At 31.9% G+C, this 122,297-nt stretch overlaps 13 protein-coding genes, 1 long non-coding RNA gene and 1 other non-coding gene across 30 annotated transcripts; 7 read left to right on the top strand and 8 right to left on the bottom strand.

Annotated features, from left to right (window-relative positions):
- Positions 1 to 2,222: 2,222 nt before the first annotated feature.
- LOC114412846 (rho GDP-dissociation inhibitor 1-like) lies at positions 2,223 to 4,293 on the bottom strand. The gene is made up of 5 exons (XM_028376930.1): positions 3,789 to 4,293; positions 3,595 to 3,661; positions 2,989 to 3,207; positions 2,764 to 2,888; positions 2,223 to 2,453 (listed from the first exon to the last, which is right to left on the bottom strand). Exons 1-5 carry the CDS (start codon positions 4,005 to 4,007, stop codon positions 2,373 to 2,375), a joined length of 711 nt encoding a protein of 236 aa, XP_028232731.1. The 5' UTR covers positions 4,008 to 4,293; the 3' UTR covers positions 2,223 to 2,372.
- Positions 4,294 to 5,519: 1,226 nt separating this feature from the next.
- Positions 5,520 to 8,082, bottom strand: LOC114411356 (amino acid transporter AVT1H-like). Its single transcript, XM_028375062.1, has 3 exons — positions 7,816 to 8,082; positions 6,530 to 7,138; positions 5,520 to 6,059 (listed from the first exon to the last, which is right to left on the bottom strand). The coding sequence occupies exons 1-3, from the start codon at positions 8,080 to 8,082 to the stop codon at positions 5,520 to 5,522; spliced, it is 1,416 nt and encodes a 471-aa protein (XP_028230863.1).
- A 5,116-nt stretch (positions 8,083 to 13,198) lies between these two features.
- LOC114412845 (probable DNA primase large subunit) lies at positions 13,199 to 21,327 on the top strand. The gene is made up of 20 exons (XM_028376929.1): positions 13,199 to 13,470; positions 13,818 to 13,879; positions 13,991 to 14,094; positions 14,450 to 14,531; positions 14,613 to 14,672; positions 14,817 to 14,874; positions 15,290 to 15,309; positions 15,757 to 15,840; positions 15,940 to 16,004; positions 16,117 to 16,165; positions 16,241 to 16,288; positions 16,381 to 16,470; positions 16,629 to 16,688; positions 17,250 to 17,309; positions 17,628 to 17,702; positions 17,859 to 17,944; positions 19,470 to 19,563; positions 19,652 to 19,759; positions 20,605 to 20,666; positions 20,863 to 21,327. Exons 1-19 carry the CDS (start codon positions 13,320 to 13,322, stop codon positions 20,620 to 20,622), a joined length of 1,374 nt encoding a protein of 457 aa, XP_028232730.1. The 5' UTR covers positions 13,199 to 13,319; the 3' UTR covers positions 20,623 to 20,666; positions 20,863 to 21,327.
- Positions 21,328 to 42,144: 20,817 nt separating this feature from the next.
- On the top strand, positions 42,145 to 50,671 carry LOC114412843 (MADS-box transcription factor 1). 5 transcript variants are annotated; one of them, XM_028376924.1, is made up of 9 exons: positions 42,145 to 42,273; positions 42,547 to 42,758; positions 45,117 to 45,201; positions 48,850 to 48,917; positions 49,023 to 49,122; positions 49,498 to 49,539; positions 49,636 to 49,677; positions 49,869 to 50,005; positions 50,325 to 50,671. In XM_028376924.1, exons 2-9 carry the CDS (start codon positions 42,574 to 42,576, stop codon positions 50,398 to 50,400), a joined length of 735 nt encoding a protein of 244 aa, XP_028232725.1. In that variant the 5' UTR covers positions 42,145 to 42,273; positions 42,547 to 42,573; the 3' UTR covers positions 50,401 to 50,671. The 5 variants fall into 5 exon arrangements, with proteins under 5 accessions (XP_028232725.1, XP_028232726.1, XP_028232724.1 ...); XM_028376925.1 differs by lacking the exon at positions 42,145 to 42,273 and having other exon boundaries at positions 42,298 to 42,758; positions 49,872 to 50,005; XM_028376923.1 differs by lacking the exon at positions 42,145 to 42,273 and having other exon boundaries at positions 42,298 to 42,758.
- Positions 50,672 to 52,151: 1,480 nt separating this feature from the next.
- Positions 52,152 to 69,518, top strand: LOC114412841 (MADS-box protein FLOWERING LOCUS C-like). 8 transcript variants are annotated; one of them, XR_003666833.1, is made up of 9 exons: positions 52,152 to 52,420; positions 59,454 to 59,514; positions 60,104 to 60,165; positions 60,240 to 60,339; positions 62,660 to 62,742; positions 66,501 to 66,977; positions 67,785 to 67,826; positions 68,507 to 68,548; positions 69,166 to 69,182. XR_003666833.1 is itself a non-coding variant. In XM_028376917.1 (7 exons), exons 1-7 carry the CDS (start codon positions 52,236 to 52,238, stop codon positions 69,268 to 69,270), a joined length of 600 nt encoding a protein of 199 aa, XP_028232718.1. In that variant the 5' UTR covers positions 52,152 to 52,235; the 3' UTR covers positions 69,271 to 69,518. The 8 variants fall into 8 exon arrangements, 6 of the variants coding, with proteins under 6 accessions (XP_028232718.1, XP_028232721.1, XP_028232722.1 ...); XR_003666834.1 differs by lacking the exon at positions 66,501 to 66,977 and having other exon boundaries at positions 69,166 to 69,205; XM_028376917.1 differs by lacking the exons at positions 62,660 to 62,742; positions 66,501 to 66,977 and having other exon boundaries at positions 68,504 to 68,548; positions 69,166 to 69,518.
- LOC114412842 lies at positions 59,683 to 69,262 on the bottom strand. The gene is made up of 2 exons (XR_003666835.1): positions 69,157 to 69,262; positions 59,683 to 60,349 (listed from the first exon to the last, which is right to left on the bottom strand). It is a non-coding gene; the product is annotated as an uncharacterized LOC114412842 (long non-coding RNA).
- A 3,945-nt stretch (positions 69,519 to 73,463) lies between the features above and the next one.
- On the top strand, positions 73,464 to 74,521 carry LOC114411355 (protein MAIN-LIKE 1-like). Its single transcript, XM_028375061.1, has 2 exons — positions 73,464 to 73,856; positions 73,964 to 74,521. Exons 1-2 carry the CDS (start codon positions 73,464 to 73,466, stop codon positions 74,519 to 74,521), a joined length of 951 nt encoding a protein of 316 aa, XP_028230862.1.
- A 7-nt stretch (positions 74,522 to 74,528) lies between these two features.
- LOC114411354 lies at positions 74,529 to 75,527 on the top strand. Its single transcript, XM_028375059.1, has 4 exons — positions 74,529 to 74,561; positions 74,674 to 74,787; positions 74,911 to 75,270; positions 75,360 to 75,527. Exons 1-4 carry the CDS (start codon positions 74,529 to 74,531, stop codon positions 75,525 to 75,527), a joined length of 675 nt encoding a protein of 224 aa, XP_028230860.1.
- A 1,121-nt stretch (positions 75,528 to 76,648) lies between these two features.
- On the top strand, positions 76,649 to 79,432 carry LOC114412840. Of its 2 annotated transcripts, XM_028376915.1 has the most exons (3): positions 76,649 to 77,321; positions 78,704 to 78,762; positions 78,994 to 79,432. In XM_028376915.1, the coding sequence occupies exons 1-2, from the start codon at positions 76,988 to 76,990 to the stop codon at positions 78,706 to 78,708; spliced, it is 339 nt and encodes a 112-aa protein (XP_028232716.1). In that variant the 5' UTR covers positions 76,649 to 76,987; the 3' UTR covers positions 78,709 to 78,762; positions 78,994 to 79,432. The 2 variants fall into 2 exon arrangements, with proteins under 2 accessions (XP_028232716.1, XP_028232715.1); XM_028376914.1 differs by lacking the exon at positions 78,704 to 78,762 and having other exon boundaries at positions 76,653 to 77,321.
- A 1,242-nt stretch (positions 79,433 to 80,674) lies between these two features.
- Positions 80,675 to 81,350, bottom strand: LOC114412838. The gene has a single exon (XM_028376912.1). The coding sequence runs from the start codon at positions 81,048 to 81,050 to the stop codon at positions 80,838 to 80,840; it is 213 nt and encodes a 70-aa protein (XP_028232713.1). The 5' UTR covers positions 81,051 to 81,350; the 3' UTR covers positions 80,675 to 80,837.
- A 2,446-nt stretch (positions 81,351 to 83,796) lies between these two features.
- On the bottom strand, positions 83,797 to 84,403 carry LOC114412839. Its single transcript, XM_028376913.1, has one exon. It carries the CDS (start codon positions 84,088 to 84,090, stop codon positions 83,881 to 83,883), a length of 210 nt encoding a protein of 69 aa, XP_028232714.1. The 5' UTR covers positions 84,091 to 84,403; the 3' UTR covers positions 83,797 to 83,880.
- A 3,636-nt stretch (positions 84,404 to 88,039) lies between these two features.
- Positions 88,040 to 98,379, top strand: LOC114412836 (calmodulin-binding transcription activator 4-like). 4 transcript variants are annotated; one of them, XM_028376910.1, is made up of 13 exons: positions 88,040 to 88,270; positions 88,856 to 88,987; positions 89,116 to 89,231; positions 89,719 to 89,807; positions 90,077 to 90,122; positions 91,209 to 91,668; positions 94,197 to 94,345; positions 94,468 to 94,543; positions 94,642 to 94,865; positions 95,291 to 95,967; positions 96,691 to 97,261; positions 97,492 to 97,785; positions 98,046 to 98,379. In XM_028376910.1, exons 1-13 carry the CDS (start codon positions 88,261 to 88,263, stop codon positions 98,133 to 98,135), a joined length of 2,934 nt encoding a protein of 977 aa, XP_028232711.1. In that variant the 5' UTR covers positions 88,040 to 88,260; the 3' UTR covers positions 98,136 to 98,379. The 4 variants fall into 4 exon arrangements, with proteins under 4 accessions (XP_028232711.1, XP_028232710.1, XP_028232709.1 ...); XM_028376909.1 differs by having other exon boundaries at positions 94,639 to 94,865; XM_028376908.1 differs by having other exon boundaries at positions 94,468 to 94,561.
- A 753-nt stretch (positions 98,380 to 99,132) lies between these two features.
- On the bottom strand, positions 99,133 to 101,775 carry LOC114412837 (nuclear transport factor 2B). Its single transcript, XM_028376911.1, has 2 exons — positions 101,398 to 101,775; positions 99,133 to 99,475 (listed from the first exon to the last, which is right to left on the bottom strand). The coding sequence occupies exons 1-2, from the start codon at positions 101,692 to 101,694 to the stop codon at positions 99,401 to 99,403; spliced, it is 372 nt and encodes a 123-aa protein (XP_028232712.1). The 5' UTR covers positions 101,695 to 101,775; the 3' UTR covers positions 99,133 to 99,400.
- Positions 101,776 to 102,815: 1,040 nt separating this feature from the next.
- Positions 102,816 to 102,897, bottom strand: TRNAS-UGA. The gene has a single exon. It is a non-coding gene; the product is annotated as a tRNA-Ser (tRNA).
- Positions 102,898 to 105,724: 2,827 nt separating this feature from the next.
- LOC114412835 (histidine kinase 3-like) lies at positions 105,725 to 113,634 on the bottom strand. The gene is made up of 10 exons (XM_028376905.1): positions 112,226 to 113,634; positions 111,597 to 111,878; positions 110,995 to 111,164; positions 110,462 to 110,674; positions 109,951 to 110,137; positions 109,810 to 109,861; positions 109,461 to 109,690; positions 109,252 to 109,350; positions 107,872 to 109,001; positions 105,725 to 106,823 (listed from the first exon to the last, which is right to left on the bottom strand). Exons 1-10 carry the CDS (start codon positions 112,718 to 112,720, stop codon positions 106,589 to 106,591), a joined length of 3,093 nt encoding a protein of 1,030 aa, XP_028232706.1. The 5' UTR covers positions 112,721 to 113,634; the 3' UTR covers positions 105,725 to 106,588.
- Between the last annotated feature and the right edge of the window lie 8,663 nt (positions 113,635 to 122,297).

Genomic DNA, 122,297 nt, shown 5'->3' with positions numbered 1-122,297 from the left:
GATTGTTTTTCTCGGTGATGGAGAAAAGAAGAAAGATAGGTTTTGAAAGATTTATTCGAATTTGGGATATAGTATTTTTTTGGGGGGTTTTATCCAATACAATATGTTTAGGATGTTTCAAACAAGTTTTTTTAGCTGACACTTTTTAACAGTTAGTAATATAATAATTAAAATATCTCCACATCATCACCGAATAGTCAGAAATAGACGAAAAGAATAAAATATTAAATGGAATAAAAATTTGAAGATTTTGACTAATAATAAAAAAATTTAAGGATCAAAATTATAAACATCAAAATTTTTTGAAACTAAAAATATAATTATGTTAAATTATAATTCAAGAATTTTAGACAAATGTGCTAAGAGTGCAAATCTTGGTGCCGGCAAAACTGAAATAAATTGACTTTCGATGATCCTTTCAGAATAACCTTCTGCAAGTTTGTTTCATAGAAAGAAAATGAAAACGGAGAGAAAAATTCAATTGAAAGATAAATGAAAGGATATATTTTTTAAAAATATTTTTTCTTTTCTTTTCAATTAATAAAAGAAAATAAATTATTACTATATATTTTCTCTGATTTTTTCTTCTCATCTAAATTTATCGTTCTTCGCACCTCACGTATAACTCAAAATTGAGATATTATTTTATTTGGATGAAAGAAAATAATACTACAAGAAAAAAGAATATGAATTGAAAATTGAAAAAGTTTTCGAGTTTCAAAATTTTTCTCTCCTTTATATTATCAATCAAACTCTTAAGAGGCTTAGCTTAGTTAGCTAAATAATATAAATAGGGGGAGTTGTTGTAAATATCATCATATTTAAGTTTAATTTTTTTCTGTAAATAAATAAATAAACAAAAAAGACTCTTAACTCCCATCAGGCTGAGAATTGATATGATATAAATTGTACACAACAAAAGTGAAAAGTGAAAACTAACATCAAGTACCAAGAATAGAGAATGAAAAGTTGATTGTTGAATCCTCGATCTTGGGTTCAGTACTTTTTTTATAGTTGAAGTCATAATATGCAGAAACTTTAACAATACGTTTGATTCCAAAGAAGGAAAAAGAGGGGGGATTTTAATAAAGATAAGGAAACTGTTTTGTTTGGTTTGATTCAAGAGAAGATGATAGAAGAGCAAAGCATACTTTTGCTTGATTCATAACGAGAGACGAAAGGAAAAATACGAATAATATATTGCTTTAGCTTTATCATTAAAAAAATGATATCAGAGATAAAATAATATCACAGGACAATTTAATATGTACTGTTCAAAAATTATAAATTACTTTTCTTCTCCTTTAAATCTCTAATGTAATAGAGGGACAAAATAAGGGACGCTTTAGTCTCTTCATTTCTTCTTTCTTTCTCTACAATGTTTTTTAACCAAATACAATAAAATTAAAAAAAAAAATCTCATCTCCTTGATTTCCTAACTACCAAACACAATGTAAACAATGCTAACAAAATGCGTGGAATATTTGATTTCAGAATATAGAGGTCAATATTTTTTTTTTGAGTTAGAAATAACTTACGGGTTTACTTCTAGAATTAGAGTTGGTGGAAAATAAAATGCTGTTAAAACTATTACTTGACACCAAAACAACTCAAGTAACAGATACACGAGAGTCGACGGAGTAGACAAATTTTTTGGGTTTACTTTAAATTTTAAAATAAATGTTTTAAACAAGAGTTATATTGAAATCACACATAATTTGGACAAATCCAAGATTAAAAAATTACTGAAGAACTAAGAATATCAAACTTAAGCCCAAAGGCAGCTTCAAAAGGTTTATAAATGATACTTTTTACAGTATATTAAAATTTTGGTTCATGGCCTCAATCTTCTTGATAAATTATTTTAATGGAAATTTTACTATTCCCTTCTTTTATATTTTTCTGATTTCAAGTTTTCAACCGTTAGCAAACAGCATGTGGTCCTCATATGACAAAAGCTTCTGGACCATCAAAGAATTGACGGACCTTTTGGCTATTTGCTTGATAAAGCACAAGCAGTAGTTGAGGATATTTGTTGATTTCTGTTCCTTTATCCACATGGGGTCCATTTCCACCCCCATCCCTTCACACCTCACACTCTTAACAGATAATAACAATTAACTATTCGAAGCATCTTAGGTGGAATGAGTGAGATTTTCACGAGCTAGCGTTTCCTTTTATGTGAATTCTAGTTATTAGATTGGAGAAAAGGAACCATAGAATAGAAGGAGAGGATTAGCACCATCATGTAGCATGCATGTGCACAATTGACTATCTATATTAATAAACAAAAAGTTGGATTGCAATCTGCCCAGAAAGATACAACATGACAAAGGAAGAAAATCCGCCAATAAATTACTTAAGATTGAATCTTAGATGGGTGTAGACCAATTCTTCTGAATTTCAAAGTGGTAACTAGTATCCAAGTAGCATTTGTGATCATCATCTACAAACTGAAACAAAAAAAAATAGTTAGTTCTTCCTACTAAAAAATGCAACAATACTAATATTTCATCCGTCCCATAAAAGTATCGCATCTAAGAAAAAAATTATTTTAAAATAAGTATCATGTTTGATTTTTTAATATAATATTAATTATTTTTCTACTAATACTCCTAATAAGTGTCATATTAATTTTTCAATGTAATATTATATTAAGGTAAGTTTTCTAAAATCATTATTCTCTTTTATTTATTGATTGATTTTGAAAGATCTGTGTAAAATATTGAATAAATATTGTATGATGTAAATTAATTTTCTTACCTTGGTTCTTGCTGAATAGGTTCCCCTAGCAAACAACCCCGAAGGGGTAGTTTCTTCTTCCAATTCATATGTATATGGTTCCTGGCTTGGGCTATAAGTTCCCAACATCTTTTTTGTGTTGTCCACTATTTCAATAAATTCATGAAAGCCACATGTAACTAAGACAATTCAAGATATGGATGTTTAACTAATCTAACTAGTCATAAAAGGGGTTTTATGTCTCACCTCTAAGCCCAGTTTTCCAAACAACATTGGTGTATTTGAGGCCAGAAACAATGTTGTTGGAGACAGTGAAGGAGAATTTCAAGCGATATTGACTTCCTTCCTTAAGGGTGAAGATACTATTCTTAGATTCAGAAGTAAATGGAATTGGCAGAATGAGGTCAGGCCTCCCTGGACATATTATGGTGAGGCTCACTATCTTCACTTCTGGCTCTTTGTTTTCTGACGTACAATACAAGGGCTTTTGCCTTCAGGTTTTTCAGGACTCAAAAATAATAAGGAGCTGAAATCGAACTTAATGATTCAAATATGCTTAAAACGAGAGTTAAGATTAAAATCATCCTAGACCAACATTTTTCATCAAAATTTGTCATCTCCAAAAAAAGGTGATTCAAGTGAGTGAAAAAAGGGATATCTTGAAAATGAAAAACAGGAGAATGCTGTTTTATATGAACAAAGAAATTAAATTGGATGAAGAGGACAATCTTCAAGAAGAGTTTTCAATACTGATGCACTATTTATGTCACGTCATCTCCACTTAATTAATAATCATTGATAATTTGATAGAGTTGTTCCAGAAGAAAAACAAAATGGAAGGAAAGCAAGTACCTCCAACAGCAGACACATCAATACCTCCCAGAAGTTGCTCCTTCCATTTTCTCAAACTCTCATCATCCTTTGAAAAACAAAAGAAAAAATGTCAAACTGTTGAATCCCTTTCATCATAGAACAGTTGGAAACATAACAAACAAATACAAAGCATGGCAGGGCAGTGAAGAAACATTTGAAAAAAAGAATGTTACTTTATCTTTCTCAAGCTGTTCCCTGAGGGAAAACTGAGGACCAAGATCCAATTCCAACTTGGGGTCTTCCTCTGTCTCTGAATCAGTTCCTTCGGCATCATCATTGTAAGGAAGCCGGTCTGCTTCCCCAACAACCTTGTTGCTTCCTTTGTTTTTGATATCTTCCTCCAGATGAGCATTGAAGGGAACATCCTTGGTTGCAGACACAGCAGCAGACATTCTAAACCTCAAAATCACAGACACAGTGGTGTCTCAAACTCAATTGGTAGCACTTCCAAGTTGTGCCAAATTAAGACCCCTCTTGGCTATTCTTTGAGGATAATTCTATATGCCTCTTGCCAATGAAATTGAGCCTACAGGTTACAATTCAGAGGTTTATTATGTGTAAGCAATTACTAGTAGTTGAATTTGAGATAAGGGAACAGTGTGACACGGTGAATGTGGGCCTGAAAATGAAGGTAACGAAAAACGGTTGGAATAAAGTTGGTACGGAACCACTACTAATGGTGGAGAAGGTCAATACAACAAATAAACTCAGATCTCCATTATTTTTATACATCACCTGCTCTGTTTAGTATGACAGTTTTAACTTTCAAATGTTACAAGTCTTTAACCAGAAAAAGAATGTTAATCAAAATTACTAATTAATAATTAGTGTCCACAATAAGTTCACTCAGTTGATTTAAATTCACTTGCACGTAGACAAAAATAAAAAATAAAATTTACTACCATTAATGCCTCTTTTAACTTGTTAAGAAAGTTGATTAGTTTAGTTAATAATACTAAATTTATAAATAATTAGTATTATTTTTCAAAATTACTCATATAATTATTTAAGACTCATCATTTCATTTTTTCTATCTAATTAATTTTTACTTAATTAATTAATATGAGTTAATTTTTTTCCAAATTACTCTTATAGCATTTATTGTTTATTAACTACAGAAATTATAAAGTAATTAAGAATATTTTTGTCAAAAAATAGTTAATGTAGGAAATAATTTAAAAGGAGTCTTATAAAAAAATAAACAATATAAGAACAACAATGGTATATGAAACTAAAAAGGATTTTATATTATCATACGATTATAAATTAACATATTATATCAGTATTGATTTTTAGAATGTTATCATAAAAATCAGTAAATCATAATTTTTTTATTGATTAGTACAAAAAAATTTACAATAAAAATACACAGAAATTAAATTCACCTATCTATCTATATTTTATAAAAAATCTTTTATGGTAATTCACGTGACACTTATTTAAAATTTTAAATTTTTAAATCCTTCTAATTTAACATTTCATTTTTTATTAATATTCTGATTTTGCAATTATGCCTTTGTTGACTTATAATATTTTCAACCTTTTAGTTTTTTAATCTTTTATAATTAACTTTTTACTTAAATATGATTTAAATTCATGATAAATTAGTAAATTTTGTTTGAATCCTCTAGTATATTTTTTTTGACAATTTTTTAATAAAACAATAATTTTATTTTAACCCTTCTAATATATCTATTTATAATTGAATTTTATTGACGATATCAAAGAAATTATACAATGATAAAAAACCAACGGCTACATATTACCTGTCTAAAGGTACAAAGTAGGTAATACTACTCAGTACCCACCAAACAAGTATAGTGATTTCCCCTTTTTTATGACAATTTCTCATACAGCCTCATCCTAGTATACTAGTATACATGTGCTGAATCATTCCAATTGCCTCAAGCAGATTGAGCTTGTAGAAAATGTTTCACTAGCAATTTTGAGGAGGAAATGGTGCCCATGACCCCAAGAAGAAACCCACATGTGATGATAGAGAGGTTTAGGACAAAGAGAGGCTTTGATATTTGACCCCAACAAATTTTTATGTAGAAAGCACATGGGAAAATCAAACAAATTGCAACACTAACTAGAGAACCAGTGAGGCAGAGTACATGTTCAAAATATGGCACTGAAAGAGCATGGGCTAGTATAACCAAAAGCAAAAATGAACCCACACTACCCCTAATTATCATTTTTGTCCTGCCACTGTTAAACTTGGGAAGCCTTTTCTCTAACTGAATAGCGAAAGGTGCAAATTCAAGGGCATATTTGGTCATAGGCGTCACCACGGTTGCCCACAGAGCAATCTTTGTTACAAAAAGCTTTGGTGGCATGCTGAGGGTTACCTGAGAATTGACATCCGGCCCAAACATTTTGCCACCCATGAAACCCAAGGTCGTGTAAAGTAATGTAACTAATGTGAAGCTCACTATAGATACCTGAAATTCCCAAACCGAAAAATTAGAAAAATAAATAATTAATAAAAACATCTCATTAATCTTTTCATTTTTTAAGCATAATCTCACCCGTTGATTTTTTTTTCTCATCCTATTCTTCAGCAATTGATGAACAACTATACTGTCTATGCATACATCATATGAATTTAATTTTGTTATTCAATCATAGTAGGTAATATAATTGATTTTTTTTTTACTTTTGTACTAATTACTTTAAAGGGTTAACAAAAAAAATACTTCAAAGAATATAATTTTCTTGCAATAAGAAATTATTATTGAGATGGTTTTTAAGGTAATTATTATAAATGTTAAAAAATTTATCATATATTTAAAAAATCAATGAATTTTAATAATTTTTTACTTTAAAAGTCATATAAAAAAGTGTTTTTTAAATTAGTTAATAATGTAAAAATATTCATCAACATTAAACTCATATAATGTATATTATTTACCTTGGTAAACTTTGAGGGGTCTTTCATGGCTTTATACAAATTAGGGAAAACAATGTGTCCTCCATAGCTGAAGATGTAAAGGCCAGAAATTGAAGGAATGTTGTGGAGGTGGAGGAGGGGTATCTTATGATTAATTTGAACACCTCCAAAAATTGGAGTGGATGCTATTGACACAAAAATGACAAGGAACATGAGAATGCCACCAGTTAAAAGGAAAGATCTGGAAGAGAGATCTCTGAGCCACAAACTAGGCAGAGCAATCAACACTGCACCAATGGTCAGGAGCTGTAATGTAGATAGTTTTGCCAATTGGAGCTTCAGATGCATCCCTGAGAAGATTGAATTCAAGTTGTCATGCAATGAGATGGTGTAGGAAACAAGGGCCATGAAGATCTCCATGTAGATGAAAGTTGTAGCCATGATTCTTCCTTTTGCACCAAATGCATGACTCCCAATGTCCACGTAACTTCTTAACTTGGTGTTCTTTTCTAGGCATTTCCCAAGTAAATGAGAACTATATGCACATATCACACCGAGTCCTATAAGCAAAAATGCAGATGCCCACCCTCCTTGCTCTAGAGCATATGGAGTTGATAATTGCCCCAGACCCGCAAGATATTATACCATATGTTAAATAAATAAATGTGTGTGTACGAATGCATGTGTGTATATATAGGGAACGAATAGTATATTGGAGTAAACATACAAAACTTCCGACTAATTATTTACAGTCAGATTATATGTGCTAAAGTATACTTATGGTGTTTTTCCTATTTATGCTGCGATTCGGTTTTCACTTTTCAATACTGAGCGATTACAATTAATTTTGTTGTCACTAGATCCTTTGTTATTCTTAATTTTCAATTAGTGGGGGTGATTATAGAAGTTTCTGTTAGATTAAAGAAAAAAAATGATAATCTTGCCATGAGCATCATTGAAAGAGTTCTCTCGTGTATATAAGTAGACTGTAGGGGAATCTCATGTTACTTATCTTCACCTTGTGGTTATATTTGAAATTTGAAATAAGACTTATATTATATGATGCTCAAAGGTTGACTGAAATAAATGTAGGTTTTATTTGTGACTCTAAAAATATAATATGATTTCAGTTTCATACCTCCATGCAATTTTTCAATCCTTAGCTAATGTCATGGCCACATGGAGATTGAGCATGCTAATTTATTCAATAATATGATATAATTGAACATAACTAGCTAAAAAGACTAAAAGGACACATTCATATATGTTCATTCAAATGGTACGTAAACAATAGTGCAAACTTTACCTATGAGCATCCCGACCATATTGATGACAGCATAAGTGAAAGAACAATTGGCTTCGGAGTCATGCTCTGCATCTAAATTGGTGCCCCCTTCTGCACTCTTTGTATCCTCAATGTTGTTGTGGTCACACTTGCATTGTTTAGTTTCCTCCACGCAAAAAATGCAATTTGCCAGGTTTGCACCATGCACTGACTCAGCGTTATCAACTTGGTTCTTGTGCTGGAGACACTTCTGTTGAAGGCTTAGGCTTTTCCGCAAAGATTTCAACATGTTGGCCAACATATATACTGATATCAAGTTCCAATAGTTTAGGAGCAACTCAAGCAAGGTTCACTAAGATGCTTGCTGAGACTTGCTAACCAAATGGCATGAAAGGTGTGTATTTATAGTTGAATAAGTATTCTGACAGGGTCAGCGAGAAGGCTGCAGGTATTGGAGAGAATCTTATATTCTTTCACCTTTTTAATTTTTGCAATGTAAGATTTTTTTTATATCAAAAAATATTAATTGTTAGAATTTTCATTTAGCTACAAGACGAGATCAAATTCATAACCTTTCTTTTCTAACCATCTAATCCATTTTATATGATTCTGAATTGAATTATCAAATTGCTAGATGCAAAGGTAATTACATTAGTTAAATGTAACCAAAAAGAGTTGCATTCGTTACAGGAAAAATATGATGGCCACTGTGAGAGATTCAAATCAGTAATAGCGGTGATATTCGATTCTAAAATTTCAACGTAAAACACTATCAAAGTATTTGGCCCGAAGCAACGGTCTGACATTAAAGTGCAATATATATGAATGATGTTTAATGTTATAACATTTTGCCTATTATTAGGTGTTCCACTTGCAATATGTGACGTCTTACCATTTTGTGGAGTTATTTATTATACCTAAGTAAGCACGATACGATTTGAATATCAGGTTTCACTCGGAATATATATGGCGTCGTCACTGTGGCTGTGGAATGCTTGGCGTGCACAAATTTTACTCACTTTATTGGCAATGTCGTATGTTGTTTTTTGTTCTATATTTTTGTGGGGGGAGTCCCTGGAGAAGAAACTTAATTTATCAATGGGAGATGCACCGCACAGCCGGCGCCTAACTGATCTTAATTATACCATTCCAAGATTGATATGAGCGAGAGGTAAGAGAAGGATATCTACGCTAAACTATTACTGGAAAATGGTTTTCTCTGCTTTATTCATGAATATGATCTCCTTTTATACAATGGTATTGCACCATTATGGCCTGTAATTAACTGGAATAACAGAATAATGGTCCTAAGCCGTTGTAACTAACTGGTGACCCTGCATGCATTACGTTGCATGATACAAGCTTATACGTAATCCTCAAGGTGTTTAGGGCGCGAGACTTGTCTTCGTGGACGTTTCTCGTGATTCAGCGTTGCCGCACTTGTGATGCTATCAAAGATACTTAATTGTGTGTTTCTTGCTTTGTTGACCCAACTAATTACACTAAAAAAAAGACGACTGATTGATATAGCTAAAATTTAAGTAGGCGATAGTATGATGTTATTTCTGCTCTTGCAATTAGGGATGGCATCGGAATTGGCTGTCTCGTTACGCGCACGGTGTTCGTTAAACGGCTATGTGAATTTTTTCAGCACTATTCAAGAATGTTTTAAAAAAAGTTTAAATATGTTTTTATCTAATAAATATATAATTTCTGTATTTATTTTTAATATTTTTTATTTTATGTTGAGTCTCTAATAAAATAATATTTTTATTTTTGGTTTTTGATATTTTATTTTAATCTTTGATAAATTAATAAATTTTATATTTATTTCCTAATAAAATAAAAAATTTTATTTTAGTCATGTCTAATGATTCACGTCATTTATAGATTTTTTAGTGTCCGCCTTACCACTTTATGACACACTATGATCCACTTCATTTGAACATTTTTCATCGTCCACCTCCTCACATCATGGCACACTAATATCAACATCCTTTGTATATTTTTCAAAAACCTCCTCCTCCCCTACTTGCCCTTTGTATTCAACACCTACATCATCCTCCATCACCATCGCAGTCTCCGGTGTGTCGCCAACCACAACCACATGATCAAAATATATGTGATCATCCTTTTTTGGATCAAGAGAAGTCGTGTTACGCATACCCAACACTTATACATCAGTCTCCGATGGAAGTAACCCTTCTTCATGTACCAAATAGAAAACTTTTCAAAATCGAGTATATCCATCGCATTCCTTACAAAGATCCTGAATTACCCAAATGTTCATCAAATTAAGTCTTTATTGACTCCCAATAACATTCTTTCCCATTAAATACTCTAACACCTCTTCATCATTACAACCAAAATGACCCTCGTGGTACAACACAAGGTTAATTTCAGGCAATCTGAAAAAATAAAACAAGTGCAAATTTAGTGTTTCTTTTTAACGCAACGGGGCATCAAAGCAATAAGGCACATAAGCAATCATCATGAAACCATAAACCTACCTCTTTCAACAACTTAAAAATTTTAAAAGTACAAACATAATCAAAAAAGACAATGCATTTACAAAAAAGGATGTACTTACCTTATTGATAACTCGAAATATAAACTAATTTGATAATCAATTTGGATTAACAAGTGGGTATAATTTCTTTATTTTATTATTTTTTTTTATAAAATAATAAAGAAATTAACATCTTTGCTATTTTTTATTAGCAAAATTCAAAAGAAAAAGATTTCAAGTGCTTTAGAGGAAAAATTGATACAAAAAATAGAAGAAAAAACCTTGAAAAAAAATTGGAAGAATTGAAAAGCCTGCTTGGCGCGCAAGATAGGCCCAGTGCGCACTCTCGCTCAGCGTGCAACACATGCTTAGTGCGAAAAAGACCCATGAAAATGTCCAAAGGCGCGCTTAGCGCGAAAGCCCGAAGCCAGCGTGAAAATTAAGCTACCTAGTGCCTATATAAGGAGGAGGAAGAAATAAAAAACACATAGTCTCACAACTCACACACAAGGTCTATCTCTTAGGAGAAACCCTCTCTCTCTAGCCATTTTCCTTTTTCTTATTATTAGTCATCCATCACCTTCTTCCATTAACTCCCTGGCGTGTAAAGCCTTTCATGGCTATGAGAGGCTAGACTCCTTTTGTTAGGAGCCTAGAGACCAAACTATTGTAATGTAATTCTTTCATATTATCTATTTAATGCAATCGTGTTTCTATTATTCTTCTCTGTGTTTTCCTGCTATTATGGTCTGATCACCCATATAATGTTTAGAGGGTAATGCATTGAAAAATGATTATTTTCTAAAGAATTGGGGAAGGGTATCTTAATAAATTCATTGCTAGAAATAGATTGACATTTATTTTGCCCACGAATTTTTGCATCTCTTATCTTAATGTGGTTTGTTATTTTATCTCTGTAAAGAAATTTGGGGAAAAAGAATAAATAAACTAGGTCCTTCATGCGGGAAACCAAAAATAGGGTAATTCAGTAGATGCAGATAGAAACAAAAATTTCATAAAATAGAGAAAATCAATCGCATTATATTATAAGTAGTTTTGCCATATTAGGCCCCAACATTGTTGCATTCTGATTCTATCTTTTCACATTTAAACTGTTGTTTACTTTTCTTGTTTATTTATGCTTTGCCTTATTCTAAATTTCACATTTACAATCCATTGTCTCTGTCTTCTTCTCTTTTCTTTCTTCCATTGCTTACAAATTAGGAATTTATCAACACAAGTACAAACAAAGTCCTTGTAGATTCGACACTTAGACTTCCAAGTACTTTACTACTTGTCACAAAATTGATACACTTGTCAATCGATTAACACTTACGAAGCATAATGTCGTTCTTCACATAACAAAATCGTTACTACCGACAGACACCAAAAGTGCAATTGATTGTGTCGCATTCTCATTGTGCACTGCGTTCTTACCACGCTCCCGACACATCGCTTTGGTTGCGTCACTTTTGGCCACGTTCTCACAAGCGGCCACCAGACAAAAGTTCACACAACACTGAGAAGGATGTGCGTTGCGTTCGCGTTCTGGGTCTTGGGAGTTGGGGATGGCATCATGTTCTGGTCACATGACAAACCTCTGCATTCTCGCAAATGGCCACCAGAGGAAGCACAGCCGACGCTTGGAATGGTGTGCGTCGCAACAACAAGGAGAGAGGAATAAGGTATGGTTTAGTGGGTAGGGTTGACTTTCACAAAAAGGAAACATCCAAGAAAAGACTTTTTGTGGTGTTTTACACTTTTTAATTTTAATGACAATTTAGTCCTGCGTGTTATACACTTGCTTTGTCACGTAGACCAGTTTGAGCCACGTAAGCTATGATTGTTAACAGAGACAGAAGGATTTTAACAGTTAGACCAAATTGTCGTGACATTTGACATTTGTGGAGGGAATATGTAATTTTCATAGTACAAGAATGAATCTGTCAGCGAATGTAAATTACATGAACTAAATTGCATTTACCCACATAAAAAAGGATCAATAGCCATTTTTGTTCATGAATGTGTAAAGTGTCAATAAATTCATTCTTGAAAGATGAAAATTCAAATTTTAGTCCCTGAAAGTGAAAAAAGTGAGACAAATTCATCCATCCGTTACCGTTAATGAAAGAGTCTACATGACACGTTCAGGGACAAATTTGTCAACGCTGTACACATTTAGGGACGAAAATGACTATTTACCCAAAATATAATTTAATATTTATCTTTTTCCTTTTTTTAATTGTTACAAGCATAACATTACAATAAATACTTAAAAAAAGGAAAACAAACATAAGTTAGAATAAACATAATAATAAACATAATATTGATTAATAAACATAATTTATCTGTTGCATTAAATTTTTTATTGTGACAACATTAAATAATGACAAAATCAAGTTAGATATAATTTTTTTTGTTATGATTAACTTAATGATTGTGCATTTTTGTTTGAGTCTCATATTTTGAATAAAACTGTCACATTAGAAATCTTAGAACAATAGACAAATTATGTTTATTAATTAATATTATGCTTATTATTATATTTGTTTTAACTTATGCTTACTTTCCAATTTTTTAAATTCGTATTGTAATATTATGTTTACAACGATTAAAAAAGAGAAAGATGAAAATTAAATTATATTTTAGATAAATAATTAATTTTGTCCATGGATAAGCACCGACAAATTCGTCCTTAAATGTGTCACGCAAACTCTTTTATTAATAATGATGAATGAAAGTGAATAAATAAATAAATTTATCATACTATTTTCACTTCCAAAAAATAAAATTTAAATTTTTATATTTCAAGAACCAATCAACTACCACTCTAGCATTAGAAACAAAAATAAATATTTATACTAAAAATAAAATAGTATTCCCGCCATTTTGTGCCCCAAGCCAAATAATTTGGCGCGGATTCAGAAGCTGGGAGGGAAGCAACTCGCACGCTCACTCTCTAGTCTACACTCTCGCCGTCGCTGATTGGGACTGTTGCAGAGAGAAGATAGAAAGCGATGGAGATCGTTCGTCCTCAGAATCGCAGAAACTTGTTGTCCTCCTCCAACGAAGCCGTTTCTGCTCCCACCATTCCCCTCTATCGCTCTGCTCCCCCACTTGAAGTCAGGCTCGAGGATTTCGAGTCCTTCGCCATCGATCGCCTCCGAGGTCTGTTTTCTTCATCTCTCTACTTTTACTGTTTTCCGCTTCTTCCAATTCTAGAGATCTGTTTCAAATTTTCTCTCTGTTCGTGCCTAGGGTTTCGATAATCTGCTCTGCTTTTAACTGTGTCCGCTGCTCCAAACATATATCCTAGATTTAAGAAATTAGTGTTATGTTGAAGTGAAAGCCTGAAATCTGCAAGCGATTTGTTTTTTTTTTTTTTAAATATATTAAATTAGTATGAAATCGTGTGTGTTTGCATGTGTTTTTTTTAATTTCAGTTGACATCGGACATTTTTCAAGTTTTGTGGTTTGTTTTTAATTTCAAGTTTTTTAATTGTTGCTTGTTGCAGTTCTCAAGGGGATTTCTGATGGTATGTCACGGGGGAAAAAAGCGGAAGAAATGGAGAATTTGGTAAAAAGCTCGATTTGACAATATTGATTTATTAGTTCATGTCTTGTGATTGACAGAAAAAAAATAATGCTGTGTGGTGGACTATTTCCATGTGAATCACCCCTTGTACAGGTAAAGGACCTGTGGAAAGTGAATATGAGACATCAAGAGGCAACTCAGGTTCTGAACAAGGATATTATATCTCATTTTGTTCTACGTCTGGTGTATTGCAGAACGTAAGAGCTCTTATCTTCTCTCTCTTTTGTGCATTCTTTTTTTACTGTTGTTCCATGCCATTGAAAAGAATCCTCGGTTGTTTGACTAATAATGCCTGATCAAAATAAATGGAAGATTACTACAAATTGAATAAATTGGTAATGATGAGAGTTTAAGACCATTGGCACCAATTACCTATATTGATCATATTTTATGCTTGTGTAAGTGTATTAATCCTGAATGATGCTTTACCCAGATCAAAGAAAGGAACAAAGACAAATTATTAAGAAAAACTGTTGTAAGAAATCCTAATTATATTTCTAAATTATTCCATATATACTAAAATTACATAATTATATATGCCTGTATTCCCAGGGAGGACTTGAGGAAATGGTTTCTTTCCATGGAATCTGCACTCTTTCGCTACCGTTTTCGTCTTCTGAATGCTGAAGCTCAGGTAAAATCTGCTTACTCTATATTGTTTTTGCATTTCAAGTTAAGTACTTATTCATCTTATACTTTGTTTATGAGTGCACAGAGGACAGTCATGGAAGAATTTGACCTTCCTTACAGGGCCGTTAGCAATGTGGAATTTGAGGTAGTCACATGCCATTTGTTTTATTGGTTTGCTCTGGACTCTTGAGTCTGAATTTTACCATGAAGTTGATTTGTGCAAAACTAATTTTGTTCTGAGGTACAAATACCTCTTAGTACCTAAAGAAATGATGTTTTGGATTTTCAGAGCATAAAAGAGAAATTGGGACAAGTTGCACGTTCTATGGGTCAGCCTTCACCTACTGGTAGGAGCACATTGCTTTTTCTTTTTGCAATGATTATTTAGCATATTGGTATGGATCAGCAGAAATGATTTGCATGCACCATGCTGGAGGTTGTTGAATGAATAGGAATATAACTAGCTGTTGCTACCTAAGAGCTAAGGCACATCTTTCCTTCTGCTTTTTTTAGAATCTGTTTAGTATGTAATTGTTAATCCACTAGTGAGCTAGCAGTTGCATTGGTTAATTTCTGAAGAAAGATATCTAGGGAAGTTTTTCAAGTGATATATTTGCACTACTATTCTACAAGAAAAAAATCTACAGTTTTTGAAATTTATGCCTCATTGTTCTTCTTAAAGTTTTATTTCCTGGTTTTTATTACTTTTTCAAATCTAATGTGCCTATGTTTTGCTTGACTTCATTTACTTTTTTTTTGCAGCTGATGCTATCTTCTACAAGGTATGTGTTCAATCTTTTTTTCCTACTTATTTCTTGTCTTGCAAATAAAGAGATCCATGCACAGGGTGACATGCAGTTCTACTTTAAATATTAACTCAGTGACTGTTTTAAATATTTCTTATCCTTCTGTGTAGAAAATAGGTTCTCTTATTGAATAAAAAATATTGAATACTAAAGATTCTTCCTTGTTCACAAAAAAAGAAAAGAAAGCAGTTAACTAGTTAAAAATATTTGAATCTATAAAAAAAAAACTGTTAGGAAATAGTAATTAATTATCCTTGGTCTTTTTGTGATTTCAAAAGCTTGTTTTTGTGTGTGAGAGAGGGAGTGATAAACATAGAGATGTCTTCTCTCACCACTTCTAGTTGTGAGAGAAGACATCTTTAACATTCTCCCTCAGTTTTTGGGTTACAACATTTGTATATCTTTTCTTTTATTCCCATATAGGTACCGTTTGAAGAAGTTCCAGAGCTTGTTGCTGGACGGAGAGTGTTTATAAATCAAGGATATGCATATGTTGCAATGAATCAGGTTGACTAGTGTAATTACTTACTATTTATTCTTGCAATGAATCGCAGAGTATTGGTTATAGTAAATCTTGTTTGTGTTTCAACTTTGCCACCTTCCTAGATTGTTTCACTTGTAGCCACACAATTCCGCAGTCAGCTGTCAAAGGCACTTATCCTTACAAACAGGTTTTATTGGTCATTTGGATCTCAATAAATTTTCTCACATGCATTCTTGATTTTCTTTCTTTAAATGCAATTTGGGATTTAAGATTCTTAGAGTTTCATCTAATTGTTGCAGAAAATGGACATCTTCAATTAGAGAGCAAGAGAAACATAGGTTGACTCCTGTAAGTGTGGGTTTTCCTCTTTGTATATCAATAGATCCTTTCTTTGTTATAAAAGTTGACTAGCTTTCTATGTAGATTGTGGAAGCCCTGTCCTCAAGTTATCTGGGTCCTGATTATTCTCAGGTTATTCAAGCAGTATATTCTTTCATTTATTTCTGTTATTAGGTATTTATTTGAGGATTGACAATGTTCACTTTGATTGAAAACCTCTGCAGTCAAGAGAATATGCTGATATATCATTAAAGGACATAGATCAAGTTGCCAAGAGCTCATTTCCTTTGTGCATGCGTCACCTATTTGATAAGGTTAGAGATTGGCATAAATTATGCTCATGTGTTTCTTCCTGCTTGATTCATCTGTAATTTCTTTCTTCTTACTTATCTTTTATCATTTTCATGTTGAGTCCTTATATTGTTTTTCAGTTTTGTCTGACATGTTTTGATTTATACCAATATTTATGCAGCTGAAAGAGGATCATCATTTAAAGCATGGAGGGAGGATGCAACTAGGCCTCTTTCTGAAGGTTACTTTTGGCTTCCATCTGGGCATGATAAATATACTCTGTAGAGTCTAGATGCTTATAAGTTTGAGGTGTTAAATGAGGCTTGCACTTCACATGTTGTTTATTTACACATGGTTTGGAGAAAGGAAAATGATTGTCTGGAATTATCTTGACATTGAAGTTACTTTCTTTAGTTTCAAGTAATTAACAAGATATAAGTGGAACAAAGTCCAGCACCTTGTGTTGAAAATTGAAATTTGTGTTTTTTATACCCATAAATTTATGATACCCTGAGTCTGAAATCTATGTCAGTCTTCAACACTTTGACTCATTTCGTATGGGTAAAATGGCACGATTAAAGAACACGGGTTTATGGTTCTATGATTATGCTGGGTTAGAAATATTATTGTCAAAGCAATACATTTTGGTTCACTTTCATTCTGTTTATTTATGTGTGATTGATGAGGAAATCAATGAGATGTCTTCTTCATCCATTTACTTCTCGATTAGTGTTTATCTATTTTCCTCCTTTTGTCTTCTTTGTTCTCTTATCTTTTGTTCTTTTCTCGATAATATAAATAGGGTGTTGGCTTAAATCTGGATGATGCACTTGCATTTTGGAGGTCAGAGTTCTCTAAAAAGGTAAGTACACTTCTTGCACATGATCTACGATGGCAACGAAAATCTGACAATTCCTTCAGATTTTGAAGTTAAATATTCGAAATTATATACTTTCAGTTACATGAATGGTGAATTAGAATTACAACAGTTTTAGACTCTGATAATTTTTTCACATTATTTCATAATACTTTTAAATCACTCTGAATATGTATACCTGGTCTAGACAATGTATTCCATATCTCTCTAGACATCTTTATATGGTCTTTGAATAGATTTTTCATAGGCTGCTTTCTTTTTATCAAATTACATTAATTAATTAAATGTGAGATCTCATTGTAGGTTGGTTTGGAGAAGTTTGAGAAACAATATGCATACAACATACGCCATAATTATGGAAAGGAAGGGAAGAGAACTGTAAGTTCTGAATTTCCCCACTGATTTATGGGATGTTTCAAATATATTTCTGTTGCTGATTTCCATTTTGAAACACAAAATTTCAATGTTTTTGTATGCATAATGCATGTATATGATGATGAGTTTCAACAAGTAATATTTTGATGGATGTTACAGGATTATACTCCCTATTCTTGTCAAAAGATTATTTCATCAACTCCTGGAGCTGGGGATCATCATGGTTGCCCCTATCGACATTTCAGGTCACTCTTGATACTTGTGCTATCAAATGGATAGTTTTACTTTCTTTATTGGAGATGTGAAATAGATAAGTTATTGTCCAGTAAATTTTACTTTATAAATGCTTTAATAAAATTATAACTCTGCCTTTTGGTGTCACAAGTCTTGCTTTGTGAAGACTATGATTTGTAATGAAATTGTGCTGGGAACCAGGCAAATCCTGGGTTCGCAAACCAGGCAAGCCACCCATTTGGAAGATGTACACTAGCAGACAGCAATAGGAAACGGCAGGAGTAACTGCTGGGTGAGAGTTGTAAATAGAAAATAATTAGTAACAATTCTTTATTAGGAGCATAGTGGTACTAGGAAACTGCCTAATAGAAGTTATTCATAGAAAATAACTAGCATTAGGAGTATAACTGATATTAAGTTAGGCAAGTGTGTTATTAAGGCCTATAACTGATATTAAGGCCTGTAATTAGGCAAGTGTGTTACTAATTGCAGTTTGCGGACAGAGTATTCTATAGGAGACTTTTGTCTATGGGGTTGCCAGTGCAACTATAGTATTATATTTTATTAATCTATATTTGATGTTCTATCAGATTATTCGGTTCTCTTGACTGTACTACAATATTTATTTATCTCTTTTTGCTGATGAGTAAGTTATGGTTTTACTATAAACTATAGCACGTAAGCATGCTACACCTTATTTGATTCTGTTTCTGCTAAATACATTTTCAGGATTATTATTATTAATAACAAAATCACTGTAATAACAAATTTTTGTCATTGACAAACCTAATAATGGAATGATTCAAGAGCAATTTAAACTCCTCTTATGCTTACAAATTTTTACTTCGTAGTTTGTAGGCAGCAAACGAGTGCTTGAATGATATATATAGTAATTTTATGTTGAAAATGATAATGCACTTAAGAAATAGTATTTTCATGTAGTATCTTGTATCTCATGTTAAAATGCTAATTGTTTATGGGTATTAGTGTCTAGGAAGTTGCACTAAATCAATATCAGCTTAGTAATAATCCCCACTGCATCTATTAGGAATCTCCCTCTGTCTCTGTCTCTGTGTGTGTCTGTGTGGATCACTTGCATAACCTATGTACTACAGCTCTCTTAAATAAGAAAGCATTCATATTCTGTATTCTCGCCAAAACTCTATTCTTTCTTCATCCTTCTCCCCCTCTCTAAATTCAACGTACTACACTGTTTTAGAAATAATGACTTTCAAAGGTCTGTACTCTGTTAATGTAATGAATATTTTAGATGTAATTTGGGCATAGCATAAAGCTTGGCTCTATTCTTGGTCATGTTCTTTGATCTTGATATGCATGCATAGTTGTGAGGGGTAGATCGAACCACAGGGAGTAAGCCGCACATCTAACAAAGTTGAAGGGGGTTATAATTTACTAATTTTAATTATTGTTGGAAATGCTTATTCTGTTGTTCAGATTCCTTACTTGACAGTATTTTATTTATTTTGTACGGACATCGGGATATGACATTTAATTGATGCCATTTGAATTTAATAGTGAAGAGAACCTAAGAGCTGCTCTTAGCGGAATGGGGGTAAACAGTCAAGCAATGGAAGATGTGATGGACAAAGTGAGAAATAGACATTATCAGGTAGGTCTTAGCACTACCCGCTGAACTTCAATTATCAATTTTCAACCTTTGGATTTGATATCTGATTATATGGATAACGTTTGTGCAGTTGGCTTGCACCTTGACATTTGAAGCTCTTCATGGCATGCCGTGTGATGCAGGGATTAACCATCCAAATCAATACTTCAGTGACAGTCAAAAGATATTAAAGCCAAAGGTAGCCTACAGTTTACAACTTGTGATTCAAACCAATACTTGTTAATTACAGCTGATATGATGCAATGTCTTTGTTGAATACATCTTTTTTCTTATTTTTTTTTCATAATACAGGCCACAAGTGTAATCTGATATAATCCTACTACTTGTGGCTTGTATTGTGATTATACATTTCTTATTAGTATGAATGTGAAAACTGAAAACAATACATCAAGTCATAAATTAATCATGACGACAGTGAAAGGAGTCTTGCATTAAACTATAATACAAGCATCATAATAAGTGACTAGTTTTGCGGGGCATATCCTGGATAGATCATAAAATGCAAACTGCAAAGTCTCACCTAATCTCTTCTGATGTTTAATGAAGAATGGCAAGATTATATACACAGAAGTAGATGTAGCAATGCATATAGCAATCCAGATAGACACGTGTTCTGGTTGGTAGACAACTTTTCTCTTTTATTCTTGCCTTTCAACTCACTAAACCTGAACTGAAGGATGTTTAATATCAAATTATAACAATTTCCACACTGTTAAAAGAGGGAGATAGTCAATATCGGTGGATAAATGCAATTGTTATTATCCCCAAGAATTCTGCAATACCCCTTGGTTAGTCAAAGTTTCTAACGGTTTTGGAGTATGTATATAATTCCAACATACCACAGTACATGCAACATATAGGTGGACCCTTATAATACAGTAAATAGTAGTATCACTAACGTGATATTTATTCTTTGCTAATGCTGACTTTGCTGACTTGAATACCTTGTAATCTGCTATCTGCTTACTCACCTAACGTGATATTTAATATTTATTCTTCATCATTATTATTTTCTTAATGCAGAAGGATTCTTCAGCCTAAGTATTTTAGTTATTGCAGAAGACTGGTGCCGGGGCCTTTCTCAGGTTGACTTTTGAGCCTTCTGTCTTCTTTTTTCCACATTGTTTTCTGTACCTTTCTTGTTCTGTTTCCTTCTGGTTGTGTTCGGAGCTGAAAAAATAAGCTAATTATTTTTGTAAACTGAAATAATATATGTTTGCATTCATTAAAATATATGTTGATAAACTAACGAACATTGTGCACATTTTAAATTTCATGTAGTTGTGTCACACGTTGGTGCCTCTAGCCATGGATTTGCAAAGAGACAATGTGGTAAAATCTTAAATGTAGCTTCTAAAGCAGTTTGGAGGCAGGAGTTGGAATCCGAGTCATGTATTATCCTGAAAGTCTGTTTGAAAATACAGCACAATTAGATATTCTTTGTAGTCTTTGTAGCCAAACACTTGCATGTAACCCTGTTAATTCAGGTAGGCGTGAAATGGGAAGTATTGTAGCATAATTATGCGATGAAACTGTACAGTATAAAAATGACACTCATGAATCATGGAGTATCGGATCCTGAGGCAATCATTTAAGCCTTCCCAACTCAAATTTGGTAGGGGAACCTTTCAAGATAGGTGCAATTAACTTTTGATATGGGTTATATGATGCCACAAATATTCCAACTTCCGGATGTTAGGTACTTATAATACGCAGTAGATTTAATCATTTAATTTTTTTAGCCCAGATGCTGGCCGTAAAATGTTCATTCTTTAATCTTTTTCCGTAAAATGGTTATGATTTGTAAATGGTTCATTCTTTTTCCGAGATTCATTTGCCTAATACATCTGTTATATTACTAAGAATAATGAGTTTAATGGTTATATATTGATAGGGTAAAATAATTTTATATTGATATTTAATTATAATTCATCGATTATATGACTTTTAATATATTTATTGTAAAAATAAATAAATTTATAATATATGATAATTTGGTATTAGATGATCATGAATTGTTTTACACTATCAGAATGTCAATACATAGTTTTTTTAAAACAATTATTGTAAAAATTAATCAACTTATCATATGACTAATTTTGTCAATGTATTTTTCAATGAGTCTTTTTAGTTCAGTAAATCAATCCGGGTCCCCCCTTTATTGGGCCCAACCCATAACTTTTCAAATCTAACTTGAAGTCATTATAGGTTCAGATAAAAAAGTTTAATAGTATATATATATATATATATAGTAAATCAACCCATGTGTGATGTGTGGTGACGAGTTAAGTGACTTTAACAACTCTAATTATGTACAGCAGGATTTTTTTTGTGTACTTGTGAAAATTTTTGTGGATTGCAACAAGGATTGACAGGTTTCACATGCATTTGATAAGTCATACAACCATGTAACACATGTGATTCAATGTGGTGAATCGAGGATATAGAGGGAAGTCATGTCTACTATTTTCGTGGTTGGCAATCAAACTATCCTCCTTAAGCCATGCATAAATTGCCGGTAAAATTTATCATAATTAAAATTTTTTGGCAACACGCTCTAACTTTGCAATTTATCTCCATCCATTGGTCTGGCGCAGATGCTGTCTTTGTCAAGTACCTCACCACCTCATAAATGGATGGAGAAAACTGCAACCGTAGAATATTCATGAAAATTCCATGTGCATGGAGCACCCATTAACAACGCCATCATCAAAAGCATATGAAACCTTTATTATTATTATTATTATTATTATTAGTTGAAAAACAAGTACTTCGTACCTTAATTGTCTCTTTTTTTAGTTAGATATAATTGTAATAACTGTTGTGTTGAAAAACTAGTTATTTGTGATTGTGAATAATTTTTAAAAGTAGTTAAGGAATAAATTAAGAATAACAAATATGTACAAGAAATGAGATAATTATATTTATTAATAGTTATAAATTATTATTACCAGTTAAAAAACAGACACTCCATGTCTTAACTATCTTATCTTTTTTTAGTGTCGTGTTGAAAAATTATTAAACACTAACTACTTGTAATTATGGATAGTTTTAAAAAATAGTTAAAGGATAAATTAAAAATAACAAATGTGTATACAAAATGAGATAATTGTCTTTATTAATAGTTATATATTATTATTATTAATTCTTTTTAGGCATAAATCACTAAAATAAATTTGATCTTTTTCAACAAAATATTTTCCATTCACATAATTAAAAATCAAAATCCTAATAATATACTTAAAAAAATTCATCTGCCAACTTGTCAGTAAGATGGCTGTTTATAGGGACCGTGATAAATCTCAAGAGAAATTCTTGAGTGGGTATAAACTCAACTCCTCATTCTTACACATAATCAATAAAAAATTATAACTGAAAAATAAAAACAAAAATAATTAATCCAACCGTCCATCAGGATCAATTACAAAAGTAACAAGTAATGATGAGATTATTTTAATTATTACTTTATTTAATTACAGAATGCCAATTTAATTTTATGTACTCATAAAATCATAAAAAGTCACCTAAGACGTTTAAAGTGGCTTTTGTTTAACTCAATAATGGAATGTTTCGATATATGAACTCTTTGGTTCAAATTTCAATAGTTTTATTGATTTTTATAATATTTATTATAAAGTCATATCAATAATTATTTCTAATTAATTCACAATAAATTTTTTTACAATGACATGTCTATACAACTAATACAAGTTTAAATTGTGTATGTAAATTTTGTAAATTAAAAACCATTTAAATGTCTACATGAAAAATTAAAATAAGACAAGCCGTACTGTCAATTTTAGAGTCTAAATTAAATGACGATTATTTAAATTAGTGACTATTTTTTTTCGTTAAAAAATATCATGATTCAAAACGACTAATAATAATATTTACTAAAGAAAAAAACTAAATCGATATTTTATTCAATTAAACTCAATAACTATTTTATAAAATCATGAAATAAAGCTGATGTAACAGTAGTTTTAATGTTTATGATATTAATAACCATCCCTAATTATTTTTTTTCCCGCATGAGTATTCTTTAGGAATAAACATCGTACTTACGACAGTGAGTGAGAGAGAGAGAGGGTTACAAAAGCTTGTATTTTCCAATCTATAGTCTGGAGTTAAATAGGTTCCTTGTTGTATTCGAAGATCCATTGTAATGTTGGTGGTAGTGGTAGAGTGAGGACCATATATAATGGAGTTTTGGATTTGCACAACATTATTGTGGCACTTTTCTCCGTTGCACGCCAATTTCTTTATGTGTCGGGGTTTGAACCCTTTGTTTTCTCTTGGTTACAGGCAAGTTGAGAGTGACTTTCATATAATGCATATGACATACACATATGGCTTGCATGTGTTATGTAATAAACCTCCATACATAAATAAATGTTGTCACCTGACATATATCATCACCTCGCTTTCCATCCCAATTAAATCACCTTCTTGTCTTTGTGTATTAAATATTAATTCTAAATAAAATTATAAGATTGATTTGATGATTAAAAAATTAAAAAAAATAAAGAAAAGGTCACGTGAATTTGAATGTCTTATATTAATAAAAATTAACATATTAATAATTAACATTCATCTTTAAAAAAATGAAAAATCAACACCAACTTACATGATTTATGAAATGATTTTTATGTGAGGAGAGACACTTGTTATTGATAAAACTTGCAATTATCAATAAGAATTTTCTTTATTAAGTTAAGTTTCAAAACATATTTTTCAATTTAAAGACATTAGTTGCCAAAAATAAAGAATAATTTTACGAATTTAATGGTCATATACACTATTAACAACGTAAAATATTTTTACATTATCATTTAATTATAATTCATCGTTAATATGACTTATAAAATAATTATTATATTATAAAAGCTAATAAATATGATGAATTGTGATTGAATGAGTGTATAATTCTTTTTCTCGATTTTATTTATTCACATTAGAAATTTAAAAAAGATTTTATTAGTCAATTGATAAATTAACACTGATAAATTTCTGCTGCTCTTTCAATATATTTTTGGAAGTAGCCATTAAGAAATGTGGTAATAGAAGCGCATTTATTATAGTCATCACTTTCCAACCAGCTTAGTGAAAATTGGAATCACTTGACTGTTATGGCTGCAGTAGTAAGTAGACAAATTGAAATCGTATCTGACGTAACATGTGATAGGCTAACAAAAACTGTAATTCTTTCAAACCAGCTCACTGATATATGTTAATTTGTCACATTGCTGATACAGATGGGTCAATGACATTCCTTGCTTTTCAATAATCTTTTTTATGGTGTTAATAATTTCATCCCTGAGATTGAACAAATTTGTTTAACGCTTTAACCTCAATGAACACCTAAAAATGATCATTGGCCCAGTATATTTATATTCTCCAACTAAGGTAGTCTCAAGTTTAATTAAAGTCTCATCTCTCTACCAAGTGTACTTGAAATTAATCTGCTCTAGAGCCTCACCTACTTTTATGGCATGCCAACAACAGAGTAATTAATTTGCAAGAATTAAAGGATTAGAATCCATATCCAAGTTTGATAATTGAAGCACTTGGATGTGTACCTCTCTCATCAGTATCATGCACTATGAAGCATGATGTACAAGATATTTTGCATTGGGCAGACTTTGGTGCAGGATTTATGTACAAATCAGAGCTTCTAACTATGAAAGACCTCAAGACAAAATTGGTAAAATTTAATCTTTTATATATGTCGGGGTCCGCTGTTATCAACATAATAATGGAGCTCATCGAGTGGGGCTATATGCCGTCGCTTTTCAAACTCTGCTTTTCTCATGTGTGGTGGTTGGAACTTTTAAGTACCCATAACTTTGTTTTTCCATCGTGAACTGCTAGTACAACATCAGTCGTGTTCCTCCTTTCACAAAGTCCTTTTTATTAGTTTGAATAACAATGAGGTACAATGATCATGACCCAACAAGAATCACAGATGAGGTATTCATATTAAAAATTTCAAGTTATAATAACTTTTATATATATCCCATTTGTTTTTATACACACGGACGTGTTTTTTGTTTAAGTAGCTTGTACAGTTGTACTTGTATAAAGCTTATTTTGAGACTACTACTAGTATATCTTTAAAATATTTAATGAAAAACTTGTAAATTATTTAGGCTAAAATTATCATCTTTTTTTCCCCTAACGTACATATAAGAGATAATGTGAGTTGCAATCCTCTTAGATAATTTACAGTAAATTTAACTTGGACAATTATTTAAAGAATTAACAATAAAATCTGGCTATACATGTTTTTCGATCTTTAATTTTTTTTTATAGATGTGTTTTGTGATAACTCAGTAGGAAGTTCATTCAAAATGATTTGGATTTAATATAGATCATGCATGGATGGTTAATTAGACTGAAAGTTATTATATAAAAGATCATGACATGACCATTTAAAATAGTAATCACATGACTAAGTGATTTAATCTCAACTCGTTATGATTTTATCACTTGGATAAGATTTACTTATTTCATTCTCTCATAATGAAAGTTTTATTGTCATTTGATATGTGGCCTCTCGTTATTGTGATGGTTGGGTTTGTGATGAGATGAGAAACCAAAAAATATCTTTTTTTAAGTTAAGAAACATGTAGTAGCCACCATATGGGTTTATTTTATATATGAAAATCTTGGAAAAACCTTTTAAAAGGAAATCTCTAAAACTACCATGTTGTTGGAACACAAGGAATATTTATTAGTCAAAACAAATTTTATTACTTTTAAAACAAGAGAAAAATTAAGAAAATAATTATTTTTTTTATTTTTAACAAAGATGGTCCACTTCCTCCTATCGATCTATACCCGAGTTTAACAAATTGTATTCATGTTTTTTGTTTGCAAAAAAAAAAAAAAGTCTTTCGCGATAATCAAACAAGAAATGTATCTAATGACTATCATTAAATCTTTATTTTTAATAGACAAGTGTTGCTTGTCTGATGTGCGTATAAAAGTTATGAAATATAGACTCACTTCAAGGGCTACAAACAGGGAATGACCAGAAATTACCATATGCTTCAAAACCTATTCAAATTTGGATGACTTAGATGATGATGCATGAGGCTTGGAGATTTTACAGCTAGACAATGAAGTTTGAAAATATATAGTAGAGCCCATTTGATTCATATCCTGGACAAATTGTTTATCTGATAGCCTGAACCAATATAAAAAAAGACTTATCAGTAAAAATTAAGGTTTAATTACATTTTTCATACTTATAATATAAGTTGTTTTCAGATTATTATCTAATATTTATTTTTTTCAATTAAGGAAATTTTTTTTAGTTTCATTTTACTAACTACTATTAATCGCCTTTCGATAAGTGATGACATTACAGATGGAGTGTCACATCTTGTTATGGACATCTCATTGTCACGTCATCACCTTCAATGACATGATATTAACGTGTCATTGATTGACTCTGATGACGTGAGTGTTCATATGTCACGTGATCACTTAACGGAAGATGATTAATGACAGTTAGTAAAATAAAATTAAAAAAAAATTAGGTAAGTATTTGACAAAAAATGAATTTTTAAGTAATAATCTGAAAACGATCTATTTTTCAGATATTGAAAACTTATTTAATATATAACATGAAAAACTTATTTAAACCATATATAATTGGTGTTTTACGGTCTATGATCAATGTACACATCTAATATGTTATGCTTTTTCTCACTCTTCCTTCACTATTCTCTACATCCAAAATATATATTTCACCATTTGATCTTGTTGTGTTCTCTTTTAGCTTTGTCAAAATATTAAATGTATACATCTTAACTCTTTAATTTCACCTTTAATACTATCTTATTAATCTAATTTAGATAATTAAACATGATAAATTGATAGATGAGTTATTGTAAATTTTAAATAGTATTTTTTTTATTCGTACCAATAAAAAATATCTTATTAATTTAATGTATTTCTTATTTTAAATAAGGAATTATCTTAACAAATAAATTGGATAAAGTTTCTTTAGCTCTATATAAAAAGTAAATTACATATATGTTTATCAAGTTATTTTAATTAATTTTTAATTTTTTTTACAAGTTTACAAATAAAAGTGTTTAAGAAATGATTTTTTCTTATTGACTTATAAGATTTGCTTTTAAACATAACTTAAATTTATGATTATCATTTTTTTTATTTTTAATAAAATAATAAAATTGATCATTTATCATTTTATCTCAAATTAAATTATTTATTTTCATAAAACTCATCCTTATCATTTGTTAACTAAAAAATTATTTTTCATATTGACTTAAATAAGGTTTTCATGTCTGGAAAAATAGATCGTTTTCAGATTATTACTTAAAAATTTATTTTTTGTCAAATACCTACTTAATTTTTTTTAGTTTCATTTTATTACTTATCGTTAGTCGTCTTCCGTTAAATGATAACATGACAGACTGTCACATCATCACGTTCAATCAACCACGCCATTGAAGGTGATGACGTGACTATCACATCATCACTTAATGAAAGATCATTTAATGGAAGATGATTAACCACACATAATAAAATGAAATTAATTTTTTTTTCCAGATACTAAACTGAAAAAAAAATATTAAGTAATAATCTAAAAACTAATTATATATAAAAAACTTAATTAAGTCAAAAGTTAAAAATAATCAGCAATGAGAATGAGTTGATTGATTGAGAGTAAAATGAAACGAGGATTGGGCACTATGAGAACAAAATGTAAATATATTACAGGAAGATTTTATAGCTTGACCCGTGCTTGTGACCTTAGCTATATGATGAGAAATTTTGGGTTGTAATAATTTAGAGAGAAAAAAAATGAGAGATTGCTATTCCATCAATATGATTAGAAGCAACAGAATCCAATATTTAGGAGATGACATATGATAAGTAAGAGAGACAAATCATAGAATTACCAGTTTATGCAAAGATTAATATAATTTACTTGGTTGCTTGAATTAGTCGAGATACTCATACTCAACATATAATAAGATGTTCATCAGACTCAGTGGATGTGAACTTAGACACCAATATGAACGAAATAAATAATTTTAACTAATATTCGCATGTCCATCAGTCCATGTACATCGGTACATCATTGGTAGACATTAGACAAGGAATACTTAGGTTAAAAAAGAACCATATATAAATCATAATTGATCCTATAATTGAGTTAATGAGAAAAACCTAAATCACCGTCTTAATTACGATAAATAGAAATCTAATATTAATGAATGTAAATAAATAAGAAAAAAAGAAAACATTTAGGACTAATAATAATTATAATAAAAAACTTTTAACTAGAATCAATAATTTTACAAAATTAAGTGTGTGTTTGTCCACATGTTAATTAACACATGTAAAACCAAAAGAGTGATAGATATGGTCGATGTAAAAAGATTTTTTTTTATATTAATTATAACCGATTTAAAAAATAAAATCACTCATATAGATTATTTTTAGACTACACCTTTTACGTAAATAGTTTTTTTTCTTATTTTTGTGAAAAAGTCCCTTTTGATTCATACACTGTCATCTTGCGTAGCACAAGCGTGTACTCAGGAATGCCATCGAGCTAATCTTAACTTTTTTTTTTCTTTTTTCCTTTTAAACAAATCATTTTAAAGTTAAAACTGAAAATAATAATTTCAATCGCAAAGGAAAAAGAAGCGGAACGAAAGTTTGTTCGATTTAGTTTTAGTCCAAATTTTCCTGGTCCTCCTCCTTTATGAATACGTACCAATCCATTGTAAAACAACTTATATATTTACTCTTACAATTTTTATTATATTTAAAACGAAAGAGACGGGGTTTCGTATAGAAAAACAGCACAAGTTATACTGTGAGCCCACTTGCTAATTACGACGTGACTTGTTTAAAGGGAAGTGCCAAATTTGGAATAAGGTCCACGTGCTATTATGTTGATGCAGATGTTGTTCTCCTTAAAATGGTAGAGTTTCTGACACCCCCTATGTGCTATTTTGCAATGGACCCACGCATTCAACTCTATTTACTCATCTACGTCTTTTTCCCTTACCCATCCAAGCATGGTCCCCACCACATACTACAAAGTTCTACCTCCATTTCATTTGTTCAACTTTCTTTGTCTTTCATTCATGATCATTTCCTATTTCTCTCTTCTTTTTTAACCACTGGATTATGGGATTTTTTATTTTACATTTGACTATTTTCCTTTCATTTGATTGATTGATTTCGAAGTAAAATAATACCTTTAGTTATAACTTTATACTTACGATAGGAATTAAATCCTAAATTTTAATTGAAAAAAATTGAAGTATCAAATGTTTCTGTCAACAACTTTTGTTTCCTCTCTTCTTATCATTAATTTTACTCCTATCACTTATTTTGAAACTTGAACAAACAAACTTTAACTTGCATGTAATTCCCTTAATTATTTGTCTGATATTTAATTATTCATCTTTCTTAAAAATATGATATGCATGGTAATTTATTTTTATAAAACACATGCACATCATAAGTGTATTTTCTCATTTAATTAAGGGATTCAAAATAGTTTAGATCGTGGACGAGTCTAGTGTGGCATGACCTAAATTAGGCTAAAATGCGTGCTAGTTTCGAAGAACAAAGACGTACGTAGTTGTCTTCCCTTTAATATTGTTTCTAATTCTATGCATGTGGTAGTTGCATGGTAATTGCTAATATATGTATTCCAGATGTGAGGATTTGATGGTCTGATTCAACATAAGGACTTATTGTGGCCCAACACAAAAACAAAAGCTCTTCCACTTCTAGCGTGCTTCCCTAGTTTCGACTTGCGATCCAGAGAAAAAATTTCAAAACTAAAAAGAAGCTATAGAGGTAATGGCGGTTGAAAGATAAATGTAAAAATTAGAATATGCCATATATTGACTTTCTCACATTCCTTGTTTGCACCAAAGACGCAAAGTTGTACAAGCTCCATGCAGAGTTTGTTCATGTCCGTGTGTGGTGATTTTTCCCACTATATATACACAGATAAACTACGTATATAACTATATATATGTATATTCATTTCACATTATATATTTTCAATATGTTAAGGAGGTAACTTTCGCAAAGGAAAATATAATGTCTTCGATAAATAATACATAAAACATAGTACGTAAAGTATGATTATACATACGTAAATTTGAAGTATAAAAATGGCTTTATTTTCATGACTCTTGTAATGACGTTACTCTAGCCTAAAAGATTGTAAAAGCATTGGATATGATTTGACATTGACCATCACAGTTCCTTCTCTTACACGGGTGGAGGACAGAGTGTTAATAAATATATTAAGATTGGGTAGATTGGCAAATTAAAGGCACACCACGTGCCCCACTATGACTATTGACAAAGTGTTGAATTGACAAGAAAAGTTGTATTTACATTAATTTTAACGCATAAAAATATGCACAGTAAAAAAATATATTAAGATAAAAGTCATAAAGCCATTGATGTGGTTGAAAAAAACAACAACATAAAATTATAGTATCAGTGGTATAAATTAATTGAAAATAAAGGCACATATAAAATTGAGGGTTGATTTCGCTTTATTTGAAGTTAGGATTAAAACAAATCAAATTAATCAAACTAACCGAGTTAAATTGGTTCACACATTAGATAATTAATTTTTGAATTTTACGGACGGCTTAGTTGTTAATAATTATTGATGATTATTTTTAAATAATTTTTAATTTAATTTTCATTATATTATGCTACAATAAATTAAGAAGTCACGTAAATTACATTTAATTTAAACAAAAAACATATATAAATAAAAATAAGAAATCATAACATATGTAAAAAAAAATCATTATTACAACAACCAAAAGTATGATAAAAAAAAAAAATTAAAGACCTAGGTATTTATCATAATTTTCATCAAAACAGTCATAGTTGTAATGGTGATGACAGGTGGTGCCATTGACTATAGTATGGCCCACGAGTTGTTCCCTGCTCCATGGACTCTATCACGCCCTAAGTTCAACGATTTTTGAAGATTGATTTGATCGAACCTTGGAGTTGGAAGAAGTGTGAGACTCTAGTTGGGTGGTAACTGGCACTTAGGTTACTAGTGTCATAGATAGACCTCTTCGTCTTCCCACCACTCCGTTTTATCCACATCTTCAAGCACACTCACTCTAATGTTAGGGATTTAAGGGAGTCTCAGTTCTATTTAAGATAGAGCAACTTTTTCCTTTTATATACTATAGTAGTGTAATAAAATTAAATTCTTATTGTAAAGAATAAATATATAATTGAATATATGGCGGTTTAAAAACTTTTATACTTTAAGAATATTTTAATTAAATTCTATTAATTATTGTTCATATTATATCTTTTACAATTTCATTATAGTTTAATTCAAACAAATGTTAACCAAGTAATCTAAAAATATTGGTTAAAAGACTTAAAATAGGTAAGTTTTTATTAAAAAGTAAAAAATTATGTTGTTCATAATCTTTATTTATTATTTTATGATTTCTTAACTAATATATTAATAACAGTAGTTAAGTAGACTCTTTAATTTAATGGTAAAATACACGCAAAGAATCTATAGTACCAAAGACAGTTTCTCACTCGTTACAGAAAATCTTTCGCTCTCACTTTCAAGAAAGAAGGAGAGGAAAGAGAAAAAACGTGGGAGTCTCAATCATCAAAGCAGAGCCAGAACCATATTTGTATGAGGCTAATATCCAGTTGATTGGTCAATTCCATGGTCCACCAGCCAGTAGTTCCTGTTACGTTGGACCACACCACAGTTTTCCCCGAACGAACGAGCCCAAGTAGTAGTCTTGACATATATCTTTGCTCCATGAACATAATAAAATCATAGTTAATTAGTGTTGGTGCACCAGTGTGTTGGGTCCCATGATGTTTCCATCTTGGATTCGATGCCCCAATTCAGATTGTTCATGGTTCACTTCACTTCCTCTGTTCCTCCCCTCCTCAACATGTACACACAACAACATTGGTAAGTGGCTCATCAGTATATATATATGCATGTCCATATATGTATACCACATGGGACCTTGTTCAGTGTTCCAGCTAATTCTTAACCTTATCGTTTTTTAAAAAAATTCTCTCTCTCTCTGGGATGTACGATCAAGTGCATGATGAAATGCAAGAATGGCCCAACCCACGTTCTACTTTTCTTGGGTGGTAAAATTCAAAGAAATGTGGAGTGTTGGTCGTTGGACATATGCTTTTATTTGGGGGATGAAGTTGAATTAAGACATAGCACTCCAATACCCATATACATGTGGTACTATTGGAGATACGTTAATGGATACTTTTAGAACACAGAAGAGGACTGGATTGGAATCAAATAATTATTATGGATGGAGATGGTGTGTATATTTAACACATTTCATTATTTTACTTTGAATCCAATGAAAGTTAACATTAAGCATCCATAATCAACTCGTCAGATTTGGCGTCCAAGGTAGACTTAAATACACATACGAAACTTCCCTACCACTATCACATACTTAGGAGTTAGGAGATCTGTAAAATTGAATCTTACCCGTGTGCTGCAAAGGAGAGTGATAAGGTTTTGAAAATCTATGCAATTATTGTAAAATATTTGTGTAATATTAATCATGCCAATATCACATACACAAATTGTATGTTGTATTATTGAATAATTTTATCTCAAAATCTACTATCAATTGAATTTTCTTATTATATTTATAAATTTTATTTTAATTCAAAATTGTTTAATATTCTATTAATATACATAAAAAATTATGTAATATTTACTTTTAGAATATATATAAAAATAAAAAAAAATGTAGTTACATATTTATAGTTGTTTAAATTTGATAAAATTTAATAGAAATATTTTAAGTAATATATAATTAAAATTCAATGATTAAATTGATTTATAAAAATAACATCATTGTATATAAAATTGTCGATGGTGCAATTAATATAGCAAATGTGATTTTATGTCTTATTAAAATATATGTTTAAAGTTGTTATCATTAATTTTATTTTATAATTAAACCAATGTTTTGGTATATATAAAAAAAGTTTTACATTGTTTAGGAGTTAAAACTAGTGATAGTTTATAGATACACTTATCCTTAAATTCATTGAAATGTGGATAATAACTTAAATATGGTGAGCAAATGATCATGCAAATGCAAAGGTTGAAACTATTTCAATGTATATAAAGAGTCTCATATTGATTAGGACTCAAGGTCTTAGTTTATAAACCTTTTCCTTTGATCTATTGAGATGTATTCTAAGGATTAAATTGTAAGAACCATGTGAGATAAAATAGACAATACCTTAAATGTGATAAGTCTAACGATGTAATTGATTTCAAGTTAAAACCTTCACATTAGAAAGAGAGTTTAGACCACACACATAAATTATAATCACACATTCCCTTTAGCCCGAATTGGAGGATTATCATTCCACTATATATATTGTCCCTTAATCTATTATGCATTTTAAGAACAAAATTATGAGAATTATGTCAGACAATTAAAATGAATAATGTATACCTCTAATACAATGAATTTAATGATTTGACAAATTAGAAGTCAAGAATAAGTGGTCACATATAACGTAATCATATTATGCTACTCGCTAGTAATATCACTACTTATAAAAAAATAAAATGGAAAAATTAAAAACATGCATTTTAATAAATAAAAATAAAAATAATGAACATATAAATAAAAAATAACGATTATTTTAGACAAAAATAGTTTTTAAATCTATGAGATTGAACAATATTTATTTCTTGGCACATTCTTCCACTTATAAATAAGGCATAATTTATGATATCTACACACACAAAAAATTCATTTATTAATAAATAAATAAATAATTATCAAGCATTAGAACTACTTTTATTAGTATAACATCATCTAATGGAATGAGATTTGTTGTTGTATAACCTTTTGTCTATTGAAAAATTAAACAATTTGTAATTGAAGCCCTATAATATAATTTATCATACTAGCATTTGGTGTATTGATAGTATATAATGTTTTATACCAATGAAATTATTTGATAGTATTAATACAAACTAGAAATATCTCCAATTTAAGTTTTGTTAAAAATAAATTATACTAAAGAAAATAATCACAACACTTAACATTTTATTTGTTAATAAATGCTCTAGTTGCTAAAATATATTTCTTTTCAATTAACTTATTCATTGAAGCAAGGTTAGAATCTTTGTTGAGAGAGAATATCCACATCTAGTGTATCAGATAGTTTCGAATAAAATTGTCGGAAAAAAAATACACGTGGAACCAAAAATAAAACTTATCAAATGAGCAATATGAATATCCTGTTAATTGAACTAAATCATGAATAAGAATAGAGTCAAATATGAGGACTGAAGTTAGGTTATATACTTAAATATAAAATGATTCTATATTGGTTTTCCGTTAGATATTAACCCGTTATAACATGTTTAACTACTACTAGTGCCAAAAAACATATTTGGCTAAAGTTAATTATTTCTTACTTCAAGCTAAAATAGTTCTTATTTTAATTGCTTTGGTTACACAAAGACCACACATATATTTTCATTGTAAGCTTCTGACAAAGCACCGATTTGGCATATCATGAATTGCAGCCATCATGTTGGTTTCCAAAATTTTCCATAAAATAAGGTATCAAGAACTGCAATCCAAGAAGCGCATGATTTGGCAGGAAAGGTAATAACATGTCTAGTTGATAGGGGTACGTTTTTCCCTCCTCATATGAAACAGAACATGATCTCCAACCCTTTTCAGAACTCTTCTAAATTAGTTCCATGAGCTAGGTCGGTATTCGGCAAATGTCCCTTCACAGGAATATATGGTGGAATTAATTTAAATGCTTTTAATTGTTAGTATCGTAAAATAAAATTTAATATGGCTACGGATACCAGGCATTTATTTCAAAATTCAGAAATTGAAGTTAATCATAATGAATTTTTTAGATAAACCATTATAAACTACAATGGAAGAATATGTAAACTACTAAACTTTTGTGTCATCTTTATCCCGTACTAGTTTCTCTACAGCACACATCAACGGAAGCCAGCATATATAAACACGCAACACAACACTGGATAAGATAAATTATAAATGCATCGCAGAGGAAGGGAAATCAGAGTTTAGTATATATAGATTCACTTAAAGAGGAGGTGTATCTTTAAGTGCATGATAATTAAGTACGAAAACAAAAATAGAATTTTGCAGTCGTGTTGAAATTAAATTTGCTTGTTAAGTTCTAATAGGTCCCGCAAACTAAGTATTATCTAGCAGAGATTTTCTATTTTATTTCTTAAAACTGTGATAATTAATTACTCATATTTAAATATTTAATGGTAAATATGAAAAGAATAAAATTGTACATATATTTTACTGCTCATTTAAAATTTAAAAATAATAAAAGTCATAAAAACATTTCTTTTACTTACGATTTTCTAAATGTTTATCTACTTTTTGTTAAATAATCATAATTTACTTTATATATTATTATGTTTTTGTAATATATTTATAATATTATATATTAAATTTTCCCTTTAAAAAAATTAAATATATTATTATATTTTTATCCTAAAACAGTACGGATGGAAATCAAGTGATCCCTTGTTAATGGGTTAGAAGTAAATAAAAAAGATTCGTGAATTTAAAGTATCAATTTTTTTTTTGGAGGGATATCTTAAACTAAAAAAAATATTCACTCTTTCTTATTTTAAAAAATGACCCTACACAATTTTAAAATGACCCAATAAAAAAAGTATAATGCCAATCACTACATGACAGACGTGTCAGACTTGTATTTCGATCTCCATTCAAACTTAATTAGAAAGAAACAATGGCAAAGAACCCGGAAACTTGTATGAAAAGGTTGACAAATGACAATAAGCTTGCATAATGAACAAGGTTCGACTTCTTGAGACGTTATTTGTGAAAAGAATCTAAATATGTTGTTTCATGTTTAAGAAAGTTAATCTTATAACGTGAGTATAACTTGAAAAAGAAAATTCATAGTTTAAGCATAGTTGGTTTTAATGAATAATTTATAATATGTCATTTCCTAAACCATTTTATCTTCTCTTTAATTTTATGTGTTTTTTTTCCAAAAACATTATGCTACCACATTTTATTATAGAAAAGAGAAAAAAAAAAAGGTATGCTGTAAATTTATCTGTGCTTTGTAATTATTTATCTTTGACATGATCAAAAAATTATAAATTTGAGTACCTCACCTATACTCTATTTCGCCTCAACATTAATTAAAAAAAAATCAGTTTAACATATTCGAGATTTTATTTTTGGACAATTTTTCCTCACACCTCTTGAAGTTTTATTTATTTATTTATGTATTTATACCAGCCAACAAAGACAAATAATATATCAACTGGTACCAGAAGTACCAACAACTACCATGTAAAGAACATGCATGACAGCAGAGTCATAGTTACACACTAAGAAAGGAGCTTATAAACCTCCTATCTTAATTATAACTATACTCTGAAACCAAAAATAGAAGAATATAAAACATATAACTACTGTCTCCCTCCAAAAAAAAAACATGATGTATTCTTTCCCTCCCACCAAGACTCTACTATATATGTAAACTTATAAAAAATCAGCAGAGTATTTCCACACCACCAAATCAGATAATAACCAGACCCTGCAAACAGAAATTCCAATGATCCACATACATCAGAAATGAAGCATTTTGCAAGTGCTTAGTTCGTCCCTTGTAGACATGCGCTAGGATGTATTTTTATTACTATTAATTTGAAGTAGTTAATGGTGAGATTACTATTACCTTTTTGTGATAATGAATGTGTTTAAAAAAAAAAACAATTTGTCCATTTTTTGGGGTCATGGTAGGTTCATCCAAGCACACCTCTTGAAGTTTAAAATTTCACTCGGTATATCCTTTTGTTTTTTACCCCACACACACAAACTTTCCTCAATTTACATAATAACATAACAACATATGTATACCCTTCCCATTAACACAAACACCCCTTAATATTTTAAGCAGTTATATAGATAAAGAAAACTCAAAGTAATGTGAAAAAGAAAATAATACTAAGTGTATTTTATTGAATTTTAGAGGGCATGTATAATTTATCAGATTTTTTGCTTCCGAAATTTAAATGGAGGTACAAAAGTAAATCTGAGTACAGATAATTTTCAATTAATTCCTGACTCTAAACTCAAACTTGACCTGATAACACTAACTCGTAATAATATTTGAATAACACCTTACAAATTTAAATTAGTAGTATATATGATTTGATTCTTTTAAACCTACCTTTTAATTTCTAGAACAAAATATTATATAATTTGAATTAAAATATGTTTATTATAATATTTATTTGAAAAAAAGTGGACTAGGGGCAAGTTTCTTTACCCACGAATAATTTTGCAAGAAAAGAGAGCGGGGACGTGTTTCTCTTATCTTTCCTGGGACGAAAATATATATCCATTCTCCAATCTAACGAAAATGAGAACAAGTTTAGAATTGAATATTGATCTTGAATAGATAAAATGAACGGCAGAAAAGCAAAGTGCACTAGCGACTTCTAGGCAAATTAAAAAACGCAAAAAAAATAAATTGAAATGCATGAATAAAAAAAGTTTAATAGAGATGTATTATCGTAAAAAGTTTCTTTACATTTTAATATTAACATTAAAAATTATCATTAGTATAATTTTTAAAGTGATTATTATTATAAATGTTGGTAAAATAATTATGTGATATTTATGATTAAATGATAATGTAAAAAATTAAGACATGTATAATTTATTTATAAAAAATCATAAAAATATTTTTTTTTAGAGGAGTTGCATTACTCAACAATAAAGGATCTACGATTGAAGGGGTATGTAAATGAAAAGTTATAGATGGACACCATGTATGTAATGAACACTTAGCGAGAAAAACAATCAGTAAAAAAGTATAGATTTTATAAGTAATATGATTTAACATAAAGAGAGATAGAAAAAAAAAAAAAGAATTTGATAGGAGTTGAACTTATAGCTTGTGTCCCTTCTGATAATAGAGTTGACATAAATAGTAACGGCTTATATATTTTAAATAAGTTGTTTAGAGTTCAAATTTTAATTGATTTTTAAATATAAAATAAATTATGTTGAAAGAAAAATATTTATTTTATAGTTTTTTATTGTTAATTTCTTGTTAACTAATTTAATCAAATAGTAATTTAAAATGGTAAGATCAAGTATTGTTTTCACATAAATTTTGTTTGTATTTAAGATTATGTATATCCAATTTTTGTACAATTAATGAATAGATTTACTACGTGTAATTTGTAGCATGTTTGTAAATTGAAAACTATACTAATCTAAGCTATGATTGAGTAATAAAAACAAACACTGAGAGTGACGAAGGATCGTGAATGTAGTATTTGAATATGTTAGAGGTTTTCCCATCGAAACTACTCTTGATGTAATATAATTAATTTTTCTTTATTTAATATTATTTTAGTTCTCACCTACATCTATTAATGTATTCTAACCGAAATTCCTCACATGAGAGAGCTTAATCTCCCTAATTTCTTTCTTAATCCCTCAAGAACTAAAGTAGTTGTACCGCACAACTAATGGAGATGCATAAACAGGCTAAACAACCTCACACTATCCCTAGCAATGAAGCATTCAGGTGTTACTTCCAGTCTTAAGGATTAAAAATATTTTCCAATGCCTAACTTCTAAACATAGCATATATAAGGGTGATCAAACCAAATACATGTGAATAAGCACAAAAAGATACAACAAAAATTAGTAATGAAAGTCATTACATCAAAAGAGTTTGGTGAAAAGCTCCCTAACAATGAGTGATTTAACCTCTCATTATCATGAGAGACTTAACTATACAAAAGGGATGAAAATATGTGGAGGAATGGAAGGAAGATGAGTGGGGAGGTATTCAGTGGCTCTCAATGGTTGTCTTCTTCTTCGAGCTTTAGGTTTTTTGTTCTGCTCCCAATCAGAAGTCCCCTATTTCCTCCTATTCTTTCACTTGAAAAACCATTATGATATGAGATTTTCACGATTTCTGCATTAATCACGGCCGCGTGCTAAGCGTGAGTAAGTAGTTGGGCGCTAAGCGTGCAACACGCGCTAAGTGCATTTTCGGGTGACTTCAACTTCTCCAAGCAGCTTTTTCACGCTAAGCAGCTTTAGCGTGCTAGCTAAGCAAGCTGGTGCACTAAGCTAAATTCATCAGACTTCAACTTTTCTTCTAATCCCTCAATCCTACGAAACAACAAAAATCACCAAAACAATATAAGTCTAACAGTTTAGACATTTACTACATAAAAACTTAAAGGATTCTAAAATTTTAATGATTCACACAAAAAGAAGTAATAAAAGAGAAGAAAATTGATAATTCTTATATGTCTTAATTACAAAATATGCTTATGGACATCAATTATCACCTACGAAAATTAATTATCATTTTTAATAAAAATTATTTCGTATCAATGGTGAGAAAAAAAAAATTCGTTAGGTATATAAAAAATATGAATATTCATATATATATATATATATATATATATATATATATATATCATAGTGTTCGTAAATCTATTGGGGAAAAGAACATACGAACTACGAGTACGAGATGTCCAGATACACTTCTTAAGTAGTATGGTATGGTCACATGATTGTACGAAGTTACGGACCCGAGATTGTTCAAGTGTAGATCAGATTGTCTTCATCTTTTTCTTTTGACACGTAGAACTAGCTATGATTCGCTCTCCATCTTCATTATTGGACTCACCTCTTCTCTTTGAGGTTTCGCGAAGATATCTAACTATCAATAGGGCGGAGAAAAATAATACATAACAGAGTAAAATAAATTAAATAAAACAATACTTTTATAGCTAGCTATTTTATAATATAATGAAATATTTTTTTCATTCTATTGTTTGGCAAGTTAATGAGGTATAATTAGTTACCATGTAATATCTTCAACGCGGATACTTTCAATCCATTTAAGCAATCATGTTCCGTTGATACTCTTATAAGTTAAAAGTAACAAGCTAGCTGCAAGAGTAATTAAGTAGGTAGACGTGTTTGTAAAAAATGCAACGTAGAAATGATAATTATGTCTGAGTTTTTAATTTAAAAAGAATAGAATTGCGATTGAATACAAGTAAAAAGTAATATATACTATAATTTTATGAGTAGGGTTGGATGAAATGAGATGAAATTCATTTCATTATTTATCATTCTATTGCATTTTAAAAAAATCCAAATGATGATTAACTTGAAATTTTATTTCGCTTCGTTCTAATCAATCATAACATAATTTATGATTTCTCCCATTATTCTTTAAACTTTCTATGACGTAATTTTGAACTATTACGGTCTTGTTAAGTAGTGTCCTGCTAATTAAGGATAGTAGTTAATAAATATTAAATACGCCATATTAAAGATTTTAAATCACTTAACAAATTATGCATTAATTAGACGAGTTTCATTAATTTTTGACATAATAAATGCTATCTTTTACCAGAAAAACTTTGTACTTTTATTTCCTTAAATGATATATTTAGACTCTCCTTGATAGCAATCCTAACACTATTAGTACATAATTAATATTAAACTAGAGACGTAAAATTTATTCATTAAAAATTAATGTATGTATTATTAGTGCTTTATGACATAAAACGGAGTCACTTAATTCAACAATTTTCTTAATTTAATACCCTGAAATTATATTTAATAATAATACTTCCATTTCACCAGTAAAATACAATTTTGTTAATCATTGAGTGTTATTTTTAGAGGCCATATGTACAGACTCAATATCACTTGCATAAAAAAAAAACTCAATATCACTATCTAAACTAAAACCATCTAATGCCAATTGATATGCACATTTGACAGTATTATTGAGATTGATCAATTGTTAAGAAATTAGTATATATATATATATTGACATTTAATTAATGTTTCTACTGCATCTTACCTAATTTTTTATTTATCGATTTCTTAATCATTGTTCTCAAGGTAATTATTTGTAAAATCATTTTCTTATAATTATATGTAATTCAATTACTATTCATCTCCTAAAAATAGTTATTTAACAGATTTTTTTTTTTAAAAAAAAAGAACAGAGTTTAAGAAGATAATAAAGGAAATTGTTTTATGATACGAAGAATGTCTCCCACGAAAAGTACGAAAACATCAACTAACGGTTGATCCATGATTGAATCCACAATGAAAATATGTTTAGAGAATATATGAAAATCTGGTACTAGGACTGAAGGTAATGACATGATACTATGGGCATAAGTTGTGGCACCCCTTTACCCAAGTTTAATAAAATTTATTTTGCTGATAAAAATAATTTTAATTTACTTTTAAAATTTAATATACAATGTTACTCATACATTAAATTTTACATTTTAATTACGAGAAAGATTAGAATAAAAAGAAAAAAAATAGATATAAGTAGTGATGTGATGGAAAAAAATATAAATTATAAAAATTTATTATAAGTATATCCTTAGGTCCACTTTACGTGTAGCTAGGTCGCAGAAAATGCCTTCCCCACTTACAAAACGAAACTTTTGATTTCCTTAGGCGCGTCATTGTCATGGAGTTAGCAGTGTGTTAAACACACCAGAGGGTGATAGCAGGGAGAAAAAGACAGGTACAAGGGTTTTGATTTTGGAGTTTGCATTAGGGCTTTGATAAAGATGGTTTTGCTCTCACATTCATACAAATAATAATTTAACAAATCATAATATATAATATTCCCCTTTTATTATTATTATTGTAAGGTCTTGACACCATCTCTCGTGGCTATATAAATATATATGCGTGTACAAGACATACACGCAGCGAGCGAGCCACGAAAATATTCATCACACAGGGTTTTGGTTTATTATTCCAATTTTTGGTTTTCCCTTTTGTTGGATATTAGAGTGTGTAAGAAAGAGAAGAGAGAGAAATGGGAAGGGGAAGAGTGGAGTTGAAGAGAATTGAGAACAAGATCAACAGGCAAGTGACCTTTGCAAAACGAAGGAACGGGCTTTTGAAGAAAGCTTACGAGCTTTCCGTTCTTTGTGATGCCGAGGTTGCTCTCATCATCTTCTCCAATAGAGGAAAACTGTACGAGTTCTGCAGCAGTTCAAGGTATATATATATAGATATATATTCACCAAAATGTAAACAAATTACACACAAAAAAATAAAAATAAAACCCTCTTTCTTGTTATTTTTTCTTGCTTTTAAAGATCTTCAAATCTCTCTCTCCGTTTGATTTTTTATTTGCTGTTTGTTTTCAGACAGCTGGCGTTTCCCCCCCGCTTATCTTAGTTTTGTTTGAGAAAACACAAGAAAGAAAGAAAAGTGGGGTGTTTTTTTTTTCATTTTCCACTGTTGAGGTTTTTCCGTTTCCGTGAAATGTCTCGGCGTTTTTAGCAGGTTTGAGGGTTTCTGCAAACGCGTTGCTGTTAGATCTGCAACTGGAAACGCGTTAAACCCGAACAGACATACATAAAATAAATTAAGCAAGAGAGGATCACTGTTTTATTGTATCCACTCTATTTTTGTTCTTTTTTTCTCTGCCCTTGTTTCTCTTGTTTTTTTTGGATGAGTCTTGAGCTTTCTCTTTCTTTCCCATTTTTGGTGCTAAACCCAGCATTTGAGATTGCCGTTTTTCTGCTCCGTCAAACAGATCAGGTTCAAAAGCGTTTCCCAAAAGTAATTTTGGAGTCTCGGGTCAGGCCTCTTTTCGGTGTAATTAGGTGTTGTGTAAAAGAAGCATATAAATCAATTATTTTGTTCCATTTGGAGTTTTAGCACCTAGCCTGCTTTCGGTTTCAGTCTTCAAAAATCGCTCCAACAACGCCCCGTTTTTAAAGAAAATATTTTATTCATGTCTCATCCACATCTCTGGGGGCCTAGGGTTTTTTATTTTATTTTTTATTTTTAGATAGTTTTTTTCCCCCTCTTGCACCTCTCACCATCTATCGATCTCTGCAGTGTTCTATTTTTCTCCCATTTAAAATTTATTTTATGTTTTTGCCTTAGCTTGCGTGCTTTTCTATTTTGGTCAAGCCCTTCAATTACTTGCAGACACTTTGGGGTTTGTTTGTTTTCGATCCATAATCATGACCAAAGGTTTTCACTTGGAGTCAATCTTTTGCTTAATTAATTTCTCCATGTTACTACTGACAGAAGATTTTTTTTTTTCATTTTAACGTTTTTCATGATAGAGACATTTTGTTAAATCAGAGTGGACATTTTGTTAAATCAGCATCAAATTCATGTTTTTCAATCACCTCATTATTCCTATCTTGATACACAGCCAATTTCTTTTAATTGGTTTGGCATTTCAAATAATTAATTAGTTTGCTTCTTCCGAAGGTTCAATTCGTATATTTTCTTTGTGGAAGCAACACTCGGGTCCTTTCTGATCTGATTATTGTACCGAAAATTCTGTTAGTAACTTCGCATGTTCCGTCGTTTTTCTTCTGGGTCTATAAGGTGGCACTCCATGCAAATGATCTTACCTCACCTGCATTCAATAGGACACCAGTTTTCTTTTCTATAACTGATAATTGATTTGTAGTTGGCTCCTTTTGATGGTCTAATGTGATCACGTTTATCAACGAAACCAGTCTCATGTCTCGTTGTCAAATCCAATACTACCCATTTTGTACAATATTAACATTAGTAATAGGGAAATTGTATATATATAATTAGTTTATACAATTTCTTCTATAATACAGACTAAATAGAGATATAAGAAGAGAAGATAAGGAAAATTTTGAGATAAAATAATTGATTTACTAGAGAAAAAATATAGTATTATTATAAAAAAAATGTTGTGTAAACAATTTTATGTTTGAATGGAGAGAAAAAAAGAAGAAGAAAATAGAATTTAAAAATTTTTTTTTTTTTTCTTTTTGATTCAAAAATAAAAGCTTTAGAAAAAAAAACTTCAAAATTTTCTTATAATTTTTTTTTCTTCAGTTTTATTTTTTTTCCTCACATCTTGTTTTCTTTCTTCTCATCTAAATAGAGGATTGGTCCCTTAAATTCTGTCATCGGTGACCTTCTCTGGCCCTGGTCAAGAAATTCAGAGGTTGATGTCATATGATGTTTTTCGATAGTAGCCCTAAAACTAAAACATTACTTACTTGTCATAAGATCTTCCAATCCAGCTCGTTTACCAATTTTCTGCAACTCTTTGTTTTTCCTATATTTATGGAGCATTCCCATCCTCCAAATGGGGGTTTCTTCGTTTCTAACTTAAGTTGTTCCTGTTCTTTGCTTGGAAAAAATGTGTGCCCTTTTTCTTGTTGATGTTGGACTTAAAGCAAAATTGAAGTAAAAAGATATTTTAATAAATGGGATAATTTGTCCTTGAGCAATAATTTATTTTTGTAGAATGTACTTTTACTCAATTTATCTTGAATCATTTTGTAAGTACTAACCTGACATCTAACTTACAAAAATATTTTTTTTCTTTCTCAAAACGTGCAGCATGCTCAAAACGCTAGAGAGGTACCAGAAATGTAACTATGGTGCGCCTGAGGCTAATGTGTCTACACGGGAAGCCTTGGTAATGGTGAATAGTCCCATCTATCGTATTTAAATGCATTTTTTGCCCATTTAATTAATTTGCCTAATTTGATGGCTGATTTTTTTACCTCATCCATTTCTGTTTTTGCTTTACTTACAAGGGGATTGGGGTTCCTGGGCTGCTACTTTTACTATAATTATTCTTAAAGTGGGCTATAGCTGTTTTACGTTACGTTTAGCATTGTCAATATATGCTGTGTGTCGTGGTTGATCAGAGGTTTACATTGTTGATTACATAAACAACTGGCAAGTGCAGTAAAATCACACAGCTTGAAAAAAAATTTCATGGAGATAAAAAAAAATACTGAAATCGTAACGTTTTTTTTTTCTTTAGCAAACAAAAGTTATGCTGATTTTTGTTCATTGACTGATATAATTGAATTTGTTGTGCTGTTAAACGTTTAACTAATAACCTTGCGCAGCTACAAATTCTGAATCCAGGGATTTGAAAAAAAAGTATTTTTTTTAAATAAAGCTTAATATTGTTCATGCAAAGCTACTATCATAATATACAGTATATTCAATTTAGCTCATTGTACTATTTTTGAAAAAAAAAAAAGGTTCAAAATACAATGTGTTTGCTTTGACTTCTATTCTTATTTTCAGTTAATACACTCTTAATAATTATAAAAATATTAACTTGCTTATATAATCTTGTTTGATATTAGAGGTTTTGTCAAAACAACAAAAGTCAAGTGTTTCGTTTGACTTAATTCAAGTGTGCATTAATTAGTATGCGTTACTTTTGTAATTGTGGACAAAAGTATCTTAGAGAAACAGCACATATTGGTTTAATTTTGAAGTCCCTTTAGTCTTTTGTATCATGGAATTCATTTTTTAGGCACCCTAAACTTTGTTGTAGCTAGCTGTATCTGCATCTAAGACTTCATGCTCATATATAATTGATCCTACAGTGGACCATAGTTTTGGTAATGTTGTTACAAAGATACATGAACTTTAAGGACACCTTCATCCAAAATAAAATTAAGTCATTTGCCTTCAACTTGTTTTCTTTGTTAGGCTGTTTCAAATAAGTTTAAGATATTCATGATCAGTATAACTGCTCCAAATAGTTTCCCACACACAAGAACTTTTGACTGTATGTCATCTAGGCCCGTTTAGTACAATGGCTAGAAAGTATCCAGTGATTGAGGTGGGTATAGCGAACACAGAAATTGGAAGGATTTTCGGATCATCAAATTGGCAATGGAGCACCATACACTTACCTGGTTTTATACAGGAAATCAGGTTTCATAACGTACACGAAAGACTTAAGTTTTAATTTGATTACATAAATTTGATCTAGTTCCTAAATTTATGCAAAAGATGCCCATAAGGACTTTGTAGCAGACCCTTTATTATTATTTGAATTTTTTTTAAGTATTATTTGAAATCATTTTAGATTGTTGTCTGTACGTTTAGTGTTCAATATACTTTAGTGTGTTATTCTCAAATATAAAAATTGGATTCTCACCTTTAATAACATCAAATTCTTATTCTCTAATAACATTAAATTTTTTATAGGAATGATTTATCATTATTATAACATCTGCAAGTTATTATTTAATGATACATTACTAGATTTAGTTATTTAAGTATTGTGAAATTTATTATTTACTATTTTATTTTATTATATTTTTGAAATATTTAATTGATATGTTATTTATAATTATTTTATTATTATTTTTTATGTAAAGTGAATTCTTACGAGTTCAATTTATAAAATTTTCACGAATTTAAATTTATTTAAACTCTCGAGTTTAATAACCTTTTATTTATATATATATATATATATATATATATATATATATATATATATTCATGAATATCTCCATAGTGGATGACGGATGTAAATTTTTGTTCTTATAGTAACTTTTATTGTGTGAGCCTATAATTTTATTTGTCTGTACGATTGTGTGCCATTAGTATCATGTGCCAATAGTACTTCCTTCTGTCAGTTCTCCGATCTAAATGTGCTGAGCCGAATTTAATTTGTCTAGTTGTTTACAAAAATTGTATATCAAGGTCCATTTTGTGACACAACCCTTTAAGTTTTGCAGAATAAACATTGCTCTTGTAGTTTTGGTTCTTTCCTGCAAAAAATGTTTCATGAGCCATCTCTATTTTCTAATTAGAAAATTTCATAAATATATAAATCTAAACTAATTAGAATAATCAAGTTTGACTTTCCCTTCGATAAGTAAATTAATTTAAGCAATAATAGAGCTAAATTAGGAATTGAAAATGCTATTTGTTGCAATAAGAAATGCAAGTTTGATATATAACCGCATGCTCTGGTCTGAAGCCCTCAGCCCTTGACGCTTTGCTTATACTCTAGCCCAGTATATACTCAGTATATGTCCTTTTTGTAACAACAAAAAATGGCAGGGATTGAAGCTATGCGTGAATTTGGCCATCGATAACAAATGTACTGAAATATAGCTACTTGCAATCGAGGAAAAGTAGAAAAGCGAAATTTAATTTGAGGGTGAATTTAATTTGCCTTATGTTATTACTAGTATCTAATTTACGTGCCTTATTTTATTACTGATTGCTAATTAACGTAATTTAGTGTGTATGTTCATGAATTGTGTTTTAAACTTGTGTTTGCATGTTTACATATTCACGTCATCCCGTCATTATCATGTTTTTTTTTTCTTTTTTTGATTTTCATGTATAAGCATAATTTCATAAAAACTTTTTGGCTGAAATGCGCTAATATACTAGTACGTGTTTAAGCATACTTTTATTGGTTGCTAATATGCTTATAGTATTATTGTAACAAAACCCTATTTAACAATAACAATCATTTGCGACGTCAGTTGTTTAATTGAATCCATTAAATCTTTTGTTCTTATGGTTAATTTTCTCCTCAACTCGTGTGAAAGAATCATTCCTTAATTTTTGTGTATTCCATGCATGTTTTCTCTCTATTTTCTACTTAACTACTTATCAAACTTTAACACGTTGAATGTTTTTGGTATGCCTCAACCTAGAAAAAAGATAAATGAAGTAGAACATGGATTACTAAATGCGTTAGAGTAATGCCAATTAAAAAAAAAAATAGACGATAAAGCTCAGAATATGAATGCTAGCGTATATGTTTTATAAAAGCTTTTGTTATTATTGGCTATGGCTTATAAAAATATTTTTAGTAACTAAAATATGACTAAATTTAATTTCAATTATTCTTTTAGTTTTATATTAGTTTTAATTCTCATAAATTTATTTTTTTAGAAGTCTCTAAATGTCAGCATTGAGTAATATATGACTATTCACGTTAAGTTAAAGATGATTTTGAGATGACACATATTTGTAACGTGTTGGATGTATGTCACAATATCAATAAGTAATAATAATTTTTTTATAAAAATAAAATTTATAACGAATAAAATTAGTACTATTTAAAAATTAAAAAAACTAAATTTAACTATGTTTCAAAGACTATAAGCATATTTTATCCAACCCTTTACATAACTGAGAGGTTTGCAAGTAGAATATTGCTCGAATAGAAATGCTGTTGTCCGGACCAGGTCACTAAGGAAAGACATAAAAGGAATCGCTATATATGTTCCTTTAATTATATAGTTTTTTCCTTTAACTATATAGTTTGATTTTGCTACCACGACTATAGGAGTTAAGCAGTCAACAGGAGTACTTGAAGCTGAAGGCACGTTATGAGGCCCTACAACGGTCCCAGAGGTACGGATGCCCTATTGGGCCTTCTAATAATATGGCTCATAATTATTGGTTGATACTATATAGCATCGAAGAATTTTGTGTTGTATTTAACTTTTACCCTCTCAGGAACCTTATGGGAGAAGATCTTGGTCCTTTAAGCAGCAAAGAGCTCGAGTCTCTTGAAAGGCAGCTAGATTCGTCCTTGAAGCAAATAAGATCAACCAGGGTACTCAAGTTTCCAACTTTTCTTTTCCAATTTCCATATGAAATTGTAGATCTAGGAACATATTAAGAGCCCAATCTTGAAATATCCCTATGTCTATATGGTCAAGCCCATTTTGAGAGAGTTATTTAAGTCATGCTCTGAGTAATGTAAGAAATGGAAATACAAGTATTGGGGCACATTATTACCATTAAAATTGAAAGGGTAAAGTAACTAACAAGGAAATTGCTGTTTTTTAATTTCTCTATTGATTAATGAAGAGAAACTCTTGGTTACATAATTCTAAATATAGATATATCAATCTCAAAATGTGTAATTTCTAAGTACAAATGTAGTATATGTATTTAATTTTGTTAAGTTTGTTTCCTTAATTTACAGACCCAGTTCATGTTGGATCAGCTCTCTGATCTTCAACGTAAGGTATGTATGAAAACAATTTTACTTTCCTTTGCCACCGTTTACCATCTCATGCCATACCTCCGTTTGTTCTCCAATTGATACATGTCACTGGTGTAGGAACACTTGCTAAGTGAGGCTAACAGGTCTCTCAGACAAAGGGTAAGTTAGAAACTTAGAATTCATCAACCTATATATGTAAATATACATCATCCCACAAAGTATATAGCATATAATTAATACATTTTAAAATAGAATTAGGAATCATGCAAGACCAAAACATTGCTATAAGATACAACTGATATTGTGATATCGAAAATTGATGGGTATAAATGACTTTATCTGATTTGTAGCAGTTGGAAGGGTATCAAATAAATCCACTCCAACTGAATCCCGGAGTTGAAGAGATGGGATATGGCAGGCATCCAGCTCAAACTCATGGTGAAGCCCTCTTTCAACAAATGGAGTGTGAGCCAACGTTACAAATTGGGTATGCACTCATTGCTAATTGACTCAATCATTGATCACTTTACAGTTCACAATTGTTAATTACTCTTGTAAACTGTATCAAATGGTTAATTCACTAGTAAGGTAGATAATTGCATCAATGACAAATTTGGTTCACCAGTAAGGGAAATGCTTAGGAGTGCATCTTTGATGTATATAAATATGATTAGAATAGATGAGGGGTCATATGAGTTGGTTGATTTGATTAGCATAACTATAATGGTATTTAAAATTTTCATTTTTGGCCAAACTTTTTAAGATTTCAATTATTTTTTAATAATGATACTATTGTTCAAGTGCAGGTATCAGCCTGATCCAGTATCAGTGGTGACAGCAGGCCCAAGCATGAGCAATTACATGGCAGGATGGTTACCATAGTTTGCGTTTCCTGCATAAGATCCACTGCACCAGCACATTTGCCGTTCCAATTTTATTTGAAAACGAAAAAAAAAGAAGGAAGAAAATGGCTTTGGATGTAATGAAGCTGTAAGTGTCTGCCGTGTATGAAGTAGGAACAAAGTTAAGCAGTGTTGTTTGTGTGTGCTAGCTCTTTCATAAAACTGCACTTCTTTGCTTCGGTTACTGTTTCTTCCCTTTTAATAAGAGTATTGATAGACAAATTATAAACATCTACCTATTTTTTCATCCATTCCATTTTTTATCTTATTTCTTTCTTATTTATCAGTTATTTATTATATTTATTATTTTCTCAAGAAAAAAAATGCAAAATTCTTTCTACTCAAAATAGAATGCACCCTAATTGTCACTTAAGAGTTAGGATCTATGAAGCATCGATATCGACATGAACACCGAACACGACACGGTCATCTGTAATGTTCAAAATATAAAACATAATACGGGTGTTGTGTCGGATACTGACATGAACGCGTGTCGGACACCGAACACGATAAGGAATTGAAGTGTCCGTACTTCATAGATTAGGATGATATAAATATTAATATACGAATGAATTACCTGCTTTAATTTTTATTCAGCAAACTGCGTACCTGTTAATGATCTATTAACATTTCTTTTTCCTTTCTATTCTTCTCTTTACTTATCATATCTTATAGATACTTATGTGGTTTAGGATCCCTGCAGTTTAGAAAAAAACTGAAAGTTTCTGCAGTTGCATCCAACAGATGCTTATAGCGTTAAATATATATTTTATATTATAATTTTATGAAAGGAATATTTTTTTATGGCTCAGAATCTCAGATCCCGTGCAGTTCTTTATGCAACTGTAGAGGATCGTGATTCATCCTTATGCACCGAAGGCATTAAATTTGAATGTTTAAAATAATTTTTTATTATAATAATAGGAATACGAACAAGAATACATTTTTTTTTGCTTCGTATACGAAAAAGAATACTGCCAGTTATTAATTAATTAATTAATTATAGTAATTGTTTCGAGTTTTGACACGTTAGCTAGATTCAGCCTACTTATTTTAAAAAAATGGACCTTCACTTATGTAGTTATGTTATCCATATGGATTTTCAGTATTAAATATAAATGAACGAGGAGGATCATTTTTGGAAAAATCAATCATTATCTAAAGCATTTTTTTTTGGAAATTTTAATTAAATTTGTTTTGACATAAAAGAAACTAATTAAAATGAATATTTGAAAATTAATTACTTAAATTAAATGTATTTTTGACATAAAATAAATTGATTAAATAAGTATTGAATGCATATTTTGAAAATTTATTATTAATAAATTTTAAATTATTAAAATGATATTTATCTAAAATAAAGATTTTTAATTTTAATAGATTGTGTAAGATAAAAAATTTATATTATTAATTAATAAAAATATTTTAAGTACAATATCTAAAATAATTTTTAATTATATGAATAATTTGGATGATGATAAAAGTATAACGTTGAGTTCTAAAATAAATTGATAAGACACATTATTACATTAATTATGTTTTAGAAAATTATAGTAGCTAGCAACACAATGTGGGCATGTGGCTTTGACTTTTTTGACTAGTACAGTTAAAAGAAATGAAATTATTAAAAAATGAAACGAAAATCAATTAATTTAAATTGCAATCTGGTCATGGGACACGTGTTGATTCAGGAATCAGCACGTAAGCCTATGGCTATAAGGATAGTATTGAGAGAGATAGTAATAGAAGGTGGGACAAAGAGAGAAAACCGAATAGAAAAGAAGGTAGCTAGCTAGGGTTTTGGCGCGAAGAAGAATGGGGAAGAAGAAGCTGGAGATAAAGCGAATCGAGAACAAAAGCAATCGGCAGATAACATTCTCCAAGAGGCGCAAAGGATTGATGAAGAAAGCCCGCGAGTTATCCATTCTCTGCGATGCGAAGTTGGCGCTGCTCATCTTCTCCAGCACCGGCAAGCTCTACGAGCTTTGCAACGGTGACAGGTACGCGCAAACCGTACATTACCTTTTATGATTTCCGTTCCGTACACCGTAGCGTAGTATATGTGTCCAACATCTTTGATTTAGTTCCGTACACCGTAGCATAGTATATGTGTCCAACGGAAATTAGTTCCGTTTTATGCCTTTTCTTCTGTACTTTGATTTGTTTGCTTTACTGTGTGCTTGCTTTCCGTTGGTTGGAAACTAAAAATGGAAATGAATGATTAACTAAACTAGTGCAAAGTGCAAAAGTAGTAACCATTAGCTAGATGAGTCTTGTCAAAGTTGTCACGGTTTTCGGAGCCTTAGGTATGGATGAAAACTACTTGTTAAAAGGAGGAGGATAATTAAGTTTGTGGTGTCAGCTCTCTGCACTGCTGCACTAGTGGAAGTCGATTTGATATAATTTGAACGTTTCTGCTGCTAGAGTTTGCTAGAAGACATTTTTTAAATCTTTTTTTTTTTACTTGAAGAAAACACTTTAAAGTGTAGAATCTACACTGTAGATAATTTATTTATTTGTGCTGGAATATATATATATATATATATATAGAACATTTTTGCTAAAGGATTTATTTATTTGAAAAGAGATTTTCAAATGTACGGATATTGCTTCCATGAGAATAATGTCAAGAAAAGGTATTTTGTTACGATAGTAAAAAGTTAATATTAAGCATCCATAATCAACTCGTCAGATTTGGCGTCCAAGGTAGACTTAAATACACATACGAAACTTCCCTACCACTATCACATACTTAGGAGTAGGAGATCTGTAAAATCGAATCTTACCCGCGTGCTGCAAAGGAGAGTGATAAGGTTTTGAAAATCTATGCAATTATTGTAAAATATTTGTGTAATATTAATCATGCCAATATCACATACACAAATTGTATGTTGCATTATTGAATAATTTTATCTCAAAATCTACTATCAATTGAATTTTCTTATCATATTTATAAATTTTATTTTAATTCAAAATTGTTTGATATTCTATTAATATACATAAAAAATTATGTAATATTTACTTTTAGAATATATAAAAATAAAAACATGTAATTACATATTTATAGTTGTTCAACTTTAATAAAATTTAATAGAAATAGTTTAAGTAATATATAATTAAAATTCAATGATTAGACTGATTTATAAAAATAACATCATTGTATATAAAATTGTTGATGGTGCAATTAATATAGCAAATGTGATTTTATGTCTTATTAAAATATATGTTTTTAGTTGTTATCATTAATTTTATTTTATAATTAAACCAATGTTTTGGTATATATAAAAAAGTTTCACGTTGTTTAGGAGTTAAAATTAATGATAGTTTATAGACACATTATCCTTAAATTCATTGAAATGTGGATAATACCTTGAATATGGTGAGCAAATGATCATGTAAAGGTTGAAACTATTTCAATATATATATGAAGTCTCATATTGATTAGAAGTCAAGGTCTTAGTTTATAAACCTTCTCCTTTGTTCTATTGAGATGTATTCTAAGGACTAAATTGTAAGAATTATGTGAGACAAAATAGGCAATACCTTAAATGTGATAAGTCTAACGATGTAACCGATTTCAAGTTAGAACCTTGACATTAGAAAGAGAGTTTAGGCCACACAAATTATAATCACACATGCCCTTTAGCCTCAATTGGAGAGTTACCATTTCGCTATTTATATTGCCCCTTAATCCATTATGCATTTTAAGAACAAAATTATGGACAAAATGAATAATATATACCTCTAATATATACCTCTAATACAATGAATTTAATGATTTGGTATGTATTTTTACTGTACCCATATACTGGTTCCCTCTCAGACCTGTTTTGTCTGAGTTTGGAATCATTGCTATGGTACCCATTCTGCTGTAATATAGTACCTCTGGTACTTCTTTACATATCTATAAAATATTATCTTTGCTGATCAAAAAAAAAAAAAAAGAAGTCAAGAATAAGTGGTGACATATAATGTAATCACACTATGCCACTCGCTAGTAATATCATTGTTGATGGATTGACAAATACACCAAATCATTAATAATTTTTCTCTATTTATAATTATTTCAATTTACATATGCATCTACTAGTATATTCTAACTTTAGTTCTCCGAGTCTAATTTATCTATTTTCTCTCCCAAATTCTTTTGCAGAGTTAAAATAGTAAATTGCATTAAGGATAGAGATATATAATAGACTAAACAAATATCAACTTATCTCTAGTGATAATTTTATTTAGATAATTTTTTCCAGTTCTATTAGAAAATAACTTTTTCCAACGCTACCCCTATAACTTATCATGTGAATGAGTGATCAAACCACAAACAATAATATTAAATACTGGAAAAGATTATGCAAATGTAATATTCATGAATAGATAGAAAGATAAATTACATCAAGAGTAGTTGATTGTTAAGTTTCCAACAAAAAGATTATGCATATGTAATATTCATAAATAGATAGGAAGGGAAATTACATCAAAAGTAATTAGTTGTCAAGTTTCCAACAAAAAGAATTTAGCCTCTCATTATCATGAAAGTTTTTACAATTACAAGAAAGAAATATTTAGTAAAAAAAAAATCTTTATTTAAACATGACTATCAAGGTCGGCACTAACACCAACTTCATTTAAGGTATCAACTTGTAGATACCAATTGTTACTATTAATCTAAATTCGTTATCATTATAGTATAATTAGGGTACAACTCCAACTCAATACAATTACTTTTGTTCTAATTAACAATCATCTGCAAATTAAGGCTTACAACTGAGTTTTCAGCTTGTTACAATTAACACGTTGAATAACCAAAAATAAATAAATTGTCATATAAACGATTTAACAATCAGAAAAAATGTTTCTAATATTAGGTGACCACGAGCAAAGAAACACTGTCAAAAAGACTTCCAATGAAAATATCAGTGTTACCAACATTATAGTAAGACTCAAACATATCCAAGGTTCATTAAAGCATTATCAACGATAGCATAAAATTTGAATTAAAGAGATCTAGAAATCTTTAGAAATAAGCTTAATTGGAAAATGAAATACTGAATCTGACTTAAAAATAGCGTTCATGTATATAGTGTGGGTGTCTGGACAAGTATAAAAAGCCTTCAGATCAACTGCATGGTCAGGGTACAGGTGTGACTTTTTCATACCCTGTACCATATCCAGGGACGTGGGAGAAGCGTCAATTGATAAATAAAAAATGTCTGAGTGGTTTAAATCCAACATACTTTAACTTCTATTTAGATAATTGGTGCAATTCCGAAACTTTGACCCGTGGTCATGTATAGAAACTCAGTGATGCCATGTGAAGAGCCAACCATTTTCAAAGCTTATTAAATCGTTTTAAGTAAAAATACAAAAATGATTTTATGAATAATACATCTTTAGTATGAGTTTTGTTATGAATCAGGCCTATCTAGGACCCAACCCGAATCCAAGTCCGGCTCCTCTAAAATGTTGACCATGCAAACTATCTCGGAGATTAAGTCACTTTATGTTATTCTAAGAACAACGAATAATTTCTCTCTTCGAATCATGGGCCTCTAGCATAGAGATCCAGTCCATCCTTACTCCTTTATATACTATTGGCATCTGTGTTATAATTACGCTCATTTATTACTATTAGTCTTTGTGTAAAGTTCTTCACTAAATTGGCATCGGAGTGTGCCTTTGCAGATACTCTTAACACCACTCATGCAGACTAGGTTCAAGAAGTTCAGACTACTACCCTCACACTTCAAGGCAAAAATCATTTATCGGTCTAGGCCTATTAGTCCCAGATAGAGAGTTTGGACCACCACTGTCAATACTTCGAATAGAACAAGTCTTTAATACCATTTCTTGAATCAATGACTCCTAAAGCTTATTAGTGTGTTTGTTTTATGGCTTTTCCGTAGAAATCCTACTTTCACAAAGGATTCATGTTCAATGAATCCGATGTGAGTTGATTCACACCCTAAGCTGTTTAGGTAAAAACAACTTAATGATTTTATGTGATATATGTGTCACATGTCTCTAATAGCATATCATGAACTAATTATCCCAAGAATTTAAACTATTAGATGAAAGCGTATCATGGTTTTATGTCAAACATGAGACAACACTTAAGCATCTTACCTTGTTCTAAAATATTGCTTAGAAGAATGGGAGCAACAAATTTAAATTACATCTCTAGAGAGGATAGTCATATATGATCTAACATTATATTATGTTATATAACCCAAAACATAGCTTAAGATGATGACGTTTTATATCTAATAATATTCAAGGAAGCCCTAAACATCGAGAAAATCTCATTTAAAGTAGTTGGCACAAATGTGTGTCTAAATGAATTTATTTCAAGTAATACTTTTTATTTTTTTATACAACTTTTTGATAGAACTTCAAATATATATATTTTTTTAAATAAAATTTCCCTAACATGTTATACAGCTGCTGCGGTTTGGTTCCTAAACATTTATTGAAGAAGCTGCTATTTGGGTGTAATTTAATAAATGCTTCTAAATCAAATTGTTGCAACGATTAATCATGTCTTGTAAGGTTCAATCGTCCGGATATTATTCGATTTCGATCCTTAGAAGAAATAATTATTGATCAAGTTTTACTTAGCTTTTGGTCAAACTTTGGATTAGTCAAAATCTCTTTCTCCTGATGAATTGGAGGATTAAGAGGAAAAAAAAACATTTGCAACTCCAAGTCACGTTCTTCTAACATCCCTAATTTTTGACTTCTCAACTGCTCACATATTATGACACTTCACACGATGGCATTTCACTCAACATCTTTGTTAATTAGAATCTTTCATAGATAGTCTTTTTTTAGACCTTGATAATTTGCTTCAGTTGCTTTGAGGATCAATGACTATGCCCAGAAACCAACATAAGACTTTTGAGGATGTTTTGTCCTCACTCACACGTTTAAGGCCAGCTATCTCATGACTATTACAAACCAAGACACTTAATTGTGGAGTTATTAAGTTATAGGCTACTTAAAAATAAATGCATCTTGTTTGTATATGTAATACCAATTAATTTCTTTAAGTCATCTTCAATTGTATAATCTCACACATATACAACATTTAGATCCCTCTCATTTTAATGTGATTTGATCGGGATCTTACAGTTATCAGGTAGAAAGACATGATCCAATTGAGGATTTTTTGAGTTTCAAGCCAATAAATAGGCCTTGAGAATCAATTTAAAAACAAGTCTATTTAATCCTGCATTTATTTATCGCTTTTCCTTACAATTTTTCTTGACTGCTTCTATTTAGTGTTTTTGTTTATAAACCTTTTTTAACCTTTACTTTTCAACCCAAACCTTTCTTCAGCAATTGGTTTTGCAGTTGGTAAGAGAGCATTGAATTTAGCTTTGATAGATGACCACTGACCAATAATTTCAAGAATACTCATGTCATGTTTACGAAGATTGAGTCCACAACTCATGACAAGTATGAAAATTGGTGTAGATGTTGTGAAGGTAAGAATCAATTGAGTCCACAACTCATGACAAGTATGAAAATTGGTGTAGATGTTGTGAAGGTAAGAATCAATTGAGTCCACAACTCATGACAAGTATGAAAATTGGTGTAGATGTTGTGAAGGTAAGAATCAATTGACTGCAATATAAAGTACACGGTAAAGCAGTATTTTTCTCCCAATTTTGTCTATCCTCCATCACATATTAAGGTTAGTGTAGAGCTGATTCTTCAACCCTTGTCCAATACACCACTTCATAACTACCTTGGACCATGAAACATAGTTGGAGGAGCCCAATAAATTCTTAATTGCAATGACAGGGGTAGAAGTGAAGGTAGAAAAAAGGCCCAGACTTGACCCAGAAACTTAATCTTTTAATTAAGTTGACCTCCAATCCAACCTATACAACTAAGGTTATAAGTCTGACAAGGTCCTCTGGAATTCAGATGTAACTGCACCGTCCTGCAGTTGTAATCCCACGGTCCAAGTTTATATGAAATATATATATATATATATATATATATATATATAACTATTATATCGTATATATGTTAACTTAAATAAATTATTTTAATAGCTGAGAGCGTCAGATCCTCTACATTATTTTTTTAAGTGTAGAATTATAGGTTAACGGTTAACCTATAGATATAATAACTTCAGAAAAAACAAGAATTGTTCCTTGCCAAAGGTAGTTAGAACATAGCCAACACGAAAGAGAGACAAATGCAAATTAGGAAAGAAGCTAAAAATCTTTGGTACTTGGCCGCAGAAGTTGAGATAGATTAGATTGTGATTGGAGATGATATCACTACAATAAGATGGTGAAATTAAAAGAATCAAATAAGAAAGATCATAGAATGCTTACGATATGATAGATATGTACATTCTGTAAAAAAAAATAGATGTATATATTTGATACAAACTTAACACATATTTATTCTACTATATTAATTAGGTTAAGCCATAATGTAATAAAACTAATACAAGTCCTGTCCATTAAAACTACTAACATAACACCAATATGATCACCCTAATGTTCTTTTTAATACTTCTACTAAACAATCATTTTATTGTTTGAGGTTGTTTTAGCTAATATGAACTAAAACAAATTCCTGAAAGGACCAGGTGTATAGTCTCCCTGGGTAAACAATTGCTAAAGCTTATCATACATTGCACTGAAATGGGATAACCTCCCCTCCCCTTGAATTTATTATTTTCATTCATCCCATTTTTGTACGCACACTAACACACTAACATTAATTTTTTAACTACTAGTGTGTTTGAATACCTCTTAGAATCAATTTTGACCCTCAAAATCATGGTGGAAAATTGAAAAAGTTGAAGCAACTATTTGTTGCTTTGGCTTTTACTTGATTTTAGAATTGATATTGACATAATTGAAAGTTAATCCAAACACAGAAACATATCCCTGGTTAGAAAAAAGACCTGTTAAGCTACTTGCACCAATGCCTATCAAATATCATGCGTAGTTGTTGTTTAGTTATTTCAATATTAGAATGAAAAATCCGTGAATTTAATGTTCTCAGTTTGGCCGAGGTCGTGCAGCGATATTGGGATAACTTAGGAGCGAGCGGTACTGACACAAAGGTACGGAACTTGTCATGTATGCTAGATTTATTGCACTTCTCATACAAGACATGATAGAGAATGAAAATCTAACCTTAGCTGCCATAAGAACATCTTGAAAGTTATCACTGTAAACATATATAAGAACTGAACTGTCTCGTGACAGTCGCTAGGTAACAAGGATGAAGAGAGCACGTAATATTGTCAAGGTATCATATAGATAGTGTGGCTAACATGGGAACTAAAATAACAAGTAGGAGACTTTCAATATGAAAGCTAGGGGTGTCGATATTACATTTCTTAATGTTACAATAAAGGTAAAGTTCTCAATACACCGAAACTTGCATATCCAAGTTTTGTTGCTTTTATCTCGGGTTCTCTCTCTCTCTCTCACTTCAAATGAAAATATGCTTTATTGTGCTTAGCTTCGCCAAGCTTGTATTTTAATTTCTTTTAGTCTAAAAGGTGGCAGAGCAAAAGAAAGTGATACATAAAATATTGTTGTTTTAGGGGAATTATTTGAAGCAAATTATGCAAAATGTTGAACTGATGCTTGGAAAAACATATCACAACCGAGATCATTGATATTATAATTATTATTTGGTCGCAGGGACTCCGCTTTGAAATTGCAGATATCTGGTCTGATGAAGCGTTTTCTCAATTGGTCCAAAGGTGATTCTTTGTATTCGTCTTCCTGCAACGTTAAGGTATGAACGAATCACTGATCTAATTAAATTTCATTGCAGCCACTTTGGTGTTTCTGAACTTGAGCATCTGAGTGTGACTGACCTTATGGAACTAGAGAAACTGGTTCATTCTGCTCTTTCGCGAATCAGATCAGCAAAGGTTTTACACTCTGTTCAGTGAACGAATTTCAATTTATTAAGTGTAAACTATACATCACTCAGCTTTGGCAATGAAAATGAAAAAAAAAAGCTGTTGTTCTAGGAATGTCATGCAAGCATATCTTCTTTATCCTCTGGGTTTCTTAAAACGAAAAAAGCACTTTAGATAGCAAACATCATTTGAGTTTTGAACATTGCATCAATGAAAAAAATCCTGTAGGGATATTTACCGGAGGGAGGATTCATTAAAATTTCTATGAAACTATTTTATATCAGTACTTTTAGGAACTGTAAAAGGACATAAAACATTTCTTGGAACTCTATCTGATAATTTAAGCTTATACTTTTAGTACAAGTTTATAGCATTTATATTATATGCCCTAGTAATTAGGCAATGTACACTTGTCAAGTCCCAAAGGCAGTTAGTAGTGATTCATCACTTTTCTTTGTCACCGGTGCACAGATAATTTCTATTATTTTCTTATACGTTTGAATACAAGATACTTCAATCACCCCCGAGTTCTTTCCCAGTTTTATTCTACTGTCTTCATTAGATTAGGACAAGAAGTGTATGCGTTAAGAGACATTATTCACTTTATTGTTGAGGCTTCTCTTAACAATAAAAAACAAGATAGCCCTATAGATGAAAGAGAAGAAATTGTTTATTTATTCAATATTATGGGTTATAATATGTATATATATATATATATATATATATATATATAAATAAATTAAAAGATAATTTTTTCTATCTTAAATGTCAATTGTATTAATACTTTCCCTCAAATTGGTAAATGTATACCAATCATATCCAACTTGCCAATAAGTTCCTAAAATCTTGTTACAGGAAGCCCGGCCCCTTGGTGAACACGTCTATGAATTGGAGTCTCGTAGGAACATTTGTTGTGACTATAAGATTGTTGTCCATTTTTCTTCGATGAAGTACCTATCAATTTCTATGTTCTTTGTTCTGTAATGCTAGGTTGAATTATGGGCCACACTAATGGCTGAATTGTTACCACAAAACAGCCTCATAAGTCCTTCCTATTTTAGTTTGAGATCATCAAGAATAATCTTCATCTATTACCTCACATATATTGTGTGTTGGAGATATAAGGTGAACTAGATGGTTAGGAAAAAAAGAAAAAGAAAAAAGAGTCATGGGTTTGACTTTCTCTATTAACAAAATTAACATTTATCTATAAAAAAACAAAATATATATTGTGTGTCATAGTTTGAAATTTTATTTATGTACTAAATTGAGCAACTACATTTTGCTTCTTACTCCTCCATGTTACTAGTTTTCCCTTAGAAACATGCACTATCCAGACGAGGTCCTTTTATTTACAACTAACTCGTCATAGTCTGCATCTATATAACCTCTATTGATAATGTATGAACGTACTTTTCTTGAACAACAATCCTTTTCTTGGATATTGAAGGATTCTATCAACTTCTTGCAGGTGCCTTTCACAAGGATCATGCATAAATTGGATGACCACATTAATAACATTAGCAATGATCTTGTTTGGAGACAAGGCTAAAAGTCCTTTTGTCAGCTTCTCTACTGGAAAAAAAATTATATTTTCAATAGATACTTTCAAAAACACTTATACCTTGTATCCAAACAGACCCATTGTCTGGTCTAATGTAAGATAAATAAATTAGCTTGTCCATGAGTCTTTGGTATTGGGACTTTTCTACTACTAGACTTTCTTCACTTCCAATCTTGTGGTTTTGCTCAATTGATACATCAGTGTATTTTCACCTACATCCCGCTGCCTTCTTATCTTTTGGTTTGTCAACTATCTCTGAGGTTGAGTTTCTTTCCAATGTCCTTATCTCTCTATTCATGGCTTGAACCCACTCATATTTCAGAGCTTCTTGGAATGAAGTAAGAGTTTTGATTTCATCAATTGTTGCAATAAAACTCTGATACGATGCAGAGAGATGGTCAGTACAAATAAACTAAGAAATAGGATAACTGATAAATGATCTTTTTTCCTTTTCTCAAACCAATGGCATGTAATCAGTAACTTTCTTAGTAATACTTTCAAGGATACACACCTCAATCAGACAATTGAACTTAACATTAGATTGACATATTTTGTACCATTGTCAAACCGAAACTCTTAATAGGCGTAACCTACACTGAACCCTGATCACATTGGCGTGGTCGAAATTTTCAAATGATGTTCCTTTGTAAAACCCGGAATGTTCTCAGTACTTTTATGTAGTGATGTGGGTGTTTGACCCAGAGCATTGTTATTAACTTTGTTTTCTGAAATCTATATTAAGTCTCCTTCGTTTTGGTATGGTAGAGGATTGCGTGGAACCGACGAGCGGAGAAGAAAAAGAAATCTCCAAGTGACGTGACGAGGAACCTGCGGGTAGCTCACAATAGGTGATGGGAGTTTATTATAAAATTCACTGTTTTAACACCATAGTTAGGGTCAGGAAACCTAGCTATGAGGATAACTGTCTGTCCCTGTTGCATGCTGATTTTTCTGTTATAAAAAACGATATTTTTAACTAATGGGATGCGATAAGATTGTTATTGATATGCATGCTGATTTTTCAGGAAAATCTATGTTTTGACAAATGGGATGCGATATATATATATATATATATATATATATATATATATGTTTTGTGATGAATGATATTGTTATGTTTATTTGATTTGTGTTGTTTGAAGACCTGTGAGTGTACCTGTGAGTGTGAATCTCAGGCATGAAAATATATATATATGTGAGTGTGTGTGTGTGTGTGTGTGTGTGTGTGTGTATATGGTGATATTGATTTGAGATGACGTTGTTAATAAAGATCATGTCAACATGAATTGATGGTATTGTTGATAATGAATATGAAATGAGGTTGTTGTTGTTGTTGATAACGTCATTGAGACGAGATGATATCTATGTTGAGAATGATGTGAAAATGGAATGTTGATTGATGTTGGAAATGCATTGGCATGTGCATGTTGTGTATGTTCGTGGGGGGCGAAATGCACTGACCTTCCAAGGTCTTTGGCACTTGCTTTGTGTCACGTTCATACATTGGATGTTGTGTATGTTCGTGAGGGGCAAAGTGCACTGACCTTCCAGGGTCTTTGACACTTACTTTGGGCCACGTTCATACGTTGTATGTAGTGTATGTCATGGGGGTAGAGTGTACTGACCTTGTCGAATGACCCAGACGTGGGTGACAAGCGTGGTTAGAGAATCTAATCATTTCTGAGGGGATGCTTAGGCGCTTTAATTGGTCCATGGTCTTTGGCACTTACTTTTGGTCATGTTTATAGCTCATACGACACAGGAAATAGAGTAACTGTGGCAGAGTGTACTTTGTACTGAGGGGGCTTATCACCTGGTAGGGAACTCCTTTGGGCTCCCAGGTTGATCACCTATGGGAGGGGGGCAATTACGTGCACAATCGAGTGGTCTCGACGAACTCTGCATGGTTTCCTAAGTGAGAGTGTCGTGTGAACACGCTTAGGCTATTTCCTGAGATTTGGTTGTTGTTGGTACGTACCACATTGCATCTGAGAGTTGAGTCAGGTGCATGCATCATTTTGTGCAGTCCTGATTGGATCCGTGGATGGATGATGAGAAATTGTTGAATGTGGATGATGAATAATTGTTGGATGTGAGCGTTGAATAATGAATGTTGTGTAAGCTCATAATGTTTGCCTATGTTTCTTGCTAATTGTGGTTATTTGAATTTGATATTGGTTCTTTTTATAATGAATTCACCATCGTGTGGTTGATACCTGTGATGATCACGAACATTGTTCGTGAGAGTAGAATGGCAGCAGAAGGATGCCAGAAGTGAGATTCTGGTGAGGAGCCGCCGAGCCGACGTGATGACGTTAACATTATTTTGGAAGAGAGTTGTGTTTTGTAATCAACTCCTCCATAGTTGGTTTTAAGTTTTATTTTGTTGAGTTAAAGATGTAAAACTTGGATTTTAATTATATTTATGAACAGATTTAATTTTCGTTTATGTGTATGACGTGTACCGAGTTATTGTTTCTATATAATTATGTATATTCACTTAAGTAATAGCGTGTTGTTGGATGAATGTATGTTGGGGAGAAATTACTTCTATCTTCATAACAAAATTAAGGGAGTTCTTTTTATAAAAAATTGAAATTATCGCATATTAGAGTGTTGATATCGTAGCGACGAGGCGGGTCGTTACAAGAAGGGACTGAATAGTTTAGCCAAGAAGGATATGCTTCCAGGATTGAAGAATGCAAATTTAGAGAAATGTTCTCATTGCATGGTTGGTAAGTAAACTAGAGTATCCTTCAAGAAACATCCTTCCAGAAAATTTGAGTTGCTTGAATTGGTGCATTCAGACATTTGTGGCCCTTTAAAGGTAAAATTCTTTAGTGGTATACTTTATTTTGTTACCTTCATTGATGGTTGTTCCAGGAAACTTTGGGTCTATGCTTTGAAGACAAAAGACCAAGTTCTTGAGAAGTTCAAGGAGTTTCATGTCTTAGTTGAGAAGCAGTCAGGCAAGAAGCTGAAACGCATTCGTACTGACAATGGTGGTGAGTATTATGGACCATTTGATGTCTACTGCAAGCAGCATGGCATTGCTCATGAGAAAACCCCTCCTAAAACTCCTCAACTAAATGATTTGGCGGAGAGGATGAACAGGAGGACATTGATTGAGAGAGTAAGATGTATGCTCTCTGAAGCAAAGTTACCTAAGCACTTCTAGGGTGAGGCACTGTACACGGCGGTGCATGTTATCAATCTTAGTTCTGTTGTTGCTTTGAATAGTGAGGTGCTGAACAAAATTTGGTTTGGCAAGAATGTGAAGTATGATCACTTAAGAGTTTTTTATTGCAAGGCTTTGGTGCATGTTCCAAAGGATGATAAATCCAAGTTGGATGCAAAGTCAAGGCGGGGTATCTTCATTGGTTATGGTGAGAATGAATTTGGTTACAAGTTCTATGATCATGTTGAGAAGAAGCTTGTTAGAAGTCGTGATGTGAAATTCATGAAAGACCAAACAATTGAAGGCATTAATAAGGTGGAGAAGTCTACACCCAAGGAAGACAATGGTGTGGCTGATTTTGAACCAGTTCAGCCGCCTATTCAGAATCTGAATACTGATGTTCAGAATGATGTTGGTGTCCAGTAACCTAGAGGTGAGGTAGATGTTCCTGCTCATGATGATGAAGAGCAGCATGACATATCACAAGATGAAAATCTTGGTGATGCTACCGAACCACTTCAAGTTCAACTCAGGAGATCCAACAGGGAGAGACAACCTACTAGGAGGTGTTCTACTAATGAGTATGTGATCCTAACAAATGAGGGAGAACCTGAGTGCTTTGGAGAGGCCATGGAAAGTGAAGAAAAGAGAAAGTGGCTGGATGCAATGAAGTTTGAAACTTGTTGTGAGATCGTCGGTTTGACGGTTACCTCCACATAGTTGTGAGAGGGAGATTTGTTGGATTTTTTGGGTTCCCTTCCTATGTGAAGTAAAGACTCAAATGAGAAAGTTCATTTTGTCTCTTATTTAAGTGGAGAGAGGTCAAATTAGGGTGAGAGAGAGACTTATTTGTGATGAAAAAATGATTACAAAACATTAAGAGAGAAATGAGAGGAAAATCATTATGATTTTCGCACACTCACCAGAGAGCATTTTTTCAGATTACAGTTGCAAATTCGTTCACCGCTGGATTAGGATGATTTTTGGACAGTAGATTCTACACGCGATATTTTAAATTGTCTAGTTGGATTGTCAAAACGATATCTGAAAAGGGAGATAAGTGTTTCACATTCTCTTCTCTGCATTTTGGGGTTTGATCTTCTTGTCTCTATTGTAAGCATTGGTGTTCTGTTTTGATTTGGCTGCTTGTAGTACGTTTCAGTGTACTTGTTGGAGACTCTCTTGTACCTTTATTTTGATTATAGTGGAGTTATTTATTTGGTCTGAACAACCCGTGACTTTTACCCTTGCATTGAGGGATTTTTCATGTTAAACAAATTGTGTCTCTTGTGTGCTCTTGGTTTTATTCTGTGCTCTATATATTATTGGTGTTCCTTACATGTTCTTACAAGTTTGGAGGAATTTATTTCCACTGCCTATTACTTTGTTATTGAGTTTGTTATTGTGTTGGTCTTTATTCCCCATCAGACTGGTATCAGAGCCGATGGTTCGACTTGATGACCAACTCAAGATGAGTAAGATGGCGGCGATGGATCCAGTTTAGGGATCCCGTGTATCGAAAGTCTTCCTGATGGTGGGTCCAGGCGGCGTGTCCCGTGGGTGAAGTGACGATGCAAGTACCTAGAGCATGTAGGCTCTAATGACTACCATAGAATACTCTGGATGATAATGACTTCCACTTAAGGGGGAGGTTACCATGTGGAAGAGACTCATACTTGAGGGAAAGATTGTTGGAATACTAGTGTGAGGTGAAGTCCCACATTGAGTAAAAGTGAAAAAGTTGAACACCATATAAGTAAGGAGAAGACCCATAAACCTGAACCTTAAGGTTTTGGATTAAAGTGTGGTGTTAAGTTTTCTTATGCGGTTGCTCATGGCTCATTGGTGTAAATCTCCCCAGTGTTTAGCATTGATTACCCAACATATATGACAGATTAAACTGAGGTGAGTAGGTTTCTTAGCAAGGTATCAAAGCCTCTTTCAACTAACTAGTTGGCAAGTTTTTGTCCTGCATTCTTCATCCTTGAATGAAAGTTGAGTCTTTAACTTGTCCTATAATTTCAACTCTGATGGCTCCAAATGCCGGAGGTGACTACTTCATCCTAAGCTCAATTCTTCCCCAGCCGCTTCCCTGCACTTTTACCTAACTTCTTCCCAAACAGATATTAGACCTCCTTCTTCTCAATAAAAACATTCTCTTTTTTTTTTACAAAATAAGGTGAGCTTATTTTTTATCTTTACTTCAAGGACCAAAGGCTTTGCTCTGGTGTCGTGCTTGAGATATATATCAAAATAAATACTGGTATTTTTAACTGCTTAATTTGGTTCTCTTCTCTGTTTAAATCACTATCATTTAGAACCAATTATTCTGGGCGTGAAATGTTTATACTATGAAGATCCCTTCAATTCTAGTGATGGTGTTGTATATCATCCTGTTTGCGTAAGAGATTACTAGTATAATGATATATGACATTACTAGTATCGCCATTCTGTTGCAAGCTCAATTTGCGGTTTAACCGTTTGCTTAAGTTCTTTTTGTTGTTAAGTGTTAACTAAAGGTCTATTTTAGAAAACTCATTCTCTCTTGAACTACTGAAGTTTATCTGATGAAGATTTCCCCGTGACTTTTGACTTATGGCAATTGCGGCCAGAGCAACAAATGTTAAAATTTCAATTGAGGATGCAGTTGTTCTCATTAGCTCCACCTTTTTACATTTAAGACTGTTCTAATGCAGAAGTTTTTTTATGCAGATGCGATTGATGATGGAATCTGTAGAGAATCTTAAGAAAAAGGTATGCAGTTGGTAAGAGTTTCTCGATTTTGTATGTTTGATAACCACTTATATGGATCGATCACCACCCCCCACCCTCCCCTGCTTTAATCTGAACTAAAAAATTAAGGATAAGTTAATTTGTTTGGTTGACTAATTGGATAGAACTAATCATCATTCATCATACTAGCAAATTATGTCCAGGACACGTTTAATATCTCGGTGCTATGCACAACGCCTCAAATTTTAGATGTAGAATAATTCAAATTCCTCATGTTGAGTATGGCAATTAAAATTTATTCACATTAAAGTATGAATATATATATATCCATACAAACTGATGGTACTAACACACACCAGAGTACCAGACACGACACTAAAGTTCCAAGATATTCACAATCACATATAGATATTTTGCAATCTCAGGATCAGAAAAAGATACTTTGCAATTTGTATCATTATCATGCCACTTTATTAGAGACAAATTATAACTAGAAATATTCTAAACAATATACCAGATAATGTGAAGAGCCGTGTTTATTTATTTCCACACATTCATATGCAATTACATAATCGTACCGTTTCCTTTTTGTCTGAATATCAAACTAGGTCGATTAAGAATGATAAACAGTGGATCAAAGTTCAATTATGGTTTGTTAACATTTTTTCTTTCTTTTTTTTAACACTTGCTGCTTCAAGCAGGAACATATCTTGAGAAATGAAAATGAGCTTTTGGAGAAACAGGTAAAAATGTATACAAAGTCATGCACTGAAAGTTATATGTCAATACTATCATTCTATGTGGTGAACATACTTTTTTTTTACTCAATTCTTGAACTCAGTATAAATAAATAGAAAGGCAATATTAATTAAGGCTGAATACACCCTAATTTATGCATTTAAATGACACTCATAAAAACACTATGATTGGCCTAGTGGTAGAGGTTGGGATAGATATGCAAAAACTTAGATTTGATCCTCATTATTGTCATCATACACCAAAGAATACGGGAGGAATCTTGTACATTCTGTTGTAACAAAAAAAGCATACGGAATTTTAGACTAAAATTTGCGTTAAATACTTTCGAAGGAGCCTATTAGTTGAACATGGTGCATAAATTATTGTAATTTTTGGTATTTATCTTTGATTATCTACAAATAACAAATGTTAAATCCTTTCTAAAACTTATCTAAGTCGTTATCTTATACTAATTTAAACTAGTTATCGGATCAGTCAGTTAACTGGTGAGCCCATTCGAGCTGCAATTTATAGATTATAACAGTGAACATACTCTTTATCCCAATAAAACTAATATAGACATTCTAATTTCTATCAATAATAGTTTTTTCACCTGTTGCAGATTGAGGCACAGAAAAAAGCTGATGACGTCAATAACGTGGTGACACGGTTTATTGACTATGATCAAACAGATCGGGTGACGCATAATCTGCTCCCTGGTTTGTAAATGCAGCTGAAAGCCACCACTATGGATATAACTTGCACGAATTTTCCAATTGTGTGCTTAATACATGCATAGGGAACTATGCCATGGTTTAGCTACTTGCCTTCTGTTATTTCTATTCTGGTTGAAACATGGACCATCTAGAGAAGCTCTTAAACATAATGTTGCCGTGGGGAAGTTTGCTTCAGCTACTAGTCTGTGCCTAATTAAATTAGTGACATATTATATACCATATGCTTTAATTTCCGGCATAATATATATATATATATATATATATATATATATATATATATATCCTAAAAAGGCAAGGCTCTTTCCGCGATAATATTGATAATATCATATCAAATGTCAATTAAGTTAAGCAATGCCAAAGTCAACAGTTTAGTCAATTTCCTGTAATGTACGCTACCAACACTCCAACAGCAATGAAAGTAACATGACATTGACGCTGATAATATATTCAGAAAGGAATAATAACAAATATTAAAAATTGGACAGCACTTTGAGCTACTACCACGGCCATTTTCTATTTAGGACACATGAATGGGCAGTGGAGTGGAGTTTCTCACCTAATAAATTTTGTGCGTACCAGCGAACCAGTTCCCCGCATGCTCCAATTATGTAGCTGTAATAATTAATCATGTGCAACTGAATTATGAAACTCGTATATTAAAATCAAAGTAGCATATGGATCGGGGTCTCATCTGCCCAGAATTAGATAGGCATCATGGTATTTTAAGAATAATTTTTATCAATTATTTCGTTCAATATAATTCTCTTTATATGCAAACTTTTAATGGTTTGATTATTAATATTTTAATATTATCTCAAATAACATGCATACTAAAATTTAGCAAATTAAGTGCTATTTTTAGTTAAATAATTTTACTAATTTTTTATTTAAATAATTTAATCCCACTCCCATAAGTATATTTCCTTCACACTTAATTATAAACAACCGAAAACTACCCTTCAATTAATTGAGCTTTTATTTTTAATAATTTCTTTTTATTCTTAATATCAAATTTAGGATGCTTTTAAGAAAAAATATGATTAATAAAATTAAATAATATTAACTCATTTTTATAATTTTTCAAAAATTAACTTTCTTAGTACAAAAATTAGTTAATTTTGTTTAGTTGCCTCTTGAGAAATTAATATCTCACCAGAAGTGTTAAGAATATTCTCTAATAGAACCTTTTTATTATTCTGTTGATTAAAATTTATTAAAAAAATATAATATTACAAAAAAATTATTAAATATGAAATTATTTTTATAATTTTTAATAAATTTAGCTAACAAAGTATAGACATAAAAATATGTATGAGAATATATTAGTATTAGTAACATTTATCGTATTATTGTCTGATAGGAAATATGCCAATAATTAAGCCGAAAAAAAAATATATTAAATAATGTCCAAAACCAAACAAAAAGGTTAATATTAAAAAATAAGGGCCATGAGGTCCCACACAATTTATTACTTCCCAGCTTGTGTGCCCTGCCTCCAAGGCGTGATAAGCATGGGGGCAGTTGGGGTTTGATGTAAGTATATATGAAAACTATCAATGGTAGAACATTTATTCATTAAAAAAGTTTCCGTTTAAATAAAGTAAGTATTTGTAAGATTTATTATAGTTTATAAAAACAAATTGAAAGTTTTAAAATTATTTTATAATTAAGTCAAGAAAATTATTTGTAATATTTTTATAATTAAGATTAAATTAATAATTTGTTTTATTTAAGTTATGTATTTTATTTGTATTTAATGTTCCTTTTATTAGTTTTTCATTATTAATATTAAAAGTATAATAATATTCATATTTTATTACTTCCAAATAATATATACTAAAGAATATATTTAAATTAATCAAAATATATGTGTGACATGCAAAGATAAGAGTGCTTGAATTTTTCTCACATAAATATATAAAAATATATATGTGTGGACAAGCTTACTGATTATGCTTATACAGAGAGGGTAGACTTAGTGATTCTTAAGCATTATCCTTCGTTTTTTAAGGACTTGTTGTTGAATGATGCTAGAGAAATTTGTTTTCCTTGTGCGGGTGTTTTGTAGTTTTTTTTTGGGTATTTTTTCCTGTATATATTAAAAAAATTAAGGATGTTGCTAGGTGCACCCAGCAATTTTGTTGGTGCACCCAGCACTTAAATGTAAAAAAACTTTATTATTCCTGGCATTTTTTTAAAAGGTTTTGGTGCACCCAGCTTGTTTTTCTCTTCGACTTTTGGCATTCTTCTTCCTTTCTTCCTCACGCAGCTCCCGCTTCGTCTTCTTCTTTCTTTCTTTTTTGTCACGACAAGCTTCTTCACCCAGTGCATTCCTGCGCCGTCGTGGTGTGTTGGTCCACTTCTTGTTGAGGTCACGTCCCTTGCTGTGTTCGTGTTCTTCTTCTTCAGCTTGCGGCATTGTCGAGGTAAGTCACTCTCCTGTGTTTGTGTTTCCATTGATGTTGTATGTGTGTGGTTGATCCGCATATGCATAACGTGAATGTAGATGGTCCGCATTAGTGTGAGATGATCCACATAGGTTGAAGCTTAATGCGGATCAAGATGATCCGCAAGCAGAATGCGAATGAAGTTCTACCGCATGCTTCACGCGGATCAAGTTGATCCGTAGGATTAATGCGGATCAACTTGATCCGCGTGAAGCGTTGAGAATATTTTTTAATTTTAAAAATTGTCAATTAGGTTATATTTTATGAAAAATGATTTTTATTAAGGTTTATGCTTATTTTTTAGGCATTTAGGCTTATGTGAAACACACATTAAGCTTGGTTTGTAATAGTAAAGCTTGTAATACTACAATACTCCTTATTGTTGTTTTTGTTGGTACTTCACATCCAGCATTCACTGTATAGAACAACTTGTAACTTCCAAATTCATGTATTTAAGCATAGCTCCCATGCCATTCTAAGTTAGATAGCCAACAAACAAAGTTGAATGAGCTTTTACTCAATTAAGTCCCTTTATGGTTGCAAATTAATAGAACAGTCCTCTTTATGACCACTATCAAACTCATTAATTAGTGTAATCAAGATACTTGTATTAAGAAGAATGGTTTTATTGATGACCATTCCTCTTTACTGATTAGGCTAAAAACAAACATTAAGCATAAAAGAAGAACAATAAGAATCTTTAATTGGAATAGAAACAAGGTAGAAATCACACGAAAGGGACCAATTACATTAAATCCCAACAAAAGAGAACAATTAACTACTAACCATGAAAGAATAAGCATTTGATGGAGAAATAATCATTCCAAAGTCCAAACCCAAACACAACACCAAATTTCTCGAAACCAAACCAAATCAAATTTCGAAAACCATCACAATGCAACAATTCTTGCTTAGGCTATCTTTCTTGATTTGTTTCATTAGGCATGTACTAGTTCTACTAGTACTTTTACCATCACAATGCAACAATTCTTGCTTAGGCTTGTACTAGTTCTACTAGTAATTTTACCTAATTAATTTCCAATAGGATAATGATAGTGTAAATAACATTAAGCCAAACATGATGTTACCCAATTATGATCAATTAGGTAATCAAAGCTTGTCAAATTATGTGTGAAACAACACTTTCTTCATGTTGTTATTTCCTTATTGCTTTCTACTTCTAGTTCCACAATCAGTATCATCATTGTCAGGTTTTCCCATATTCACCTTCAAATTGGTGTTTGTCAACCTCAATCACTTGACTATGGAACAAGCACCATTGGAAGGCCACCACTTATTATTAATTGTTATTCTTGTTTCCACATGCACCACCACTTTCTCGCTTCTTCTTATCTGATAGTAAAATGGGAAGTTTTTGGTCTTAATCATGCTTTCTGTTATGCTATAATAATCACCACATGTAGATATTAATGTAAGGTTTTCTTCTCCTCCCAAATAAAGAAAGGAAACACACACACATTCAACTCATATTTAGTTAATTAAGTTCCTTTATGGTTCCTTTATGGTTATTTGGCCAAAGTGATTTTATTGTTAATTAACAAGTATAATCCCTAGTTAACAAGCATAATGCGTAGTTAATGCTTATTAACACACCTTTTAGACACATTCAAAATCATAACCTACAAGTATAACACCCATCATTTGTTTAGAAAATGAGAAAAAGGAAATTGCTTTGGCAAATTTGCTTGCGTCTAATAGCACAACATTTGCAGATCATGGTTAAGACTAGAGGATTAGGCAGTGCGTTAGGTAGGGTTGGTGTCAGAGGTATAGGGAGAGGAGGGGATGGTGATGATACTGACGGTGCTCCCCAGCGCCAATGGCCGACTGCATCGGCACGCAGGCGACGGGTACCAGTCATTCTTGACGATTATGTGCCTGTGGTACCTACGGACTCGCCTACGGTACCAGAGGCAAAGGCTGTTGTAACTGGGGATGAGCCCATGGTAGATGCTGCCGCACAAGACACCGGTGTAGAGACTGACGCACAGAATATCGGTGCAGAGACTAACGGGGACGAGCCTGTGGGATTTCTTGGTGGACCCAGGGACCCATCAGTGCTTACAGAGTATGCTGACCATGTTGCGGGCAGCGTATGGTCTGGACAGGTATTTATAAGATTAAAGTTAGTTAACTTTTATTTTTATTTTTGAGTTTTTGGTTACTGATTGACGTTATTTGAACAAAATATGTGTTCCTTTGTACTTCAATTCAGGAACATCTTGAGTTGAAGTTATGCTCCCATGGGAGGAAGGTGCATAACTTGGGTAGACCTGTTCCTGCAATTGAAGACATGATTGTTGGGACAGGATTAAGTCCTTTGATCACGTGTTCAATAAACACCGGTGATCAGGGACTTATATCCTTCTTTGTGGAGAGGTGGCACCGGGAGACTTCTAGTTTCCATCTTCCTATGGAGGAGATGTCGATCACACTGGACAATGCCGCGTCTCTTTTCCATTTGTCTATCGTTAGCGCATTCCATGACTTCCAGCCTCTGCGCACCGACGAGGCGGTGATGCTATTGGTTAAGTTACTGATGGTCTCAGCAGAGGTAGTCATGGCCGAGACAGGCCAATGTGGTGGACCATATGTACGCCTGTACTGGACAGCTGCCACTCGCGCTTATCTTCTACATCTTTTGGGTTACACTTTTTTTGCTAATAAGAGTGTAACCCATGTTCATGTCTCACACTTACTGGCCCTGCGTGACCTTACTCTTGCTGGGCGGTATGCATGGGGAGCTGCTGGCCTCGTCCATATGTACGATTAGCTTAATGATGTCAGTCTCAGCACCAGCCGACAGCTTGCTGGTTACATCACCTTGTTACAGGTAATTAACATGTATTTCATAATTTATTTACAAAAATGTTTTAATGAGTGTATATTTAATTAACATGTATGATTTTCGTGTAAACCCTGTAGTGTTGGATATACAAGCACTTTCCGTCAGTTGCGGAGTGCAATACTGATCTGGACTACGACGAGGTATCATCACGTGTGTGTCGGTGGATTGCGACGAAGAAGACTGTGAAGAAGGTATCTACAGCGACGTACAGGCAGCACCTGGATCGTTTAAGGATCCCAAATGTCTGTTGGATGCCATATGCAGAGCACTGACCTGTGCAAGACTTTCATCTGATTTCGCGCTTCTCGGGACAGCTCCGTCGGGGGGTTGTTGTTGTCAGATACAGACCGGAGAGGGTTATGCTCCAGTTCGACTACGTCCAGTGCATTCCTACACATCATGTCCATTCATGGGTGTCATATGATGACGTGGACGATACTTGGACGCACTACTCAGACCATCTGGCAGCAGTAGGTGATCTATGTGTTGTGCCAGGTCAGTGTGCGCTTGATTACATGGACTGGTTCTTCGTCATATCGCATTTATTCATGACTGCGCCACAGACGGATCCTTCTCGAGATGCATATGTGACGCAACCCAGTCATATCCCTCATGAGGCAACATCGGCATCGACACATGCAGATCCTGATGCGGACGAGCCCAGACATGCAGTGGTAAGTGTTACTATTTGGTTAGATGTATGTCATTTACTTCAATTATTTTAAAATTAATTTGTATAATTCGTTTGTTTTCTATTTAACAGAAGGCTTGCCATGCGATTGCGGAGGCGTTGGAGCAACATCTAAATGCGCCAGGCACATCCACACATGAAGAGGTCATCCAAAAATGCCTTAGGATTGTCAGGGGTGTCACAGAAGACCGCAATGTGTATGTGAGGTCTCGACATAGGCGCCGCCCGGATCAACAATAGTTTATTCACACTTTAGATATCATTAGTTTTTGACTATGTATTTGACTTAACATTTTGTATATTTTAAGTTATTTTGATTAATAATATTAGTTTATAATATTAGTGTTATTTTGTCAATTATGTTTAAATTACTTGATCCGAAATTTATACCAAATTCATTCGAAATTCATCGACATATTATGAATGGAAGTAAGTAAATTAGAAATGTTAAACTAATATTACAAATGCCATTTAAAATTAAGTTTCAATAAAGTTAAACTTTTTTAAAAAAATTCAGTCTCTTGCGGATCAAGTTGATCCGTGGAAAACTTGCGGATCAAGTTGATCCGTGGAAAACTCACAGATCAACTTGATCTGTGTTTGGTCCGCCTGTGTTACACGGATTAACTTAATCCGCAGGAGTCTTTCGCAGATCAAGTTGATCCGCATGAGTCTTTCGCAGATCAAGTTGATCCACGAGTTTTCCACGGATCAACTTGATCCGCACAACGAAATATTGGAGGAACATTTTTGGCATTTTTAAGTGATGCTGGGTGCACCTAACAACACCCAAAAATTAAAGATATAAGTGCTTAAATTTTACTCACATGAATATATGGGTTGCAAAACAAATTTGACCTATCGGACCAATTAGTTAACCTACTTTCTTATAAGGATTGAGACAGAGATGTCAATTCATTAGCCTGTTTTTACCCGCCAAAAAAATTGGCTTTTAACTATGCACGAACTAGTTCATTGGGCCAATAATTTTTTAATAGGAAAACAAAAAATAAATGTATAATTTTCTGTTTGTACTTAATTTTACTATCGAAAAAATAGTATTATATTTAGGAATCAATACTGATTTATGAATCATTTTTATTTATAATTATTCTTCAGTTCTCATTTTTTTTCCTTTTTGGCAGACTAAACTGGTTAACTAACCCTTAACAAAGCTTGTTATTGAGCCCATGAATAAAAAATGAAGCAACCTGTCCTGATTTGTGGGAACTAATAATAGGATGGGCCAAAACGGGTAAAACTGACCCATTCAATCATCCTTAAAAATATAAATCCAATTATGTATGGTTTTTAAAAATAAAATATAATTACAATAGTAGCCCTCTATTATCTTCCTAATTGGTCGTGCGACGTGTGAAATGATTCAACCACATCACATCTCCATCCCTCAAAACCAAAATCCTAACGTCACGCAACACTTTTTCTTCAACTTTTCTATTCTGCTTCTGCGTCTTTAATCTAAGCAAAACGACAACGTGTCATTACTTGCAACGCGAATCCCCAAATGCAAACATAATTCATTTACATCTTTCTTTCTTCTTTCTGCAAATACTTCCATTTCCTGATTTCCTCAAAACAACAACACGTTTAATTTTCATCTCCTTCCTTTTCTATCCTATTCCTCTCCCTATTATTATTATTGTTACATCTTTTTCTTCTTCCTCTGATACAAAGACACCATGAGAGGACAGGAAGATCAGCAATCTAGGGTTTTCTGTGAGCTCTCGGCTCTGGTCTTCAACCTTCTCCGGTCACCGTCGATCGTGCCGGAGCCTCCGGCGAGGCGTTCGCCGGCGGGGGCGCAGATTACTCCGGCGGGGTTCGCGTCGCTACTGCTAGGGATTTCGGTGGCGCTGATGCTGTGTGGATCGGTGACTTTCTTCATCGGGTTCATGCTGATGCCGTGGGTTCTCGGATTGGTTATGGTGTTTTACGTCGCTGGCGTCGTTTCCTCTCTCTCCGTTCTCGGGCGTTCTATTCTCTGTTACGCTACGCCACGTAAGGATCTCCCTGGTAAGAAACACAAAAATTAAAACTTTGAGATATTGCTTAATTATTTGTTGCAGAAATTTAGGTTTTTTTTTAATCTACCATTGTTAGAATCTGAAGAAAATTGAAGATAGATATTGTCCAGATTTGATGGTGTGTGTATTGTGGATAAGTTACGTCTTTTTGGCTATCATTGTGTTTATCTATCTGATCTCTTGTTTGTGTTGTGGGACCCAAAAGGAAGTTTGTCTGTTGTTTATTGTCTTTTTCCTTTTCTACCCCTCCAATTTTCAGAGCTTTCCACTTTTAACAAATATTTGGAGGAAGGGAGATTTTTGAGAAATATTTGGATAGCCTCATTAATTCATCTTAGAGATGTTGAAAATTTGTTGCTTTTTGCTCTATTTTTTTTTTACTATAGTTGGTAATGAAATTTGAACCTAACACCTAGTATAGACTCAGGTCCGTTGCTAGGGTAACTATGTTGGTTGTCTATTAGGTTTAGTGTTTGGAAGACTTTCGTGTTAGATTAACTTGTTTTGAAGAAATAATTGTTATATTTTAATCTTGGTGAAAGTTTTTAAAAGAAAAACAGTTATCTTGCTGAAAATTTGAAACAAACATGACCTATATGCACGTAAAAAGTGCATTAAAAACTCTTCACGAGCTTATCAATTAATAAACCTCTTTTGCCCATCACATCTCTTCACAAGCTTATCATATATATGTCTGTTTGGTTTCCTGTATATGCACCTGCTACATGCATTTAGATTTGCTGAAATTTTGAGATAATTAGTTTAAAAGCTAGTAAGGAATTTTTGTTGCATAGATATATGCACCTTCAAGCCATAAGATATTTAAACTTTACTTATTAAGCCACATCTATCGGGGAATTGGCAAAACCCACATCACAGGTAGAGATAGGCTGCAATTCAGTATGATGTAGGTGCTGAATTTGCTATTACCCTCACAGCCACAGGAACAGGATGTAGCAGACTAGTTGTTTGAAAAATAAAGTTCTTTTTGGTTAAGTTTTGCTCAGTCATTATTGATTGTTGTAATTTTCTTTTGAAACAGATTTTCATATTATTAAGAATTTCATACTTCATTATAAAGTTTTGGTCAAAATTCTATTGGGAGCTACTAGTATAGTGAAAATTTTGAGAATAAGATAGATTAAGACTATCTTAGTGTATGGCCTTTGATGAATCCAAAAAATAAAATGTAAAAATTCTTTTTCAATCAAAGGTGGGATCTGCAAGATCGGTTTTGTTTTAAAAGTATAAAATACAAAGATTGCACCTGCTGCCCGCTGGTTTTGTATATTCTTGTTGAGAAATGATTGAAGCCGGGTATATTAATGTTGCTTGAGGCTGGCTAAGCTGGCAAATTCTACCTTTTTTTAGGCTAAATTGGCAAATTCTACCGTTGCTTGGCTTTGATACATAATCCATATAAACTACAGGTAATAGCTTCCAATTCGAAAAGCAAATTACATTTTAGTCTTTGTAGAAATATTATATTTGCGTGGTGTACAATATCTTGTAAACTACTAAATTTTGATATTAGCCAGTTTGGAGTTCCCATTTCTGCTGTTTATTTTGACTTAACCGCAAAGCTTATGTCTTTGATTATATCATTCTTTTTGGTTGGATCACGAGCCTAAGAACTTCATTACAATTTCTTGCTGTTTCAGAGTGGAAACTTATATAAAAAGATAAATAATCGAATTGACCAGTACTATACTGGTTTTGTGCCTGCCTGCTCATGCTGCCCATAGAACAATGAAGATTACTGAACTTCTCTCACTAGAAGCAGGAGTCATGGATATCAGGCTTTTGTGGATATGGCTTCTCTTTTTATTTACAAATAGCCAGCACCAAGAATTGAGGACTTGTTCCCAGCTACTGTCTTTTGATGTCAATTACTGTATTTGTCTTTACTATAACTTTTGTAAAATTTGAATTTTAGGCTTCTGATTTTCTTTATTTTTTTTCCATTTCCAAACATGGTATATGATTATATGTACTATAAAATGAAAGGGAAAGTATGATCGGATGACTCACGAGACCATATATATATATATATATATATAAACTGAGGACAGAGTTATGCCTCGCTTGAGTTGAACTCGGGCTAAACTAGTTTTTGCTTGTTTTAAAATTTCATTCCATGTTATTTATTTGGTTGCCAATAAATCAAGTGGAAGCTTACTTAGGGTGAATATAAGTTTTGGAAAGAAATAAGTAAATGGGGAAAATCTGCAGTTTTTATTAATAGAATTGCTTCAAATAAAATATTTTCAAGTTGGGAAAAAGTTCAAATTCAGTACTTGAATGCATGGTCCCTGTTGCCAGATACTGTGAATCTTAAATATGACCTTACACTCTGAATGAGGAAAGAAGGAATAGAAAGAAGAATAATCAAAGATAGAATGGAAAGAAATTTACACTGTTTAGATAGAGAATGAACAGAAAATAAGAGGGAAAATATTTTCTTTGTTTGATCGAATTGAAAAGCAAAATTGGAGGAAAAAAAATGAATAATTATATATAGTTTTACACATGATGGCACGAAGAGAAATGAGGTAAAAGTTCACTGTGTTTTACAGATAAAATTGTATTTTTGGCGTTGTCCTTGCGTAGTAGCATAGAAAGTTATGTAAGAAGACCCACACGGTTTTAATCAGTCACTACCTTTTTTTGTGTCCATCAAACAACAGAAAATGATATCGTCTCACCATAATCGTTCCTTCAATACCCTTTCTTCCCAAAATTTGCCTAAACAAGCATAGCTAGGGACTAGTTGATTCCCCCCTCCTCCACCTGACTCCATTCTTTTACTCAAGGGTATCGTTGGAGATTATCTTTTTCGGTGTGTGATATAAAAGATAATTAAAATAATTTTCCCTCTCAACAATTTTTTTTTCACACACGTTATTAAAATTCAAACTCTAATCAACATGTTAACCGTTTAATACTTCGTTTATAGGAATCTGTTAGCATCAAAACTTTAGCATTCCTTTACAAGTAAAACTCTAAATACCTAACTTTCATAATCCAATTCGAGACAGCAAAAAGAAAACAAATACAAGACGCAACTAAGGAATTGATCCTAACTCTAATCCAATATTGTACCTAACTCTTTAATTTTTTTCATACCGCGACATCTTACATTACATCCTACCCCTTCTACACATAAAAATACGACCATATGCGTGCAGAGACAAAGGATAAAAGTGTGTTCCTAGCACTAGCTCCGTCACGATATAATTATATGTTGTTTGGGGTGTAAAAAAGTATTTTCCAATTCATATATTCTTCTACATAAATCAGCAAAGTGAAGTACATCACACAGATCAATATTCCATGGGAAAGAGAAATGAAAGAAGAAATTAATTAAGTCATCAATCCTTGATCACATCTTAAAAGTTACATTACAACAAAATAATTTAAACCAGAATAAAAAAGAACAAAAAGAAAAACACCAACCATAGAGAATAAAACAACATATAGTGGTACATTGCTAGGGGATGATTGATTATCCAGAGTAAATATGCACACCAATGGCAAGTAGAAAGATGGTGATGAGTCCAAAGAAGATGATGGTGTGGACTAAGATAGATAAGCCACTAGTTTGCATGTTCCCAAATGCCACCACCTTGCCCTTAGCTGGAAGCTGAAACAGCAACCCTGGGCTTAAAAGCACAAACAACACTACTGATATCACCACTGGACCCCAATCTGCTGCCATCACACCCTGCACAAATTACTACTTGTTTTACAACAAATATAGTAACTAGTTTTAGATAGTGATCACTACTTCACAGATCTCCCAGTTTTCAATGAATTAAATGCTGTGTGATGATCATCTGTAAGCTAAGCTTATTAAATAGGAAATTGAAGAATGATTCTGATCTGGGTCTGAGGCAATTGCATGACTGAGGAAAGTGGAGCAAGGAAGCAAGGTATAATTGACAACCAAAAAATTAGGATCAACTATGCCTTGTAGGTTGATGCAATCTAGAGCATAACTTGTCAGCACATCTTGAATCTCGCATTACTTTTCGTTAAGAAGTTTTCTAGAGGGATTCTTTATACAACTATGATATTCTACTATCCAATACTTTCGATTATTTTTTTTTTTTGCATCACGTCATTCTTTTAATCTCTTTTTTACTTTTCAATCGCTTGTTGCATTTCTCGTATTAATAGAGTTTATAGCCGCAAAAAGATGTGGACAATTTTTTTCCTTGTTAATATGTTGATCAAATTTGTTGTTTGCTTTTTTATCAGATTTTATTATAGTGAAAAGTTATCAATTAAAAAGAAAGTAGTATATATTGTTATTTGGAAGATTATCTTTTTTAAAAAATTGTTAAAAATGAGAGAGAAAAGAGATAATAAATTTGATTTTTTGGTTTAGGATTACAAATATATTCTCGTAAAGGCAAATTCTACTCAACATCCATAAGGTAGGAATAGTTCTCGCGATGAATTTTTTTATATATACATAGGAAAAAAAGTAGCAGATGCTTTAATTAGTTAATTTTCGCTTATAAAACTATGTAAAGGATAGAGGACAACTCATCAAATAAATCCTCTTATCAACTCTGATGTTAAAAGTTTAGCCTTTTTCGTTGAAGTAAAGTTCCCTACTAAGTTTTTCCTAAAAAAAAAAAAGTTATCATACTCATGTATTAAGAAGTAATTATATATATAATTTCTCAAAAATTTAATCAAACTAATTAATACATGTTTAATTAGTTGATCGAAGTGTAGTTTTCTACTACCGAACCCAACTTGACCATAGTCATCCCTACGCTACATAGTTCCGATGCAAAAAGCAATACTCAAACAAGAGAAAACGAACAAAGTAAAAGACCTCTTAGTTCTTGTTTCAACTGTCATTCGTTTGTATGAGATTCTTCAATGGGAAATATTAACAAAATATTTTTTATTTGTTTTAATACCACAGTATATTTTAATTAAAAACGTATTCTTTTATTAAGTAAAATGTCATTGTGAATCCAGCTAATATATATAATAAAAAAAAGTCTTTGAAATATATAACAAAATATATTAAAAAGCATGTCCAATAATGTATTACCAACGTTTTCCTCGTAGATTTAAGATTAAATAATTAAATTTGGCCTAGAAGTGTGATGCGGTGATAGATTAGCCTCTAAAAGATGAAATATATAAAATTTAGTTGTTGAATGTAAAAAAGTACAACAAATTAATTCTGTTGTTAAATTTTTTAGACTATTTTGTAATTAAGTTATAATATTCAATGATCAATTTGATAATAAATTTTATTTTTTAAGGATCAATTTGACATTAAGTTATAAAGTTTAAAAATTAATTTATCATTAAATTATATGTAAGACTAATTTTTCATATTTTATGTACATTCAGATATTAAATTTAATTTTTTTATCTTTTATAAATTAATTTGTCAGTGTTTTATGCTCTCATGGATGAATATGAATAAACATTCAATTTGTTATCAAATATTTAGATACAGAGTAAAAAAAAGAAAAAAAATGAATATAATAAAGTTTATGATGTGATAAGGAGAGGAAGATAGAAAAATTAAATGAAAGGTCATCTTTGTATAATTAATCAGGAAAATATCACTCCAAAATGCTTTTTACTTGGGAGGAAGGGAGGAGAGTCTGATAAAAGTTTTTCTAAGTAGTATTCGTAACCTCCGCTGGTTCGTTGGGCTCCAGTGCCATAAATTAAGCTTCAAACTTCGACTGTGTTATGAATGTTGTTCATGATTAATAGAGCTGGTAAATTGGGCTGTTTGTCTTATCTGAACCTTCTTAACCAGAGTGTCAAATTTAACAGATTCAGGGGGTTTTAAATTAATGGCTGAACCTAGCTATATATCGGATTAGAGAGCTAAATTGACTTCAATTATAAATAAATAAAATTATATATATATTTTAAGAAGAGAATTTGCTAATTTACACATCTCTATCTATTTTAAGAAATATATATAAATTCATATACCTAATTTAATTGCACTAGGATCCTACTTGGACGAAGCGGAAGATATTGTCCATAAATAGAATTAGATCTTGTCTCAAAAATATTCAGGACAAATAAACCAACTCTCATACAAGCTCCAGATGGTTCATTCATTTGAAAATTTATGCAAGATGGTTAATATTTAGGATTTACAGATTATTAAAGATAGCCAGTATAATGCGCATTTCACATTTATTCAAGGGGAGAATAAAAAACAAAAATAAAATAAACTCTGTGACGAGTGGTTGGTTATTCTTTTCCCGCGTTACACCAAATCAAATCAAGCCTGGAGTTGAATTGAACAAATGCCGTAAATTAATCCGAAATTAACATATTCTACGTCAACTGAAACGCATACATACATGATGATATCTAAAATGCAATTGAGTATAAAATCAAGTACTAGCATTCATTCAGGCACAACAACTGACCAAACTAGGTGTCAAAAACAAGAAAAAAAATGATGAAAGCCACGTTGTTATTTCAGCACGCAATAAGAACAGAACAGAAACATGACTGAATTGAATAATCCCAAGAAAAATGAACTATCCGAGGTAGAAGTGGATCCTAACAGCCAGCAAGAAGACACATATGAGAGCAAAGTAGAGGAGGGAGTGAATGAGTATGGCAGCACCACTTGTTTGAAAGTTCCCAAACTCCACCACCCTTGACCTCCCTGGTACCTGAAACAGCAACCCTGGTGTTAAGAGCACGAACAGCACCAACGACACAAACACTGGACCCCAATCCGACATGTTTTCCAACTAGTACTACTCTACTTTTAAGGCTATATACCTTGTGTTTGTGTTGTGTTACTCACAGAATGCTAACTAAGCTTGTGTCTTGTGTTGTGGGGGATTCATGGATGGAGATTGCATATAAATGCAATCAATGTTGGAAGTGATTGTGAGGGGGACAAAGATGGTGTGAGAGGAGTTTTTGGGGTTTAAGTTACTGTGGATTCACTGCTACGTGCATGTGATTGTATATGCTTTGATATTGAACTTGGATTTGGATTAAGGATAACTTGCTTCCCATGCTAATTGCAATTGGGTGCTTCATCCGAAGCAAGGAATTAGAGGCTACTATTATATATGGTTTTGGGATTTGAATACTCTGTTCGCACGTGTCCTACAAAATCAGGGCTAATTGGTTTCATAGTTATACTTGCGGGGATCCCTAATCTAAGACTTGAAAAACCATTAAATAAATTTAGTGATTGGATGGTATTTGATCATTTATGTGAACTTGTGTCTCTTTTATAATTTCAGCCAAGTAACGCTGCGAATTAGTTAATTGAATGCAAGAGGATTCTGTAGTGTGCTAGTAATATTTAGTTTGTTTTTTTACATACAATTATTTACATTTATTGTGAAACTATTTTATGTTATTGTGGATTTTAAGTTAATTATAAAGTAAGGTAAAGAAAAAGTTATAAAGTAAAACTTACAATGAATGATAATTTAATTTATCGTTAATGTTAATGTTTGAAGTACGTTTGTTGCTATAGTTATAATAATGAAAATTTTCATATTATATAAGTAATTAAAATTTAAAGAATGTTATGCATTTTAAAAAAAATACAATTTGGTTCAAAGTTAAGGGGTGAAAAAGTTTCAAAAATAGACAAAATTTGTCACAATTAAAAGGAGGGTAAATCTTCAGAAAAAGATTTTTTTTTTAAAAATGCTATACATGGAAAAGGAAAAAATTAAAAATGAACTCATCCCAAATAGAGGAAACTAAAACTTAAAAGCCTCCTCGAAAATACTGCTACAAAAAGAAGAGGATTTTCAACCTCCACAAACAAAGAAGGTTTAAACCTTCACAACACAATCATCACAAATAGAAGAGTTTTAAAACAGGTCAGGAATTCTAAAATTGTCACAAATTGACTTCTGGCTAATGTAATTACAGCAATTGTCAAAATTCTCACATAAAAGGGTGAGCGTAAAACGGGTTAAGAGATGTTTATTTTTGTTCTAATCCAATTTAAAATTTGTTCGGATCATTTACTTAAACTCAAATCTAACTGGATCAAAAGTCAAAACTTGATAAATTAAAGAGAAGATCAGCTTGACCTGACTTATTATCACAATATATGAATCTTAACAATTTGTACAGTTGAATCTCAGAATGAAAAATTCATAATATATTAATCTTAATATTTTGTATAGCTGAATCTAAGAATGAAAAAATGAAGAAAAAAAACCCTTAAATTAAGATATATTTTACAATATATATTTTAAAATAAATAATATTATAAATATAACATCATGTTAAACAAAATGTTATCCATTGAATAAAAAATATTAATAATATATATTTGTTATAAAAACAAGACATTAAGATCAGGTTAAGACGGCCTGAACCTTAATCCGAACTTTTTAAAATTTAAACCAGTACAAATCAACCTTAGATTAAGCCGAGTTAGAGGACAATTGGGATTTTGCACACCCCGAATCCCATATCAATTTGAGGACGTAAAACTGCCCCAAAATAATAAATTTCTTATAGTTATATTTTGTGCTTTTAAGTAAACAATAATATTGCTAATTTACTATCTGTATCCTACCATTTACATTATGCTTGTGGGAAGAAAACTCGACTTTGATCTCGACCCGATTACCCAGTTAAAGTTAGAGCAGTTACTCATGGAAAACTTCTTTGATAATATATATTTTTTTTCCATGAGATAAAAAAAAAATATATTATTAAACATAAAATTAATTTAGTTAGTTATTAGAAGTTATTTGAATAAGTTAGTTGATTACTCAAGTTATAGTTACTATAAATTATTTTAAGTAAGTTAATGTTGATTACTCAAATTAATTATTTTCTATCTTTGTATAAATACATCAATTTTGTAATAATTTAATTGAATGAATGAATCTTAAAACTATTTTTCATCTATCTTGTATTTCTTTCATTCCTAATATATATATATATATATATATATATGTTAGAAGGTAAAATTATAGTTAAAATTAATTTAAGTAAACATTTTAATTACACTTAACGGTTATAAATAAATTTATTTAAATTTAAAACAATCAGGTCTTAATCAGATATAATACTCAGGACTCAAGTTGTTAAATGATAGTTAAATACTATCTTCATAATGAATATTTATTTATTTCTATCAAATTTATAATAGCAAATAAAATACTACCATGCTCTGAAAAATAAAATCCCATATGTGCATATGGAAAACGTTTGGAATAATTTATTCCCACGATGGAAAGAATTTAAAACAATGGGCAGTATGTATGACTCTATCTTCCCCAAAGATTATCCAGTTTTCTTATCCAAGTTCAGCAATTAACATGGCTTTGAATCAAACACGTGTACTCCATACACACTTTCTCTCTCGTTCGTGTCATCATGGACCTGAAATTCACCTCTTGTTCCCCAAGTACTTCGTGAGGAAATGACATTGATTAAATGCCACATGCTTCTTGAACCATACCCTCTCAAATTAAACCTCAAATTAATTTAATTCACACACTTGTGTTGCAATTTGTTTCAGTTTTTCAAAATAACTGAAAAGAATTTAAAATATGATTAAAATGAGAAGTTATTTTAAATGTTTTCTCATAAAATCTGCTAGCATTTCTCAAACACATGTACTATATATAACAAATAAAATGAGATTAATGAATAACATACTTTGAAATTGTTTGTTTTGAAATGTGGATGAAGTCAATGTCTTTTATTATTATTATTATTATTATTGAAAGTCAATATATCAACTCAAACGCCTATTACTACTAATAAGTTTTCACCCACCTGAAATTAGTCCTGTACTTCAACCCTCGTTCACACAGTACAAACTTGTCTTTTGTGTTTAATAATGATGATCAGATCTTCCTTTATGATGATATCATTGCTAATCAGGTTGCCCAAGAGATATTCAACCCACTCACCTCATTCACAATTTCACATTTTTTTTATTAATAATTAATTTGACCTAAATACATGTAGCGGCATTTTCTAAATTTATAATGAAAGTTTAATTTCAATATATTATGCACGGTAAATATTTTTATATTAATTAACTTTTTAATTATGGCATGCTATATTATTAAAATATGCATGATGAAACTTTTGATTTATGGATCATCCACTCAATAATGAATGTGTTCGCCTTGCATATCTCCCTTTTTTGATGCAGTCCTTGCATGTCGCTTAAAAACACCTTCGCTCATTTATACATTAAATATTTTATTAAGATAAAAAATGAAAATATTTAAAATAAACACAATTATAATCGAAGAGTAGAACTATTTATAATATTTTTTTAATCTCTATAGTCTAGTCAGACTTTTAATCGCGTACGTCTTTTGATATTTCTTTAAATATTTAAGAGGGTGGTTAGCAAAGTTAACAAAAAAGTAAATTTTGTGTATAATACTACTAAATGTTTATTTAATTATAAAAGGACGACTACCTGATTGTGATTACCGCTTAGAAAAATCACACTTGGTCCAACTTGGAAAGTCTTTTTTTAATCGCTGTATTGTAAAGTCTTTCTCATATAGATCTTGAATATTCTAAAATTAAATTAAAGAGGTGAGAAAAGCAAGACATAGTAGTAGCAAATAGTAACATCTCTTGGTCTTGGTCGGGGTCTCCAACTTGTTTAATAAAATTGTATTGTATCCAAAAAAAAAAAAAAGTTGTTTAATAAAAGCACGTTTCGCTAACCTTAACCTTTATCACAACCTCAAATCAACTCTAAGCTAAGCTTCAACTAACGCCAACTGCGTCTGTTTCAGCTTTCTGCTTTTGCCACTTCCTTTCTCAGATCCATTATTCTTCGGAACCAACTCGCACCGCAGCGAATCTAGCAGCTTCTGCGGTTCCAACAATGCTCTGTGTCCGGTTCTACTACTTGTAGCTTTTTATTCCTCGGATTCAACACCATGACACCTGGTAAACGTGTCTTTACTTTTTCTTAATGATTAATGGTTGTTATTATTATGTCTTGTTTAGCAAAAGAAATTGGAAAATTGGGATGTTTAATGTTTTGGTGCGATGTATAGTGAATTGAATTGAGTTTGACTTGGTTTGATTGGGTAGTTGAAGTGAACCACATCACTTGTGACTTTGTGTGTGTGCATTCTGTTTAGTTTTCTGAGGTTGGTGCTTTCAATAGGGACCATGTGAGTTTTGGAATTTGTTTGGAATCGGTGAAAATCAAACACTCGCACTGACAGTAAAGCACTTTAGTATATTCTCTGTAGCATGCTTTTTGCAATTTGATTTAATTTACTCAATTATTTTGCTGCCCCTAACACATTTTGCTTCCAAATGATATGGAATATTGGAATAATTCATTGGTGCTGTACAGAGAAAAAAAAAATTAAGTTGTTAGTTACGTTGTGCAGTTCTTATTAATGCATAAAAATGTCCCCAGCTTATCTAATTCTTCTGCTATAAGAAGGTAGAAAAGAAAACAATGATGATGATGATGGGAAGGGTTCTAAATTATTTGACGTATTTATGTTGTGGTTTTAGGTTACGAATACGATATTAATGATCTGCATCAAGAGGCTCAAGCAAGATGGTTGAAGCCTGCAGAAGTGATGTACATTTTACAGAATCATGAAAAGTTCCAGTTCACCCAAGAGCCCCCACAACAGCCAACCAGTAAGATCTGTGTTCCCTTTATCCAATTGATTTTAGAAATAAAAATAAATGACAGTTTTTGTCATTGTTTCTTCAGAGTTGACCATAAAATGCTGATTGTTAACATTATCCATTGATCTTCTTAACAGGTGGATCTCTGTTTCTGTTTAACAAAAGAGTCCTGCGTTTCTTCCGTAAAGATGGTCATAACTGGCGTAAGAAAAGAGATGGAAGAACTGTGGGAGAAGCACACGAAAGGCTGAAGGTGTGTTAGTAGTGTCTATACTATTGTGTTTATTAGTTGTCCATGAAAAAGGAAAACCTGTTAGCAAGTAAGTGTCTAGAGGGGCTATCAGTTGTAGAAATGCAGTCCATAAATTAATATTTAAGAGGGGGAAAATTGTTGACTCTCCTGAATTGTTAGAAAAAATATATTTGTCTTTGATAGATGTCTCAAACTTGGTGAATGGTGACAGATGGTATTATTAAAAATATTTAAAAATCCTTATTGGAAGTTTCATTGAAGGCTTTCAAGATGCTTTTGAAATAATGAATGATTTGCCTATCAACTGCCCTTATATACATTAGATATAACTTATTTCTGTTTAGTGATTCTTTTTTAGCATGTTTATCAAAACATTATTCACTTATTGCTGCTATATTTATGAGTTTAGGCCAACATTTGTTTTTGTGATGGTATTCTGTATACTGATTTCTTCAATTTAAATGATTGTACTAATCTGCATGACTAGGTTGGAAATGTTGAAGCCTTAAATTGTTACTATGCACACGGAGAGCAGAACCCTACTTTCCAGAGGCGGAGCTATTGGATGTTGGATCCGTGAGTAAATTTTAACTATTAGCTAACTGTATATCATTCGTATTATTAAGCTTATCACTACATGTTGTATCCTTTAAAACAAACATGCAATTTTCGGGAAAAAGCCATCCTAGAGGCTAACTAAATTTTAAGTGAATTGCAAAGATTAGTTTATCCTAGACTTTGAAACAGAATCAGCCTTCGATGTACATAACTATTTGTGTGATATGCTTATATATATGTTATTGTAATAGTCATTCATAATCACTCATACTATTGTTTCATGGCAGGGCATATGATCATATTGTTCTTGTGCATTATAGGAACACAAGTGAGGTGAGTCTCGGATACGCGATATCAGATAAACATAATAATAATACTTGTAGCTTGTGCATAGTGCCCCTCCAGAAAAATTTGGGGAATCCTTTTGTGCAAGATTGCTCACTGTCGTAACATGTTTTGGATTAGTTGTTTTACACACATCCTCCCTATTTACTGTTCACTTGTGATACTCAAATAATTTAATTCATTTTCCTGTTCCGTGAAATTTCAAACATTTTCTGTATTCTTTCATATTTACATTTTGTAGATGGCTCGTGCAATTGTCCATTAGCTGTTAATATTTCTTTTTTAAGTTTGGTATGTTGATTCTTTTACTCACCATTATAATTACTACTGTGTTCTAACTCCCTCTCTCCCCCTCCCCTCTCTCATTTTCTATTTTCAAACTTCATTTAAAAATGTACATGTATGCTTCCAAAGTCATTTAATAATGAATTTTAGTAAGCACGGATAGTGTAAAGGTTTTTTACATTGTCATCCAATTGTAGATTGTCATGTATGGTAACATTGTTGACTTGTAATAATTTCTAATTGCGTGAATATTAGACCCTTTAATAATTACTGTGCAAAACAATTCAACTATGAATTAAAGTCATTCCCCATACATTCTCTTAACTTCTTGAAACTTTTTCTATTCCCTATGTTTATGAACATCTCTTTATGCTCTTCTACCTAGCAGAACTTACCTACGGAGATGCCTACACCTCACCTCCCATATCCTAATTTGAAGACCAGATGCACCTTGGATAACCATTTTCCTACTTATGAAGCTTTGATAGTTAATTCTCTATGATAAGGACGATTGGTATAAGAAAAAGTCAGTGATTATTCCAAAGATTTGTAATGTCCTGTTGCTTTTCTGCACTAATTATTTCATTTGATGGCTTTGTGCCTCAAATAAAGATATACTTAAATTTTCTTAAGGCCTTTAATAAAAAAATCGAAATCTTCTTAAGAATCATATTTGGTATCTTGGGTGGAATTATTAGATTATATTGTTTTATTCTCTGTGTGCATAGGAACATTGTTGTGCAGCCCATCTTTGAGTTTTGCATTAATGCATTCACTCTCATGTTATAGGGAAAGCTCAGTTCTGGAGCTGGGGCACAATTGTCACCAAGTTCCTCTTCTGTGTATACTCAGAGTCCTAGCCCATATTCTACTCAGAATCCAGGGTCAACATCCATACTTGGCGATTCATATGAACCTAATCAGAGTTTCTCCAGTCCAGGGTCTACAGAAGTTACGTCTGATATGTTCGTACTGAACAATAAAATGGGTCACATGGATGGGACAGATACAGAATCAGGAACCTCGCCTGAACTCGAGGTTACTCAAGCTTTGCGCCGATTGGAGGTGCAGTTAAGTTTGAATGAGGACAACTTTGAAGATATTGTTTCCTTCGGAAGTAAGCACGAAACTACACATGATTCAAACCCTCAGCACGACCAAAGGGTGATCAGCAATCAAGAGCAATCTGCTGCTTTCTCTGGACCTGATGATCAAGGGCTATTTTATGATGGATATAATGGAAGGCAAGGTAAATTAAATAAACTTGATCTGTTGAGAACACATGGTTTAAATCAGTGAAATATTTTAGTGCTTAATCTATATTGTGTTTTAACCTGTTCACATCCAGATATATGTCTTCTACTTATCTAATTGTGCTTGCAGCATCTTACACCTGTACAGCTAGTTTTCTGTAATTTGTTGATGGAAATTCATAGCATACCTGTTTAGATTAAGTTGGTCACAACTATCATAGCCATCTTCTTGTTTGGTGTATTTGTTTAATTTTTCGCACTGAAACATAATTCCCTAATTGTTATATGCTGGTTGTGTTGTGTGAATTATTAGAATTTGGGTTTGAGATTAATTCAATCTCAAAAGCTAGCTCATTAGGTGGTAGTTGTCCCCCCACTTTTATATATTATTTTAGTCAATGTTGGACTTGGGTTTTTCCCAATATGAATCTTAAGAGAAATATGTGATTCTTATTATAAGCCAAGTAACCAGGAAAAAAAATGGTTCTAAACAACTTACTCACGGCTAGGTTTGTTTGTATTTGACATTACTCCAGTAGACTTTATAAAAACATAAAAATGTGGAACATGCTGTAAAGGTTTGATTGGAAAATTCCATATGTTACATAATAAATAAGTGTTTTTGTTCTTTTATATTGTTGATAAGGAAAATAAAATAAATGTTCTAGTCTTGATAAATTGCATCTCGCTGACAGGTTAGCACTTGACTAACCTTTAATAATAACAAGCAAATTTGAAGTTTGAGAGAAAAGGTTGTGATATTATTTTAAAAGATGCCATGAAGAATATAACACAACATACTTACAGGGTGGTGATAGCCAACCTGAATAAGGATCCTAATTAAACAAGGAAAATACTAAATTTAAGGAAAAATTCAAGGAAGATACTAAAACAGTCTTGAAGTATACTTATACAATGGATTTTGGGCTCAAAATCACGCTCAAGAAGGTAAATCCCGGTTGCAACAACAAGAGGCTCGAAAGGAGCTTTCTGTTGATATCATATAGGCCCTGTAATTCCAACTAGATAAAAAGTTATGGTTGTTTAAATCTCACTTTCCTATTTAGGATCTATGGGTCATACGTGTGGGTTTCCGACACTCTACTCACTCTAAGAAATCTTTTGTTACATTTGCCGCCAATGGTTAGTTTGTGAAGTTATTGTGGTTTTGCCTCTGCTTGAAGTTTTTCCTAGTAAATTAGTTATTATTGTTAGACAAACAGTCTCAATAACTTAAGAGAGGGGGTGGGGGGGTGAATTAAGTCTTACAAATTTTCCCGTTAACAAATTTTAATTCCCTTTTAAATGATATATGATAGGCTTAGAATGCAGAAGAAGAAGAAGCAATCAATTTAATAATGTTCTTTTAAATGTGCAAAACAAAGTAAACTGCAATAAAATAACTGAGATAAGGGAAGAGAGAAATGCAAACTCGTTTTGTCCTGGTTTGGTCACTTCCCGTGCCTACGTCCAGTCCTCAAGCAACCCACTTGAGATTTTCCACTATCTCTATAAATTCTTTACAGATTTTGAACACACCTTGGGATCCCTCATCCTTGTATACAATATTCTCGCAATCCAAGAAACAAACAGTCTCTTGATTACAATTGAGTTTATGAGATGAATAGAAGAATTTCTCTCCTTTAGAGTAAATGATACAAATTGAAGTTCCTAGATGAATTCTCAATAAATTTGCAAGTGTTTGGTCAAGAGTTGTTTAGAGAGGAATTGACAATTAAGTTCTCTTTGAAACTCTCTCTTTTGTATACTTTTCGAAGTCAGACACACATATATATAGGCCCATTGTGCCTTTCCAAATGGTTTGAAGAGATGTATCTTTTCAAATAGTTTTTCTGAAGTTTTCTCACTGTAATCGATTATAGGATTCTGATAATCGATTACACAGTTATATTTCTGAAAAGTCATGACTTTTTAAAGGTTTTTTTGAAATCTCTTCACTGGTAATCGATTACAGGATTCTGGTAATCGATTACACAGATCAAAATTCAAACAGTTTTGTGCCATTAGTCAAAAATATATTCACAAACTCTCTAGTAATCGATTACACAATCTGGTAATCGATTACCAGTTCAAAAATATCTTTTTGAACTGATTTAGCCTTTGATACTAAAGATGTTGAGGCCAAACTAAAGCAATCAAATTGAGATTCTTTAAACAAATTTACTAAGTTTTTATCTTAGATTTACTTGATCTTGTTATTTTGACTTGATTCAATCCATGCTCATCAAGTAACCTTTTTGGCATCATCAAAACCTGCATGATATTCATTCACATTTTCTCCCTTTTTGATGATGACAACTATTATCAAGTAAATTCTTTTGGCATCATCAAAAACCTTATGCATACTTTCACAATTATCTGTTCAGAACCTTTTTTTTTAACTTTTATTTTTTTAATTTCAAGTGAAATTCAGCTTTTTATAGTTTGTTTTGTCCTCTTCATTATGGAAAATCAAATGGGAAGAGAGGAAGGTAAAAGATGCTAAAACTGTTTATTGTTATAGGTGATGGTGGTGAATTTTATCATGAATTAATAGACCATGGTTACCCTGATGGAAATGAAAAGGCTTTATGGACAGAGGTGCTGGAATCATGTAAGTCCTCATCTGCAGTCAAGTTACCACAGAAAAATGTATACATGCCAGTTGAAAATGTAAGTGTTGCTTCGACATATTTAATAAAATTTATATCATTTTGCAATTTTATGTTTGCTCAGATGTTGAAATAATTTTCTTCATGTGTTTCTGCAATACTTAAAATGTTTGATTCTTAAAGCTGGAAAATTCAGTATCTTCTGCAAGAAGGGTACCAGTTTCCAACCAGGAAAACAGTCACTGGCTCAACTTCAACAGTAATAATTCTGAAAACTGTATGATTTACTTTCACCTGGTTAACATTTTTGGCATATTTTGGTGTTTCTTCAACTTCTGTCCCCTCCCATGTTAGCAGCTGTTTTCTCACAACCTCAAGGTGTTGATGAAGTCAAATTTCCTGTCTATTCTTCTATGGTGGAAACACAAGTAATTAATTCTGACTACTATGAAACATTGTTTGACCAAAGCCAAATTGGAGCACCTCCAGATGCAAATTCAAGCTTGACTGTTGCACAAAAACAGAAATTTACAATTAAGACAATCTCCCCAGAATGGGGTTATGCCACTGAGACTACCAAGGTTTGTGCCTTTAAAGCCCAACTCCTTGCATGCCCTATACAATGATTTATTACTCTTTGCATAACTGGTATCTTGTGAACAATGAAAGTGCTCATTCTTTTGATTCATAACTATTGGTGCTTATACCTTACCTAGGTTCCTGAAGAGCTTTAAAAAAATTTCTTAACTTAGTTGAGAAACTTTAAATCTATATGAAATTCTTGTGGTAGTGGTGGTATAAAGCAATTATGTATAAAGCTCAGTCTATTTATAATAATTAGGTTAGGGAAATGTTGCTCAAGCTTGTGTCTTTGGACATTTAAGACTTAACAAGTTGGGGAATACATGTCGTCTCTCTTTTTTTTCCTTTCATCTTTCTTATCTTAAAAAATAATGTTTAGTGTTGATTTTGTCCAAATTTGATTCCTAAAGCTTCATATGCATAGGTCATTGTTGTTGGGTCTCTTCTCTGTCATCCCTCGGATTCTGCATGGGCTTGTATGTTTGGTGATGTTGAAGTTCCTGTTGAGATAATTCAGGATGGTGTAATCTCTTGTGAAGCTCCATCTCACCTTCCTGGAAAGGTTACTCTGTGCATTACTTCTGGAAACCGGGAGTCCTGCAGTGAGGTCAGAGAGTTTGAATATCGTGATAAGACCAATAGTTGCACTCAATGTACTCAATCAGAAACAGAAGCCACTAGAAGTCCAGAAGAGCTGTTATTACTTGTTAGATTAGAGCAAATGCTTCTTTCTGCATCAACAATAAAGAATGACAACATAGAATCTGGAATTCCTCTCATAAAACAGAAAGCTGATGATGACTCGTGGAGCCATATTATAGAGGCTCTTCTAGTTGGCAGTGGAACGTCGACTGGTACTGTTGATTGGCTTCTTGAAGAGCTTCTAAAGGATAAGCTTCAACAGTGGCTTTCTTGCAGATCTCAGGAAAAAGATGAAGAGACAGGCTGCTCTTTGTCCAAGAAAGAGCAAGGGATTATTCACATGGTTGCTGGGTTAGGTTTTGAGTGGGCCTTGAACCCTATTCTCACTTGTGGAGTCAATATAAATTTCCGTGACATCAATGGGTGGACTGCCCTTCATTGGGCTGCACGTTTTGGAAGGTAATAGAGAACTCTAGAGAGCTTGCTACCATGTTTACTGATTTATTTAGTTGGGGTGAAAGATGTTAATATTGCTATACAAGGCTTATAGGTAATGAAGATAGGGAAAGCATACATACTTGACAAACAAAATGTGCTTGGTAAAATATGCATGTAATTTTATTTTTATTTTCATTTGGAGAAGGGAATGCAGAAGCAAGGAAAGATAACATGGAGAAGGAAAGGAGAATAAACTATCTGATCTCTTATTATAGGTATAGAGCACTAAAATGCAAGGAAAAAGATAAATGTTTCAGATATTCAAGTCTGAAAATTAAATTTCTGGAGATGCAGACTGCAGGATAGATGTAAGAAAAACTGATGTTCAGTTAAAATGATATCAAAATACACTGCTTTCAAATTCTGAAATTAACAAAATCCTTGTAGGTTAAGTTAATTGGCTTTCTGCAATTCCTAGCCGGTAAGTCAAAAGTAGAAATTGATGACAATACTGAGGGTATAATAACGACATGTAGCATGATTTCTTAATCATTCAAAGCAAATGCTGAGTTGCTGACTTTTATTTCTAATTAAAAAAATTTGGTTCATCCAGTCATCTGCCAGAACTGATGATCATATCAAGAAAATTAATGTCTTGTTTCTTCAGAAACCATTTTATAATTATCTGTTCCATTTTAAAGTATTTTGGATGTTATTTTCCTGAAGCTTTGTTATTCCATATAGGGAAAAAATGGTTGCTTCACTTATAGCTTCTGGAGCATCTGCTGGAGCTGTGACAGATCCAAATGCACAAGATCCAACCGGTAAAACTGCTGCATCTATTGCAGCCGGCAATGGGCACAAGGGACTGGCAGGGTATCTTTCAGAGATAGCTGTAACAAGCCATCTGTCATCTCTTACACTGGAAGAGAGTGAATTATCTAAAAGTTCTGCTGAGCTTCAGGCAGATATGACTGTTAACAGTGTCTCCAAGGAAAATCTTACTGCCAGTGAGGATCAGGCATCACTCAAAGATACCTTGGCTGCTATCAGAAATGTAACTCAGGCAGCTGCGCGGATACAATCTGCTTTTCGTTCACATTCTTTTAGAAAACGAAGAGCAAGAGAAGTAGCTGCTAGTGCAGGTGGCATTGGTACCATTTCAGAGATTTCTGCTATGTCAAAACTTGCCTTTCGGAACTCACGTGAATATAATTCAGCTGCTTCAGCTGCTTTATCGATTCAGAAGAAATATCGAGGTTGGAAAGGTCGCAAAGATTTCTTAGCGTTGCGCAAAAAAGTAGTGAAGATACAGGTAATAGATGTTAACTTTATAGTTTGACTAGAACAAAATGAATTCCAAGAGCTAAATAGATATTATTCTTAATTTATATATAACTAGCACTTAAAGATACTCTGAAAGTGAATAAATTTGATTTTCAAACCAACAGTTGGTTATAGGCAAGCTACACATGCACGAGCATACTTTGATCATCTTCAATGGCATTATTATCAACCTTAGTTATTTGTAATTTATTTGGGCAGGCTCATGTGAGGGGCTACCAGGTTAGGAAGCATTACAAGGTAATATGGGCAGTTGGAATCTTGGACAAGGTTGTCTTACGATGGAGGAGAAAAGGAGCTGGTTTACGAGGTTTCCGACAAGAGATGGACATCAACGAAAATGAAAATGAAGATGAAGATATTCTCAAGGTGTTCCGAAAACAGAAAGTTGATGTAGAAATTGAAGAGGCTGTTTCAAGGGTGCTGTCCATGGTCGACTCACCAGATGCTCGTGAGCAATATCATCGCATGCTTGAGAAATATCGTCAAGCTAAGGTAAATAAATTAGTCTAAAAGCCGAAGAGTAAAGTGTTTGCATTTTATTAAGCAGAGCAACCAATATCTCTTTAGCTTGTGTTAGTTTGCCACTAGTTGAATAATTTAAACATTGTTTTGCATGAGGCTTCGATGGGGCATTCCGTGCTCAATCAGAAATAAAGACAAAATAGTAACCATACAGAGCTATCAACCATTTTGACCTTTTAGAATGCAATTGCTTTGTGCTGTTAATGCATAACTTGTCAATTCCCTTGCAGGCTGAACTTGCGGGTACGAGTGACGAGGCATCATTATCAACTTCTGTAGGAGATGACTTATTTATTGATGATTTTTATCCATTTCCCTAGGAGCAACGCTAGCCTTGGTAATCTTCATTATTTTGAATGATCAATTTGTGGCACAACCATTTCGATGGTCTTTGTATCTAGATGCCTAGAACAAGCTGACTTATTAGTTTGAGACAGTCTAGATTGTATAGTGAAAATAACAATGAACATTGTTACTTTGTAAAATATGAAATGGTCTTGAATGCAGGTGGGGTGGGGTTTCGAATTGAATGGATTAAGTTTCTTTAGCATCTCTTTGCGTGCACTCTTGACATCTTCGCGAATTTGATATAGCTTATGGCTGCTACCTTCTTTTACAACTGTACAAGGTATCTGAAAATGTAGCATCATTGGATGAAATGTTGGAATGAGGTTAGCTTCGGGGTTGTTTGAGGTTCGAATAAAAATTTGCTATTAGGGTTGTTTGAGGTTCGAATAACAAATTGCTATTATTGTTACTATAGGGAGGTATAATCACATATTTAGTCTTTATAATTGTACAAATTTTATCTTCTAATTCTTATATTTAAAAATTATTCATTTTAGTTTCTACACATATCATTTTAATCTCTTTTGTACTTAAGCATACCAACTCCAATTCATTGTAAGTTATATTTAATAAAACTAACTTATAAGCTAGTTAATTTAATTGAAAGTATATGATAAAACTAACTATGAAAGAATATATATGTGTGTTTAACATTTGAATTTCTTTTATGTCACATTAAGTTAATTGTCAAATGATATAAAAGAGTATATATATTTAATATTTGAATTTTATTTCCAATAAATTATCCTCTTAAAAAGGATAATAATTTTTTAAATGAATCTTTATAAACCAATACCCCCATTTTAATTTTTAACCACAATTTATTATACAACAATAACATCTACAGTAATATATTTTCCAAGCCTAGTCATACTGATCTTAGACGAAGATAACAATCCTTCGTTCAGTACCAAATAGAAAGGAAAAAAAATTACGACAAGAAGCATAAACTAATTTGTAGAGGTAAACTGGATCAAGATGCTTGGATTCAATATCGCGGATCACAAATATATTAAAGTTTTTAAACTCCAATATCCGAAAATCTTTCAACAATTTATCCTTGAAGGTGGGTTTTTTAACCAGTCACCACAGAAAATTCTAAACACAACAGGCACAATTAAGCGTTCAACACAACCGACCAAAAAGAACCCATTTTCAATTTCAAATGTGCAATCTGAAACAGCTAGCTATAGGCAAACTTCATCTATGGCCTTTCAGGTCATATGATGGTCTATCTTCATGCATAGTTCAAACGGAATATGTCATTCAACACATAATAGCTTCCCTGAGGCGTTGGTATCAAATGGAACATCTGAAAAGAGAGGGGACAAAATTAATGATTGACAGAAATTAGAGAAACATTACATGAGAAGACAATAGAGCAAGAATATAAGATTAAGTGCCCACCAAAAACAATATTTCTGCATATACAGGAAAAATATAATGTACAATTTACCAGTGTAAGAGCACATGTAAACATGTATAGTAAGTGTTAACAAAAATATGCCAAGGAAGCAAGACTGTAAATAAAATTCCACTTCCATGTAGGCACCATCATTTGAGTGAAATGACAGGATTTGGACAACCCTTCATTTCCATTCAGAGTCAGGAATTTAGATCCTCTAACATGAGGCAATCACTTCTAAGTTAAGGGTAAAATGAGTACATCGTAAACGTTAACCTTACTATAAAGAACAAACAAAAAAATGAAATTTTAAATTATTATTGCAATCACATGAAGTACTTCTTTATCTTCTCTGTAATGAAACACACCTTCATCTATTACCACAAATTTAATTATTTTCTTCAATTACAAAGAAGACCTCAGATGATTAATAAAAACCCAATTCAATCACAATTCATTTGATAGATGGATACCAAGCCATCCCATCCATACAGATAACTATTCAATCCATCTATGTTTTTTCAAAAAAAATTAAGCTCCTTAAATTTATTGAGACAAATAGAACAAAATAATTTACTGGAAACTCAGTAATCACAATAAAAAAATGGTTAAATTAAATATAAAGAGAGAACTAGTTCTCAAGGAAGAGGATCACTGCAATTTGGCATGCCTCCTACTGGTAGTGATCATAGCTTAACTTCCACATAAACTCCTTGATGTTAACTTTAACATCTGTGACTAGCTGCCAAGTTCTAGTTGTTTGTTCGGGTAATGATCATTGTTTTTAATTTTTTTAGGGAAACAATTTTGGTAAAGAGAGACTTGGCACTGCACCTTGACATGATACCCATATCATAATCCCACCTGCTTACATAGAGGTCAGAGTTGAATGCACTCAGCTTATAGAGATTGAAAATTCATTAAAACTCCTAGTGTAATTCTTGTGAAAATCCATTGGGACTTGTGAGAAGAACAGGAAAATTTGAGTCAAATTTGAATAAAACTCTGTTTTGAAGGGCCCAACAGGTCACCAAATTGAACTCAGATTCAGGCCACTAGGCCAGGATGCAATTTGGAAGAGGGGAAGTATGAATAACCTACCTACCAAAGCACTGATAAAGAAAAGTGCAATAACTTTGCTAGCAAATTGATATAAATGAAAAAGACAAGAACAGTCATTGGTAAGAGCACATGAGGAGGAAGGTTGAGATCAAGAAGCATGTTGAAAGCATCCAAAATTTGAGAGCTTAAAGGACTTCCCCTGGTTAATAGTGTGGTTGAGGGCACAATGAAGAGTAAAGAAACCAAGTTGCCTTTGGATATCCAACAGATATTCTGTTTTACAATCCATGACCATCCAAAAACAACTTTGATCCAATCAATACAATCCATTGAAATTATTATGATAAAAGGTTGGATAATTATTTTGCCACTCACTCTCTACTCTAAACAAGCCTTGACTCTGCAGCTACCCTAGATTCCCAATCACAAACTGGCCATTCTCTCCAATCAATTGCCAATTCATTTGAAAACCTTCCTAATTCTCAATAGCATTTATAACAATCTAAAACCCCCTAACACTTAACAATTTAGGTTTTCCAGAGGAACAAATCGACACATTAATCAATCAAACACACGAACAAAATCAGCATCCAAATTCAAAAGCAATAATAAGCACAGAAATGTCAATGGCGTTGAAACCTGCATGCGCGTCAACGTCAAAGACCGCCATCACAGAGAAACACAGGATTAGGCAGATCGAAACGTGAATGGAGCAATTATCACGGATCGGAGTGCGAATAAAACCCTAACAGAGAGAGGGAGAGTACCTGGCTGAACTTGAGAGTGTGCTGTTCGCCAGCGAGCTGGAGGTTGCCGCTGACAAAGACAAGCATGCCAGCGTTGACACCGGAGGGCTGGCAGTCGACGGTGGAGATGGAGTGGTGGCACTGCTGGAAAGGGAGGGAAGTGAGCTTAGCGACGATGCTGGAAGCGCCCTGGATCTTCTGCCCTTCGAAGGTCAGCATGGAACCCTCCTGATACAGATTCGCTAAACCGTTCCGGTTGGTGTCGAAGGTGCTGTAGTAGTGCTCCACGAATGCCTTTGCCAACGCGTCTGGATCCATCTCTCTTCTCTCTTCTCTCTTCTCTCTTCTCTCTCTCTATATACTACAAATCTACACCCTCTCGGGTATCTTTTAGGTGCCAACAATCAATTTTCCAAAATATATTTTATTATTAGTATCTATTATGTTTAATTACTCATTTACTTTCATTATTTTTGTATATTTTAATCCTTATAATGTGATTATTTTAATCTTTATTATTTATATTTTAATTTTTATAATTTGAAATTAATTTTTTTAATTTTTGTAATTTGTATTTTAATTTCATATTAATTCTTATAATTTGAAAATAATTTTTTTAGTTTTTATACTTTATATTTTATTTTTCTTTTAATTCTCACCATCAAATTATGAGTAATATTATCAATTATAATTAACTATAAAAATATTAACTACTAATTTATAATTAATTTATCGTAAGATAATTTATAATAAAAAAATAATGGATAATTTATAACTAATTTATATCTAATTATTTTTATATATTTTTTTAAAAGATAATTAAAATATAAATTATAAGGATTATAAAATCACTTTTAAACTATAAAGACTAAAAAAAATTAAAATATAAAATATAAAAATTAAAAAATCATTTTAAAACTACAAAGAGTATAAGATATAAATAATAAAATTAGGAATAATTCAATATATTTATGATTCTTTTTATCCATCATCATTATAATAAAATGACTAAATTTTATCTTGATTTTTAATAAAGTATTTTTTGTTATTTTAAGTTTATCATATGTTATGAACTTAAAATAATATAAAATTATTAGGAACTTAAAATAAAATTAGGTCATTTATCAATAATATTTTATTTAAGTCAAAATTATATTATAGAGTGAGATATACATCAATTAGATTAAATAGTGATTTATTTGATCTTGCACAAATTTTATTTACTAATAAAATATTTAGTCAATAGTGTAAATTAATATTTTTTTTCTTCATCTTAAGTAATATTTACTAAATCCTGCCTAAATTAAATCACAAAGTAAAAATAATTAAAATATGAAAAAGAATGTAAATCAATTTTTTTTTCTTCAACTTAAGTTATATTTACTAAATCTGCCTAAATTAAATCGCAAAGTAAAAATAATAAAAATAATAAAAATGTTCGTCGACAGCAGGGTTCGAACCTGCGCGGGCGAAGCCCAACAGATTTCAAGTCTGTCTCCTTAACCACTCGGACATATCGACTCAGATGTAGAGTCTAGTCATACAATTGTAGATAACAAATAATTACTTTGCAAATCATATCAATATTTACAAATTAATTATATTTTTATCCATTTATTATGATCAATAGGTGATTTTGATTGCTTAATAATCTTCATTTCAATTTTTTCTATTGATATTTAAATTATTATGGTTAAGTACTTCAATTACTTTTTCTATATTTAACTTTAAATATTTATTTCCTATTCAAATGATTAGAGATTTAGGGTAGGTTTAACATGGAAAATAGTCTAAAAGGTTCAATTTTTTTTAAAAAAATATTAGTGAAATTAAAAAAAAAGTGTGTGAGGTTGAGTTTAAAAAAAAAAATAGATTTTTCTAATTCAAGATGAAATACAATTTTTTGGTTGATGAATTCTGGAAAGGAAAAAACAAACAGTATTTAAAGAGACTATTCGTGTATATATGCTAACTCCATTTCCTCTAAACAAAAAATTCTACTGTAATTGTATGAAAACACAAAACAAATTAATAATCATGCATATCCGTTAGATTTGCATTGAAAATCACATTTCTAATAACCAAATTGAATTTAACCTTAATACAAATAGATAGAATATAGTTTAATAAGTTCAAATTATAGAGATTTTAGTTTTAGATGGGTTGAGGGTTAGTTTTATTTATTTCTACTTCTCACACAAGTTAAATTCTTCTTCTGTCCTTTTGCTATCTACATTCGTTTGAAACGGATACACAGTAACACAAATATGCTTTTAATAGTACTATATATATATATATATATATATATATATATATATATATATTAAAATCCCTTGTGATGGATAAGAACCTAATAATGTGTAAAACTAAGATTCCCTATTGAAAGATAAGTGTATGGGATGTTATTAGACTGCCTAAATAACGGTCGTGAAGATTCAACGACATGATTTTGTATTTCTAGTTTTGAATTTCAGCATTCAACCAAGAATTGATATAACGTTAACGCTGATGCATTTCCTTTTCATTTCTGTTGTAGTGGGTTGAAACAAAGTTCCCTTCATCATTGTGCCCTCTGTACAATGTTGACGTCACATATTGCTCCAGGTAATAAACATGCATATCCACACCAATAAGTATTTACTAAACCGGTGGAAAAATTTATTGTGAAATTGACGGAACTAGTGAGCCCCACATATGATATCTGAAATGTGTAAGTCTTGTACACCCAACAATCAAGTGCCTTTATTATTATCCAATTATTGCTACACCTGCTATGGCTTGGCATCAACTTTTAAACAAGCAAATTGCTCAAATTGTGAATGAATGTTGTAGGTCTGGTAACCATTACCAATGTTGATAAGGCCATCAGGGTAAGGAAGGTCACGTCCACTATCTAAACTAACCATTAAGTTAGTGTATGTTTGGTAAAATGATGAGTTAAACTCACTATGATTTTTTTAAGTAATAAATAGTTACTTTTATGTTGATCTCATCATCATATTCTACTATCAAATCAAACACATTTAATTCATTAGGAAATGAATAAATACAAAGTTGAATTATTAAATATGATTGATTTAGTGGAATTTCTTAAACATAGAAACCTGTTTCTTAGTTAGAGTACACGGTATTCAATGACCAATTAATGATATTTATCCAAAGGGTGCAACTTTTACTATGTGTTTTACGTTATCACAGTCTCCTGATACGAGGAGGAAAAGCATCTGATTTGATGCATGCGTCTATGTTAATTGTAGAATCAAGTGTCTGGAACTCACATTGATTTGAGGAAAAAAGTCAATGTAAATATCAGTTCTATTGCAGTGAAACGTACTCAAGTTACTTCCAGCGGGAGATGTGACGGACTTGCATTTTCAAATTAGTATTAGTTTATCGAATTTCGAACTCATGAAAGAGCCATATCTATGCATTGGCAGCATGGCATTGCATGCTGTTTTAAAAGAACCTGTATTGAGAATGTTGCATCCATTGTGTAGATGTTGCAACTTCCAATGTACGTTGACACTTCGTTTTAGTTAGTCAATTCTAATTTGTACTTTAAAGAGTAATACAGTTCAATGTTTTTAGTTTTTTCAATTTTGTTGAATCATTTTCAGACTTATAATTTTTCTTTTTATTATTTTAGCAATGATTTATTTTATGTTCCCTTTGATTTTTTTTTAAACTTTCTTATGGCCTGTTTCTATTTTTTTTTTAAAAAAAACTCCACATGAAGCTTAAAAAACAATTATAACAGTTGATTTTTTTGTCTCTTTTGTGTCAGTAGAGGGTTATATTATACCTTACTATAAAAGTGAGAAAATTCGGGGCGAAAGTTAAAACTATGCACCCACAGTTCATGTCCTATAACTTGATCGATTGATCTGACTCAAGTAAACTTTTTTTTATTTTAATTTGATTTTTGTTAGAATCTTTTTTTCTTAATTTTTCTATTTTTATTTTATTTTTTAGTCATATCCAAAAGTTGATATACTAGGCAAAAGCATGTATCAGTAATAAGGTTATATTTGTATATTTGAGACTAGAATTCAGATCCTCCTTCATGAAGTGAAGAACAAGACGTGTCTGTTACTAATTTAGACGAAGAACCATACAACAATTTTGTAGAGCATAAAGACCTGTCTATCATTAAATGTGAAGGACAAATAAAATGTTAAAAACAGTACTTAACCTGTTAACCCAGTGATAACTTGTTAGTGCACGTTAAAATCCACCTAGGTAACTCTTGACATCAAAATTTGGCAACTTGCGGCTTTTAAAAAAAATTACTGTTGAGATAATAAAAAATAAAAGGAATAATTTCATGAGATGTGCAAGGCAAGAGCAATGAGTCAAAGGAAATCCAGAAATTGGAAATGTACAAATAGGCCAAAAAAATGGTGGATCACTCAAACACTAGAGTATAATGTATCAGTTACATGTTTGCAAGCCGAATTCCAGCACTGTTAAGAACAAAAGGAAGCAAGCTTGGTGTGATACATCAATCACCATCTTTATTGTGAGTCATATACAAAGATTGATGATGGGCTAGCTTCCTTTGATGCCAAGAAGCTAATTTTCTTCCTTTCACCTGAATCAAGCCCTTGTGATACATGCATCAATACACATAAAATGTAACGTGCCTAGGCTAGATCACTATAAGTTGTATTATTACATACACAAGGAGGAGACTCCAGAACCTGTATTATAATACACCCTAATCTTCCAATCAGCCTCAATCATTTCGAATGAGAAGAGAGGCTGAGTTTACAAGGAAGAAGAATTAATATGGGTTTTGCTACCCTTAACAACCAATTACAACTCAATTGCAACCAATCAAACTTTGCTCCTACGTACACTCCCTGCCACAAAAACAAAGTTTTAAACCAGGGACCTTCACACACAGCAGAAAAGACAACAAAATAGGTCAAAAAGGTAGAATGAACCATTTCTGAACTTCTACAATATTGTCCCCCTTTGTTCCATTTTCTTTTTCCTTTCAGATGAGATAGATAAACATTCTTCAGTCTCTAGTGAACAACCCCCAAACTTTGAGGTGGTGAAATACTAAAACATGCACTGGCTGTTAAATAGGGAACTTACTCTCAGGAGACTTCTGAACCTATTTACCCACTTCAGAGTGTCCTGGAGTACAAACAGCTATGCTTCCATTATCAGTTTATCTGGTTTAGATCAGCACTGTCTTTTCTTTTCAAGATGACTGGAAAAACCGTGAGACTTCTCTATACAGCTGTTCAGCTTCAAAGGGTTTTGAAACATATCCATCCATGCCCCACTTTAGGCATTCCTCGTGTGTAGCATGTATCACATCTGCAGTCATGGCTAAAATGGGTACATGCCAGTTTGTAATATTCTCAAAGTCATCCATAGATACTTCTCTGTTCACACTATCTTCCATCTCCCTAACTCGCTTTGTAGCTTCAAATCTGTTGGAAAAGAATTGTTATTAGCAAAATCGTAACACAATGATAATTCTTGATTTAGAAATAAAAAGTAGATAAGTAAATTCTTCAAATAATTTTTTAATTAGAATTGTCAAATGAATTGACTCCACGTATGGGCTCATAGCTGGTTCCAAAGGCTGGATAGTCCCTTGACAATCAACATAAAACTTTGAAAGCCCAAACGTGGATCACTAGCGATGGATTGTGTGCCAATGCTAAGTCGTTACCCGAAAATAGCCCAAATGTTTATCACTAAATGCATACTTTTTGCGAATGATATAACTTAAAATCAGGGAATCAAGGGAAAAAGTTAACTATAAAGTTTAGTTTTGGAGACAAACACTAGATTCAGTCGGAGTAAGACAATATATGCATTGCAATTTTAGTAAGAAATAAGATATAGAATGAGTATGTGAAGATGGATGTGTGACTACACAAAAAAGTACAAGATATAGAATGATTGTATACTAGGAGATACTGGTATACTGGTATAACACCTATCAAGATGACAAAAAATCGACTAAGATGGCTTGGACACATGTAAAAAAGGTCATTAGAGGCACAATGACAAGAGTACATTGCATGGTTTTTAGCCTTGTGAAAAGGATAGGAGACCAAAAAGGACATTAAAGGAAATTATTAAAAGAGATTTTATGGTAAATAACATCCCTTAGAATTTGGTTTTTAACAAAGCTCAATGGCATCATTTGATCCATGTATTCAACCTCACTTCATGAGACAAGGCCATTGTTGTTGTAGAATTGTCAAATGAATCATATTTATAGTATTGCTGTAGCAAGTTAGACTCCAAACACCTTGTGTGCTTAATATACATTAGTTTTTTTCACAAATCTTTGCAGTGCAAAAAGTTTTCCTTTGATGTAAACTGTTCAGTAAAATATTTTCAATTATTCGGTTAGATCAATAAAAGAACTAAAAACTCTTTTCTATGTTTGTAGAAATTCCAAATATTACTCCAAAATGATAAATTATCAGATTCTGAAAGAAAGTACTCCAGGTGCATACATACCCATCCATTTCTGGCATTTGAATATCCATGAAACAGGCATCAAACTGATGGGGTGGCTTCAAGGAAGAGATGGCATCTTTACCACTACTAACACAAACCACATCTGCTCCATACTTTTTCAATGCACCAGCTGCTACTGCACGGTTCACACTATTGTCATCTACAATTAGAATTTTCCTGCCACGAAGAAGATGGCGAAGAGACAAACTTTGGAGCTCTCTATGAGGAGCTCCCTTATTTTGGACACCCATGGCTCGTTGTAGTGAGGCAGCAAGCATACTCGCTCTCAGAGGTTTGGTGATGACAATAGGATTATGAACACCCAAGTTTACACTAGCTTTAAAAGAACTACTAGAATTAACAAGAATGAACAGCTTTGGAGGAACCCCCTGATCAATTCTCCTTGTGTTATTGACAAAATGAGATGACAAGCCTAAATCTCTATCCCAAACCTCCTGCTCAATCAAAACCATATTAATAATTATATTCCCATTGCTTATGGTTGACAAACCTTGTTTTAAATCTGAAACCATCTCAACATGAATGCCAAGCCGTTGGATGTGATATCTAGACACTTTTGCTCTAACAGATCTTGGGTCAATAATTAATGCAGTCATCCCTTCGAATTCTGAAGATGCAGACTGAGGTTGGTTGTTGATTTGCTGAACTTTACACTCATTTGAACTGCAGTGTCCATTGGTGAATACAGCTGTAAAAGTGAATGTGGATCCAGTCTTGGGTATACTCACAAATCCAATTTCCCCATTCATGAGGCCAACCAAACACTTACTAATGCTTAGGCCAATTCCTGTTCCTCCATGCTTTCGGGAGATGGATGGACCTACCTGCATGAATGGGGTGTAGATGAGTGGCTGAGATTCAAGAGGAATACCTTCACCTGTATCCTCAACAGATACAATCAAATTGACAAGATCACTGGAGGGGGATGAGAAGGAACCAAGAGGTCCCTCTTGACTGAAAGCCTTGAATCCTTCCCAGCTCCGGCGACTATCAGCAACAGGGGAACCACTCAAGGTATTTTCTGAGTTGGATTCTTTGTCAACCTCTATTGAACGGACAACCTCCTCAACAAGATGGATTGTGACAAAAATATGTCCTTTGTCCGTGAACTGCCAAACAATTACAAAATCAGTTTTAATAATATTTTCAAGAAATACACATCAATTTTGCTCTACTAGTAGTCATATGCTTGGCTAGAACAGTAAATAGAATTTTTTTTTCATGAGACTATGATGACCGTAGCATGCCTATAAGGCAAGGATGTAGGACAAGGGAACATCTCCAAGTAACTTATATGAAGGATATCAGACTAAATAACTTGAATTATACACAATGTTCTTCTCTCTACCATAAACTTACCTTAATTGAGTTACCCATGAGATTGGTAATTATTTGTCGAAATCTTCCAGGATCACCTATTAGTAGTTCTGGAACATGATCTGACACATAAACTGCCAACTGCAGTTCCCAAAAAAATATTATGAAGAGCCATTAACTATAGTTAGACTATGCACATTTTGAAAATTCCATCATGATAAAAAGGCAACAGTAGACGAGAGATATATTACCTCTACTCCTTTTCCTTGAGACTTCTCAGAAAATAGTGACAATACATCATCCAAAATTGCCCGTATGTCGAAGAGCACAGCCTCAAGCTCTAGCTTACCAAATTCAATCTTAGCCTGATCCAAAACCTCGTTTATAAGTGACACCAGAGCTTTTCCACTTTCCTGTGCTGTCCTGACATATTCCTGTTGGGTGACATCTAGATCTGTGTCCATAAGCATATGCAACATCCCTGAAAATCCAATTTAGAGCAGGGTCATGGCTGAAGAAGCTCTTCTTTTTTGTGGAATGTATATAGTTAAAAATTAAAAATTGGATAATCGACTAAACCATAGACAGAAGACAACTCACCTAAAACACCGTTCATTGGTGTTCTGATTTCATGGGAAACAGTAGCAAGAAACTGTGGTTACAATTGATAAAAGCCACATGATCAGTGTGAGTTAAGCCAAAACAAGTTCAAAAAAAAAATAAATAAATAAAGTTACATACCTGGGATTTTGCAACATCAGCCGCCTCAGCTTGTTTTTTAAGTTCCATCTCCTTACGATAATCATCTTCTACTTCGGCAATTCGATTCACAGTGGCATGGAAAATATGTCCAACAAGGAGTGCAATAACAAGGATACCAATTGAAGTAGTTATTGCCACCCATGGCCATGGTGGCTTCTGCTTGAACCTGCATTAGCATCAAGCTTAATTTTCATGAATAGTTCAAGTCTTTTGACAATTTTGAACATTATAATTGAAATATATTAAAATAAAAATACTTAGATTCAATGACCCTAAAAAATATGACAACTCCAGATAAAAGAACTCTACACTAGGTATTGCTAGCAGCAAAACCACTAGATTGTGAAGTATTAAGTCATATGACATTAATACACCTTGTATTTAATATATCCTCTACCTATTTCAAGTTGGCACACTGTTATTCTTACAAACTACACAGAGCATTAAGGAGGACGGAGATATTAGACTTCTTCTGTAGCATAACTCTTACCTGCAGTGCATCTCATGCTTCCTAAAAGGGTCTCCAAAGTTAAGAGTGCTGACGTGAAAGAAAACATCCCCTGATTCATTTGAGCCATACATGGCAATTGGATGAGTGTGATTTGTAGTATCATACACATTAACAATTACACTTTGCTTGCTAGCAAGTTGCTGAAGTAATTTCTCCACTAATGACTCAACATCAAAGACTCCCCCAAGATACCTGCCCAGCAAGCAGTAGTGAAGACATAAAAATGCTACTCTCTTTAACTGTGTTCATGATTTCTTTTTCTTTTTACCATCAGTTTTATTGAATTTAAAAGTAGATTTGTAACTTCAAAACTTCTAATTATCACAGGGAAGAACCAATAATTGTTCACCCTTCTTACATTAATAGAGTTCATAATCTTCTCTCTGAAAATTTGAATGCATCAATTACTTATTTAGTAGACTAGTTACTTCAAAGCTTTAGATGACCAAAAGGGAATAAGCTAAATTATATGAATGATAAAAAATCATAAAAAAATCAAAATTTAGGCACACCCGTCAGTTGCTTGAATCCTTTCATTTGGGGTTGCATTTGATGGAAGATCTCTCTTGTAGACAGCAAATGTCAGGATAACCCCTAGCCTATTTGTTTTGAGCAGCCTGAAGGGCGCAGTTAAAACGCCTTTGCCTGATTCTCTTGCACGCAGCACATTTTCACGGTCTTCCTGTTGATGAACAAGTGAATAACTGTGACAATCATGATTCCAAATAAATTGCCATAGATTTCAGATATCAAACATGAACAACGTGACTCAATTCAGCTTTGTGATATTCACAAAATTAGAATCTATTCACGTGTACTATTCTCCATCAGGAGCAGTCCCATCAGGACAAGCAAGACAAAGGAAGAACAAGGGTACAAAATGGTAGCATAGATAGTTTTTTCTTCATATATATTCTCCCAAAACAAAATTAATGGCCACTAAAAGACCAGTCAAAAACCATACTACCAGGAATAAAGAGCTTAGAATGGATGAATTAAAATTATGATCAAGACATCAAAGTTTATTGTATAGCATTTTCACAATTTTCATAATTAACAATATATGGCTCAGACTAGCTCCACAAATAAAATTTTGCAAGTATCAGAAACCTACCTTTCCAGAAAGCACATTAACAGAAATCACATGTGCAATTGTATCCTGTGCAAAGATGACAGGAGCATATTCTTCCTGAACGGGGGATGGCTCCAATGCCTCTGGGGCATAATCATCCTTATGAACCGGGTTCTGCTCTAGAGTATCCATCCTCTTGATAGTCCAACCTTGCTGCTTTTCAAATTGTTCCCTTTCAGAATGGAGCACCCTTACAGCATACGCAACACCACTTGTAAGAGGCCTCTCAAAAGCTGTTCTTTCTGTGTACTTTGCAAAAGTTTTCTGCGAGTTTTGGAAGTTAGATTAATTTGTAGAGATGAGACTAAAGATTGAAGGATAAAAGAAAGTGGGATCTTTTCTATCCAACAAGAAGGTGGGGAAACAAGGAAATCAGGTCATGTTCCAGCAGCTCAAGTTCAGTAACCTTGTTAGCAAAACATATAATACTAAAATCCCAATAAATTTTCCACAAAAAAGGGGGGGAATAATGCTATTAGACACTAAAATTAATGACAATGAAACAACTCAGAAACCTATGTGTATAGAAATTAAGGTAACACAAACAAAGACTAAAAGCAAAAGGTGAGGAATTAGGTCCTGATTTGCAATAACAAAGTAAAGACTAGTACCTGATCGATGGCTGAGGGGCTCTTAGCATGGTGAAAGGTGGAGATCAGAATGGACATGGCTTGGATATGGTTCATACTGACGTTAAACTGATCCTGCAGCATCCTAGCCCTTTCATCACACATGCTTGCGAGAGTTTCTTTCCTCTTCTCAGTACCTTGCAAGCTCATGTAGCTGAAGATCCACAAAGATACTATGAACCAACCCACGACCCATGTCAGCAAAATCTTCCTCCACAACGCTCTCTTAACTTTCTTAGAGCCAATATACTGGTAGTACTGTTGGTGGATTTTGCAACCCTGCCCTGATATATTCTCCCACCATTTTTTGTGCCACATCTTGCCACCACCACCACCACCACCACCCATCATCTTGGTTTCCATAATTCCACTGCTAATAAACCAGTTAAGGTAAACGACAGACACAACCCAGCAACATAGCACCAAAAGTAGATGCCCCACTTTTAGAGCAAACCCAACTACATGGAGCAAACTCATCCACAACAGTAACCAACACAGGTTAAAAAGAAACAGTTCAAACAGGTTGCGGGTGTCAACTCTAACTGATTCCAGGCAGGCTTGTGTGTGTGTGAGAGAGAGAGAGAGAGAGACAGAGACCGAGACAGAGACAGAGAGAGAGGAGAGGAGAGAACCGCTGTCAAATCCACAGAATCCCCACAAGGCTAACACACACCTATTCACTAAAAGATTTGTTTTTTAGGCTTGTGATTGAAGAAAATTCGAGATTTTGATGAACAACAACAACAACAGAAACCCAATTCCTAAAAACAAGTAGGTTGAAGGGGAAGGAAAAATAAAAAAGACATCTTCAATAAAAATAATAATAAGAGATGTGACCTTGATAAGATGCTGTCTTATCCACCCCAATAGCTTAAAATTCAGAAATGCAAAATGAACACTGAAACTAGAGGCAGATAAGAAAAATTCAAATACCCTTTAAAGAATAAAAGAATCACAAGATTCTGGGTTTCTAATGCTACACAGAAATTGATACTCCTTATTATCTTGTCAGCTAGCAGCAGCTACCAACCAAGGCGCAGAACAAAAAGGAAGGGTCAAAACTAAACCTACAAAAGATTCGATTTTCACTATCACTCAGCAAAGAAAATCTACTAGCTCGCACTTCATGGCCCTAGAACCAAACAAGAACAACACAAGCACGTGAGTGTGTTCTAGAGATTTTTATTTTTTCTTAGAAGCTAGCTGCACACTGTAAAAAAAAGGTCACTTAAACATGGAGAATGAAGCTGAAAAGAGCTTTAAAGCAATGAGTTGTTGTTCATCGAGTTCAGGTAGTAGGAGAATTTGGAAAGGCAAAGATGATAAGAATAATACGGTAGCACAGCACAAATGTTTTCAAAATATTATTATAGGCCATTATCTCTTTCCAAACTATCCACTCAAAAAACAATACTTGTCAAAAGAATATAGCAATAAACATTATATATTTTAACAAGCTTATTATAAAAAATAAATTTATTATTGTATATTTTGAACACAAGTGTAATAACAATAATAATAAAATAGAGGGAGAAAAGGCATAGTTCCACTGAGCAGAAATCACAGCCTTTTTTAACTTTGGTCTGCTTTGTGTTCACATCCCTATCCGTCCATGCCAGTAGACAACTTCTTCACGCTAAGTCGTTAGCTCTGTGCGTGCGTGTGTTTGTTTAGCTGTACTTTTGTGTTGGCAAAAGTGCCCCTACATGGAACCAAAATTTCAAGAATAAGGCGTAAGCTTCTTTTGCTCACAATGGCATTTGATACCCCGTAGTACTTTATCAAAATTGCCATGGGAGGGAGGACCCAGAGTCAAAAGACGTAGGTATATAGATAGATAGAGGCACCACGCATGATTAGAACCTCTCGAGGTGTTATTTATCTTCTTCTTCTTTCCCCCTCGAATCTGTCTACTGTTTAGTTTATAGTTTTATTAGTTTAACTTTACGCTGAATTCAGACACTATACTCTGAGGACATCACTGTTTACCACTCTCCTCTGCCAATATTTATTTGATCCAACACAAGAATGGGAACATTGTGAGAGAACTTAGGTCATTTGTCACTTTACCCATTAGAACTTGTTCTCTCTTTTCTTTTTTTCTCCCCTTTCCTAATATTGTAGTGTCTTAGTTTTAACTTTTTTAGCATTGCATATGTAAGGGTATTTATTATGCTCCCAAAAATGGCTTTAACGTGTATTCAGATCCAAAAAAAAAATTAAAAATAAGGTTTCTATTATTGTCAAAATTAAAACTAAAAACCTGAGATATGTAATAGTTGAATGAAATAAGGCAGGGAATCTCCAACTACGATAATGTTATTCTATATATAAAATAAAAGTGATCTTCATAGTAACTATTTAAGAGATAGAACAATAGTTTTATAAGTGTTTTTTTTTTCACCAACAGATTTTTCTTAATTGAATGAACGGTATGTATAAATTGTAATAAATCTTCTCATATTTGTCTTTAGTTCCTGCAAATAAAAAATGACACTAAAAACAAACTCGAACAAGTTTATCATGATTTGGGTGAGTCAGCAACCAATTTGAACATGTTAGCAGCAAGTTTGAATTTTTACCATTCCAGCCATCTTGGTGAGAACACCAAAGTAATAAAGGTAGATATATAGAAGCTTAATCTACGTGTAAAATGTAATAATAAGGTACATAAAATGGAGCCATAACAAACACCTCTACCCTAGGAGGTGTGATAGTCACGTTGGGTGGGAACTTTTCTTGATGTGTTTACCTCAAAGGAGGCAGCAAGAAGGCAAAGGTTGGACAAGAAATTTGGCATGTGGGCGTAAATTGAGACGGAGTTAGGGGCAAAATGGGGAGAAGGAGAAGGGCAAAGTAGTTGGGGAGCATCACAGAATACAAAGTGGTAATTTAGATGGAAAAAGAGGGACAAGAATTGAGGATACTTTAATCAAAGAGAAAGAGGATGGTCATGAAGTAATTAGGCCATCACTACTCACTTCTTTTTGGTGTCCTCTAGAGTGAAAAGTTCTCCTTGAAAGAGATATATTGTGTGTTAGCTCACAAATTCTATGTTTTGTACCAATCACAATTGCCTTGCCCTACTCCAAATGAATGTTGTTGTAAAAATAACTAATCCCACCTCTACATTAATATTTATTAGAACATTTATTAAGAAAATAAAAACATATTAAAATATATAAAATTATATTGTTTATTATTTTTTTTATTTTTTAACTAGTATCTTGAAGCCATTGATTAACCATACTCATCATAATAATCATAAAATAACATTTCCGTCTAGTATTATGTGTCAGGCTTGTGTTAAGTTTAGATCATTCATATAAGTACTACAATATTGTTAAAATATCGTGTAATGGATGGCTGGTTAAGAACCAGATGATTCATGGCTCGCAAGTATTTCTTTTTGGAAGTTACTTTTTGCAATATCCGATCAATGAATTTAGAAATAAAGTAAATAGTAGTACTATTCAAATAGTAAATAGTATTCGTTATTATAGTTTGGTCAGTTTAATCGATAAATTAAATTATTCTATTTAATTAATTATAGATGCATATATAAATAGTTAGTTCTTCTATTTAATTTATATATAAACAATTTTAGTACCTAGCTTGTTTATTGTATCATTTAGTAAAGAGCAGTTCGAGTTCTCATATTTTGGGTGGTTTGATGACTCATTAAATGCTTATTGAAATAAATATTAAAAACAACACATCAGAGCTTAGCTTTCTCAGCATGATGTAGACAAAGGTTCAACTTCAAAACTAATTTTATATGTTAAATACTATACAAATTCCGCGTACAAAAATCAATCAATAGACATAAATAAGCTAAACAATTAAAAAAATAACTTCTATTACATATTTTGAATTTCTCTTAAAAAGTGAGATACTGAATAAATTTACTCTTGTATAAAAGCTACATAAGCTTTTTAGTTTTTAATGAAATTTGTTCTCTCTCTTAACAAAATTTGTGTATGTATTTTACAAGTGAGGAGAATGTTTGCACATTCTCAATATTTTGTTGATTATATTCAACTTGACATTATTATATAGACTAGTGAGTAAAATCAGGTTGTGTAATATATTTAGTAATGAAAATAATCTGCTTAATCTCTTTTTTATATGATTGATAGGTATAAACATCAATAATTTTGAATTGGATCAGTTTCTCCTCAACAAACATATTAATAATTCAACCTCAATGTATTTTGTCGTGTCTAAGAAAATATAATAAGTGTAAAAGAGATAGTATAAACTAACAAATATCTATTAACATGTTATCAGTGATAATAAGTTTGAATTCCTTAAACAGTTAGGTCTTCAAATCTTGTAGCCTGATTGAGATTTTAAAGAGAATACCTCATTAAAAATAATTAATCAAATTTTCTTTATAAATATTAAACATCGACAACATTAAAAGATAATTTACACTTACAGTATGTCATAGTGATAAAAAAAAACTAACAAGTATCTAATGCATTGTTCGAGTTTATAAATGCATTTAAAATGTTAAAACATGTTTATATATAATAAACAATAATCACATCTTTCTATTTATGGATGTCAAAACAGATTCAACTCAATACATCAACTACATAACTCGTCTATGGGGTTGGATTGAAATTTTCAATCCATCATCTTTTTTTTAAGTAAAATTACATTTTTATGATAATTTCTTAAATATTTATTTGATTTACTAATTTTATAACATTTATATTTTTTAAAATTATATTTGATTATGAAATTTGTTAGTTTTTTAAGATAAATATAATAATTAAATATATTTGTTTTATTTGAAAAATAAATTGGCGAGTGAACTCAACCCACAATCCGTCACAGATGAATTACGTTAAAACTTTCACCCTAATAAAACAACGGGTTCAGCCCAATTCTAACCCTTTTTTAGTTGAGTTAAGCCGTTTTACACCTGTATTTCCACTTCTCATAGTACTCAAAAATGCTTTTTACGTTAGATAAACACATAATTGAATAAAATAATGAAGGACGAAATTTGGACCGGAATTGTTATTGTTTAAATAGTTGGTAAATTTATATAGATTATTTTCTTGCTTCAGATATAATATATTTTGTAAGAAATAGCGGGTACGGAAACTATAAAACGAGTAGTTTGACCAAGTGAATTGTACATGATCATATATATATGTAGATGGATTAAAATAAAAGTACAGTCCCCGATAAAATTGTTATACCTCATATTCGTATGAGCAAATAATGAATGCAAAAAAAAAAAAAAAAAACCTGTTATAATTATAAATAATGATTGAATTATAATTTTTCTTTCTGTCAAGAAAAAATAATGAATTCAAAAGTCATATAATTACACATTGTTATACCTCATATTCGTAGGAGTATCATGTATATCGAATTTTTTAATTTCAATTAATTGTCTTAAAAGTTATATAATATATTTTTTATTAATTGATTGTATAATTTTTTACAATTAAAAAAATCTGTAAAAAAAGAAAAATAATAAAAAATAATCTCTACTAGTATTCATTCGTGGTGTTGTCCCTCAAGTAATATGAGATAAATTGTTTAATGTGTGTTTGGATGAGTGTTAAAATTGACTTTAAATGAAATTAATTTTAGTTAAAATTGATTTTGAAATAATATGATATTTAAATATTTTTATTATTATAAAATTAAGTTAGTAGTATAATTCAATGTAATTTTTTTATCCAACTAAAATTACTCAAATTGTTTCAACTTATAATTTATTTTGAATTTTTTTAACATAAAATTAAACTTGTAAAAAAAAATCATAAATCAATTTTAAATTCATAATCAATTTTCTAATATGAGATTAAACACAAAGATTGTGCAACATGATGTTGTTTTTAAACATGGGCATTCACATTTTTCCAACAGGATATTAAATATACATACATGTACACCAGTGTATGTGTCAAGTGCAATGAGACAGGTAAAAAGATTAAAAATATCACTTGATAAATAAACATAAATTAACAAACTCCTTAAGTGTCTGTTTGAATTGAGTATTTTAAAATTTCAGAGTCTAAAATTAGGAAAATTAAAATACATCAATTAAAATTCTTGTATTTTTAAAATTCTTTGTTTGAACCAACCGATTGTAAAAGCATTGAAACAAAATTAGCATATTTTTGTTACTCATATTCCATATCTCAACTTCTTCCAACCACAATTTTTCTTTAAACTGAATTCAATTTCAACGCACTTGATTCAATCTCCTCGTAACTATTCTGCTCCTTCATTGCATCTGATTTTGCCTCCACGGCTAAATTCGCGGCTTGCGAGTTCACCTGACTCCAATTTGAGGATAGCAGCTCAGCAGCTTCCGGTGTAGCCGGCTTGTCAACTTTAGCGCTCTTACCCTTTTTGAGGTTGCGAGATTTACAAGATCTGGAGTGGATTTCGTTGGATTTGGGTTTTGAAGATGAAGAGAATGGTTTTTACTAAATAAACAATGGAGTGAAATCTAATGTTGTCGATGCAGCACCACCGCCGACAACAGGATCGATCTGTGAAGAGGAAGAGCCATGTTAATCCTAGATTAGAGAAGAAAAAAGCATAGATGAGACATCAACAAACCAAAAAGAGCAACGGAACTGCAAAAGTGATGGTGAACGTGAGACTAGTGAGAGTGTGTGAGGGTCGAGCGAGAATGTGAGGAAAGGTAGTGAACGAAAATAATTTTCAAATTCTCTCCTCTTAGTCAGAAATTAGAATTCCTTCATTTTAGTTAATATTTCTGTTTAAAATTTCTTGAATTTTAAAATCTTCCAAATAAAATATCCAAACACCAAATTTTATCTTAAAGAATTTTAAATTCCTATTAAATTACTTTCCCTATTTTCAAACAGTGTGTTAATTAAATCTTGTTACAATCAAAATGGGACCTATAGAAACACACACATTAATCTGATGGAAGACACTTGGATTCTTGAACACGCGATCTTGAGCTCGACTAGTGAAAAATATCATCATTTTAATATCTGTCTATGTTTAAGAAAGTAATCTTTCACTTATGAAATGAAATGAGATAACTACTCTAAAAAATTCAAAGAAAAAGAATCAGAAAATTCAGAAAAAAGACACGCAACCTACCATGACGAATTATGAACCAGTTGGAATTATATCGTACAATGACAGTGAAGAAAATGGTAATAAAATATCATTAATTTAATAAAACATGATTAAATTAATACCTAACGAAGAATAATAACTAAAACATGCATAATCAATATCAAATAATGTAGGGTCACCTGAACAATATGCGCAATCCTTGTTTGTGCGCCATGAGAAGTGGAAGGCAACGCCTCAATGCTATGAATAGCGATTGGAATTAAACAAATTCCAAAGAAACTGTCGACTCTAAATTATAGTATACAGTATTACAGTAAGTTAATAATGTTTAACATTTCATGTATTTTGTTTAATTCTTTTGTAGAATACCTGTAAGTTAATAATGTTTTTTTTATCATTTTAATTATAAGATTTGCTTATCATAAATGTAAGCTAACCAGTAACCATGCATGGTTTGGGCACTTTTGAGGTAAAATAGACACACCACTATTTTTGCATCAAATAGCAAAAAACTTGTCCAATCACCTCTACCCACAGCAACATCCCACTAATCAAAAGTTCAAAACATAAGCATCTCCAACCAATTAACCACTTTCTATCGGGTCACCAGTTTTCCTTTTCTATTAACTTTATCAGGTGCGTACACAAGGCACCCATCTTGGTCAACTGAAGCAAACAACTTCAAGCACCTATCTTGCTTGAGGCCTTGAGCAAACAAGGGGAAATTAAAGACATTAAATAATTGAATAGAAAAAAAATATTGGTCTTGAATTTTAGTTTTATGTATATATATATATATATATATATATATATATATTTACTAGTAGAATTCAGTTTCCCATATAATGTAGATATTTTTTACTTAAACTAATTACCTTCCAGAAAAAAATACCTGTGATTTAATTTCGTAAAATAGAAAAAATATTGAGCAAAAGAAAAAAAAGAATCGCAATTCATTCAAAAGAAACGAAACATAATAATTAACTTATCCACACCTAAAGTTAACATGATTATTAGAAATATTTTTTAATTTTTAGAAAGTTTTTTTTTTTTTTTAATCTTTCAACTTACGGAACAGTCTATTAACCCACGAGCTAGGTAAGTTAGACATGAACCTTACAAAAAACTATCCTATTCTAATCCATTTAAATGTATATCAATGTGGATTGAACTAATCCATATATTCAACTAATATATAAGGATGGAGTACGGCGGCCACTAAACCAAACAAACTACATGTCAATCCCATGATGACAAAGAGGGTTACAACCATTAATATTAGCATGACACGCAACCTAGGTATGAAATTAAAGTTATTTTGTTTCCCCCTCCATCTTTATTTTTGTCACATATGTCTTGTGCGATGATAACTTTTAATATTGTAATTAATCATATCATATTAATGGTACAAATTCTAGTCTGGAACCGTGTTTAAAAAATAGTATGAAGTATTCACATTAGTGGGGCTGGATTAGTTGAATGTGGGTTTTAAACATTTTTAAAAAGGACGTGTTGATGTTTATGCTTCCAAGACCCGCAAGATGATGAGTAGGGACATGCAGGGTGCTAATTTGGAAGAGGCGAGGTGAGATCAAATTAAGTAAGAAACCCCTTCAACGTGCTTTATCTCAGAAAGGTGTCACACCAAGGTTTTGAAAACCATATGATATATCACAAAAAGTTTAAAGCATCTACAATAAAATATTATTCACATATCTCAAAATAAAAATATTATTCACATTCCGTATAAATAAAATTATATAAACTTGTATCGTCGTTTTTTTTTAATTTTACATAAAGTCGTAAATCTTCAAATTGTCTTATTTGTAATGTATTTTTATTGAAGAAATGTTTACGAAGCGTTTTCTTTTAGGCAAAATGGAACGCATAATGTTTCTGCAAGCCAGAGAAGATTCTTCGTTGCAATCATTGTTGCCCGATGCCTGTTGTAAAAGATAGTAAATAATTACATAATCCATAAAACAAAGGTATGAGTGGTGTACTGTAGATGCAATATAGTTTTATTATTGGTACTTAGTTGGTTTAGTTAGTTTTGAAAAAGTAATTACTTATTTTTTTATACTTTTTGGAGAGAGTTTAAAAAAGAAGAAAAATAATATTTTTTAATCTAAACCAAATCAAACACGTGCTTAATGTGAATGAAAGACTATAGTAGTAATTGACAAGTCAGGATTAAAACTTGTAAGTGTCAAAAGTAGAAAGCATAAACAATTAACAAGTGGTATATAAATTTATTTTTTTGGGGTCCGATGCGGGGGAGTTAAATAAATCGAACAAGTTTTTTGTTTTTTGTGCTTGTTTTTAGACTTGCTTCCATTAACAGAACTACACCGACCCGCCGAGATATTTGAAGAGCTCCAACTTTCCTTGTTGATTTTTTTTAACCACAACGCAGGTGCGATGAATTATTTTGTTAGCGATTATTTTTTATTAGAGAGTTTTGCTTGTTATTTTTAGCAAAATGTCTTCTCATACTTACGTGTTTCATTTATAACATTTAAACTTAAAATCTTATTTAAAAATCATTAAATTTATAGATAACTAATCTGAGATCATTCTAATTTAATTAGAGAGGTTGAATTCAAGTCTTGGATAGGTAATTGTTTTAAAAACTTAAAAGAAAATTTTTATCACTGATAATAGTCTTATCCAACCCGAACATGATTATTTTCAATAAAAAATACCTATAATCTAAAAAAATCTTATTTAAAAAATTTGAATCCAATTTTATTCCCACCAACATAATATTAGTACTTTCCTTCTTGAATTACTAGTATAATTTGTTATTAGATGACAAAACAAAATATTCTTTTATATTATTAATGAGTGTATATTTTTTTCCCAACATGAGGTCGTACTTTTTTAAATTTAATAATAAGCAGGATTATAAAGTTGAGTACAGTCTAGTAAGCCCAAAACTCCACAAAATGTCTTAAAATAA

The sequence above is a fragment of the Glycine soja genome, chromosome 5 (assembly GCF_004193775.1).
Source record: "Glycine soja cultivar W05 chromosome 5, ASM419377v2, whole genome shotgun sequence".
NCBI lineage: Eukaryota > Viridiplantae > Streptophyta > Magnoliopsida > Fabales > Fabaceae > Glycine > Glycine soja.
Note: the sequence above shows the minus strand (reverse complement) of the source record. Positions and strands in the feature narration are given on the sequence as shown.

Excerpts from the sequence above, each read along its gene's own strand:
- LOC114412843 (XM_028376924.1), top strand. The coding sequence starts at position 42,574 with ATGGGAAGGGGAAGAGTGGAGTTGAAGAGAATTGAGAACAAGATCAAC. Across the intron at positions 45,202-48,849 it reads CACGGGAAGCCTTGGTAATG|GAGTTAAGCAGTCAACAGGA; the intron begins GTGAATAGTCCC and ends CCACGACTATAG. Across the intron at positions 49,678-49,868 it reads ACAGGTCTCTCAGACAAAGG|CAGTTGGAAGGGTATCAAAT; the intron begins GTAAGTTAGAAA and ends TCTGATTTGTAG.
- LOC114412837 (XM_028376911.1), bottom strand. The coding sequence starts at position 101,694 with ATGGATCCAGACGCGTTGGCAAAGGCATTCGTGGAGCACTACTACAGC. Across the intron at positions 99,476-101,397 it reads ACACTCTCAAGTTCAGCCAG|ATGTTCCATTTGATACCAAC; the intron begins GTACTCTCCCTC and ends CTCTCTTTTCAG.
- LOC114412836 (XM_028376906.1), top strand. Across the intron at positions 89,808-90,076 it reads AGCTATTGGATGTTGGATCC|GGCATATGATCATATTGTTC; the intron begins GTGAGTAAATTT and ends GTTTCATGGCAG. Across the intron at positions 90,123-91,208 it reads ATTATAGGAACACAAGTGAG|GGAAAGCTCAGTTCTGGAGC; the intron begins GTGAGTCTCGGA and ends CTCATGTTATAG.
- LOC114411354 (XM_028375059.1), top strand. The coding sequence starts at position 74,529 with ATGTCAGTCTCAGCACCAGCCGACAGCTTGCTG. Across the intron at positions 74,562-74,673 it reads CACCAGCCGACAGCTTGCTG|TGTTGGATATACAAGCACTT; the intron begins GTTACATCACCT and ends TAAACCCTGTAG. Across the intron at positions 75,271-75,359 it reads ACGAGCCCAGACATGCAGTG|AAGGCTTGCCATGCGATTGC; the intron begins GTAAGTGTTACT and ends TCTATTTAACAG.
- LOC114412846 (XM_028376930.1), bottom strand. The coding sequence starts at position 4,007 with ATGTCTGCTGCTGTGTCTGCAACCAAGGATGTTCCCTTCAATGCTCAT. Across the intron at positions 3,208-3,594 it reads TGATGTGTCTGCTGTTGGAG|AAAACAAAGAGCCAGAAGTG; the intron begins GTACTTGCTTTC and ends ATTGTACGTCAG. Across the intron at positions 2,889-2,988 it reads TTGGAAAACTGGGCTTAGAG|TGGACAACACAAAAAAGATG; the intron begins GTGAGACATAAA and ends TTATTGAAATAG.
- LOC114412838 (XM_028376912.1), bottom strand. The coding sequence starts at position 81,050 with ATGGCAGCAGATTGGGGTCCAGTGGTGATATCAGTAGTGTTGTTTGTG.
- LOC114412845 (XM_028376929.1), top strand. The coding sequence starts at position 13,320 with ATGGAGATCGTTCGTCCTCAGAATCGCAGAAACTTGTTGTCCTCCTCC. Across the intron at positions 17,310-17,627 it reads GGTCAGAGTTCTCTAAAAAG|GTTGGTTTGGAGAAGTTTGA; the intron begins GTAAGTACACTT and ends ATCTCATTGTAG. Across the intron at positions 19,564-19,651 it reads TGAGAAATAGACATTATCAG|TTGGCTTGCACCTTGACATT; the intron begins GTAGGTCTTAGC and ends ACGTTTGTGCAG.
- LOC114411355 (XM_028375061.1), top strand. The coding sequence starts at position 73,464 with ATGGTTAAGACTAGAGGATTAGGCAGTGCGTTAGGTAGGGTTGGTGTC. Across the intron at positions 73,857-73,963 it reads GCAGCGTATGGTCTGGACAG|GAACATCTTGAGTTGAAGTT; the intron begins GTATTTATAAGA and ends ACTTCAATTCAG.
- LOC114412841 (XM_028376917.1), top strand. The coding sequence starts at position 52,236 with ATGGGGAAGAAGAAGCTGGAGATAAAGCGAATCGAGAACAAAAGCAAT. Across the intron at positions 60,166-60,239 it reads TTTTCTCAATTGGTCCAAAG|CCACTTTGGTGTTTCTGAAC; the intron begins GTGATTCTTTGT and ends ATTTCATTGCAG. Across the intron at positions 68,549-69,165 it reads ATGAGCTTTTGGAGAAACAG|ATTGAGGCACAGAAAAAAGC; the intron begins GTAAAAATGTAT and ends CACCTGTTGCAG.
- LOC114412835 (XM_028376905.1), bottom strand. The coding sequence starts at position 112,720 with ATGAGTTTGCTCCATGTAGTTGGGTTTGCTCTAAAAGTGGGGCATCTA. Across the intron at positions 111,879-112,225 it reads GCCCCTCAGCCATCGATCAG|AAAACTTTTGCAAAGTACAC; the intron begins GTACTAGTCTTT and ends CAAAACTCGCAG. Across the intron at positions 110,138-110,461 it reads AAGCATGAGATGCACTGCAG|GTTCAAGCAGAAGCCACCAT; the intron begins GTAAGAGTTATG and ends ATGCTAATGCAG.
- LOC114412840 (XM_028376914.1), top strand. The coding sequence starts at position 76,988 with ATGAGAGGACAGGAAGATCAGCAATCTAGGGTTTTCTGTGAGCTCTCG.
- LOC114411356 (XM_028375062.1), bottom strand. The coding sequence starts at position 8,082 with ATGTTGAAATCTTTGCGGAAAAGCCTAAGCCTTCAACAGAAGTGTCTC. Across the intron at positions 7,139-7,815 it reads ATATGGTCGGGATGCTCATA|GGTCTGGGGCAATTATCAAC; the intron begins GGTAAAGTTTGC and ends TAATATCTTGCG. Across the intron at positions 6,060-6,529 it reads ACCCCTCAAAGTTTACCAAG|GTATCTATAGTGAGCTTCAC; the intron begins GTAAATAATATA and ends TGGGAATTTCAG.
- LOC114412839 (XM_028376913.1), bottom strand. The coding sequence starts at position 84,090 with ATGTCGGATTGGGGTCCAGTGTTTGTGTCGTTGGTGCTGTTCGTGCTC.